Source organism: Aquarana catesbeiana, linkage group LG08 (genome assembly GCF_042186555.1).
Source record: "Aquarana catesbeiana isolate 2022-GZ linkage group LG08, ASM4218655v1, whole genome shotgun sequence".
Classification (NCBI taxonomy): Eukaryota; Metazoa; Chordata; class Amphibia; order Anura; family Ranidae; genus Aquarana; species Aquarana catesbeiana.
This window is the reverse complement of record NC_133331.1, coordinates 18907318-19031702: the sequence shown is the minus strand read 5'-3', so window position 1 is coordinate 19031702 and position 124385 is coordinate 18907318. Positions and strand designations below refer to the sequence as shown.

General features: G+C 44.6%; 3 protein-coding genes across 4 annotated transcripts; all 3 read right to left on the bottom strand.

Annotated features, from left to right (window-relative positions):
* Nucleotides 1–5893: 5893 nt before the first annotated feature.
* Nucleotides 5894–114607, bottom strand: LOC141105620 (C-type lectin domain family 2 member B-like). Of its 2 annotated transcripts, none has more exons than XM_073595575.1 (6): nt 114546–114607; nt 21617–21752; nt 19296–19400; nt 18198–18379; nt 16671–16777; nt 5894–8462 (listed from the first exon to the last, which is right to left on the bottom strand). In XM_073595575.1, exons 1-6 carry the CDS (start codon nt 114597–114599, stop codon nt 8342–8344), a joined length of 705 nt encoding a protein of 234 aa, XP_073451676.1. In that variant the 5' UTR covers nt 114600–114607; the 3' UTR covers nt 5894–8341. The 2 variants fall into 2 exon arrangements, with proteins under 2 accessions (XP_073451676.1, XP_073451677.1); XM_073595576.1 differs by lacking the exon at nt 114546–114607 and adding an exon at nt 34570–34635.
* LOC141105621 (C-type lectin domain family 2 member B-like) lies at nt 69827–79351 on the bottom strand. The gene is made up of 6 exons (XM_073595577.1): nt 79323–79351; nt 76754–76897; nt 75177–75281; nt 73534–73709; nt 72197–72303; nt 69827–70584 (listed from the first exon to the last, which is right to left on the bottom strand). Exons 2-6 carry the CDS (start codon nt 76848–76850, stop codon nt 70401–70403), a joined length of 669 nt encoding a protein of 222 aa, XP_073451678.1. The 5' UTR covers nt 76851–76897; nt 79323–79351; the 3' UTR covers nt 69827–70400.
* On the bottom strand, nt 100405–110676 carry LOC141105619 (C-type lectin domain family 2 member D-like). The gene is made up of 5 exons (XM_073595574.1): nt 110414–110676; nt 108985–109089; nt 107240–107415; nt 106180–106286; nt 100405–103775 (listed from the first exon to the last, which is right to left on the bottom strand). The coding sequence occupies exons 1-5, from the start codon at nt 110601–110603 to the stop codon at nt 103655–103657; spliced, it is 699 nt and encodes a 232-aa protein (XP_073451675.1). The 5' UTR covers nt 110604–110676; the 3' UTR covers nt 100405–103654.
* Nucleotides 114608–124385: the final 9778 nt, after the last annotated feature.

Below are 124385 nucleotides of genomic sequence, written 5' to 3'. Positions count from 1 at the left end.
AACCCCTCCCTTTATTGTTTTATAAGACGGTTACAAAGCTGTTGATAACAATAACACATAAAGCCTTAAACAAATTCCATTCTTCTGTGTGGTATTTTGTTTTAGTTACAGGGCGTCTCTCTTTGTTCTCTATGTCTTTGTTACACCACAGAGAGGCGTCTTCTGATTTCCGTTGTGATTTGAAAGCTGTTGTCATAACAGTTACAACCCAATTGAGGTGTATATGGGGGTCATCTAATGGACAACGAAAATCTCTGAGCATTGTACTCACTGGGGGGGATTTACTAAAACCGGAGGGTGTAAAATCTGGTGCAGCTCTACATAGAAACCAATCAGCTTCCAGGTTTTATTGTCAAAGCTTCATTGAACAAGATGAAGTCAGAAGCTGATTGGCTCCAGATTTTACACTCTCCAGTTTTAGTAAATCCCCCCCAGTGAGTACAATGCATCCAGATATACACTGCACAGACTTCAATGTACATACAATGGGGAGGATTTATCAAAATTGGAGCAGACAGAATCCGGAGCAGCTGTACATGGCAACCAATCAGCTTCTATCTTCCACTCAGTCAGTTAAAGCAGAACTCAGCCCATACTGTAGATTTAAAGCGGAGTTCCACCCAGTAGTGGAAGCTCCGCTTATCTGGGGCTCCCCACCACCACCTCGGTGCCACATTTGGTACCTTTCGGGGGGGAGGAGCGGGTACCTGTTTTCCCATCCCCCACTTCCGGGAGACCTTGCCGCAGCGAACCTCAGCCCCCCTCTTCCTTCCTCCGCCACCGGTCCAGTTAGAAAGTGCTGAACGCTTTGCGCTTGCGCAGGAGGGAGCCGAAAAGCTTCTCTGCTGGTTTCCCTCACCATGAATGGCGGCAGCTGCACTCGAGAGCCGATCCGAATATTACCCGGGGGGGGCCGACTTCTCGGGATCACTAGACAGGTAAGTGTCCTAATATTAAAAGTCAGCAGCTACGCTATTTGTGGCCGCTGACTTGAAATTTTTTGGTTGGGGGGACTTCACTTTAACCACTTCAGTACCGGGCACTTTACCCCCCTTCCTGCCCAGGCCAATTTTCAGCTTTCAGCGCTGTCACACTTTGAATGACAATTGCGCGGTCATACTACACTGTACTCAAACTAAATTTTTATCATTTTGTTCCCACAAATAGAGCTTTCTTTTGGTGGTATTTGATCACCTCTGCAGTTTTTATTTTTTGCGCAACAAATAAAAAATGACCGAAAATTTTGTAAAAAAAAAAGTTTTTCTTTGTTTCTGTTATAAAATTTTGTAAAAAAGTAAGTTTTCTCCTTCACTGAGGGGCACTGATAAGGCGGCACTGATGGGCACTGATGAGGTGGCACTAATGAGGTGACACTGATGATGGGCACTGATAGGTGGCACTGGTATGCAGCACTGATGGGCACTCATAGGTGGCACTGATGGACACTGAAAGGCTGCATTGATGGGTACTTATGGGTGGTATGGATGGGCACTGATGGGCACTGATAGGTGGGCACTGGTAGGTGGCACTGATGGACATCACTGATGAGGAGACATCTGGCAGACATTCATAGTGGGCACTGACTGGCACCATTTGTGGGCACTGTGTGGCATCCCTGGTGGCCATGGGGGGCATACCTGCTCATCAATGTGTGGTGGGCGCCCTGGTGGTCCTGGGTGGGCATCCACAGGGGGCTGCGCTGATAAACAATCAGCACAGATCGTCTCTCCTCTACTCACGTCTGTCAGACAAGAGTGAAGAAAAGCCGATCAAGGGCTCTTCCTGTTTACACTGTGATCAGCCGTGATTGGACAGGGCTGATCACGTGGTAAAGAGTCTCCTTCAGAGGTACTCTACCACGATCGGAGTTGCGGTGGGTCAGACTGATACGCCACACCCCACATCGCCGCGCTGCGCACCCCCACAGGCACACGCCGGCAGTTATCCTGCTGGACGTCATATGACACCCAGTCAGGATAACTGAACCACCGCCCGGCCGTCATTTTGCGATAGGCCGGGTGGGAAGAGGTTAACCACTTCAGCTAAGGAAGGTTTTACCCCCCTTTCTGACCAGGCCATTTTTTTGCGATACGGCACTGCGTTACTTTAACTGACAATTGCGCAGTTGTGCGACTTTGTACCCAAACAAAATTTTTGCTCTTTTTTTCCCCACAAATAGAGCTTTCTTCTGGTGGTATTTGATGACCTCTGCGGTTTTTAGGATACTTTCACACTGGGGCGTTGGGGGCGTCGGCGGTAAAGTGCCGCTATTTCTTAGCGGCGCTTTAGCGTCCTTTTTTGCGGCGCTTTTCGGACACTAGCGGGCGCTTTTAACCCCCGCTATTGGCCGAAAATGGGTTAAAAGTGCCTGCAAAGCGCTGCTGCAGCAGCGCTTTGCCGCCTCTTCGGCGGCGCTGCCCATTGATTTCAATAGGAGCGCTTCAAAGATGCGGCTTGCAGGACTTTTTTTTAGCGTCCTGCCAGTGCACCTATCCAGTGTGAAAGTCCGGGGGGAATGATTTCCCAGCAGTTCACAGGAAGTGATAAGGACACAGCATTTCTGGCAGGATCAACAGGTAAACTGTGCATTGCATTGGAATTAATGGGAAGGCAATAATAAATGGTTCTTGAGGGTCACTGAAGTATCTCGGACCTGTTCTTAAAAATCAAGGGGAACTCTGTGGACTCTGATGTAAAGGGGAACTCTGTGGACTCTGATGTAAAGGGGGAACTCTGTGGACTTTGATGTAAAGGGGGATCTCTGTGGACTCTGATGTAAAGGGGGAACTCTGTGGACTCTGATATAAAGGGGGATCTCTGTGGACTCTGATGTAAAGGGGGAACTCTGTGGACTCTGATATAAAGGGGGATCTCTGTGGACTCTGATGTAAAGAGGGAACTCTGTGGACTTTGATGTAAAGGGGGAACTCTGTGGACTCTGATGTAAAGGGGGATCTCTGTGGACTCTGATGTAAAGAGGGAACTCTGTGGACTTTGATGTAAAGGGGGAACTCTGTGGACTCTGATGTAAAGAGGGAACTCTGTGGACTTTGATGTAAAGGGGGAACTCTGTGGACTCTGATGTAAAGGGGGATCTCTGTGGACTCTGATGTAAAGAGGGAACTCTGTGGACTTTGATGTAAAGGGGGAACTCTGTGGACTCTGATGTAAAGGGGATCTCTGTGGACTCTGATGTAAAGGGGGAACTCTGTGGACTCTGATGTAAAGGGGATCTCTGTGGACTTTGATGTAAAGGGGGAACTCTGTGGACTCTGATGTAAAGGGGGAACTCTGTGGACTCTGATGTAAAGGGGATCTCTGTGGACTCTGATGTAAAGGGGGAACTCTGTGGACTCTGATGTAAAGGGGGAACTCTGTGGACTCTGATATAAAGGGGATCTCCGTGGACTCTGATGTAAAGGGGAATCTCTGTGGACTCTGATGTAAAGGGGGAACTCTGTGGACTCTGATATAAAGGGGAATCTCTGTGGACTCTGATGTAAAGGGGGAACTCTGTGGACTCTGATGTAAGGGGGGAACTCTGTGGACTCTGATGTAAAGGGGGATCTCTGTGGACTCTGATGTAAAGGGGAATCTCTGTGGACTCTGATGTAAAGGGGGAACTCTGTGGACTCTGATATAAAGGGGGATCTCTGTGGACTCTGATGTAAAGGGGAATCTCTGTGGACTCTGATGTAAAGGGGGAACTCTGTGGACTCTGATGTAAAGGGGAATCTCTGTGGACTCTGATGTAAAGGGGGATCTCTGTGGACTTTGATGTAAAGGGGGAACTCTGTGGACTTTGATGTAAAGGGGGAACTCTGTGGACTCTGATATAAAGGGGGATCTCTGTGGACTCTGATGTAAAGAGGGAACTCTGGACTTTGATGTAAAGGGGGAACTCTGTGGACTCTGATGTAAAGAGGGAACTCTGTGGACTCTGATGTAAAGAGGGAACTCTGTGGACTCTGATGTAAAGGGGGATCTCTGTGGACTCTGATGTAAAGAGGGAACTCTGTGGACTCTGATATAAAGGGGGATCTCTGTGGACTCTGATGTAAAGGGGAATCTCTGTGGACTCTGATGTAAAGAGGGAACTCTGTGGACTCTGATGTAAAGGGGGAACTCTGTGGACTCTGATGTAAAGAGGGAACTCTGTGGACTTTGATGTAAAGAGGGAACTCTGTGGACTCTGATGTAAAGGGGGATCTCTGTGGACTCTGATGTAAAGGGGGAACTCTGTGGACTCTGATGTAAAGAGGGAACTCTGTGGACTTTGATGTAAAGGGGGAACTCTGTGGACTCTGATGTAAAGGGGGATCTCTGTGGACTCTGATGTAAAGGGGGAACTCTGTGGACTCTGATGTAAAGGGGGAACTCTGTGGACTTTGATGTAAAGGGGGAACTCTGTGGACTCTGATGTAAAGGGGAATCTCTGTGGACTCTGATGTAAAGAGGGAACTCTGTGGACTTTGATGTAAAGGGGGAACTCTGTGGACTCTGATGTAAAGGGGAATCTCTGTGGACTCTGATGTAAAGAGGGAACTCTGTGGACTCTGATGTAAAGGGGGAACTCTGTGGACTCTGATGTAAAGGGGAATCTCTGTGGACTCTGATGTAAAGAGGGAACTCTGTGGACTTTGATGTAAAGGGGGAACTCTGTGGACTCTGATGTAAAGGGGAATCTCTGTGGACTCTGATGTAAAGGGGAATCTCTGTGGACTCTGATATAAAGGGGGAACTCTGTGGACTCTGATGTAAAGGGGAATCTCTGTGGACTCTGATGTAAAGGGGGAACTCTGTGGACTCTGATATAAAGGGGGAACTCTGTGGACTCTGATATAAAGGGGAATCTCTGTGGACTCTGATATAAAGGGGGATCTCTGTGGACTCGGATGTAAAGGGGAATCTCTGTGGACTGTGATGTAAAGGGGGAACTCTGTGGACTCTGATATAAAGGGGGATCTCTGTGGACTCGGATGTAAAGAGGGACTCTTGTGATTAACTTCATAGGATTAGAAATGTTATTTAAATGCAAAATATATCTACAGTTTATACTATAAAAAGAAATTTGCCGTGCGCCGCTAAAGTGTTGGGCTTTGACGTGAAGAAAAGGTGACAACCCCAGGGGGAGCTGAGATGATGACTCTCTGCTGAGTGGGGGAGCAGAGGGTGCTGAAAATCCTTGTCACTGTTGGGAAGAGAGAACAAGGGGCCCTGAGAAGGGGGGGGGGGGTGTTTATTTATTTTCTAGGGTGACAACGCTGCTCCTCCATAGATACAGTACAGGGGGTGAGAATGTCACCCTAGTACAGGGAGTGAGTTACTGGCAGGATCACCAGGTGAAGACAGAAAAAAAAAACCTGAATAAAGAAAACGTAGGGACCATTTACATGACAGGTGCTACTGCCCCTTTTAGAATCGATCAGTGGTGGATTGATTTTTCAGAGGAGGTTTACAGGCAATCAGGTACTCAGTACAATTGCAGCCTCCTGAATGTCAGTTAATTTTTTTCCATCCCATTGAACCGCTTCGCCACAACCGCCAAATCTGCCTTTGCCACGTGGTTGAATAAAAATTGCCGCACCACGAACTAAAGCATTATATCTGTGGCAATGTAAGGAGACACGAGCAGCTGCTATGTCCACTTGTAGGTAGGGAGTTGGGGGAGTGCATAAAAATAGGGATCTACAGCCTATGTTTAAGAACCCCCCTTCCCGGCTGCGCATGTAAATTTAACCATAGCCTAGCTTCACACAACTGGGTGCCGGAAAACTCACGCAAAATCACACACTTTCCCGTGAATTTGGATTTGCCTTTTCGTAAATCAAACCCCTATGTACCATTTTGGTTTAGATACATTTTGAACATTGAAACAATACACAGGTAGAACTTTAATAATTTTAAAAGCAGTTTATTGACAAACTTGAAATGAATAATTTAACAATGAATAATAAATTAATAACATTAAGTGAGCAAAAAAAACATAAATAAAAATAAATACAAACCACAAAAAAAGCAACAGGATTTCACTAGAAAATTTTGAGGGAGTCATTTGCAAAGGGGAACATACATTGAAACTATGGGGTTGATTTACTAAAGGAAAATCCACTCTGTACTGCAGGAGCACTCGGAAGTGCAGTCGCTTTAGATCTGAGGGAAAGATCTGAAATGAGGGGAAGCTCTGCTGATTTTATCGTCCAATCATGTACAAGCAAAAATGCTGTCTTTTAATTCCTCTTGCATGTCCCCCTTGCAGTGGACTTGTAGTGCAAAGTGGATTTGCCTTTAGTAAATCAACCCCCCCCCTGTGTATAAAGGTGTCTAGATGGGTATCCACACCAAGCTGACCGATGAAAATGCACCCAACAAAACACAATAAGGGGACAATCCAGGACAGCACAGATGTGAACAATGACTTCAACCCAAATACAGACTGATGATGCAAACTGCCACCATTTACAACAATTTCTTGTAAATGTTTTGCTGAACCCCTATATTTATTAAGATATTCAGGTCCCTTTTTTGTTTTTTGCATGTAACCAAAAAAACCTGAAAAACACACAAATATTTCAACCTTACTGGGTCTCTTCAGTGCAGCATATTTTGCAGGGATAGACCAACTGTGATAAGCGGTGGAGATTTCCCTTCCCTCCTGCAAGCAGCTGCATATATCTGGTGTTCTTGGCTGGTTGACCTTGGTAAATGATCCACATTCACCGGCTTATGATGAATATACTCCATAAAGTAAAAACACCAAGATTTTCTTTTCAACTTTTTTTAGTAATTTTTTGATCCCCCTATTGTAAAAAAAAAAAAAAATATATATATATATATATATACCCTGTTTCCCCGAAAATAAGACCTAGCGTGATTGTCGGTGATGGCTGCAATATAATCCCTCCCCCCCCAAATAAGCCCTAGTTAAAGTCCTTGTAGGTCTTATTTTTAGGGTAGGGCTTATTTTCGGGGGAACAAGGTAGGGCTTATTTGGGGGGTAGGGCTTATATTGCAGCCATCACTGACAATCATGCTAGGTCTTATTTTCAGGGAAACAGGGTATATATATATGTTATATGTGTGTATATATATATATATATATATATATATATATATATATATATATATATAGTAATCCCCAGTTGCCAGCTCTGTGCTCTATCAACGTCCCCAACCTCCTCCTTGGTCTTCATCAGGCAGAATGACACATGTCTTGCCCAGCTTGTCCTTTACACTGTCCCATAGGGGGCGCAACAACATGCAGGCCATACCTAAAGTACCCCAGTAGGTAATATTGAGAGTGCCACTTAGTCCTGGAGGAAGAAGTAGTACTGGTGACATCATCAGACCAGCTAGATAACTGCAGGAGAAAGGTACATTTATTTAAAAAAACATCTGTGGAGGTGAGGGGGAGGCAGGTTGAGGAGGAATGGGAGCCAAATAAGAGCTGGAGTTCCACTTTAACTATTTTTATTGTCTATAAGAGTCATATCTGTTACTGTCATTTGATAAAAGTTCAGATACAAACAATAAGCTGTTAAAGTAGGAAAAAATAGTAATCTTTATAAAAATGGGATGTAAATAAATATCTATCTACCCTGTTTCCCCGAAAATAAGACCTAGCGTGACTGTCGGTGATGGCTGCAATATAAGCCCTACCCCCCAAATAAGCCCTAGTTAAAGTCCTTGTAGGTCTTATTTTCAGGGTAGGGCTTATTTTCGGGGGAACAAGGTAGGGCTTATTTGGGGGGTAGGGCTTATATTGCAGCCATCACTGACAATCACGCTAGGTCTTATTTTCAGGGAAACAGGGTATCTATAACAAGATGTAAAAAACAATAAAAATGTAAAACACAGGAAAAAAAATGAAACCACATAATGATTCATAAAAGAAATAATTTAACATTTACAGTTGAACAAATAAAATCTGACCTATCCCAGAATTGTCTGCAGTCGGGCGCACAGTCCGTTATCCTCAATGCATAACGCAAGCAAAATATTTGCAATAGTTGGAAGACTGTACAATAGTCCGGTATGGATGTCACCAATCAAGTAAGAATAGTAGGCAATACCAAAATCGGCAAATAGTAATCCTTCAGGATGCTGAAGATCCAAATCTGGTTGGCAATTGAATGGATAATCGGTCAACACCAGAATTTGTTGTAGTCGTGTCCATTATGAGAGTGGGTCATTCCAGTTTCTTACAATATTCAATAAATTTGCTTAATTTTTTGCACGTGTGGTCCTGAAGAAAGTCTTCTCACTCGATGACCAGACATTAGTAAGTCAGTTGCTCTTTAGCCAGTCGTTCTTTGAGTCGCACAAAGCCTAAAGCCAATCGTCATCTTTCATTTTGCCGGTCCGGCTTATTACAGATCCAATATCGATCGGAGTAACAGGCTGCGCTGGAGACCCGCTCCCGGTTGAGGAACACGCATGGGGACACCCCATCAATGTGTAACCTGGAGGAGATCCAAGACAGCTGGTGAGGACAATACTATACAACAATGATTGTTTAACTAACAACTCAATTATTCAAGGATTTAAATTCATTAATACGTCAACTTGCTATGCATTCCAAAAAAATTGAACAGTTTTAAAAAGAAATATTATGAGTTGAAGAGTATAAATAGCAAAACAAAAACCAAATACCAACATAAAAAAGAAGTGTTAGAGGGGAACTTCACTCTACCCCCATATTAAGAGTCTAATAAGCCCCAAAAGATGGGAAAGTGGTGTCATCAGAGGTGCCCAAATGTGAAGGAGAAGCTGAGAAATAAATTCTTCATTCATTCAATGTTTATTGCTCACAGAATAGCATAGAACACCGTCAACGCGTTTCATGGCACCACACTGGCCACTTCTTCAGGAAGCAGAAAACACTTGCACTCAGCTTTAAAGTGAACCAGTACTTCAATGTATCCTTCACGTATAGCCCCCACATTGGCTATAGATGCCCTTTAGTTTCTATGACTCTTGCCATGTCACATGACAATGTACATAGGTGGAGTACTGGCAACCCACAGCCAAAAATCTTCATGCTGTGTACAGCCAAATGTATCTAGATCAAGAGGTTTTAGTTACTTTTGCAGCTAACCCTAAGTGACCCAGTACTGTGGTACTTTCGGGGCCAAATAACAGGATAATCATCACTTAATTACCATTCATGCCACTCCCTCCCCATTTACCTGCTGGGGTCAAGCAAAACTCCAGTCTTCTTAATTTAATCATTATGATCAGGACTAATACATTTTTTTTAGTGAGGTAAAAATGAATCCAGCATTTTAATATTTCCTATGTAATTGTTTCCAGCCCTAGGCCCTTTTTCATATTTACCAGACTAACCTTAACTGCTTTGCTAAAAAAAGGCTCTGGGGGCGTGGCTTAGCACATGAGGAAGTAGGACGTTTGTTCCTGGAGCTCCCGCACACGCCGGACATACCGAGGTTCTCAGCGCTTCCCAGCACAAGCATCCAGGTCTGTTATGGGGAGGAGAGGTGGGGGAGACAGCCATCGTTCCTCAGATCCACACCCTGCAGGTGATATCGACCGTTTTTTCACCCATTTGGGCCATAACCGCTCCGACCCCCCCCGTCCAAGATGGCGCCGGCCCGGACCCCAGGCACACATGTGGCCTCACAGGGAGCTATGTCTTAGCGCTCCACACCCCATATGAAGACCAGGCAGCGTACTCTGTCCCCCCCTGACTCAGAGACAGGCTCGGTCCGCTCTGCAGGTCACTCCCCTGAATCCCACAGATCCTATGGATGGGACATGGAGGCATACATTAAAGCACTCCCCACCAGACATGATTTTGAGGCCTGTGTGCAACGTTTGGAACGTTCATACAAACAAGAAATGTCTGAATTGCGCAGAGATTTCACCAATAGAATTGAGGAAGTGGAACACACCATAGAAGAGACTGCATCCACCCTGCATGCGCATGACACTATCCTGCACGAACATACCCTCCAGATCCAGCAACTGATGTACCATCAAGACGACCAGGAAAACAGGGCCAGACGTAACAACATACGCATACGTGGCCTACCTGAATCAGTTGAAACCAAGGACTTAGCCCCTACAGTAATCGCCATGTTTAACGAGCTACTCCAGAAAGACAAAGATGCCCCTCTGGAACTTGACCGAATCCATAGAGCCCTTGGCCCTAAGAATCCAAATCTAGAACACCCCAGAGATGTGATCTGCAGAGTACACTTCTATGCAGTCAAAGACGCCATCATGCAAGCTGCACGTTCTCAAGCTGCAGTACACTTTAATGGTACCGCTGTGTCCCTGATTCCTGACATCTCCAAAATGACTTTGGGCATGCGGCGTGCCCTAAAACCTCTAACTGGAGCCCTTCATGCAAAGCAAATCAAGTATCGCTGGGGTTTCCCCTTTAATCTGTTTGCATCTCATGAAGGGAAATCGGCGACGTTTCGCACGCTGGGTGATCTCCCCAGGTTCCTCGGAACTTTTGAATTACCACAGATCTCCATTCCAGACTGGCCACTTCATGCAGCCACCCCTGGCTTCAAAACTGCAGCAGGATGGCAGAAACGAACGAAGATGAACAAAAGATCCAAGCTGGACTCCTCCACTGCGACAGATGACTGAACCCAACCTTAGGATGTCTGACTTGTTTCTATAGTTCTCTCACAGGTTCCAGACCAGTGCAGACGTCCCTGATTGCAGTTTTTGTTGGGACATTTTATTACTAATCCATTTTCTTTTTCCTTAAACACAGGTTTTATATTAATGTTCCATCCCTTTGTTTCTTGTGAAGTGTGATTGTCTGTGATACAGGCAACACACATATCCATTCCTGAATTATCCCCAACCTTACCTCATCCCATCCAATCCCTCCCCCCCCCCCTCCCCTCTCCCTCCCCCTATACATCCCCTATTGAACATGTTAATGTCTTGTTGCTGGATAAGAAAGCCCTCTGGGCTGCTCACATTCCAGAGATATCTTATGAGATAGGCCCTCTTTAGCTAAGATGTGTACCTATTCAGTATTTACACAGCAGTGCAGAGTTCTGAGATGTTATGTTTATAGTTCTCATATTTTACACCTTTGATAATTGTCGCCCGGCGTGTGCGGGCTCCTCTGTGCATAACCCGCTGTCCCCCCACTTAGGCCCTTCAGCGCCCATAGCTGAAATGTTGTTAACAACACTACTAGTGAGGCTTTTTTGGCCTCGTTCTCCTCTTTTTACTTTTGTATGTCTTTTCTTACTTCTTCACTTTTCTTCTCTTGTTTCGCCACTAGAGGTCTCTCCTCTTCCTCTTTCTCCCCCTTCTCCCACACTTTTGAGACAGCGAGCCTCCATGGTCCTTATTATTGTACACACAATAAACTTGTTTTTACATGGCAGTACAACCCTCCCTAAAGATCTCCTCGCTGAATTGCAGGGGTCTTAACGTCCCAGAGAAGAGACGGCAAATATTATATCATTTTCATAAAATAAAGACCCAAATCCTTCTCCTACAGGAAACTCACTTTAGAACAGACAAATGCCCACAATTTTTCCATAAACCATATCCTGTTTGGTTTCATAGCACCAACCCCTCTGCAAAATCTAAGGGGGTCTCTATAGCATTTCACGCTTCCTTCACTCCAGATGTCCTTGATACTTATATTGACCCCCTGGGAAGATATATCTGTCTTAAATTGTCTTATCTGAATACTATTTACACTGTCATTAACATATACTCTCCTAACCAGAATCAACAACAATTCCTCTCCTCCGTGATCTCCCGTCTGAAAAGATCCTGCACAACCAACATGATCCTGGGAGGGGACCTCAATGCCGCCTTGATACCTCGTCTTGATTCATCCACCGGTAAGTCCTCGATCTCCCCGACCTCTCTGACCAAAATGAGAACACTCCTATCTGATTTATCCCTGGTAGACACATGGAGGATGCTACATCCTAACACTAAGGACTACACGTTTTATTCTCCCGCACATAATTCTTACAGCAGACTGGACTACCTCCTCGTATCCCAATCATTGTTAGATTACTCACCTTCCGCCTTTATTGGTCTCACCCTCACATGAGCTTAGGACATATCCCAACACGCAAACGGAGCTCCTCCTGGAGACTAAACGATAATTTATTATTTGATTCTGTATGCTCGCAGGACATTATACAGACCATTAGACACTTTGTCTCGGATCATGCCCAGGACACCACTAACCCACTTACTAAATGGGAGGCACTTAAATGTGTACTCAGGGGCAAACTAATTCAACACGGAGCCTGTTTGAAACATACCCGCACTGCGGATATAACACGACTTCTCTCCACTATTGCCAAACTAGAAGAATCACACAAAAAAGATCCAGCTAACTCGTCTCTCCTAGAACTCTCCAATGCGAGAAGAGACCTCCTGCTTATTTTTGGAGAAAGGTCTCTAATAGCCCGAGATAAGGGATGGTTCAATCATTACTCACAAGCCAACAAATGTGGCAGACACCTTGCGAACACCCTCCAACCACGCCAAGCCAAACGGCCTATCACGTTAATAAACTCCCCCGTTAAGGGTAAACTCATGCAGAATTCAGCAATAGCTGAGGAATTCCGCAGATACTATTCCACCCTTTATAATCTCACCCCCCAGACCCCACTTACTACGCCCACCCCACAAGACCTGTCCTCATATATTCAGGAGACAGCACTTCCACCTCTTCAGCTCTTGGATACGGAGGACCTGGAGACCTCTCTGTCCGAAGCGGAATTTCTAACCGCTATCAAAAATCTCAAGAATGGCAAGAGTCCGGGTCCAGATGGATTTTCCACCCGCTTTTATAAAACGTTCGCACCACAATTATCCCCATTACTAGCAAAAGCGTTTAATGCCATAGATGAAAACATTGCTCTTTCCTCATCTATACTCCAAGCCCAGATTGTTGTCATCCCTAAACCTGGAAAGGACCCCTCCATTTGCCCCAATTATAGACCGATATCCCTTCTAAATATTGACCTAAAGTTGTATGCTAAGATCCTTGCAAACCGCCTTTCCCCTTTGTTACCACAAACTATACATAGAGCCCAGGTGGGCTTTGTTCCTGGCCGCGAAGCCAGGGACAATACCACCAAGACCATACACCTAATCACATATGCTCACCGTCACCATATACCAGCCTGCCTTCTCTCCTGTGACTCAGAGAAGGCCTTTGATAGGGTCAGCTGGTCTTTTCTCCAAGCCACCCTCTCCCAACTGGGTCTTGGCCCGAAAATGTTGACGCGTATCATGTCTCTCTATTCTGCACCCTCGGCCACAGTACTGGTAAATGGCATTCAGTCAGAAAAATGTATGATTACTAACGGCACCAGACAGGGCTGTCCTCTTTCCCCTCTCCTGTTCGCCCTAGTAATTGAGCACCTAGCACAAGCCATAAGATCTAATCCCAACATACAGGGGATACAAACCCCCTCGTCCCACTGTAAACTTTCCTTATATGCCGATGATCTTCTTCTCTACGTAACACATCCTCATATTAGCATACCCTCCATATTGGCAGAGATAGACAGATTTGGTAGTCTTAGTAATTATAAGCTAAATATCTCTAAAACGGAAGCCCTAAACCTTTCGTTATCACACGTTACTCTCGCCTCCCTTAAATCCAACTTTTAATTTCAATGGAGACCTAATTCTATCTCTTATCTAGGTACAGCTATACCTAAACAAACCTCTGACATATACTCCCTGAATTTTAGCCCCTTACTCCAAAAACTTAGAAAGTTGACAGAAGAACGGATGGACCTACCTTTGTCCTGGGTAGGACGTATCAACACATTAAAAATGGATATACTCCCCAAGTTGTTATACCTATTCCAAGCCCTGCCCATCGCTCTCCCTTCTGCATATCTCCGCACCCTCCGCTCTATGGCTATCAAATTTGTCTGGAAGGGCAACCACCCAAGATTGAAACACAAACTCTTATGCTCTCCTATCACGAAGGGGGGCTTGGGCCTACCTGACTTTGAAACATATCATACGTCAGCATTCCTATCTCGTATCCTTGAGTGGTTCCCTCGCCCTATGACCAAAGCTGCCACAACTGTGGAACAGGACCTATCTACATACGACCTACGAGCGCTCCTTTGGGGCTACGACAGATCATACAAATCCTTATCAACATTGTCCCCCCTCACTAGGGATGCCCTGACAATCTGGTATCGCAAAAGAGATACCCACTCACTATCCTCGGAACCTAGCCCCCTCACCCCCTTGTTTGATAATCCAAACCTTCCAGAAGGACACTCAACCCACTCATTAGACATTTACAGCAGAGATTCATGGCCCACTGCACGCCAATTTGTTGATCACACTTTAGGCACATTTATATCCACCCCAACATACATCACCTCCAAGATGACATGGCTCACTCGTAGACACCTAAATTCCTATTGCAAGACACTGCGTGAATCCAAACTCATAGACCCTTGACCGGGTTCGAACAACTGTGCACCCTTTCTGAGACTCCACGACACACCTTATCACTGATATATAAATCAATTATAGACCATACCCACGAAACTCTACCTAGCTATACTACTAAATGGTCAGTGGAGGTCGGGAAAGACATAACTGAGGCAGAGTGGGGGAAAGCCTTCCTCTTTACGAACAAAACCTCCATATCAAGTTATACACAAGAGAAAAACTATAAATTGTTGTCGAGGTGGTATCGGGTCCCAGATACTCTCAGGATCATGTTCCCATCCAACTCAGACAGATGCTGGAGATGCAACAAAATGAAAGGTACCTATATACACATTTGGTGGGAGTGTGATGTTCTTCTTCAATTCTGGACTCAAATTTTTCAGATTTACTCAGACATTTATGATAAGCCACTGCTGCCATCACCCTCTATTGCCCTCCTATCCATCCTTCCAGGGACAATCAAATCAAAAAACGGCCTTCTGAAATTTTTTGTTAGTGCAGGTAGACATCTCATACCCAGATATTGGAAAACCACTACGCCCCCCTCTCTAATTGAGTGGGTAAGGGAGGTAAACAATTTCATGCTAATGGAAGAAATGCAGGCCAAAGCCCTAGACAAGTATGCTAAGTTCTCTTTTGTCTGGAGTATCTGGAGGAATTACTCTACCTCAGACAAACTCAAACAAAGACTCTCGGCTAAGAACTCCACTTAGGAGCTAAAAAAGCCACATTCACTATATCATTCACTTAAAGGGAAGACCTCGTCTATGGACTGAAGCTCGCTGTCTCCCCACCCCCCCCCCTCCTCCCCTCCTACCCTCCTATTACTTTTCTATCCTACACTTATTTCGCCTTCATCCATTCTGTTTTCCCTCTCTTCCTCTTTCATGCCTCCAATATGTCTCTCTAGATGCAATATAACCTATAGGATCTCCTTTTATGTAAATAGAGATCTGAAAATTTGTTACTAACTATACTTTTGATAACTTATGTATACGTTGGTTATCCCAGACTCCCTGGGTCCAGGGGTGCAGCAGGCTCCCAAAGGGGCACCCCTACACAGGGTAGTTAATGCTTATCTGTCAACAGACACCCATTATACGGGTTTAACGTAACAATTTATCTATAATGACCTTCGCACTTGTATACCATTGCACTATTTCAACATTTAAAAGAAATATTTGTTTACTAGGAGGCCATATGTCAGGTAACTGGCACTGTTTACACTCCTTCATTTTGTTTTCTTTTTGTTTTTATATGTTTATATATTTGTGAAAAAACATCAATAAAAACTTATTGAACCATAAAAAAAGGCTCTGATTTACATACACTAACTCAAGCTCAAATGACACACAAGCAGTTGTATAAGTCAGAGGAGTGGCCTATCACCTTACCACTATGCTGCTCTGAATGGTTCAATTACAGGTTGTCTGAAAGCAAATGGTTTCTGGTGAGCCATTTCTTTAGAAAACCAAGAATGCTCTTTGACATGTGTCACAGGTTAACCCAGCAATTCAGGGGTCCTGTCACCTTGCTTGTACAGTCTTAGAAATTGGCCTCTAGGTCTGAAAACTGCATAATGAGGAGGGAAGGACTAGGTATTTTATGGCCAGGACTGCTGATAAGGCAGTACAACTGGTCCTGTAGTACTGGGCCCAGGCCTCATCGGCTAAACAGGGGGGGGGGGGGGGTCCGGGGCAGCTTTATCGTTCATTTCTGCCTAAGGGGATTTTACTAGACCACATCCCCTTCCTACTTGCTTACCATTGATACAATTACATTTCACTGCCACCATCGGGTTAACAGTGGGGCCCAGAAGGTGGGAGCAAAGGAAGGACTTTTCATTTTCCGGGAGTGTCGCTGTGCTTACTACACCTTTTGGGGGGTGGGGAGAATGGGGGGGTCCCAGTCAGGAAGCCTGTACGGGCCCCAAGATTTCTAACAATGGCCCTGTCTATGGCAGCTGGAAGAAGTGGTAAGGGAGTAACTATAACTGGGTCAGGGACTTTAAAGAAGACCACATAATTTTCCTGGAATAGGCAAGGTGATAGGGTCTCTATAAATGTTCAAAAAAAAAAAATATATATATATAAATTTTTTTTTTTTTTTGAGGATATATAATATTAATTTAGGAATTTTAAATGATTAAAATAATTTAAAATAATATTGACCCAACGTCAATAAAGTTTTCTTTTCATAGAAACCAGACTTACGTGTCATTAAATACTGATCCATTTGTCCACATCCAGGGCCCCCCATTATCTTCTCTCTTCAGACCAATCCAGTGATCTGATGAGCCTTTGAATCGTTGAAGAAACTCCTGGTGGGAAAAAATTAAAGTAAATGTTAGGACTAATAACACAAGCTGGCTGGGTGTGATAGGTTTGTGTCCTTGGGCAATCATTAAGGAACAATTTTATTGGATTCTTTACTACGCCCAGTAAAATGTCCAAGCTATGGGGTGATTGGCCATAGTCCAGTTTCTCCAACCTGCTCCCAATAACTTTTACTGTCCATGTGTCACCAAGCAATGCCGCAATTAGACATGATCAGTTTGGCCACGTGACAACCTTTTTTTCAGGAATACAAAATTAATTCACATATAATAGAAATCTATGTGTTGACAAGCGATAACATGGATGAACTTTGTGGGACACCCTCTACCCTATGTCTTTCAGCTGGGTCATCTAAGGCCTACTAGAAGGTTCTATTCTCAAGAAATTGTTGTTGGTTTCATGTCACCATGTTGTCTTGAGGTGTACACTTGATAGGTTGATATACAGATTTGCAGGATTCCGTAAATATACAGTAGCAGTTGAGGCTACCCAAATTCATCATGGTTTGCATACATTCTCTAGAATAGGGGGCTCCAAACTTTCTAAACAAAGAGCCAGAAGTAGAAAATGCCCCAATGTCAGTGAGAGTAAACAATGCCTCAGATTTGATGGCAAGTGGGAGTAAAAAAAAAAAGCATGAAACCTGTGGTCAGTAGAAAGAAGAATAATGCCCCATTGGGGGAATAATGCCCCAGTGTTGATGTCATTGGGAGGAATTATGCTCTAGTGTTGGTGTAGTTGAGAGGACTAGTGCACCATTATTGGTATCAGAGGAAGGAATAGTGTCCCATCAATGATATCAGTGGGAGGAATAGAGTCCCATCATTGATATCAGTGGAAGGAATAGTGTCCCATCATTGGTATCAGTGGGAGGAAAAGTGTCCCATCATTGGTGTCAGTGGGAGGAATAGTGTCCCATCATTGGTATCAGTGGGAGGAATAGTGTCCCATCATTGGTATCAGTGGGAGGAATAGTGTCCCATCATTGGTATCAGTGGGAGGAATAGTGTCCCATCATTGGTATCAGTGGAAGGAATAGTGTCCCATCATTGGTATCAGTGGAAGGAATAGTGTCCCATCATTGATATCAGTGGGAGGAATAGTGGAAGGGAGGAATAGTGTCCTATCATTGGTATCAGTGGGAGGAATGTCTCATTGTTGATGTCATGGAGAGGAATAGTGCCCCAAGGGTCGGATAAAAGGCAAGCAAAGGGCCACATCTGCCTCTCGGGTCGTAGTTGGGATCCCACTACTCTAGAAGCTCATTATGCCTCATGTAATAAACTAGTGACTGATCATTAGAGCAGGTTAAATCTTCCTCCAAACCCAGAAGAACCCATCATGGTACGAGGTCGCTCAAACATGAGTTTTCCCACAGACAGACATACACACCAATCAACTCACCAGCTCTTCCTGGGAATCAATAAAGGCGAGTGATGCATTGTGGGAGACACAGAAGTCCTGGCTGTTTTGCCACTCTTGATATTGCTTGGAGAAATAATAGCATTTCTTTCTGTACCAGATCCAGTCATCTTCACATGGGGCTTCAAAGATAACCTCTGGGCAGGCGTCGTGCTTCCCTGAAACTAGAAAATACACAAGATTTACATTGGAGCAGATGGTTTCATCAATGAGGGGGCAAGCATCAGCTTGGTTCGATTTTTCAACTAGCATTGGTGGGGCAAACATATTATGAAGGGGGAAGGTTTTGCTGAGTTGTCTAGAAATTGAATTTTCTTTTCATATCCCAATTTTGGAAAGACAGCTAAAATCTGATTGGTGCACAAACACACTTTTTTCTTTCTGGTTTCCAAATACAATATCATATATATCTATATCTATCTAAGCAGTGTAAGTACCTGCCAAATGTGATATTTCTGCAACGGCATGTGTATGACACCATCTTGCCACTACTGCAGCTTATTGTGGGGGCAGACAGTAGGTGCGACTCAACTGCCTATTTTTAGCAGATGAGCGCTTTTTAATATGTGTGTTATGATTATCAGAATTTTAAAAACAAGTATTTTTTATTTCAGACAGTGAGATCCTTTCTCTTTCTTTCTATCTTTGAACCTTGAATGTGTCCTGAGGAAGCCTAACGGCGAAACGCGTTGACACACAAGGACTCACTGTATACTTTTAACTCTTGAATGCTCTATTCATGCTATGTATTTTTTTCAATAAACATTGTTATTTTTCTATAACTCTCTATTGTTTTCTATGCCTATAAAGTCTGACCCAGGGCTACATAGCAAGTATCCCTTTTCTTTTTGTTCCCCTTAAATTTACAGATGTTGCTATGTGAGTGCTCTCTTTCTTACTTATGCCTATTTTTACCATCCCTCGGCCATCCATGTAAATAAACCCTAAAAGAAGATTTTGATTTAGTTCAATGGGCAATGTGAACGCTTTCATTTTAGAGTGCTTTTCATACATTAGGCCCAGCAACCCATGTCATTGTGTGATGTCCCATATATAACAGTGTCCTTCACATGGGCTCACCTCTGGCAGAACGAACCGTCCATAGTGCAGCAAAAAGTACAATGTTTATCAAAACAAATGCCAATATTAGATATAGAAGATTCTTGACAATGTGTTTCTTGGTACCTGCAAAACAAAAAAATAGAAAAAAAAAAAAAACTTCAGATATACATTATAGTGATACAACAAGACACACATGGAGGGTTCTTTCAGAAAGAATGGACTTGTACAGCGTCTGTCAACTTTTTCACAGCTGTCCTCATTAAGGAGGTTTATACTCCCTTACGTTTTTTTTTTTTTTTGACTGATGTAAAAGTGACAGAAATCTCCCTACTTCCTTCATATTTTATGGGCGTCGGAAAGAACAGAAATGAGGGGAAAACCTCTAAACAGCCTTCAGGCAGCAGTACCAAGACATTTTTAGTTAAAGTGGTTGTAAACCCTCACATATACCCAGTGAAGTGACTGGCCTCAGGTGATACATAGAGATGAAACAGATCCTCCTACATAAGTTGTACTGGTTTATGTGCAGGATTCTATCCTCTCCAGGCGTTCAAAGTGATGAATTTTTAAAGCTTGTCTGAGCTGTCAGAAAAAAAGGGGTCGGGGAGCTGAAGTTACACTCTGCAGAGCTCAGTGAGGAGAGCTCTGAGAGCTGATTGGAGGGAAGAGACACATCCCCCTTCACACAGCACACAGGAACAGAGCTGAGGCTGTCAATCTGCTGCCCCCCCCCCACCGTGAACTTTTTTCTCTTGGTGTCAGGAAACCTTGTCAGACGTGACTCATGTTGATAGCACAGGAAGAGGGCAGCAGAGAGAAATGACACTCTCTGGATTGAGACAAGTACAAACTTTAGAGCAGTGGTCTCCAAACTGTGGCCCGGGGGCTGGATGCGACCCTTTGCTGGCCTTTATCCGGCCCTTGGGGCACTGTTCCTCTCACTGATACGAGACACTATTCCTCCCAATGACACCAATGATGGGTGACTATTGCTCCCACTGACATGAACGTCCAGCCCCACTAAAGTCCGAAGGAAAGTAAACTGGCACTGTATTTTGAAAGTTTGGAGACCCCCTGCTATAGAGGGGTATGCTTTGTTCATATTTCACGTCTGAGGTTTGCAACCGCTTTAGGTTCAGGAAGATATAGAACCTCTGTCAGGAGTTTACTGATTTTATAAAATACAGGCACAAGAAGGCCAAACAGATGTTAAAGTCCAGATGTAATATACATTCAATTCCTACACATTTCCTGGGTTCTGAGGGCCCCACTTCATCAGGGCTTAACAAGACTGGACAAAAGGGAATCAGGACAGTAGGAGTTGAGTATCTTCTCAGAAATTGCACCATCAAGATGATCACCTCCTACTTTTGGGACTCCCGTTTGTCCAGTTAGAGTCTAGGTACGATCTTTCTTGTGTACTTACATTGGCACAATATAAGTAAGTATATCTCACACCTAAGAGATCATCGGGCAAGTTTTAGTAGTCGAACTACTACATTGATAGCCACAATCTTCGAAGCCCAGTGCCTTTTACAAAGTATCCATAGGGGGTTGCTTGCTAGGCACCACTGCCATTCACAAAACGTTCTGTATTTTTTCTATAAATATAAGACTCTCTCTGATTGGATGAGGTGGTGGGGTGGGGCGGTGACATCATAATTTGCACTTCATCCAATCAGGGAACACCTTGCGTTTATTGAAAAACGCAAGGTGTTTTATGAATGGTGGCAGCGTAGAGTGAGGGACGCTCTTTGGCCACTATGCAGAAGGGCAGCCACTCAGCAGTGGATCCAGAAGATTGCGGCAATCACTGTAGTATCCGTGACCACAGTGATTTTCAACTGAGAAGATGAAATGTAATGACCTGAACACAATGCTGAATGTATAAGGCACCACAGACAGTGAGGTCTCAGATAACCTTGGTCAGGTTTCTTTGACTTAATAGCAGTCCTGCTCTTCTACCCCACACTCCCCTTCCCTCTGTGAGAGCGGTGGTCTACCTCCAGCAGATCAAAACCCCCCCTCTACAGTGACAAATACTATGCTCCAATCAGCAATGTTCAGGCTTCAGGCTGATTGGAGCACAATGTGCAGAGGGTGTGTCAGATTGGTAGGGATAGTCCATTGCTCATACAGAAGGGGCAGAGGTCCTCATCTTCAGCAGGCTATCGGGATGGAGGAGTTTGGGGTAGTGCTGGGGCATTATTAAGTCACAAATAAAATAAAGACTATTACAGATGTAATTATTTATTTTTCCTGACTTTGTCTAGGCTGTAAAAGCCTGGGGCTACCACTGAGCTTTACATTTCCTAAACCAACAATTCCCTGGTTCTTACCATATCCCGATAAATCCTGCAGAAATTCTGGTTTGGTTTTGGAAATGACAAATCCGCAGTGTTCTTCTTCCACCGTAATTTCTCTCATTGGGCAGATGAAAATGTCTTTATTACTCCGTTGGGTTTTTGTTACGATCTATAAAAGAGAAAGATCACATAGGAATGAATGGGGTTTCCACATGAAAATGCATGTGTGTTCATGGGAAGATTGTGGACAGCAGTGAAAAGACACTTATGAGTAAAACACATATCTCCAACCATAACCATAAAGTGGGCTCTACCATTCATCATGTAGTCCAGTGCCCTGAGAAAAAAATGAGGGAAAACACCAAGGCCAGTGGGTAGGTGGGGGGGTCTAGGTTGCATTTGAGGTCTGTTTTTGGGTATGATAGATGAAAGGTGAGATAACCTACTCAGGATCTTTAGTATAATAGTACATGTTTACTTTAAAAAGACCTTGTCACTTCAGAAATTCAGGCATTCCAACTGAGCCACTGATACTGACCTCTCCAATGATCTCACACCATTGTCTCCTCCTTCATAGCCAACCCAACATACTCAGTGCTTTGGGGTATGGAGGTGTATGTGTCTCCCCCCCATTAGACAGTATATGAACCTAGCAGCTAATCACAGGGCTATAAGAGATGGATAAACCTCATTTATCCCTGTAGGCTCCAACACCAAGTTTGGGTAGCGGCTGCAACGAAAGAAGGAGCAGTGGGGTAGCACTAGAGAAGCAAGTATTGGTGGGTCAATGGCCTTGAATGGGCAATGGGACAGTGAACTCTATGATTGATAAATAAATCTGCCCTTGAAGTGGGTCCCTCCAGCACTTCAAAAGTTAATTGCTCAGTAAGTCTAGGGGTAAAAGAATATAAAGTGTAATACTTACCTTTTTCCTCACCCTGGCAGGTTCCAGTGCTCTTCTCTTCTCTTCAATAGGGATGAGCCGAACACCCCCCGGTTCGGTTCGCACCAGAACCTGCGAACGGACCGAAAGTTCGCACGAACGTTAGAACCCCATTGACGTCTATGGGACTCGAACGTTCAAAATCAAAAGTGCTCATTTTAAAGGCTAATTTGCATGGTATTGTCCTAAAAAGGGTTTGGGGACCCGGGTCCTACCCCAGGGGACATGTATCAATGCAAAAAAAACTTTTAAAAACGGCCGTTTTTTCGGGAGCAGTGATTTTAATGATGCTTAAAGTAAAAAAAAAAAGTGAAATATTCCTTTAAATATCATACCTGAGGGGTGTCTATAGTATGCCTGTAAAGTGACGCGTGTTTCCCGTGTTTAGAACAGTCCCTGCACCAAATGTCATTTTTAAAGGAAAAAATCTCATTTAAAACTGCTTGCGGGTTTAATGTAATGTCGGGTCCTGGCAATATGGATGAAAATCAGTGAGACAAACGGCATGGGTACCCCCCAGTCCATTACCAGGCCCTTTGGGTCTTGTATGGATATTAAGGGGAACCCCGCACCCAAATTAAAATAAGGAAAGGTGTGGGGCCACCAGGCCCTATATACTCTGAACAGCAGTATACAGGCTGTAGGTTTGTTGTTAAGTAGAATCTCTTTGTAATTTTGAACGGGTACATTTTTAACGTGTTTAGCTCCAGCCAAAAAATCTTTTTTAAGCTTTTTGGAAAACATAGGGAAGGGTTATCACCCCTGTGACATTTGTTTTGCTGTCTTTCCTTCTCTTCAGAAGATTTCACCTCACTTTTTGTCCCAATGGATTGGAAAGCATCAGTGGAAAGGAGAAATGTTTTTCCCATATTAACTCTTACAGGAGAGAATTTCCCTTCCTAGGGGTAGATTTATTCTCACTTCCTGTTGTCTCCTTCCGTTTGCAAGTAGGAGTCGTTTGTAAGTTAGTTGTTTGAAAGTAGGGTCCTGCCCTATATACTCAGCAGAAATTTGGGCCTTAGGTGTTGCTGTGGCCACAACACTGTAAGCCCTCACAGGGCTCTGCTGTGAAATATTAGATCAAGAATTGTAATTACATGCCCCTGTTGAACAGGAGCTGAAAAATTAGGCCTTAGGCATTGGTGCTGGTGCCACAACACTGCAACCCCTCACAGACACTCTAGTTGGAATGCAGGAACGAGTCCTGCTGCAAAGTATTGCATCAAAAATTGTAATTACACGCCCCTGTTAAACAAGGGCTGAAAAATTGGGCCTTAGGCACTGGTGCTGGTGCCACAACACTGCAACCCCTCACAGACACTCTAGTTGGAATGCAGGAACGAGCCCTGCTGCAAAGTATTACATCAAAAATCGTAATTACACGCCCCTGTTAAACAGGGGCTGAAAAATTGTGCTTTAGGCACTGGTGGTGGCACCCAGAACCAAAAATGTTCTTACAAGCTATCAGCGTGATGATTGAGGAGGAAGAGGATAATTACTCAGGGATAGTCACTCAGCATCAGCATAGGCAGTCTTTGAAGGGATCTGAGATTTCAAAAAAAATTATTCGGTTACATCAGCATCAGGTGCTTGGTAGCTGGTGGTGATCCAAGACTCATTCATTTTTATGAAGGTCAGTCGATCGACCGAGTCAGTGGACAGACGCACCCTGTGATCGGTTACCACGCCTCCAGCAGCACTGAATGTGCGTTCCGAAAGAACGCTGGATGCAGGACAGGCCAGTAGCTCAATTGCATACTGTGCAAGCTCTGGCCAGTGATCCATCCTCAAGACCCAGTAACCCAGAGGATTTTCGGTGGGAAAGGTGTCCAAGTCTGATCTTGCCCCTAGGTATTCCTGCACCATGTAAAACAGACGCTGGCGATGGTTGCTGGAACCGATCATACCTTGGGGCTGCGGACCAAAAAATTGTCTGAACGCATCGGTCAGACGGCCACCTTCTCCACCGCTCCTTCTTTGACTGACCGAAGCCTCAGCAACACGTTGTCCAGAAACAGGAGTTTGTAACCTCCCAGTCTCTGGGAACGCGTTGCACAGACCTTTCTGCAAGGCCTCCCGAAGATGTTTCATCCTCTGCTCCCTCTGCGATGGCAAGATAAGGTCCGCAACCTTACCCTTGTAACGTGGATCAAGGAGGGTTGCCAGCCAGTATTGGTTCTTCTCCTTGATACCACGAATACGAGGATCCTTACGCAGGCTTTGCAGGATCAGGGAGGCCATGCAGCGTAGGTTTGCTGAGGCATTCGGTCCGGAGTCCTCTGGGTCACTAAGGACGACATGGTCCGCAGCCACCTCCTCCCAGCCACGTACAAGTCCATGTGTTTCTTGGGACTGATCCCTTAAAGACTGCTGCTGATGCTGAGTGCCAGGCTCCACCTCCATACTGACACAATCTTCCTCCTCCTCCTCCTCCTCTTCCTCCTCGTCCTCTTCCTGTGTGATCGGCGGGCACGCAGGAACACTGTCTGGATAAAGGGGGCCTTGAGAGCTAAGGAAGTCCTCCTCTTCCTGCCTCTGTTCTGCCTCAAGTGCCCTGTCCATTATTCCACGCAGCGTGTGCTTCAACAGGTGGACAAGGGGGACAGTGTCACTGATGCATGCACTGTCACTGCTCACCATCCTCGTGGCCTCCTCAAATGGTGACAGGACAGTGCATGCATCCCTGATCATGGCCCACTGGCGTGGGGAAAAAAAACCAAGCTCCCCTGACCCTGTCCTGGTGCCATAGTCGCACAGGTACTCATTGATGGCCCTCTGCTGCGTGTGCAGCCGCTGCAGCATGGCCAACGTTGAGTTCCACCTGGTGGGCATGTCACAGATTAGGCGGTTCTTGGGCAGGTTAAACTCGTTTTGGAGGTCCGTCAGCCGAGCACTGGCATTATATGACCGGCGGAAATGCACACAGACTTTCCTGGCCTGCCTCAGGACATCCTGTAAGCCCGGGTACCTGCCCAAGAACCGCTGCACCACCAAGTTAAGGACGTGAGCCAAACAGGGCACATGGGTCATTTGTCCCTGTCGGAGGGCAGAGAGGAGGTTGGTGTCATTGTCGCAAACCACCATTCCTGCCTTAAGTTGGCGTGGCGACAACCACCTCTGAACCTGCCCCTGCAGAGCTGACAGAACCTCTGCCCCAGTGTGGCTCCTGTCCCCCAAGCACACCAGCTCAAGCACCGCATGGCATCTTTTGGCCTGCGTACTTGCGTAGCCCCTTGAACGACTACGGAGCACCGCTGGTTCCGAGGAAGAGGCCATGGAGGAAGAAGAAGAGGAGGGGGTGGAGGAGAGAGGTGTGTCACAATCATTAGCATTTTGGAGGCGTGGTGGCGGAACAACCTCCAACACTACTGCACCTTGTCCTGCATCCTTCCCAGCTGCCAGCAGAGTCACCCAATGCGCCGTGAAACTTAGGTAACGTCCCTGTCCATGCCTGCTGGACCATGAGTCAGCGGTAATATGCACCTTACCGCTGACCGCCCTGTCCAGCGAGGCATGGACATTGCCTTCCACATGCTGGTAGAGAGCCGGAATCGCCTTCCGTGAGAAAAAGTGGCGTTTGGGTACCTGCCACTGAGGAACCGCACATTCCACAAACTCACGGAAGGGGGCAGAGTCTACCAACTGAAAAGGCAGCAGTTGAAGTGCTAGCAATTTTGCCAAGCTAGCATTCAACCGTTGGGCATGTGGATGGCTGGGAGCAAACTTCTTTCGGCGGTACAGCAGCTGGGGCAGGGAAATTTGCCTGGTACAATCTGACGTCGGTGTACCAAAATCATATTGCCCACAAGTACGTGGCTGTGACACACCTAATTCTACACCTTCATTCCTCTCAGTGCAGGTCTCAGAGAGGACTGAAGGTCTAGTGGGGTTGGAAATCTCAGCTGATGAGGAGCAAGCAGAGGTCCTCTTTGTTCTTTGGTGTGGGTCTTTTAGATACGCTTGCCAACGAACTGCATGGCAGGTCAACATATGTCTGGTCAAGCATGTGGTACCCAAGCGGGAGATGTTTTGGCCACGCGAGATACGCTTGAGACATATGTTGCAAATAGCAGCGGTGCGATCTGATGCACTCGTCTCAAAAAAGGCCCACACCAAAGAACTTTTTGAATAACGCGCAGAGACTGCAGCGCCCTGCACATGTGGAGCTTTGGGGTGTGATGCAGTCAATGTGCTGCCCTTAGGCTGGCCCCTGGAGGGCATCCTGCCTCGTTGGTGATGTGCCGCCTCCTCCTCCTCCTCCTCTCTCCTATCAGGCACCCACGTTGAGTCAGTGACCTCATCATCCCCTCCCTCCTCATCACTGGAGCAAACCTGGCAGTATGCTGCAGCAGGGGGAGCATGACTGCCAGATTGCTGTCCTTCTTGGGCACCCCCTCTGTCCGTGCTCGTGTTACTGCCTTCATCGAGCTCAGTATCATCATCAGAGCCTTCCAAACGCTGGGCATCCTCCTGGAGCATGTACCCAACACTGTGGTCAAACAGTTCGAGGGACTCCTCAGGAGGACATGGTGGGGCTAGGGAAGGAGTCACTGATGACATTGAGCCGAGGGAAGAGGCCGCTGCTTTGCCAGACAAAGTACCCTGGGCATGGGTGAGAGAGGTTGAGGAGGATGAGGACGGCTTGGTCATCCACTCGACCAAGTCTTCCGCATGTTGCGGCTCAACATGGCCAGCTGCCGAAAAAAAGGCCAAGCGTGTCCCATGGCCACGTGCTGATGAGGATGCACCGTCTCCACAACCAGCACTAGACACAGAGCCTGCTTGCCCTCTCTTATTGGCTTGTGACTGTCTGCCTCTCCTTCTTGGCCTTCCAGACATACTAATGGCCTGTAGCTGCACTAAGCTGGGATATATATATATATATGTACTGATACTGCAGCTAGCAAAATCAACTGCCTGCCTGTAGTATGAGAACACCACCAACCTTCTACAGGTAGCTTTAGCTGAACACTGTGAGGTGGACGCACCCCACTAACTTGTAGGTTTAGCAGAACACTGTGAGCAGGACGCACTGCACTAACTGTAAATAGTCTAGCTGCCTGACTGTGGTACTAATAGGATCAAAAGAACACCAGCAATTTTCTTCAGGTAGCTGTATTTACTGTAACAAGACAAGCCTGCCTGTCAGTAAGAAGATAACAGAAACGGATCTAGCTGAACACTGTGAGCAGGACGCACCCCACTAGCTTGTAGGTTTAGCTGAACACTGTGAGGTGGACGCACCCCACTAACTTGTAGGTTTAGCTGAACACTGTGAGCAGGACGCACCCCACTAACTTGTAGGTTTAGCAGAACACTGTGAACAGGACGCACTGCACTAACTGTAAATAGTCTAGCTGCCTGACTGTGGTACTAATAGGATCAAAAGAACATCAGTAATTTTCTTTAAAATACTGTAACAAGACAAGCCTGCCTGTCAGTAAGAAGATAACAGGAACGGATCTAGCTGAACACTGTGAGCAGGACGCACCCCACTAGCTTGTAGGTTTAGCTAAACACTGTGAGGTGGACGCACCCCACTAACTTGTAGGTTTAGCTGAACACTGTGAGCAGGACGCACCCCACTTACTTGTAGGTTTAGCAGAACACTGTGGGCAGGACGCACTGCACTAACTGTAAATAGTCTAGCTGCTTGACTGTGGTACTAATAGGATCAAAAGAACACCAGTAATTTTCTTCAAAATACTGTAACAAGACAAGCCTGCCTGTCAGTAGGAATATAACAGGAACGGATCTAGCTGAACACTGTGAGCAGGACGCACTGCACTAAATGTAAATAGTCTAGAAGATAACAGGAACGGATCTAGCTAAACTGAATACAGTGTATATATATATATATATATATGCAACACTTGGGATGCATATATATACACAATACACTTTAAGTGCAGCTAACTGACTGACTGTCCTGCCTAATCTAGCTAACTCAAATGAAATGACACTGTCTCTCTCTCTCTCTAAGCACACCGGAACACACTGCACAGGGCCGCCGTGCAGGCGGCCTTATATAGTGTGGGGCGTGTACTAAATCCCCTGAGCCATAATTGGCCAAAGCCTCCTTGGCTTTGGCCAATTATGGCTCTCTGTTAAGGCGGCGCTGTGATTGGCCAAGCATGCGGTTCATAGTGCATGCTTGGCCAATCATCAGCAAGCAATGCACTGCGATGCCGCAGTGAATTATGGGCCGTGACGCGCCACACGAATTTGGCGCGAACGGCCCATATCGTTCGCAATTCGGCGAATGATCGAACAGCCGATGTTCGAGTCGAACATGGGTTCGACTCGAACACGAAGCTCATCCCTACTCTTCAATGCTCCAGATTGTGGTCAGGCCCTCTCCATCCTCACATGCAATGCAAGGTTTTGCATTGTACTTGATGATGTCAGCAGTGGACCACTGGCCAGAGCACCAAGAAGTAAAGGCTCTGGCAGACCGGTTGCACAGTTGGGGAGCAAGTCTGCCAGAGTGAGGACTTACATAGTTACGTACAGTAATTAGTCTGGTTGAAAAAAGACCATCTAGTTCAACCAATAAAAAGAAGAAAAAAAAAGATAAGCAAACAAAAAAAAAAAAAAAGACTAAGATAAGTATTTGACTTTAACCCTCTACCCCTAGACTTAATGAGAATGTAACCCTTTTCATGGGGGGAGGAACAACTTGAAGGGGTATTTTTTTTTCTGCCATAAGGATTGCATGGAGGAAACTGTAGCTCTAATAGATACCGCATCAGCTTTCCATCACTTCCAATACAAATCAAATGATCCATTCATAATCATTGTCCAATATATATTTTTATCATTGTATAGACATCTAAATACGCAAACCAGCAAAAAAAATAAAAAATGACACTACTAAAACACAAAACCAAAAACACACCAGCAATTTTTTACAAAGAAAACCTTATGGAGACCAGAGCAACCACATTCCATCATTATTCTAGATAATAAGTTCTCAGCACAATTACATCCTTTGTACTGTACTGTGAATATAGCCATACATTGTGTGAGGTTTCTTTTTTTAGCCACGCAAGCTAAGTAAAAGAAATAGCTTGAAATAGCTTGATTCCCCCACCACGCTAAACAGCACGGATGGACGAATGTGCAGCGTCAGCTATTGTATTCTGACAGCCATCACCAGTGGGTGTGTGAGGAAAGCACTAGCCATAGTACAGCTGAAACCTCCAGATGTACACAGGTGCACAGGCCCAGATGTGTGGGTGCCTGTCTTTCTGGGCATAACCGCGCACGAACATGCGCATTCGCGGGCGCCAATGGGGCTATTTACCTTGCCACTTTATAAAACTCTGGTTCAGCCACATTTGGAGTATTCCATCCAGTTCTGGTCACCAATCCTCAGAAAGGATGTGCTGGAGCTGGAGAGAGTCCAGGGAAGGGCAGCTAAATTAATATGGGGCTGGAGGACCTACATTTTCAGGAATGACTACAAGCACTACATTTATTTTCCTTGGAGAAGAGACGCTTGAGAGGAGATATGATAGCGATGTACAAATATCTCAACGGTGATCCCAGTGTAAGTATGAAACTTTTCAGTCTAAGGGAGTGTAAGAGGACACGGGGCCACACGATGAGACTGGAAGAGAAGAGGTTTAACCTTAAGCTGTTTTTCACTGTCAGGGCGATAAGGATGTGGCACAATCGGTGGTTTCGGCAGGAAGTATGGATAGTTTTAAAAGACTCTTGGACGTGCATCTTAAGGAAAACAATTTCAGGGGATATGGGAAATTATTTTTTTTACACACACACACACACACCTTCAAAGGTTGAACTGGATGGACTGTTGTCTTTATTCAACCTGACCAACTACGTCAAAAACCACAAACATAAAAAAACTAAAGATATGAGACACCCATTAAGAGTTACCTAACAAATGTATTGAATTGCAAAAGTAAAGGTACATCAGCGTGTGACACCAAACTGGACCCCCTAGGAGCCAACCGCTGCACCTTCCCAACCAGCATACAACCTCCCCTAAATCACCCTCCCCAAACCCAATCCTGGTAAAAGTCAGTCCCCCAAACACACCAAAAGGCAGATGGGCTGGGTGAGGGATGCCAGCCCAAGAGAGCTGGGCTTAACCTTCCCCAAGAAAGAACCCCCTACAGAACTATGGCCCAGTGAAGGCAACTGTGGCAGGATCTGACCCCAATGCTGATGGTGTCACACCTTATAACCTGAATGGGCGAATGGGGCACCTCACCACAGTGCTGACAGAACCCACCACAGAAGCTACCCTCCCTCAAAAACCCGCTAGATGTGGTCAGTCATGGTCAGGGATAGGATGCATGAGTGGGATAGACAATGCAGGTCCCTGGTAGCTGAGCCAGAAAAAGAATTCATCAGCTACAAAGGGTATATGAGATGGTCCATCTTGTAAAAAAAAAAATTGCTCCTAAGCCAGCAAGCGTGATGATCATAAATCCATGTATGGGGATTGCTTAACAACCAGCAGATGGTAATATCAACAGGGCACGTAATACATCCTCATGAGGTACATGTGAGTACTGACAAACCACTAGCCAGTAATAGATACCGCTGCTGGTATACTCAGGGAGGGTCCCAGTTCAAGTGAGTACCTCTCCACCTGTTCATAGTGATGCCAGTGTATCGTTACCGCAGTCAAGCATGACAGATAGTCCTACTCACAACCCTCCGTCGTGCCGTCTTCCAATGGGCTGGTGAAGATATTCTTAGCTGCCTTCCATCTCATAGAAGTAGACCATGCCATGATACACAAATGCCATCCTAGATATCCATGCCTCATGCAGAGGATGTTTGGATGTGGTGACAGCCTAAAGTTCCATACACAGAATATCTGGTAGCAAGCCAGGACGATGTTACATAGTGAGTACAGCGGCCTGGACCGAAGCTGACAGTTTTTCACTCAACCCGTGGGGTTGAAAGGAAAAAAAAGAATAGTGTGTACCAGGCTTAAGGGAAACCCATCTTTGCAAAGACAAAAGGCACTTAGCTGAAAGAATGAATGAATGAAGTCCAGTTGTGTTTAATTGTTTAACCATGCGCAAGCAAAAATCTATTTTATTTTCGACAATTCCTTGCACGTGATTCTGCATTCTTTGGAAACAAATTTCCACTTTGCGTTCCATCTAAAATAGCTCAGATATATCCGTCCTCCTCTCCCATTTGCTTCCGAGGTTGTAATCTCATTGGCAATATGGTTCATGTCTGGTGGGAATGCCCTAGAATCAGAAACTTTTGGAATAAAATCTTCCATATGATCCGTAAAGTAACTGGATATCCTATCCAAAAATCTCCCCAACTTGCTCTTTTAAACTTCCCGGTTATATCCGTTCCCAAAAACACTCAATGTCTTATTTTTTTCATCCTCACGGGAGCAAAATTAACAATTGCCAAGGCCTGGAAACCACCATCAGTTTCCTTCAACATGGCAAAAAGAAAGATATCATGGATAATGACCCAAGAGAAGATGGTCAGTATCCTACTCGACAAAAGAATGAAATTTGAAGCCGTATGGGAACCTTGGGCAAACTACACCCATACCCCCCTGATGACTGCCGGGTAAACATAAGATACCCTTGTATAAATAAAAAGAAAACTGTGGGACTTTAAATGAGGTCCATGACCAAAGAGTCAAGGTAACCTCCATCCCTAATTCTGATAAGAAAATAAATGAAGGGTTGGGACTTTGAATGAAGCATGCACTTTGAAAATAAATAACTATTCGTGACAAGTTTATTCCATATATTAATGAATAATAACAAACACAAGACACACAGCACTGTGAGTCTGAAATTCATTTCATATATATATATATATATATATATATATATATATATATATATATATATATATATGTATGTATATAGTCAATACATATATGTACACACACAACATAAATGCAAGGCACAATAACACATGCCAGTTCAATGTAAGCAGCTTAAAAGATGGATAATAACATAATAAAAGGTAAGTATCTAGTCTGGCATTGGATAGGCACAATATTGCACATATCTGAATGTTACTGTAAGTAAAAGATACATAGGTGTAGCATCCATAGCTAGACACGTTTCATGGTTGGTTACCACTCATCAGGAGCAATTATGGCCAAAAGCGGAACTAGCCATAGGTCTCGAATGTGGCAGGGCCAGCAATGGTGGGCTGGGGTCAACAACTGGCATGGGAGCTGAGGCGGCACATGAGGCATGGCATCAGGGAACAGAAAAAATATTGAGCTGATGTGATGTGATTGGGCCATCACCAAACAATCCAGGGTGATATGGGATTGATTGTCCTATATTATCAAACATCTGTTATCTAAGTGTAAGGAGCTTGCGTGCGTGTATATGCCTCATGTGCCGCCTCAGCTCCCATTCCAGTTGTTGACCCCAGCCCACCATTGGTGGCCCTGCCACACCCGAGACCTATGGCTAGTTCTGCTTTTGGCGATAATTGCTCCTGATGAGTGGTAACCAACCACGAAAAGCGTCGAGATACGGATGCTACACCCATGCATCTTTTACTTACAGTAACATTCAGATATGTGCAATATTGTGCCTATCCAATGCCAGAGTAGATACTTACCTTTTATCATGTTATTATCCGTCTTTTAAGCTTCTTACATTGAACTGTCATGTGTTATTGTGCCTTGCATTTATGTGTGTGTACATATATGTATTGACTCTATATGTATATATATATATATGAAATGAATTTCAGACTCACAGTGCTGTGTGCCTTGTGTTTGTTATTATTCACTAATATATGGAATAAACTTGTCACGAATAGTTATTTATTTTCAAAGTGCATGCTTCATTCAAAGTCCCAACCCTTCATTTATTTTCCTATCAGAATTAGGGATGGAGGTTACCTTGACTCTTTGGTCATGGACCTCATTTAAAGTCCCACAGTTTTCTTTTTATTTATACAAGGGTATCTTATGTTTACCCGGCAGTCATCAGGGGGGTATGGGTGTAGTTTGCCCAAGGTTCCCATACGGCTTCAAATTTCATTCTTTTGTCGAGTAGGATACTGACCATCTTCTCTTGGGTCATTATCCATGATATCTTTCTTTTTGCCCTTCATTTATTTTCTTAACATAAGATACCCTTACCTGTTATTCCTCCTACAGGTTCTCCGGGAATGGTCACTATTCTTCGCTACCCTTTCTTCCCACCCCCCCCTCCCCTCTCCCCCTCTCATCTTATTATAGATATTGATTTAGTTCTTATTTATTTTATTAATCTTGTTCTTTTATATAGCAGTTCATCTTCTTTATTGAATGACAACTATTACTTCAATACTTTGATTAATACATCTCATAACCCAAGAAGTCATCTATTTGGTTGTCTTAAAGAAAAACTGGTCGCATAATACTATTAATAATATATACTTTACTTACTGACTACTCAGCCTAAGTTAATTTCCAGTTATGCTATGTTTATTACATAATGGTTATACTCCTGTCCTGAGACTTGAATACGTTCTTAATCAACTTAAACTCTTTTAATATTTGTTTCTCTTCCACACTAGTATTCGCTACTTATATTCGTGGTCTTGAATACAAATCTCTACCCTATTGGGGGGGGGGGGGGGGATGCTGTTATTTTGTCATTTTTATGTATTTAATGTAGAAACATGTAATTGCTTTACTGTAAAAAAATTCTATAAAAAAATATTGAAAGTAAATTTCCCCTTTGCTTCACCCCGTTCTCAAAGATAAATGAAAATTCACATTGAAAGTGAAGATGTTCTTCTCCTTTAGTAAATCAGCCTTGGAGGGAACATTTCATCCTGTCCGGTGTCACTATACACTGACCAACAGCTAAACATTAAGAGCTTTTCTAAGTCACACTGACTCAACAAGTATGAACTTATTCAAGAAATGATATTATATTCTGCTCTATGTACAAAGATCTGTTAATGGAACGTAAGAACAATATTGTGACGGCAATCTAGGTTAGTAGTACATAGACACGTGTGAATGTATAATATGGATAGGAATACATAGAAGATCTCGTCTTACCTTCCTGCTCTGCAGTCTCCTCGCTCCTCGCTCCTCGCTCTGTGTTCATCAGTCATAGTGATCAGCATTACATATAGAGAAGAGAATGACCAAGAGTCACATGTGGTGTGGGAGGTGTTTAGGAGTTTGTTTTCACAACATTAACCACTTAAGGACTAGCCTTGTTTCGGAATGTATTACATGTTTAAAACAGTTTTTTTTTTGCTAGAAAATTACTTAGAACCCCCAAACATTATATATTGTTTTTTTTTTCTAACACCCTAGAGAAAAAAATGACGGTCATTGCAATACTTTTTTTACACACCGTATTTGCGCAGCGGTCTTACAAGCACACTTTTTTTTGAAAAAAATCACTTTTTTTAATAAAAAAATAAGACAACAGTAAAGTTGGTCCAATTTTTTTTATATTGTGAAAGATAATGTTACGCCGAGTAAATTGATACCCAACATGTCACGCTTCAAAATTGCGCCTGCTCGTGGAATGGCGTCAAACTTTTACCCTCAAAAATCCCCATAGGGCACGTTTAAAAAATTCTACAGGTTGCATGTTTTGCGTTACACAGGAGGTCTAGGGCTAGAATTATTGCTCTCGCTCTACCAATCGCGGCGATACCTCACATATGTGGTTTGTCGACCGTTTTCATGTGTGGGCGCTACTCACATATATGCGTTCGCTTCTGTGCGCGAGCTCGTCAGGACGGGACGCTTTAAAAAAAACATTTTTCTTATTTATTTTACTTGATTTTATTTATTTCTTCACTGTTTTATTTTTTTTTTTCAAATTGGGTCACTTTTATTCTTATTACAAGGAATGTAAACATCCCTTCTAATAGAAATAAAGTATGACAGGTCCTCTTAAATATGAGATTTGGGGTCAAAAGGTCCTCAGATCTCATATTTGGACTAAAATGAAAAAAAAAAAAAAAATTGTCATTTGAAAAAATGACAACAGAAAAATGTGCCTTTAAGACGTATGAGCGGAAGTGACATTTTGACGTTGCTTACGCCCTCCTATGGTATGGAGACGGGTGGGGCCCATCTTCCCCTCACACATCTCCATACCACAGGCGTGAAAGGACCCGATCGCCTCCGCCGCTACCGACGGCTCCAGTAAGCAACGGAGGGCGCGGGAGAGCGGCGGGAGGGGGTAGCACCTTTCCCGCCGCCAATAACGGTGATCTCGCGGTGAATCCGCCGCAGAGACCACCATTAACATAAACAGAACCGCTGGCTCTAAAGATGGATACCTCGGTTGTGGCTGCAGCTGCTGCCGTTAACGAGATATCCACCTTCAAACTGCCGACGTATATGTACAGGAGCCGGTCGGTAATAATCTTTCAACTCTAGAAAAAGCCACATGTCAATCAATGCATCTATCGATACTTATATTGATAATTTGTATCCCTTGACATCATTACAAATCTCGATTGTATTAAATATCACACAGTTGCATAACCGTTTTATCATTTAAAAGGTTTTGTGTATTTTGATTTTTTTTTTTAAGCCCATTAATCATTTCATTTTAGGGATATGTGCAAAAAGGCTTTTCTAAGGTGTTACACTGTTTCTATACATAACAATATTTAGAAAAAAATAATATTCTTATAAAAGACATTCTATAAAATACAGGATATCTATTATTATGAATGTAAAGACAGGGCATTCTATAATAATTGCTAAAAACCAATATAAAGATAACTTTCAAATGTCGGCTAACCCGATCAAACTTCTACATAAAATAAACAAAGAAACCCAAACTGGAGTTAGGAGTGAGCAGAATTCATCAAAGTATCCAATGACAAATATAAATATACAGAATTCAAACTTTTTTTTGTATCAACTTAAAGTGATTCTAAAGGTTTGTGTTTTTTTTTGTTGTTTTTTGTTTTTGTAAATAACAAACATGTTATACTTACCTGCTCTGTGCACTCCTGGCCCCTCCTCTTCGGCGAGTGCCCCCACGGAGAGCCGATTTCCATGGGGGCACCCGTGCGGGCGCGCCAATGCTTCGTCCATTGACACAGACAGCAGGACTCGGCCCCGCCCCCCCCCTGCGCTACCGCGTCACTGGATTTGATTGACAGCAGCCAATGGGGACCCGAGACAGCGTCTGGAGCTGCTTTGCTCTTCGCTGGAAAGATCGGGGTCTGATTGTCTCAAATTTTCTGACAACAAAATCTGTTGTCGTAAATTCCGATCGTGTGTACACAATTCCGACGCACAAAGTTCCTCGCATGCTCGGAACCAAGCAGAAGAGCCGCACTGGCTATTGAACTTCATTTTTCTCGGCTCGTCGTACGTGTTGTACGTCACCGCGTTCTTGACTTTCGGAATTTCCAACAAGATTTGTGTGACCGTGTGTATGCAAGACAAGTTTGAGCCAACATCTGTCGGAAAAAAAAAACATGGATTTTGTTGTCGGAATGTGCGATCGTGTGTACGCGGCATTAGTGCTCTGGACTGAGACAAGTACACACTATAGAGGGACGTGCTTTGTTCCTATTTCATGCCTGAGCTTTACACACAGTTTAACACAACGCATATTAACTACTTGTCCCCTGGAAGATTTACCCCCTTCATGACCAGGCCATTTTCTGCGATACGGCACTCCGTTACTTTAACTGACAATTGTACGATCGTGCGGCGGTGTACCCAAACAAAATTGACGTCCCTTTTTCACCCCACAAATAGAGCTTTTTTTTTGGTGGTATTTTATCACCTATGCGGTTATTATTTTTTGCGCTATAAACAAAAAAAGAGCGACAATTTTGAAAAAAACAATATTTTTTTACTTTCTGCTACAAACCATATCCAATAAAAAAATTGAAAAAATGTAATTTCTTCATTAATTTAGGTCAATATGTATTCTGCTACATATTTTTGGTAAAAAAAAAAAAAATCCCAATAAGTGTATATTGATTGGTTTGCGCAAAAGTTATAACGTCTACAAACTATGGGAGATTTTTTTTTATTTACTAGTAATGGCGGCGATCAGTGACCTATAGCGGGACTGTGATATTGTGGCGGACATTCGAAAAATAACTGACAATTTAGAAGCTATTTGGGGACCAGTGACACTAATACAGTGATCAGTGCTAAAAATATGCACTGTCACTGTGCTAATGACAATGGCAGGGAAGGGGTTAAACTTCTAGGGGCGATCAAAAGGTAAGCTGTGTACCTAGCCAGTGTTTGTGTGGAGTGGGGGAGGCGCATTTATTAGGGGAAGTTATGGATCCATGTCTTTGTTTTTCAGGAACACAGGATCCATGACTTCCCTCCTGACAGAACGGCGATCTGCCTTATTTACATAGACAGACCGCCATTCTGCCTCTGTGCTGGATGATTAGCGGGTGCCGCGGTACCCGCAGATCAGCTCCCGCTGTGTATAATAAAAAATGGAAGCAGGCCGCTGGCGGCACGCATGCGCGCCCTAGACCTGAAGGTGTCAGATCACGTACTAGGTACTTGATCCGGCGCAGAAGTGCCCACTTACCACCATATAAGTAAGCTATACTGGTGGCAAGTGGGTAATGCGGTGCCATAACACACATTAACATATTTGCCTTATGACCCACAGTGGAAGACATACGTGTGAATGGGCTCTCAGGCTGGTCATACATTATACAATGTTCTTATTCAATTTCCTTTAGATTTACCTTCAACTATGTAGTACAAGGGCCGGCCTGACTGCATACAGATTGAAAGTGTTTTGTTTTGACCTCCTATTATATGGTTTTGGTAAATCTAAAGGAGAAATATACAAGAAAATGGTATAATGTATGGCCAGCCTTAGTTGTCGCTGGAAAACGTGTCTCCATTGGAAACTTTCCCCATAATTTTTAGTCCAGTGAAAATGTATCATTTCAGATTTGCTCTCACATTTAGGCAGGCCATAGATGGATGGTATCTCGGCCGGTTGAGCGGGGACCAGACGAGAATCGATCCCTCTATGGGCAGGCTGATTTGATCATTGGATCCACTCCAGCCCAACCAGCCTGTTGCTATGAGCCTTTCACCGCTTGCCTACCCGGCAGGCCGGCACTTTCACCCCCTTCCTGCCCAGGACAATTTTCAGCTTTTAGCTCTCACACTTTGAATGACAATTGTGCGGTCGTGCAACACTGTACACAAACTAAATGTGTATCATTTGTTTTTCACACAAATAGAGCTTTCTTTTGGTGATATTCAATAATCACTGGGGTTTTTATTTTGGGCTAAACAATAGAAAAAAGACCGAACATTTTTCATAGTTTGTTATAAAATTTTGCAAACATCATCGGTCTTTCCATACATAATATGAGATTGATCCACACAATATGTGTTGCTGTACACTGGTTGATAGCATACCATTGGAAATCCCCCACAGTTCCTCTTTCACATTTGAAAACCAGAATTAACAATATTAATTTAATGGAAATGGGACCCATGGTTTAACCATGCTAATCTCTTCTTTAACCCTGAATAATTTTACTAAATACTGAAGTTCACTGAAGAGTATTATATGAATATAGAGTTTAATGTATAATAGGAATTGCTACATTTATATATAAATTTATACTCCATTCATGAACCGCTTAATATATATTGTTATTCCTTTTTGTAGAAATTACTTTGATTGTACATTTTATGGCATATGTCAATAAGCTTTTTGTACTATTTCTTTGTACCAAATAAAAAAAAGTTTGTAAACAAAAAAATAAAATTTTGCAAACAGGTAATTTTTATCTTTCACTGATGTGCGCTGATGGGACGGCACTGATGAGCACTGATAGTCGGCACTGGTGGACACTGATAGGCAGCACTAGTAGGCACTGATAGGCGGCACTGGTGGACACTGATAGGCAGCACTAGTAGGCACTGATAGGCGGCACTGGTGGACACTGATAGGCAGCACTAGTAGGCACTGATGGGCGGTACTGGTTGGCACTGATGAGGTGGCACTACTGGGCACTGATGAGGAGGCACTGATGATGCTGCACTGATTGGCATTGATAGGCGGTACTGCTGGGAACTGATAGGTGGCACTGATGGGCTCTGACGGGCAGCACTGAAGGGCATTGATGAGGTGACACTGATAGGCAGCACTGATAGGAGGAACTGATAGGTGACACTGATTAGGAGGTACTGATGGGCACTGACTGGCAGCACTGATGAGCAGTGATAGGTGACACTGATTAGGAGGTACTGATGGGCACTGATTGGCAGCGCTGATGAGCAGTGATAAGTGACACTGATTAGGAGGTACTGATGGGCACAGATTGGCAGCGCCGATGAGCAGGGATAGGGGACACTGATGGGCACTGATAGGCAGCACTGATAGGTGACACTGATAAGGAGGTACTAATGGGCACTTATTGGCAGCACTGGTGGGCACTGATATGCCACACTGATGGGTACTGATGGGTGGTACTGGTGGGCATTGATAGGTGGCAATGATAGGTGACACTGATGAGGAGGTACTGATGGGCACTGATTGGCAGCACTAGTGGGCACTGATAGGCAGCACTGATAGGTGACACTAATGAGAAGGTACTGATGGGCACTGATTGGCAGCACTGTTGGGACTGCACTGATAATCAGGACACTAATAATTAGTGCCCTGATTGTCAGTGCTGATGTCCCTTTAACGGCTCTCTTTTTCTCTCCTCACATTGTCAGCGTGAGGAAAGAAAAGCAGATAACTGGCTTGTATTTACTTCCGTGAGCAGCTGTCATTGGACACAGCTGATCACGTGATAAAGGAATGCTGTGATTGGCCCTTTACCCTGTTCTGTAATCAGCTGAACCCGAAGGACACAGTGATCACAGAGCGCACCACCCCCCCCATGCTGCAGGGGGTGTGCAGGCAGTGCGATCTTGGGAGGACATCCATGTCCCAGCAAATTTAGCCCGCGCTGTAGCCATCTTTTCGGGTAAGGAGGGGGGGCTCCCTCCAGACTCACCTGCCCTCTATCTATCCATTATTATGCATGTGCCTCAATTATGGAGGCTATCAAAAATGTATAGAGTTTGGACTGCAGATAATAGTGGGGGTGCAGTGACGAAGCTCTACAGCTTACCCGTGTATTCGCAAATGTTTGCAAACTAAACCCTCGTTTTTAAAGCATACTCTTAGACAATAATTCGGTTCTTTGCAGGCTGGTCAGTAAGTTGATCTGGGAATTTTCTTTGTTTTGTCTGATATGTGTCGCCCTTCCTGTGAAGGCCAGTTATAGGTGGGGGACATTGGCCATTTGTTTGTAATGTTGTCATAGACGCCAGCTGTGATCATTGTTTTTGGGAGGCTGGGGTGGCTTCCTGTTGTCGGAACACAATAGCGTTGCGGATGGGGTATTTGAGTCATTTTCTTTCCAACCACCTGCGGTCGCATAATCTACAGCTTGTTTTAGTCCTGGTGACAACCATCACCAAGACAAATAGAGAAAATAAATCTCCCTTGAAGAAATCAAAATCTATCAGAATTAGTTTGGGCTTCTAGTTAATTGCCTATACAGGATTTATTAAAAATGATTTTGTTTTATATTAAGATAACTCTTATATCTAAAATATTTGTGGTCTGTTTCCATTGAATAGGTAATGACCATGTGATCTGGAAACAGCACTAGAAGTTTCACAAGTTTTGGACCTGACAGCAGATCTAAACTTACCTTCTTTATCCAAAAAAAAAAAATAAGGAGATGCACTTAGATACCTCAGATTTGTGTCTTTACTAAATTCTTTACAAAAAGAAAGTAACAATTGGGTAAACTTAGACTGAATGTCTGCACCCCCAATTACATCATCTAGGACACCGCTGGTAAAGGAAGTTTAGGTGGATATTTCCATTGTATCTCTTTTTTTCTGGTTGAGAAAATCCCAGTTCATGCTGAAGAGGAGGAGATAGTAACACCAACAACAACGGAGCAAAGTTCCGGAAAAAGAAATAACAACCTGATGGAAATTCTGAACGTTCCACGCTCTAAAACTAAACATTGGTCTCTCCTTTATAGGTCTTTGCAGGGCTGGTCCAAGACATTGTGCTGCCTGGGTCCAAGAATGAAATGCTGCCCATCCAGCAAAGAGACATTTCCATAAAGCAAAGAGACATCCCCATATAGTAAAGAGACATTTCCATAAAGCAAAGAGACATCCCCATATAGTAAAGAGACAGCCCAATCCAGCAAAGAGACATGCCCCCTCTTGCAAAGAGTACAAAATATATGAAGCGCACTACCCCCGTAGAGGCTGCTAAGTTGTTCGTTTTCCCACTGACCATCCCAGACCCTCGGAGGTACCCTTACCTCTGACACTTCGGGTTCCATTATGTGTAACAGCGCAGACTCAATCCTCTTTGACACAGCTGTAGTGTAATACCAGTATGCACTAGAATTAAAGACAACTTCACAATATATATATCTATATATCATTTACCTTTTGTCTTCATCTTTAGCCTCCGGCATGCACCTGGTATGTAAATTCAAAGAAGGAAACACTACTGTTCTTTGCTTAACGTAAAAGTTACAACTGTTGTCAGACCAACGTAGTGTGACAATTAACTGATTCAACTTACAAAAGTATTACAACAAATGCAAAGTGTTTGAAATAACCTGCTAGCAATTTGTCAAAGAAATTGAGATGAATGACATAACTGATTTCACAATGAGCATTATCCCACCCTTTGCACGCTTTGAAACTGTAAATAAAGCGTATGCTAATTTAATGAAATACAGTTTAATCCCTAGGGAGCTCCCATTACTTTATATTAACGTATCTTTAATTGGGCAATGAAACACAAAGCCTTGGTAGTCTCTGAGCCAGCCTGTCGGCTTGAGGCCTATTTAATACACTTGATAGGGACCGCAGTGTAATATTGTTATGGCCACAGATGGTTAGGAAGTTCCTGCTCAGACCAACACTAGATAGATTTATGGGTTGAATAACAGATGTTTTTTTTCTGATATGATTTATGTTAAGTTATGAAGATATATATATATTTGTTTAAATAAAGTAGGCTGCTACGGCCTTTTTGTTACTCCAACTGTGGTGTGGTCTTAATTATTAAGAGTAAGATTATAAGGTTGGGTTACATAATAGGATGGTAAGCACATCTGTTATCCAACAGTCATGATTGGTTTGCGCAAAAGTTATTGCGTCTACAAAAGGTCTAAAAAGTCTTTTTTGGAACAGACATTCCATTAAGAGACGTCCACGGGCGCCGCCTCCCCTGTCCTTGCCGCCGCCCCTATCCATGCGTCCACCCCCTTTCATGATGCCGGGGCCCATGAATTACAGCAGCGAGGGTGTTTTTTTGAAGCACCGATTAAAGCCAGAGGCTCTCATATGCCTCGTTTCCACCGAGCGGATCGGTTCGGGTCGGATCGGTTTGGAAGGCCTAGAATGGTCCGGCCTATTCAGGCGAGTGTTTCCATTGCAAGTCAGACCGACAGGGGCCATAAGTGGGCTTAGAAAAAATGCCGTCATGGCGTCACATGTCCACCAATCAGTGTAATGTATCGTATCTCCGCCCTAACTGAACCGTTCCATTTTCTATGGCCCCACATCTGAAGCAGAACCCTGAATGGAACGGTTCGGTTGTATGGGCCGCTTTCATAATGGAAACACCCAAAATAGCGTACCGTACCGAACCGAACTGATCTGCTCAGTGGAAACGAGGCAATAGGCTTCAAAATGGGGTGGACTCTGGGCGCAGAGCATTGCGAGCATTAGGAGCCCACCCAAGTGTCTATGAATATTTGCTATTCTCACACTGAATCTCCTCTCCACCAATCAGGAAGCACAGGGTTTGAGACACACGTTTCCCGATTGGCCCAAAAGGAAAAGCGTTCTGATTGGCCGCCGAGGAGGAGACGGAAAGCGCCAAGTAGGGGAAGGAGAAGCTGCTCGTGATGCCCGCGGAGGAAGTTCAGGGAAGCCGCCCATGATTGCCTGCCATGGATGAAGTGAGGGCACTGACTGACCAACCCAAGCCGACCCGACTGTGGGGGGGTGCCGCGTGCACTGTTTGCATAACAGATCTCACTGATCAATATTTGACATATTGTATCTTATCAATATCCGATCTTCTGTGTGAGAGGTGACAATAAATAATGTCTAATACCCATGTCCTTGTACCGGAGGATATATTTTATTGTATCTAATCTTGAGATAGAAATACATGAACAGATAATGGTGATTATGGGACCACAGCCAAACCTTTGTAATGTCAATTTAGATTTTGGACTTTTGTTACCTCAAAATAAGCAAAAAAATGCTGATTTTGATATGTGTTGAAATATTAAAAACTTTCCCAGGATGCGAAGGATCACCTAAGGGTCTGATTAGATCTTTGGATTCTTTTTTGCTTGGTCATGTGAGTATTATTTAATAAACATCCATTTTATTTATGCATAACACAGCACAAGATTGCACTGGATTTCACATTGTTTAATGTAATCAAAATGGGGCACCTTGTCCAAAATATATATTTTTTTAGTTTAAAGGTGAACTAACCGATTAACCACTTCAGCCCCGGAAGATATTACCCCCTTCCTGACCAGAGCACTTTTTGCGATTCGGCACTGCGTCGCTTTAACTGACAATTGCGCGGTTGTGCGGCATTGTACCCAAACAAAATTGATGTCCTTTTTTTCCCCATAAATAGAGCTTTCTTTTGGTGGTATTTGATCTCCTCTGCTGTTTTTATTTTTTGCGCTATAAACAAAAATAGAGCAACAATTTAAAAAAAAAAGCAATATTATTTACTTTTTTGCTATAATAAATATCCTCCAAAAATATATAAAAAAAACAATTTTTTCCCTCAGTTTAGGCCGATAGGTATTCTTCTACATATTTTTACATCAGCATTTTCCCGTTCTTCCTCTCCGTGAGATGATCGTGGGACTCCCGGTGGACATCGAGTCCGCGGGACCCGATCATCGGGCACTCCCGCTGTGCAGCAGGGGCGCGCGCGTGCGCCTGCTATCCGGACCCCGCAAGATCACGTACATTAACGTGATTTCGCGCAAAGGGAGCCAACCTGCCGCAGTAAAACTGCGGCGGCTGGTCCGAAAGCAGTTAAAGCTGATCTTTGTTACTGCTATCAGGAAATATGCGTTTGTTGGTGAAGGATATTCTGTCGTCTCTATGTACAGACGTCTGCTAAAGGAAAGCAGGAACTACACTGTGACTGCAAAGATACGTGTGAATGTGGAACAGTGGCGGAATTATAAGGGTCGCAACAGTCACAGGTGCGACTGGGCCCTGTAGTTCTCCGCCACTTCAGGGGGCCCACCAGCCGCCCACCCACCGCGTGAGGGGCCCACCTGACTGTCCGGGGTGTGTGTCAGTCTCACTGTCGGGTTCATGCCGTGGGGAGGGGGGTTTTCACCCGCTACGCCGAGGGGAGAGACAGTGAGAGAGAAGCGCTGAGTTTGTGGGCTCCGCCCCGCCTATCCAGAAACAGAGAGACTGTAAGGGAGGCGGGGCAGACACTGAAAAAACTCAGCAGACCAATCCAGTGAAGGCGGGGGAAGGAGCTCTCCCCTCTGCGACTGCACAGTGTGTGGAGTACCTACCTGAGGCAAGCAAGGGATTCCCGGAGGAGGCACGCCGTGACGTGAAGGATAATCTCTGAGGAGGGGGAATCGATCGATTGATTGGCGGTAAGTCACCATATTGCACTGCAATCAATCAATCCCAACCTCCACCACCTTTGCGGCTCTGCCTCTTACTGATCCCATCCCCCCACCACCGATCTCATCCCTATCCCCCCACCCCCCATCACCTCTACAACAGAGGTGATGGGGGGTGGGGGGATAGGGATGAGATCAGTGGTGGTGGTGGTGGGGGGGATGGGATCAGTAATGAGGTCCCCCCTCCAGTACCACCACCACCCCCCTCCAGTACCACCCCCCTCCAGTACCACCTCCCTCCAGTACCACCACCACCCCCTCCAGTACCACCTCCCTCCAGTACCACCACCACCCCCCTCCAGTACCACCTCCCTCCAGTACCACCACCACCCCCCTCCAGTACCACACCACCCCCATCCAGTACCACCCCCCTCCAGTACCACCCCCTCCAGTACCACCACCACCCCCCTCCAGTACCACCCCCCTCCAGTACCACCTCCCTCCAGTACCACCACCACCACCCTCCAGTACCACCACCACCCCCATCCAGTACCACCACCACCCCCCCTCCAGTACCACCACCACCCCCCTCCAGTACCACCCCCTCCAGTACCACCTCCCTCCAGTACCACCACCACCCCCCTCCAGTACCACCTCCCTCCAGTACCACCACCACCCCCCTCCAGTACCACCACCACCCCCATCCAGTACCACCCCCCTCCAGTACCACCACCACCCCCATCCAGTACCACCCCCCTCCAGTACCACCTCCCTCCAGTACCACCACCACCCCCCTCCAGTACCACCACTACCCCCCTCCAGTACCACCCCCCTCCAGTACCACCCCCCTCCAGTACCACCTCCCTCCAGTACCACCACCACCCCCCTCCAGTACCACCACCACCCCCATCCAGTACCACCACCACCCCCCTCCAGTACCACCACCACCCCCCCTCCAGTACCACCACCACCCACCTCCAGTACCACCTCCCTCCAGTACCTCCACCACCCCCCTCCAGTACCACCCCCATCCAGTACCACCCCCATCTAGTACCACCACCCCCCCCTCCAGTACCACCCCCCTCCAATACCACCACCACCCCCTCCAGTACCACCTTCCTCCAGTACCACCACCACCCCCCTCCAGTACCACCCCCCTCCAGTACCACCACCACCCCCATCCAGTACCACCACCACCCCCCCTCCAGTACCACCACCACCACCCTCCAGAACCACCCCCTCCAGTACCACCTCCCTCCAGTACCACCACCACCCCCCTCCAGTACCACCCCCATCCAGTACCACCACCACCCCCATCCAGTACCACCTCCACCCCCCCTCCAGTACCACCACCACCCCCTCCAGTACCATCCCCCCTCCAGTACCACCCCCCCTCCAATACCAACACCCCCCCTCCAATACCACCACCACCCCCCTCCAGTACCACCACCACCCCCCTCCAATACCACCACCACCCCCTCCAGTACCACCACCACCCCCCCTCCAGTACCACCACCACCCCATCCAGTACCACCACCATCCCCCTCCAGTACCACCACTACCCCCATCCAGTACCACCACCACCCCCCTCCAGTACCACCCCCCCTCCAGTACCACCACCACCCCCCTCCAGTACCACCACCCCCCTCCAGTACCACCCCCCCTCCAGTATCACCACCACCCCAATCCAGTACCACCACCATCCCCCTCCAGTACCACCACCCCCCTCCAGTACAACCCCTTCTCCAATACCACCACCCCTTCTAAAATACCACCACCACCCCCTCTCCAGTACCACCCCTTCTCCAATACCACCACCCCTTGTAAAATACCACCACCACCCCCTCTCTAGTACCACCACCACCCCCCTCCAATACCACCAGCACTCCCCTCCAGTACCACCCCCCCTTCAATAGCACCACCAACCCCCCTCCAGTACCACCACCACCCCCCCCCCCCTCCAGTACCACCACCACCCCCATCCAGTACCACCACCACCCCCATCCAGTACCATCACCACCCCCCTCCAGTACCACCACCACCCCCCTTCAGTATCACCCCCCCTCCAGTACCACCGCCACCCCCCTCCAGTACCACCTCCCTCCAGTACCATCACCACCCCCCCTCCAGTACCACCACCACCCCCCTCCAGTACCACCACAACCCCCCCTCCAGTACCACCCCGCCTCCAGTACCACCACCACCCCCCTCCAGTACCACCACCACCACCTCCAGTACCACCACCACCCCCCTCCAGTACCACCACCACCCCCCTCCAGTACCACCCCCCTCCAATACCATCACCACCCCCCCTCCAGTACCACCACCACCCCCCTCCAGTACCACCACAACCCCCCCTCCAGTACCACCCCGCCTCCAGTACCACCACCACCCCCTCCAGTACCACCACCACCCCCCTCCAGTACCACCGCCACTCCCCCCTCCAGTACCACCCCCCGCCAGTACCACCCCCTTCAGTACCAGTGGAAAAATATATTATCAAAATCATGCTTTTCGGGGGGGGGGCCTTCATGATTTCTTGCACCGGGGCCCTGGGGTTTCTAGTTATGCCACTGATGTGGAATATGGAAAAGAGAGAATAGAGCAGTGTTTCTCCACTACAGTCCTCAAGGCGCCCAAACAGTTCATGTTTTCAGGCTCTCCATTATTTTGCACAGGTGATTTGATCAGTTTTACTGCCTTAGTAATTACGACAGCTGTTTCATCTGAGGGAAATCCTGAAAACATGACCTGTTCGGGCGCCTTGAGGACTGGAGTTGAGAAACACTGGAATAGAGGACCTTACCTGCTGACTCTGTTGTATCCTCCCGCTATGTGATCACGAGCTGCAGTGTTCAGACTTATATAGTGAAATGAGAGTTACATAATCATGACACATGTGGGTTGATTTACTAAAGGCAAAAAGACTGTGCACTTTTGAAAGTGCAGTTGCACTCTGTAAGTGCAGTTGCTCCAGAGCTTAGTAAATGAGGTAAAGGTTCACTTTACAAAGAACAACCAATCACATGCAAGGAAAATAAAAAAACAGCATTTTTTGCTTGTGCATGATTGGATGATGGAAGCCAGCAGAGCTCTCCCTCATTTACTAAGCTCTGGAGCAACTACACTTGCATAGTGCAACTGCACTTTCAAAAGTGCACAGTAAAATTGACTTTAGTAAATCAACCCCATAATGTATGAGTAATTCCTGGTCACAAGTGCAAAACCTGTATTTGGCAGCTATCCCTGTTTGTTTATTTTGGGAACTGGGAGTGTCAGTGTAGTGCAGGGTGTGGCCACCTGTACCTCCTTGTACTTTCAGTGGAAATGGTTCTGGAAGGAAGGTTGAACTTGGGATCTGAGTGGCAGGCAGCTCATGTATGGAGTTCTGGCCAATCATTAATTTGTTTGGCAGGAGGCGGGACTCCCATATAAGCTGGGGTCACATGCTGCTGGAGAGTTCCAGAGAGGGAGAGATCAGAGAGAGAGCCCCCTTCGGGGAGCAAAGCGGAGAAGACTGGACGATCGACCGTTTGTGAGTGGCACATGGACTGTTGATCAAGTGAGTGAAAGCCCAGGGGAGCGGTACTACCAGAGGCGGAGGGATGTTGGTACGCAAGTCAGTGAGACAGGTGATGATGGCCTGTGACTTTGGGTTCAACAATGCCCCGGGATTCCAATCAGTCAGGCGGGAGGAATTATTCAGAGTAATCTCTTCTTTAGCTCAACTTGGAAGTACTGTACAGATGGGAAGTAGTGGTTAAAAGGCGGCGGTAGAGCTCCGAGCACAGATAGAGATACAGATTGTTCTAAAAAGGTCTACGGGTGAAGAAGTTATTCAGAGTGACTCTTTACTACAACAGCCTATGTATTCTCTAGTAAATCTACCCAAGTCTATATGCAAAGAGTTATTCAGAGTGGCTCTTTGCTATTCACCTTTATTGTTCTCAAAGACCAGACTACTTCCGTTTTCCCATGAAAAGTTATTCAGAGTGACTTTTCATTATCCGCATTATTCTAAGTCTTTGCATAAGAAGGCAAAGGAAAGATTATGAAGCAGCAAAAGAGCATCTCAGAAAACTCCTTTTCCTATCACAGTTCATGTTATACAAATAAAAGCAAGAGAAAAGTACAATATGGACTGTTTCTATTTCTATTGGTTGTGATGGGCTGTATGGAAAATGTGATTTACAGATAGAACACACAAACTGCAGCTCCTACGGGGGTTGTGCGCTACATGGAGGTCTCACCGAGATATGTTTCACGTTTGACTACTAGCCATCTCCCATAGCAACGGAGTCTGCATTTCAGTAACTGTTGCCAAGATAGCCTGCAGTTTAATAGTGCCTGCCACCAGGTGTCGCTAGGGAGGACTTTGAAAATGTGCAGCTACAGTTCCTTGCGCGCTGAACCAACAAGTGGGGGGTGGAGCCACGCCCCAGAGGAAAAGTTTGTCAGCGCTCAGCTTGCCACGCGCCAGACTGAAAAGGCAGAGGAAAATGGCGGAAGTTGTTCGGAGTACACCCGTCATGCAGCGGTTACCTGAGTTGCAGGACCGGGTCCTGATTGGCACCGGTGTTTGTTTGGAGCTCACCGGAGGACTGGCACTAGAAGTGATTGAAGGAGTAGAGAGACTTTGCATGTTGTGTCCCGGATGTCGGAAGCCTATGGTTGGAGTCATCGCCTGGGCTCGGTGTGGGCATTGCAGTGCACAGCTAACACGCCTGGGACCCGTTCAACAAGAAGTCAGATACTATTCCACCAGTCTTACAACCGGACTTTGTCTGCCACAGATGCAAGTGACTCGGAAGGCCGGAGAGGGTCTTATGTCGCCTGCTGTGGCAGTGGAGGAGCTCCCGTCTGATTCGGCTGAATCTGAGCCACCAGAGGACCAGGTAGGATCTGATGGGTGAGCTTGTGGCCTGGCCAGGGACCCAGGGACTGCCAGGGTCAGTGGACAGTCTCTGGAGGAAACCGCTGAGGAGCTGGCTGGCAGTAAGTCCTTTGTTGTGCCTGTCCGGAAGGAGCCTAGTTTGCAGGAGGGGGATCCCTCGGGTGAGCTGGACAGGGTGAACAAGGGCTGGGCTGTAGATTGGGGGTCACCGCAAGTCCTGGAGAAATATGGATCTATGGACAATTTGTTTGAGTGGTCATCCCCTGAAGAGGCTGAATCTAGCGATGAGGTAGAATGGTCCTTAGAGAGTGTTACCTCAGTGGAAGCTTCTACGGGAGGATCAGAGAAGTCACTCAGCACATCTAAAACCCCAGTACCCCCCTTCAATGTTTCAGCTACTGTTCTTCCTACCAGAGCAGCCACGTATCAACAGTGGGTCAGTAGAGCTTCTGATTCATGTGTTTTGCCTGGCCGAGAAAAGGCTAAAGAATTACCTAGACTTTCGAGATTCCAGCAGGAAGTCCAAAGAAAAGTTGCTCAGGAATGGGGCCTGGACTACCCTTACGTTCCTGAATGGATCATGGAGATTGTTGAGAATTCCTTGGAAACGTGGGAAGATGACCTTGTTTGGGACTATCTCCATGTTACTGAACCCAAGCGGACACCTGATAGTGAGGTCTGGGTCCGATTTAAAGATATTCATCGCGAATGGAGACTTGGGAGGGCAATTTACAAAGAAAAAGTGTTGGTGGTAAAAGCAGGGCAAAACACCCGCAGTTACACCATCTCAGTGAGAGGACAAGGGGACAGTCGCAAAAGGTTACCTGACCCAAGGTATTACTTGTAAGCAGGACTGCTGGAGAGGTAGTCACAAGTGTGCTTTATATTGACTGCGGGAAGGCAGATGGGTTAGGGTGGGTTTTCCCAAAATTGACTGTTAAGCAGGAGATTCTCATTCAGGGTGCCTAACAAGGACAAAGTTATGGACACTAGAATGTGTTGTCTCTGCTAAATCCCTTTGTTGCAAGTACTTTTAAAGGGACTCCTGTTTAGGAGCCAAACGGAAAGTCTATCTGCCAACGGGCAGATGTGTTCATTTGTTGGCATGTCTGTTCGGGGTGCGCTCTGCAGGAGGTCTGCTAGACTCCTTTTGAGGGGGCGACGATCCTGACAGAAACATACATGCCATAAAAAGAAAATCTGTATATTTGATTGATTACCCAATAGAGGATGATAACCCCCTCTGTTTGGTAATGTGTAGTTAGTAGTAGTTAGATATATTTTTGTGTCTTTTTTTAGGTGAATTGAAGATGTGACGGCTGTCTATCTTACAGATGAAGGCCTGCGGTAAGCAGAGTATTCCTCCCTCGAGAGCAATGTTCTGATTCTGCTTGTAATGTTAGCTGTTGGGACCTGCAGTTAGGCAATGTAAATTGCACAGAAAACGTGTTGTGTGTCATTTTGTACATTGATACTGATGTTATCCATTTTTTAAGTTTATTTCCTTTTTCCCCATTCCAACTTGATGTAATGAGACGCTCTTTCCTCCTTAAACCTAAGGAGGTACTCTAAATTCCTTCCCCACAATTGGGTACAGTTGTGATTTAAGTGAGGGGTGTATGTAGCGGTCACCTACTTTCAAGTAGGTGAGCTTTTTGTGTTTAACTGATAGGGTACAGTTTCAGGTAAATTTAGGCAGGCCTGTATTCCTATTTCAGGCCTGTTTGTTTTTTTTGGGAACTGGGAGTGTCAGTGTAGTGCAGGGTGTGGCCACCTGTGCTTGGACCCAGAGATACCTCCTTGTACTTTCAGTGGAAATGGTTCTGGAAGGAAGGTTGGACTTGAGATCTGAGTGGCAGGCAGCTCATGTGTGGAGTTCTGGCCAATCATTAATTTGTTTGGCAGGAGGCGGGACTCCCATATAAGCTGGGGTCACATGCTGTTGGAGAGTTCCAGAGAGGGAGAGATCAGAGAGAGAGCCCCCTTTGGGGAGCAAAGCGGAGCCCCCCTATGGGGAAGGGGAGGACCAGGCCACGGGGAGGAGAGGAGTTAGTGACACCGCACAGCATGTAGTCGCTGATGACGCTGGACGCCCCCTGCGGGGAGGGGAGCGTGCCAGACCGGAGAGGAGGGATAGAGGAGCCATTCAGAAGAAGTAGTAACTAAGCGGAAGAAGAGTGGGTGATTGACCATTTGTGAGTGGCACATGGCTTGTTGATCAAGTGAGTGAAAGCCCAGGGGAGCGGTACTACCAGAGGCGGAGGGATGTTGGTGCGCAAGTCAGTGAGACAGGTCAGGATGGCCTGTGACTTTGGGTTCAACAATGCCCCAGGATTCCAATCAGTCAGGCGGGAGGAATTATTCAGAGTAATCTCTTCTTTAACTCAACTTGGAAGTGCTGTACAGATGGGAAGTAGTGGTCAAAAGGTGGCGGTAGAGCTCCAAGCACAGATAGAGATACAGATTGTTCTAAAAAGGTCTATGGGTAAGGAAGTTATTCAGAGTGACTCTTTACTACAACAGCCTATGTATTCTCTGGTAAATCTACCCAAGTCTATATGCAAAGAGTTATTCAGAGTGGCTCTTTGCTATTCACCTTCATTGTTCTCAAAGACCAGACTACCGTTTTCCCATGAAAAGTTATTCAGAGTGACTTTTCATTATCCGCATTATTCTAGTGCCCCGTACACACGGTCAGATTTTCCGATGGAAAATGTCCGATCGGAGCGTGTTGTCGGAAATTCCGACCGTGTGTGGGCTCCATCGGACATTTTCCATCGGATTTTCCGACACACAAAGTTGGAGAGCAGGAGATAAAATTTTCCGACAACAAAATCCGTTGTCGGAAATTCCGATCGTGTGTACACAAATCCAACGGACAAAGTGCCACGCATGCTCAGAATAAATAAAGAGATGAAAGCTATTGGCCACTGCCCCGTTTATAGTCCCGATGTACGTGTTTTACGTCACCGCGTTTAGAACGATCGGATTTTCCGACAACTTTGTGCGACCGTGTGTATGCAAGACAAGTTTGAGCCAACATCCGTCCGAAAAAATCCTAGGATTTTGTTGTCGGAATGTCCGAACAAAGTCCGACCGTGTGTACGCCCTATAAGTCTTTGCATAACAAGGCAAAATAAAGATTATGAAGCAGCAAAAGAGCATCTCAGAAAACCCCTTTTCCTATCACAGTTCATGTTATACAAATAAAAGCAAGAGAAAAGTACAATATGGACTGTTTCTATTTCTATGGGTTGTGATGGGCTATGTGGAAAATGTGATTTACTGATAGAACACACAAACTGCAGCTGCTACGGGGTTGTGCGCTATATATACAGTGGGGACGGAAAGTATTCAGACCCCCTTAAATTTTTCACTCTTTCTTATATTGCAGCCATTTGCTAAAATCATTTAAGTTCATTTTTTTCCTCATTAATGTACACACAGCACCTCATATTGTACACACAGCACCCCATATTATACACACAGAACCCCATATTGTACACACAGAACCCCATATTGACAGAAAAACACAGAATTGTTGACATTTTTGCAGATTTATTTAAAAAGAAAAACTGAAATATCACATGGTCCTAAGTATTCAGACCCTTTGCTCAGTATTTAGTAGAAGCCCCTTTTGATCTAATACAGCCATGAGTCTTTTTGGGAAAGATGCAACAAGTTTTTCACACCTGGATTTGGGGATCCTCTGCCATTCCTCCTTGCAGATCCTCTCCAGTTCTGTCAGGTTGGATGGTAAACGTTGGTGGACGGCCATTTTTAGGTCTCTCCAGAGATGCTCAATTGGGTTTAAGTCGGGGCTCTGGCTGGGCCATTCAAGAACAGTCACGGAGTTGTTGTGAAGCCACTCCTTCGTTATTTTAGCTGTGTGCTTAGGGTCATTGTCTTGTTGGAAGGTAAACCTTCGGCCCAGTCTGAGGTCCTGAGCATTCTGGAGAAGGTTTTCGTCCAGGATATCCCTGTACTTGACTGCATTAATTTTTCCCTCGATTGCAACCAGTCGTCCTGTCCCTGCAGCTGAAAAACACCCCCACAGCATGATGCTGCCACCACCATGCTTCACTGTTGGGACTGTATTGGACAGGTGATGAGCAGTGCCTGGTTTTCTCTACACATACCGCTTAGAATTAAGGCCAAAAAGTTCTATCTTGGTCTCATCAGACCAAACATTCTTATTTCTCACCATCTTCCTTCAGTCCTTCAGGTGTTTTTTTTAGCAAACTCCATGCGGGCTTTCATGTGTCTTGCACTGAGAGGCTTCCGTCGAGCCACTCTGCCATAAAGCCCCGACTGGTGGAGAGCTGCAGTGATGGTTGACTTTCTACAACTTTCTCCCATCTCCCGACTGCATCTCTGGAGATCAGCCACAGTGATCTTTGGGTTCTTCTTTACCTCTCTCACGAAGGCTCTTCTCCCCGATAGCTCAGTTTGGCCGGACGGCCAGCTCTAGGAAGGGTTGTTGTCCCAAACATCTTCAATTTAAGGATTATGGAGGCCACTGTGCTCTTAGGAACCTTAAGTGGAGCAGAAATTTTTTTTGTAACCTTTGCCAGATCTGTGCCTTGCCACAATTCTGTCTCTGAGCTCTTCAGGCAGTTCCTTTGACGTCATGATTCTCATTTGCTCTGACATGCACTGTGAGCTGTAAGGTCTTATATAGACAGGTGTGTGGCTTTCCTAATCAAGTCCAATCAGTATAATCAAACACAGCTGGACTCAGATGAAGGTGTAGAACCATCATAAGGATGATCAGAAGAAATGGACAGCACCTGAGTTAAATATATGAGTGTCACAGCAAAGGGTCTGAATACTTAGGACCATGTGATATTTCAGTTTTTCTTTTTTAATAAATCTGCAAAAATGTCAACAATTCTGTGTTTTTCTTGCAGTATGGGGTGCTGTGTGTACATTAATGAGGAAAAAAATGAACTTAAATGATTTTAGCAAATGGCTGCAATATAACAAAGAGTGAAAAATTTAAGGGGGTCTGAATACTTTCCGTCCCCACTGTATATATATAATCTCGTTCTCTGATTGCCATTTGTAAACTTTCTTATTGGTGTAATCCAAAACATCCCTTTTGTACTTCTTTTGTTTCTTAGCCTGTACCTCCAGGTCATATTTCTTAATAATTTCTTGCAACTCCCTCTCCCTAATCTTGTAATCACCTTGGTGACTATATGGTTGCAGTAGGGCTTTTATTTCATTTATATTGGACTCTATACCTCTACGTTTAAGTTGTCTCCTTTTAACTATATTGCCTAAGAGTTCTTTCTCACATTTGGAGAAGAAAGCGAACCACTCCTCCATCAGGCCTGCATCACTAAGGCCATCATTGGAGTTTAAATCCCACCGCAATCTTCTGGGTGTCATATCCTCTCTGATATATGTCTCCAGGGTGGCAACATCCCACCATACTCTAAGCTGTTTCTCAAGGCTATGTCTCAGTTGCCTGAACAAACTATTCATATCTTTTGTATTATTGACTTGTTCCTGACTAAAAATCCCAGTGAGGTCAATATTGCGGTTTGTCATATAACCAAAAATGTCCATAGCTGCAGAATTGGTAAACACGCACAGGCGCCAAAGGAATATAAACTAAAATATTCTGCGCTTAGGACAGTATGTGAAAAAGAACTGCAGCCCCCCCAAAAAATGGAAAAACACCGAGGTGAAATCCAAAAAAATATATTAAAAAACTCTAGTGGGGAATGTGGCGCTGTTCAAAAGTGTGTATTAATAGGGAGTGTGTAGTGATAATATTGTGAGAAAGACTATGAACAAATGTTAAACAAAACATGTCATGTGTATACCATAAATATCAAACATCACATAGTGTAAAAAACAGAAATGCAAATGCTTTGTAAATAATCATATGAGAGATACATGCACTCAAAAAAGTAAATTATCCTAATGTGTAAATGTGCGTAATGGTGACGTGAGTAAGCAAAAATGCAAGAAAAAACACACAAAAATGTCTAAAAAATGCACAAATAGCAGCAATGGTGTAATACATGATAAGTATGACAGTGCACCAAAATGGTCATAAATCAAGTCCAAATTGTGTAAGTGTCCAAAAATAAAATTCTACATAAAAAAGAAGAAAAACGGTGAAAAAGTGTTTTGGCAATCCAAAAAGATCTCATGAAAATTTTATTATGATCGTGGTTTAAAACTCTTCTTCTGGAACCCCCTCTTGTGTCCCCACTCATCGGAAGACCCAACCCCTGCAGGGGTAATGGGCAAGTGAAAATAAATCCACTGATGGAATTCGATCGGTGTCCCCTTCTATGGATCCGCGATCCCCTTCCTGTTTTGGGTTGTCACTGCTCCTTTAAAATAGTCCACCAGAGCGTATCCGTATGTATGGAGAAAAAAGGAGCCTCATAGTGTAAATCCAAAAAATATGTTTTTATTTATTATAGCCAATCAGCTCACATAAAAATGGAATGATTAAAAATAGGTAGAACAATAAAATGTAACTAAAGATGGCACTGTTCTAAAGGAAAGCCGATGGTGGAGACAGTGGCGAGGCAGCGGCGTGCGTTCCACAGCCGATCAGCCAAAAACCGGAAGCGAACCAACAATAGACTATGCAGCGACGTATGCGTACCAACGTGACCACGCCTTACGCGTTTCGTCATCAAGACGTCATCTGAGGCGCGGCCATCTTGGTACACCATACGTCTAATTATACAACAAGGAGGCGCCGCGCGTCCAATCAGAGTGGGGGATTGATACAGGAGCAACACTCCACCCAGCGGGGAATGCTAATTGCGCTCTGTATGAAAGGCTAAGGCGTGACCCACTGCTTCAACACCCCCTAGTGGGAAAGATAATAACTGCAAGAATAGTTTGGAAGGTGTATAACAACTGTCTCTGAAGGGCGCCTCCGTGCCAATGAAGCAGAAAAAATGGATGACAAGCACACGAATAAGAATACCGTTCACCTGCATATGATCACTGTAACCCAAAAAACACAACAAGAAACACAAAACAAATGTCCCATGCCACTACTCAGGAACAGGAGATTTTTTAGGATGGTGGCATAGATATGTGAAATGGAAACATATATAGTTGTAGGCATATATAGTTCAATGCCAGACCAAAAAGTACTAAGCATAATTTGTGCAAACCAATCAATATACGCTTATTGTGATTTTTATTACCAAAAATATATAGAAGAATACGTATCGGCCTAAACTGAGGAAAAAAATTGCTTTTTTAACCACTTGTCGTCAGCGCTATAGCCAAATGACGGCTGCAGCGCAGGCCTGAATTTCCGGGAGGCCGTCATATGACGTCCTCCCCTTTGCACGCTCCCCACGCGCCCCCTGCTGTGGATGTGCGGTGTGCGCTGTGATCACCAAGTCACTGAGACTCGGGTAATCACAGATTCAAGTAAGGGGCTGATCCAGCTTTTACCAGCTTTTTTAATGCCCCAAGTTTTTAATGGTCTGCTAACATTTTCTTAACTGGATCTCTCTTTTTACCTATCTTTTTAGACCTTTCTGAATCCTACTCTTTTCTCCCTTTCCTGGAGTCAGCGGGGTCTTCAAAATGTTCTGCCTTTCATTCCACCATGACACTAAACTGGTTATCTTTTTGTTCAGGGCACAAATTCTCCCCAAAAGAGGGTAAAAGTTTTTAAATATCTTCAAAAACAAAAGATGGACATTGCGTGTTTACAGGAGACGCATTTTTCTTCCTCCTCTTGTCCCAGGTACTTTAATGCTCAGTATTCTCAGGTGTTTCTTGCAAATGGCCCAACTAAACAAAGAGGGGTCCTTGTGACCTTTCGCAATTCTGTTCCATTTAGTTGTACTAAAGAGATAGGTGATCCAAATGGCAGATATCTTCTGCTTCAGGGTTCCATTCAGGATACTGAGGTCACCATTATGACCTATTACGCTCCTAATTCCAACCTGGGGCTTTTTCTGGCTCATGGCTGCACCTTGTTGACAAATCACCAAAAAGGTACTTTCCACTTGGCAGGAGACTCCAATGTGGCCTTGAATCCTATCCTGGATAGATATCCTTCGGAAAGAGTAGCCGCATCGCCTGACGCAAAACATTTTTCTCTTTCCTTGCAGTCTCATGATCTGGTGGGCCTCTGGAGGGAATTTCACCCATTGGGTAAAGATTACACTTATTATTCCCACCCCCATCACTCTCACTCGAGAATCAACCACATGTTTATGTTACGTAAACATCTTCCCCTGGTATGCTCCACATCCATTCTTGCTGCCCCTTGGTCGGACCATGACCTCGTCTTAGTTGTTTGTCGTTCTCTCTTATGTATGCCACAATTTTCCTCTTGGGTTATGAACGATTCACTTCTATCTCTTAAATACATTCAGGCAGACCTCTTGAAAGCTTCTGAGGAATATTTTAGTCTTAATGCTGCATTGGTTTCCTCTCCAGTGACTCTGTGGGAGGCATATAAGGCAGTGCTCCGGGGCCACATCATTCAATTACGGTAGCTACGAAACTCAAACGAGAGCGTCAAAAGCTCCAATGTGACTTAGAATCCCACTTAGAGTCAATCTCTGCTACTTTTAAACAAACTCTGACTCCCGCTAACCTCAGACTTCTGGATCAGGGCCGCATGGAATTGGATCTATGTCTTACTGATAATGCTGAATGCACTCTACGTGGGTTCCGCCAGAAGTGGTATGCCAAAGAGAATAAACCGAATGCAATGCTGGCTAATAGGTTATGCGCCTTTACCCCTAGGTTTACTCCCATCACTTTACGTCCCCGCCATAATATCCTCACCAGTAATCCAACTACGATTCTAGACGAATTCCGCCATAGACATACTAAGTTATATTCAGCCCATAACCAAGCAAACAGTCAGGATTCAGAAACTTTTTTACTAAGTTACACAATGCCCACATATCTACAGCACATACGGCCATTATGGATCATGATATTCAACTATCAGAGGTCCAACAATGCATTAAAGAATTCAAAGTTGGTAAAAAGCCAGGCCTAGATGGCTTTAGGGCACTTTATTATAGAAAATTGGCAGACGTTTTAGGTCCACATTTGACAGCTATTTATTACTCGGTCAAAACTGGGCGGCACTTTTCACCTGACCTCTTGACGGATAATATAGTCATGCTACCAAAACCTGATCGTGACCACTCCTCATGGGCCAACTTTAGACCCATCTCGCTCACCAATATAGATATGAAAATCCTTACTAAGATCCTGTCTAATCGTCTAAATGTGTTCCTTCCTTGCTTAATTAAAAAAGACCAGATTGGGTTCATTCCTCAAAGCCAAGCTGGTAATGCCATCAGACGCCATCAGATGCATTATACAGCTGCAACACATTGCTCACCATTGTTCCTTGGAAACAATGCTTTTATCACTTGATGTGAATAAAGCTTTCGATACCTTATCCTGGCCTTACTTAATGGCTGTGCTCCGCCATTACAGCTTTGGCATCTAATTTCTGCATTGGTTAATGGCGTTGTATGACTCCCCCCAAGCTAAAATTAAATATTATGTGTTTGAATCCTCCATTTTTCTATTAGGAGGTGCACCCGCCAAGGATGCCCACTCTCCCCGCTCTTATTTATTTTGGCCCTGGAACCTTTAGCGGAGGCAATCCGCTCCAATCTGGATATAAGAGGCGTGGACGTCGCGGGACAATATTTTGTTGTCCTTAACATCCCCCAGAGTCTCTTTGCCTAACCTTATATCCTAGATGCCTTTGTGGCTCTTTCAGGTTTACAAGTCAATTCTACCAAGTCCAAAGCCATGTCGGTTAACCTCTCACCCTTTGAATTAGCAACCTTGAAAGATGCTTTCCCGTTCCAATGGCTTCCCTCTTTGACTTATCTGGACATTCCAGATAAGTCAAAGAGGGAAGCCATTGGAACGGTTATGATGGATTATATCAGGCTAATTTTCCGCCTCTTTTTAAAAAACTCACAGATATGCTTTCTTCTTGGTCGCATCTCCCGTTGTCCTGGTTTGGTAGGATCGCAGCAGTCCACATGTTCTATCTCCCGAAATTACTATATATTTTTTGGGTACTGCCGGTCACAGTCCCCTCGCATATCATACATATTCATCAATGCAAACTTTTGAAATTTATTCAGGGTTCTACCCATCCCTGAATTAACAAGCAAGTCTTATATGCCCACAGGATCAATGGTGGCTTCTCTGGTTCCTAATTTACAAGCTTACTACACGGCAGCCAATAAGCCCCATTGTCCTATCTTCATGAACCGTACCAATTGCGAATTTGGGCTACCATTGATCTTTTGGACTCTTATCCTATCCCAATTTCCTTCCTTCCTTGGCTACCTCCTATCCACCGCCCGAATAAGCGAGGGCCTCAACGGGTTTAATCTCCTCTCACCTACCTTTACTTTGCCTTACTCACTGTTCACTATTTCCTCCCAGCTGCGACAACCCTAGACAATTCTCTTGATTCACTGATAATGGCTTTGTCGATGTCCATTCTTTGTTCACTCCCATGAGAATTATGACCTTTGAGACCCTTAGATCTTCCCATGATATCCCTCTTCGAGAATACTACAGTTATCTACAAATTAGACACATTCTTCAGCAACTAATAAAATTTCACCCGACTCCATATACGTTAACCCCTTTTGAAAGCCCCACTCCTCAGGCTTAATATCATTGGTTCATTCATCAATCATCTCATCTAAGAGACCCCCCGGTGCGACCCTACCACTTGCAATGAGATGCAGACTTAGGAAAACAGTTAGATCCGGAGGACTGGCAGATCGTGACAATTGTCTCTCTCCAAAAGTGCCAAGAATGTTATCATATTGGAGAATGCTCACAAAGTGCTGTATAGATGGTACTATACGCCAGCTAGGTTGGCGCGATTGATTCCATCCTATTTCCCCCTTTGTTTCTGGGGATGCTCCCAAGAGGGCACTATGGTACACTTTTGGTGCTCTTGCCCCAGGGTATGCAGACTGTGGGTCAGAGTATATGCCCTTCTTCATAAAGTTTTTCATACTAACATCAGAAGGGATCCCTATGAAGCCCTTCTTCACAAGCCGATAGTGGAACTGCTTCGTCCAGAACGCCAGTTGGCCCTGCATCACTTTACTGCAACTAAACCAAAGCCCCGTACACACGATCGGACTTTCCGACAACAAAACCGTGGAATTTTGTTCGAAGGGTGTTGGCTCCAACTTGTCTTGCATACACACGGCTACACAAATGTTGGCCAACAATTACAAACGTAGTGACATACAAGACATACGGCGAGCAGATAAAAAGGAAGTTCCATAGTCATAGAGAGAGTGTATCACCACTCCAGGTGGGTCAGATCAAGGTAAAAGGCATTTCCTTCAGTCTAGAAGTCCAGGTGCTGGCAATGCTATGGCAGTTAGACATCAAAGAAATTCTTGACAGCTGCACTCCAAAAACATTTGCCTTTATTTAATAAGGTGTCATCCAAAATACAGGTCACAGCAAAGTAGAGCAAAGCTTACGCATTTCGCACTACAAGGAGTGCTTAGTCATAGCTGACTAAGCACTCTTTGTAGTGCGAAACGCGTAAGTTTGTTCCACTTTGCTGTGACCTGTATTTTGGATGACACCTTATTGAATAAAGAATTTAGAATAAATTGAATTATTGAATAAAGAATAAAGAATGTCAAGAATTTCTTTGATGACTAAGTTCCATAGTCATGTTATATCTCCATTACGAACGCTAGTTTTACAAGACCGAGCGCTTCCGGCTCGTCCTTGATTCCGAGCATGCGTGTTTGTACTTTGGACTTTTGTCCGACGGACTTGTGTACACGTGACCGGAAAGTCCGACAATACACATTTGTTGGTGGAAATTTTGAGAACATGCTAGCCAACATTTGTTGGTGGAAAGTCCGACAACAATTGTCCGATGGAGCGTACACACGGTCGGACTTTCCGCCAACAAGCTCACATCCAACATTTCCCGTCGGAAAATCCGATTGTGTGTACGCGGCATAACTGTTGCGAGGGCTTGAAGGACCCCTGTGCTTAGCTTTGAAGCGATTAAGAATCGCATGAACGATATAATGGTCAATGAAAAACTAACCGCATTAACCTTGGATACACATTATAATATTCTCAAGGTCTGGCAACCTTGGATCGCAACCATGGCATATACTAAACCCTCCAGATTTAATAATCAGCTCCTTTCGATTTGATGACTCTCTGGTGCTCACCCCGTCGGACTCCTCCTCTTTTTTCCCCTCCTTCCTTCCCATCTCCTCTTCCCCTTTCTTTCCTCTCTTCTACTCCACTTCTTGGTTTCCATTCCCCTCACTATGTACTTTTTATTTTTAACGCCCATCAGGCTATAGGGCTGGTTTTGGGTGTGGATGGTTACAATAAAGGTATCTTCCCAATATTGGAGGGTGCATTCCTATAGAGAAGTTCCTAATAAGCTTCTATGTTTTGGGACTTTCCTTATGAGGCCCGAGTTGTTCTGCTTTATCTCAATGTATGATACAGCTAAAAACATCAGTTCTCTTTACCAGAAACTGTTTGACTTTTATAATAATGCTACATGAAACTCGGAAGTCTGATAACATTCTTGTTTTACCCCATTGCGGAAACTATTTTTCTGCTTTTGCTATACATGATGTAACCATCTCATTGTTTACTTAATTACCTGTTCACTTTACTATGCAAATAAAACCTTTTGTAAAAAAAAAACTGAGCATGTGCAGAGCTGCCAACACTACCCTACAGAATCCCTAGCTGAATTGGGGACATGAACAGAAGGGGGAGATAGAGAGCAGCAGGATCAACCAGGTTTTTTTCAGGAAACAGAAAAGGAATCCCATAGTGACTGATTGAGTAAGAACAGCATGTAATACACCATTTATTGATAGTTTTTTTTTTTATGATGTGGGTTTAGTGACACTTTAACCGTTTGCAGACTGTATACAGTACATATACGGCGGCAAGGCGGCTCACCTGTGCAAAATCAAGTACAGGTACGTGATTTTGCATTTCCAGGTCTGGGCCGCACATGCGCGCCGCTGGCGACCCGCCCCCACTATGATTGGGCACAGCAGGAGCCAATCAGCGAGTCCGGGAGACTCGATGTCTGCTGGGACCCGGCGATCTTTCCCGAGAGAGACAGACTGCCGTGCTGCCTATGTAAACAAGGCAGATCGCCATTCTGTCTGTAGGGAAGGTAGTGATCCTGTGTTTCTGCTAAGCAGCAACACGGATCTCCGCCTTCCCACAGTAAAAGCACCTCCCCACACACAGTTAGCAAGCACCCCCTAGAAACACATTTAACCCTTTGATGGCCCCTGATGTTAACCCCTACCCTGCCAGTGTCATTAGTACAGTGACAGTGCATATTTTTAGCACTGATCGCTGTATTAGTGTCACTGGTCCCCAAAAAAGTGTCAGTTAGTGTCCGATTGTAATATGCGAGCCACCGGCGCAAAAAAATAAAAAAATGATGCAAGTGTAACCTAACTAATGTGAAATTATTGTTTGCTGCAGTCAAAAATGCTTTCCACCTTTGGGTGAAGTGAAAAAATCAAAAACAGAAAAGTGTCAACTGCGCTAATCCCTGTGTTATACTAAATAAATTAAATAACCCCACTCCTATTAAGACTGTGGATATATATGTGGGGTAATGAAACCCTAAAAATATATATATATATATATATATATATATATATATATATATATATATATATATATATATATATATGTATATATATATGTTGTGTGCACAAAATATACCACTATACACTTTATAACCAATACCTGTGTCACATCAAAATATGTCAATATTAATCTTTAATCATCAATATAGATAATTTTAAATCAAATAATAAGCAGTAAAATAAATGTCCAGTGTTTCTGCTGGATTAAAAATCCCAGCTAATTATTACTAGTGGGTAAGAAAATATGAAGTCCCAGTGCAACTCTTCAGTGGATAAGAAAATATAAATACCGGTAATATATATAGTGTCCGATTGTCTGACGCAATGTCACAGTCCCGCTATAAGTCACTGATTGCCGCCATTACTAGTAAAAAATAAAATGAAAAAATACATTAAAAATATCCCATAGTTTGTAGACGCTCTAACTATTGCACAAACCAATCAATATACGCTTAATTGGATTTTTTTAATCAAAAACATGTAGCAGAATACATATTGGCTTAAACTGATCAAGAAATTCGATTTTTTTACATGTTTATTTTACATGTTTATTGGATATGTTTTATAGCACAAAGTAAAAAAATATTGTTTTTTTTTTCAAAATTGTCAGTCTATTTTTGTTTATATTGCAAAAAATAAAAAACCGCAGAGGTGATCAAATACCACCAAAAGAAAGCTCTAATTGTGGGGGGAAAAAAAGGACGTCAATTTTTATTGGGTGCAACGTCACAAAACCGCGTAATTTTCGGTTAAAATAACGCAGTGCAGTTTTTGCAAAAAATTGAAGGGAGGGTAAATCTTCTGGAGGTCAAGTGGTTAAAATACATTTCTGCTGGGTCACTGCTGGCAGGGCGCAGTGGAGTTAAACTGCTGAGTCACTGCTGACAGGGGGTGGGAGCAAGGGAGCTGCACTGCTGAGTCACTGCTGGCAGGGGGTGGGAGCAGGGGAGCTGAACTGCTGAGTCACTGCTGGCAGGGGGTGGGAGCAGGGGAGCTGAACTGCTGAGTCACTGCTGGCAGGGGGTGGGAGCAGGGGAGCTGAACTGCTGAGTCACTGCTGACAGGGGGTGGGAGCAAGGGAGCTGCACTGCTGAGTCACTGCTGGCAGGGGGTGGGAGCAGGGGAGCTGAACTGCTGAGTCACTGCTGGCAGGGGGTGGGAGCAGGGGAGCTGAACTGCTGAGTCACTGCTGACAGGGGGCGCTAGCAGGGGAGCTGAACTGCTGAGTCACTGCTGGCAGGGGGTGGGAGCAGGGGAGCTGAACTGCTGAGTCACTGCTGGCAGGGGGTGGGAGCAGGGGAGCTGAACTGCTGAGTCACTGCTGACAGGGGGCGCTAGCAGGGGAGCTGAACTGCTGAGTCACTGCTGGCAGGGGGCGCTAGCAGGGGAGCTGAACTGCTTGTTCTGTTGAAAAACAACAGATTTGCACATCTAATGCCGCGTACACATGGTCGGACTTTCTGGCATACTTGGTCCGGCGGACCAGAGTCCGCCGCACAATCCGACCGCGTGTAGGCTCCGGCGGACTTTTTTTCCCCAAAAGTCCACCGTACCTAGATTTAAAGCATGCTTTAAATCTTAGTCCGCCGGACTCAGTTTCTGACGGAAAGCCCGTTCGTCTGCATGCGTCTGTATGCTGGTCCGACGGACCAGATACGACGCGAGGGCAGAGTACTGCATCTCGCGTTCGCTGCAATAGGAAAAACAAATTTTCCTATTGCGGCGAGTGCGGGGCATCCCAGGCCCTTAGGTCTGGTATGGATCTTAAGAGGAACCCCCTACGCCGAAAAATCGGCATGGGGTCCCCCCCAAAATCCATACCAGACCCCGATCCGAGCACGCACACGCAGCCCGGCCAGTCAGGAAAGGGGATGGGGACGAGCAAGCGCCCCCCCCTCCTGAACCGTACCAGGCCGCATGCCCTCAACAAGAAGCCCAGAAGCTCAGAGGCCAGAAGTCCGGACCTCCGCTGGCAAGAGAGCGGCATGAAGACAGCGGAGGAGCCGGCCGAAGAACTGAAACACCGGGAGAAGAGGACAGAGAGAGCGGAGAAGAACTAACCGGACGCCGGGAGAAGAGGAACCAGAGGGACCCCCGAAGTCGGAAGAAGACCCGGAGCTGTCTAATAAATTACTTCAAAAACCTGTGTAGTGTGTTTTATTATTGACACTTTTTCCCTAGGTGAATGGGTAGGGGTACCATGTACCCCATACTCACTCACATAGGGTGGGGGGCCGGGATCTGGGGGCCCTCTTATTATAGGGGGCTCCCGGATTCCGATAAGCCCCCCGCCCGCAGACCCCGACAACCAACGGCCAGGGTTGTCGGGAAGAGGCCCTTGTCCTCATCAACATGGGGACAAGGTGCTTTGGGGGAGGGGGGCCCTAAGCACCCACCCCCCCATGTTGAGGGCATGTGGTCTGGTACGGATCAGGAGGGGGGGGGGGCGCTCGCTCATCCCCATCCCCTTTCCTGAGCGGCCGGGCTGCGTGCTCGGATCGGGGTCTGGTATGGATTTTGGGGGGGACCCCACGCGGATTTTTCGTCGTAGGGGGTTCCCCTTAAAAACCATGCCAAACCTAAGGGCCTGGGATGCCCCACGACGGGGCTTGCAAGGTGTCAATCTCGCCGATATAAGCAGCGAGATTGACTTCCTTTTCTAGTCCCGTCGTACCCGAGTCACGTTCAAAATGAACGGACTTGTCCGTGTGTGGGCAAGTCCGTTCATTCTGAAAGTCCGCCGTAACTCCGGCGAAAGTCCGTCGGAAAGACGGGTGCACCTAGGCTGCCGGAAAGTCCGGTCGTGTGTAGGCAAGTCCGTCCGTTAAAAAGTCCGGCGGTAGTCCGGCGGAAAGTCCGGCGGAAATACCGTCAGGCCAAGTCTGCTGAAAAGTCCGTTCGTGTGTATGCGGCATAAGAATTGGTAAGTTTGTTATATAATAAATGTTTGATTTTGGGTTTAATAGCGCTTTCATCAGATTGTAACATGTATGGCCACATACATGTGATAGAATGTTGTACCTTGTTACATAAGATTGCATTATATCACATAGTCAACAGGAAATTAGTAAACTTTTAGAGGTATTTGAAATACAGGTATCTCTCAAGGTATGCCGAGTCATGGAATCTAAGCTTGTTAGAAGGTGACACCATTGTTACATAGGATTGCACTGCAAAGTCACCATGAAATGGCCTTTTAGGATCGGTTCACACCGGCTGCTGCAATCCAACTCACCGGCTGGTGGGGGATGTGGTCTGGCAGGATCAATGTCAACACATCGATCTCAGGGCATCGCCCGATCACTTTTATTCTTAACCACTTCAGTACCGGCTGAAATGGTACTTTTATTCCCAGACCCTATATCATTTATAAATATATTAACCACTTCAGCGCCGGAAGATTTGGTCGCTGAATGACCGGACCATTTTTTTGCGATTCGGCACTGCGTCGCTTTAACTGACAATTGCGCGGAGTGCGACGTTGTACACAAACTAAATTAACGTCTTTTTTTTCCCACAAATAGAGCTTTCTTTTGGTGGTATTTGATCACCTCTGCGGTTTTTATTTTTTGCGCTATAAATAAAAAAAGAGCGACAATTTTATTAAAAAAAACACAATATTTTTCACTTTTTGCTATAATAAATATCCCCCAAAAATGTATAAAAAAATATTTTTTTTTCTCAGTTTAGGCCGATATGTATTCTACATATTTTTGGTAGAATAATCGCAATAATTGTATGAACTGAAGCATTATGGCTGTGAAAATATAAAGAGCATTAAGCAGCTGCCATGTCTGCTTGTTGGTAGGCAAGGAGGGGGGAGTAAAAATGGGGATCCACAGCCTGTTTTTACCACCCCAGCTGCCCATGTGAATTTAGCCTTAGGCACGCTGTCTGTAGGGAACACGTGCAAAATTGTGCGCGTTCCCGACACAACCAAAAACGTGTTGTCTTTTAGCAGATGGGCGGTGCCATTAACTACTTGCCTACTGCCTGTTACTTGCCCACTTTCACCCCCTTCCTGCCCAGGACAATTTTCAGCTTTTTAGCGCTGTCACACTTTGAATGACAATTGCGCGGTCATGTAACACTGTACTCATATGAAATTTGTATCATTTTTTAACACAAATAGAGCTTTCTTTTGGTGGTATTTAATCACCTCTGGGGATTTTATTTTTTAATAAAACGAAAAAAGACAGAAAATTTGGAAAATAAAAAACTTTTTTTTTTATAGTTTGTTCTAAAATTTTGCAAACAGGTAATTTTTCTCCTTCGCTGATGTGCGCTGATGAGATGGCACTGATAGGTGGCACTGATGAGGCTACACTGATAGGTGGCACTGATGGGTGGCATTGATGGGCACTGATAGGTGGCACTGATGGGTGGCACTGATAGGCACTGGTAGGCAGCACTGGTAGGTGACATTGATGATAAGGCTCTGATAGGTGGCACTGGTGGACACTGATTAGCAGTACTGGTGGGCACTGATGGGCACTGATGGGTGGCACTGGTGGGCACTGATTAGCAGTACTGGTGGGCACTGATGGGTGGCACTGGTGGGCACTGATTAGCAGTACTGGTGGGCACTGATAGGTGGCACTGGTGGGCAATGTTGAGACTGATGTCCCTTTAACAGTTATCAGTTTTCTTGTCTTCTCCTCATGCTGTCAGTGTGAGGGAAAAAAAAACAGATGACCGGCCTCTGTTTACATCCTGTGATTAGCTGTCATTGGCTGACAGCTGATCACGTGGTAAAGGGCCGCTGTCATTGACCCTTGACCCCAATCTGTGGTCAGCCAAGTCCGCCACATGCCTTCCTGGCATTGTAAGTCCATTCTGTACCCGTCTTTTGGCTATAGCACAGGTGGGAAGCGGTTAACTGTTAATGGGGCCCCACATATCTGCTGTAGCACCGTGCGGTTGGGTACAGTGATCTTACAAAAGAGTCGGGGACTTATTTTCTGCGTTTCCCGGGAGTAGGGCAGCACATTAAAATGAACGGGCTGTCCTACATGAGACGCACAGGAACGCGCCCACACGTTTGGTCACATCTGTATGGTGTGAAGTGAACCTAATGGAGCCATAACATCTAAGGACCGGTAAGCTGCACTATGTATCGTTTTGTTTTTTTGGTTTAGATACACTTTAAATATTGAAACATTGAAACAATACTCAGGACAGCTCAAATAGTTTTAAAAAGATTTTATTAGTGTTCTTTAAATAAATAATTTAATAATAAATTAATACATAGTGCAAAAAAGCAACAGGATTTCACTAGCAATCTTTTGGAGGAAGTCATTTGGAAAGGGGAACATACATTGTACCTAAGTGTATATGGGTGGCTGGATGAGTAGCCGCACCAAGCTGACCAATGAGATTTCACCCACTGGAGGTCTTTAGAAGGCGGTGAGGGGGGACAATCCAGGACCCAACTAATGTGAATGACAACTTTAACCCAAATGCAGACTGATGACACAATCGGCCGCCATTTTCATTATTTTCTTTTAAATGTTTTGCTGAACCCCTATACCACTTTAGACATTCAGGTCCTTTTTTCTTTTTTTGCATAAAAAAAATGGAAACTCCAAAGAAAATACATAATACTGAAAAAAAAAGTAGAAACACACAAATATTTCAACCTTATTGGGTCTCTTCAGTGCAGCGTAGCTCACAGGGATAGAGTAACTGTGTGGCAATCCTGTGAGCAGCTGCATATATCTGGTGTTCTCGGCTGGTTGACCTTGGCAAAGGATCCACATTACATAGCTTAAGAAGAATCTACATGTTTACTGTAAAGTAGAATTTGTTTTTCTAATGTGTGAGCGACAGTGCTAAACGAATATACCCCTCCCACCAGCACCCCCCCTCCCCCCACCACCACCACCACCACCACCCCCCCACACACACCACCAGAGGAAGAATTAATACTGATAATATCAGACCAGCTAGAAGACTGCAAGACAAAGATATGCAGGTTTTTTTTCTAAATTTAAAACACCTGGGGGGAGGGGAGGCAGGTTTAAGGGACTGGGGAGATGTAGAAGATGGAGTTCTGCTTTAACTAGTTTTATTATCTATAAGTGATATATCTGTTACTGCCAATACAAAATAATTGTCTGTTTAAAGTAGCATGAAAATTGTCATCTCAAAAAAAAAATTCTACGGTAATAAATATTTATCAAAGGATCCAGCTTTGAAAGCATAAAAAACAATATACAAAATAAAGATAACTTTTAAGCAAAAGTAGAAGTTGATCAAATAAAAGTTGATCTTCACTGAGTTGACTGAGCAGTCCAGGTGCGATAAGCACTGAGTAACACAAGCAAAGTTTTTGCAAGAGGTGGAAAGTTCCAACACGTACAATAATCCAGTATGGATGTCAATGGTCAAGTAAGAATATTAGGCAATACAAACATCGGTGAATAAAAATTCTTCAGCCTGCTTAAGATCCACATCTAGTTGGCAATTGAAAGGATCATCGGCGAAAACCAGAAACTGCAATTGTGTCCATCATTATGAGAGTGGGCCATCCAAATTTCTTTTAATGATCAATAAATGTGCTCAATTTTTAGGCGTGTGGTCCTGGAGGAAGTCTTCTTACTCGATCACCAGATATCCAGAAGCTCAAGAAGAGAATTGCCCCTTGGCCAGTTGTTCTTTGAATTGCACCAAGCCTCCAGCCAATCGCCACCTTTCGATTTTCCGGTCTGGCTTGTTACAAATATAATATCGATCGGAGTAACAGGCAGCGCTGGAGACCCGCTCCCGATTTAGGAACACGCATGGGGACACCCCATCTATGTGGAACCTGGAGGAGATCCAAGACATCTGGTGAGAATTTTGCCATACAAATGTTTACTGAATAGCTCAATTATTTTACTTTTTAAAAGATTTAATTCATAAATATGTCAACTTAGTATGCATTCCAAAAAATTGGCAAAAAAAAAAAAATCTACGTTTTAAACAGAAATATTATGGGTCAAAGAGTATAAATAGCAAAACAAGAACCAAACATGAAAGAGGTGGTAAAGGGGAACTTCACACTGCCCCCACATTGGCTATAAATACACTTTCTATGACTCTTACTATGTCATGTGATAATGTACATGGGTGGAGTATCAGCAAACCCACGGCCAAAACCACATCATGCTGTGTATAGCCAAATCTATCCAAGTCAAGAGCCACTTCTTCATCCAACCCAAAGTGACCCGGTACTGTGGTCTTTCAGGGCCAAATAACCGGGGCACTTTAGAGAGGATAATCATCACATAATTACCATTGATGTCCCACCCTCCCCATTTACCTGCTGGGGTCAAGCAAAACCCCAATCTTCTTTATATAATTATTGTGTAAAATTATTATTTTTAGTAAGGTAAAAATTAAATACTGCATTTTAATATTTCTCATACAATTGTTTCCAGCCTGTAGGTGGAGCACTGGGAGCTTTTTCATATTTACCAGACTAACCTTTACTGCTTTGCTGAAAAAAGGCTCTGATTTACATGACTCAAGATCAAATTACATACAAGCAGTTGTAAAAGTCAGAAAGGGTGACTTACCCCTATGCTGAACTGAATGATTCAATTACAAACTGTCTGAAAGCAAGCAGTTTCTGGTAAGCTGTTTGGAAAACTAAGAATGCTCTTTGACAGAATGCTCTGGTGTCATAAGTTAACCCGGCGTTACAGGGGACCTGTGACCTCGCTTGTCACTTTGTTTAGTGCCAGCAATTGGCTACTAGGTCTGAACACTGCATAGTGAGGAGAGGTCACATCCTCCCATACCTGGAAGGACTAGGTATAATTGGGTCAAAGACTTTAAAGAAGACCATGTCATTATCCTGGAATAGGAAAGGTGATAGGGTCTCTATAAATGTTCAGTTGTAAAAAAAAAAAAAAAACACATATAGTGTATATATATATATATATATATATATATATATATATATATATATATATATACAGCTACAATTCTTCTGGGAAGGCTGTCCACAAGATTTAGCAGTGTGTCTATGGGAATGTTTGACCATCTTCCAGAAGCGCATTTGTGAAGTCAGGCACTCATGTTGGACGACAAGCCCTGGCTCACAGATGGTCAAACATTCCCATAGACACACTGCTAATTCATCCCAAGGTGTTCTATTGGGTTGAGGTCTGGACTCTGTGCAGGCCAGTCAGGTTCCTCCACCCCAAACTCCCAAGTGGTCAAACACACCCATAGACACAATCCCCAGAAGAGTTGAAGCTGTTATAGATGCAAAGGCATCCCAATACTTTTGAATATAGTATATAGTTATGTACAGTATAAAGGATACTGTATATAATATTAGTTGAAGAATTTAAAAATTATTGAAATAATTTTAAATAATATTGACCCAACTCCAGCAAAGTTTCCTTTTCATAGAAACGAAAGAGACTTACGTGTCATTAAATACTGATCCATTTGTCCACATCCAGAGCCCCCCATTATCTTCTCTCTTCAGACCAATCCAGTGATCTGATGAGCCTTTGAATCGTTGAAGAAACTCCTGGTGGGGAAAAATTTAAGTAAATGTTAGGACTAATAACACAAGCTGGCTGGGTGTGATGCATTTGTGTCCTGGGACAATCGTTGAGGACCAATTTGATTGGATTCTTTACTACACCCAGTTAAATGCCCAAACTACAGGGTGATTGGCCACAGTCCAGTTTCTCCAACTTGCTCCCAATAACTTTTAATATTCAAGTGACACCAAGCAATGCAGCAATTGGACATGATCAGTGTGGAACCAGCTGACTGTATGTATAACTACCATGGCAGAAGTCCATTGATAGGAAGCAGGTTTAAGTGTTTTATCCTGGAAATCCAAAAATGATGGTCCCTGTGATGTACACATGTACTAATGACAAAGATGGCCGACCAATTTATTTCAACAACCGGGACCTGAAGGCCTTTTGAAAGAAGAACTATACTATGCTAAAAACAAAATGCATTCATTTGTTTATGCTTCGTGTAATACTGTAAATAAGGATCTGAACACCACATCATCAGAGGAGGCCAAATCCTCCCCCATACAGAGAAGAAACCATCATGGAAAGAAGTCACGTCTTTCCCCATACCTTTAAGAACCCATCATGAGAGGCAGTTGCATTTTCCCCCATACCCAGCAGAACTCATAATGGGAAGAGGTCACATTCTCCCCCATAACTTTAAGAACCCATCATGAGAGGAGGTCGCATTTTCCCCTATACCCAGCAGAACTCATAATGGGAAGAGGACACATGCTTCCCCATGCTCAGAAGAACACATTATGGGAAAAAGCCACATCCTCCCCCATAACCAGAAGAACCTATCATGGGAAGAAGCCACATCGGCCCCATAACCAGAAGAACCCATTACTGGAAGAGGTAACATTTTCCCCCAATACTCAGAAGAACCCTTCATGGGAAGAGGTTACATTCTCTCTCATACCCAGCATGGGAGGAGGTCACAACCTCCCCCATCCCCACGAAGAACCTATCATGGGAGGAGGTCACATCTTCTCCTGTACCCAGAGGAATCCAGCATGAGAGGAGGTCACATCCTCCCCCACACCCAGAAGAACCCATCATGGGAGGAGGTTACATCTTCTTCTATACCCAGAGGAACCCATCATAGGGGAGGTCACATTTTCTCCCCCCAGAAGAACAATTTTGCAGTGGGGGACAAGGAAGAAGGAGCGCTGGAGAGGTGGAATTCACCTCCATTTTCACACAGACATGAACACTGATCAACTCACCAGCTCTTCCTGGGAATCAATAAGGGCGAGTGATGCATTGTGGGAGACACAGAAGTCCTGGCTGTTTTGCCACTCATCATATTTCTTGGAGAAATAATAACATTTCTTTCTGTACCAGATCCAGTCATCTTCACATGGGGCTTCAAGGATGACCTCTGGGCAGACATTGCACTTCCCTAAAATCGGAAAACACACAATATTGGTGCTGGTGGTTTCATCAATGAGCTACGTCTTAGAGGGCAAACATAAGCTTAGTTCAATTTACAGCTAGCATTAGTGGGGTAAACATATGAAGGTGGAAAGTTTTGCTGTGTTGTCTGTAGAAATTTTCTTTTCTTTTCATATCAATTTGGAAAGACAACTATAATCTGATTGGTGCACAAAAACACTTTTTTCTTTCTGGTTTCCAAATACATCATCAAATATATATACACCATATTGTCAAAAGTTTTGCGACACTTGCCTTTACATGCACACAAACTTTAATGGCATCCCAGTCTTAGTTCGTAGAGTTCAATATTGAGTTGGCCCACCCTTTGCAGCTATACCAGCTTCAACTCTTTTGGGTAGGCTGTCCACAAGGTTTAGGAGTGTGTCTATGGGAATGTTTGACCATTCTTCCAGAAGCTCATTTGTGAGGTCAGGCACTGATGTGAACGAGAAGGCCTGGCTCACAATCTCTGCTCTAATTCATCCCAAAGGTGTTCTATCTGGTTGAGGTCAGGACAGTCAAGTTCCTCCACCCCAAACTCGCTCATCCATGTTTTTATGAACCTTGCTTTGTGCACTGGTCCAAATCATTTGGTGGAGGGGTGATTATGGTGTGGGGGGTTGTTTTGCAGGGGTTGGGTTTGGCCCCTTAGTACCAGTAAAGGGGACTCTTAAGGCATCAGCATACCAAGACATTTTGGACAATTTCATGTTCCCAACTTTGTGGGAACAGTTTGGGGATGGCCCCTTCCTATTCCAACATGACTGCACACCAGTGCACAAAGCAAGGTCCATAAAGACATGGATGATGAGCGAGTTTGGGCTGGAGGAACTTGACTGGCCTGACTTCAACCGGATAGGACACCTTTGGGTTGAATTAGAGCGGAGACTGCAATCCAGACTTTCTCGTTCAACATCAGTGCCTGATCTCAGAAATGTGCTTCTGGAAGAATGGTCAAACATGCCCATGGACACACTCCTAAACCTTGTGGACGGCCTTCCCAGAAGTGTTGAAGTGGTATAGCTGCAAAGGGTGGGCCAACTCAATATTGAACCCTACGGACTAAGACTGGGATGCCATTAAAGTTCATGTCCGTGTAAAGGCAGGCGTCCCAATACTTTTGGTAATATAGTATATATATTTAAATCTTGGCAGTGCAAGTACCTACCAAATGCAATATAGGGTATTTCTGCAGCTGCATGTGTATTGCAGCTTATGGGGGACAGTCAATGGGTGGCACAACTGTGAGTAAACTGCCTATTTTTACCATCCCCTGGCCACCCATGTGAATAAACCCTAAAAGAAGATTTTTTTATGGTTTCATGGGCAATGTGAACACTTTCATTTTAGAGCGCTTTTCACACATTAGTCCCAGCAACCCATGTTATTGTGTGATGTCCCATATATAACAGTGTCCTTCACATGGACTCACCTCTGACAGAATAAACTGTCCATAGTGCAGCAATAATGACAATGTTGATCAAAGCAAACGTCAATATTATATATAGAAGACTCTCGCCGATATGTTTCTTGGTACCTGCAAAGCAGAAAACAAACTTCAGATATACATTATAGTGATACAACAAGACACACATGGAGGGTTCTTTCAGAAAGAATGGACTTGTAGAGCGTCTGTCAACTTTTTCACAGCTGTCCTCATTAAGGAGGTTTATACTCGCTTCTAGTTTTTTGGACTGATGTGAAAGTGACAGAAATCTTCCTACTTCCTTCATATTTTATGGGTGTCGGAAAGAACAGAAATGTGGGGAAATCCTCTAAACAGCCCTCAGGCAGCAGTAACAAGACATTTTTAGTTACATTTAGGAAGATATATATCCTCTGTCGGGATTTTATTGATTTTATAAAATACAGACACAAGAAGGCCAGACAGATGTTGAAGTCCAGATGTAATATACATTCAATTCCTACACATTTCCCGGGTTCTGAGGACCCCACTTCATCAGGGCTTAACAAGATCGGACAAAAGGGAATCAGGACAGTAGGAGGTGAGTATCTTCTCAGAAAATGCACCATCAAGATGATCACCTCCTACTGTTGGGACTCCCGTTTGTCCAGTTAGATCTTTATTGTATACTTACATTGGCACAATATAAGTTTATCTAGTACCTGAGTGGTCATTGGGCAAGTTTTAGTAGTCAAACTACTACCCTGATCGCCACAATCTTCTAGGTCCAGTGCCTTTTACGGAGTGTCCATAGGGGGTTGCTTGTAGGCACCACTGCCATTCACAAAACGACTTGTATTTTTTCAATGAAGACAAGGCTATCTCTGATTGGATGATGTGGAGCGGTGGGGCGGTGACATCATGACCTACACCTCATCCAAATCAGGGAACACCTTGTGTTAATTGAAAAATGCATGGTGTTCTGTGAATGGTGGCAATATAGAGTGAGGGACCTTCTGTGGTTATGATGAAGAAGGGCAACCACTCAGCAGTGGATCCAGAAGATTGCGGCAATCACTGTAGTATCCGTGACCACAGTGATATTTAACTGAGAAGATGAAATGTAATGACCTGAACACAATGCTGAATTTATAAGGCACCACAGACAGTGAGGTCTCAGATAACCTTGGTCAGGTTTATTTGACTTAATAGCACTCCTGATCTTCTACCCCACACTCCCCCTCCCTCTGTGAGAGCAGTGGTATGCCTCCAGCAGGTCAAAACACCCCCCTCTACAGTGACAAATACTATCCTCCAATCAGCAATGTTCAGGCTTCAGGCTGATTGGAGCACAATGTGCAGAGGGTGTGTCAGATTGGTAGGGATAGTCCATTGCTCATACAGAAGGGGCAGAGGTCCTCATCTTCAGCAGGATACCAGGGTGGGGGAGTTTGGGGTAGTGCAGGGACATTATTAGGTTGTAAATAAAATAAAGACTATTACAGATGTAATTATTTATTTTTCCTGACTTTGTCTAGGCTGTAAAAGCCCGGGGCTACCACTGAGCTTTACATTTCCTCAACCAACAATTCCCCGGTTCTTACCATATCTTGATAAATCCTGAAGAACTTCTGGTTTGGGTTTGGCCGTGTCCTGAGTAATGGCAAGTCCGAGTTCTGCTTCCTTTGTAATTTCTCTCATTGGACAGATGAAAATGTCTTTTATTACTCTGTTGGGTTTTTTATGTTCTGTAAAGAGACAAACACATAGGAATGAATGGGATTTCTACATGAAAATGCCTGTGTGTTCACAGTAGAAATGTGGACATCTGTGAACACTTATGAGTAAAACACATATCTCCAACCATAAAAATAAACTTGGCTCTCCCATTCATCATGTAGTCCAGTGCCCTGAGCAAAGGCGCTGGGGGAACAATGGGGGCAATCACCTAGGGCAGTGGGTAAGTGGGGGGTATACACTGCATTTGAGGTCTGTTTTTGGGTATGATAGATGAAAGGTGAGATAACCTACACAGGATCTTTAGTATAATAGTACATGTTTACTTTAAAAAGACCCCATCACTTCAGCAATTCAGGCATTCCAACTGACCCACAGATACTGACCTCTCCAGTGATCTCCCACAAAGCCCTCCTCCATCATAGCCAACCCAACATACTCAATGCTTGGGCATATGAAGGAGTATGTGTCCCTTCCCATGAAGCAGTATTCTGCCTAGCAGCCAATCACAGGGCCTGAATACTAGCCTACACTATATTGTCAAAAGTATTGGGACGCCTGCCTTTACACACACATATTTAATGGCATCCCAGTCTTAGTCTGTAGGGTTCAATATTGAGTTGGCCCACCCTTTGCAGCTATAACAACTCTTCTGGGAAGGCTGTCCACAAGGTTTAGGAGTGTGTCTATGGGAATGTTTGACTACTCTTCCAGCAATGCATTTGTGAGGTCAGGCACTGATGTTGGATGAGAAGGCCCGGCTCACAGTCTTTGCTTTAATTTATCCCAAAGGTGTTCTATCGGGTTGAGGTCAGGACTCTGTGCAGGCCAGTCAAGTTCCTCCACCCCAAACTCGCTCATCCATGTCTTTATGAGGGGGGGGGAGTGCAAGTAGCAGGTCTTGCTATAGTTTAGCACCGGCCGTGCTGACAGCATCTCTGTCATTTCAGAATTCAAAAATTGTTGGAACATTAACCCCCCTGGCGGTATTCCCAAGTGTTTGGCTCGGGATGGATTCTTAGTACCAAAAGCGGTAACCCCGAGCCAGACTCGGGATCGCATCGCAGGATCCATTGTAGATGATCCTGCGATGTCTCCCCGCTGTGATCTGCGAGCCGCCATGTCTCGCTCGATTCACAGTGCCGAGCTCCGTTCCCTGCGAGCGTTGCGACGCACGGGGACGGAGTTTGGTGCCAAATTCAAAAAGTAAAAAACACAGTATAGATACAGTATACTGTAATCTTACAGATTACAGTACTGTATCAAATAATTACACATCCCCTTTGTCCCTAGTGGTCTGTCCAGTGTCCTGCATGCAGTTTTATATTATAAATACTGTTCTTTCTGCCAGGAAACTGGAGATTGTCCATAGCAACCAAAAAATGTCCGTTTGCATCAAAAGTGGTTTTAGACCAGCTAGAAAACAGCGATAATAAATTAGAATCACTCGCAGAATTGAGCGATAGTGATTTGTGGGGAGATCCGTCATCAAACACTGAAAAGTAACGACAGTGACAATTCTGCAACTGAGAACATTTCAGTGTTTTTGATTTAATTACATTATTGAATACTTTTTATTATTATTATATTATTATTTGGTATAAATATTTATAGTTATTTATTATATTATAATTTATGACTTTATTTTTCAAACTTTATCATACCCGGGATGTCTACTAGACTCTGGTTTGGACAGATTTAAGTGAATTATTCCTAAGAATTACAGGCCTACAATATAAAACGCCAAATTTCCATGCAAAACAATTGTACCTCTTTCAGCACCTAAAATCTGAAATAATCATACCGCCAGGGAGGCCAACACAGCCCACAAAAGAGACAGACAAGGACCGGATTTACTAAAGGAGTAGAGCACTTTCCAAGTGAATGCTCATTTATCTTAGTGAATGAGGTGAAACAATCTATGCAAAGAAAACCTAAATAAAAAAAAAAATTTAAAAAAAGGCTTTTTTTTCTTACAGATGATTGGATGATGGAAGTCAGTACAACTTCACCTCATTTAGTAAGCAAAGCAACAATGACCATCATACAGAGAAAAGTGACTTAGATGAATGAATGAGGTCCAGTTGTGTTCAATGGTCCAATCATAGGCAGGCAAAAATCCATTTTATTTATGAAAACTCCGAGCACGCGATTCTGTAATTCTTTGAAAACAATTTTCCACTTTGCTTCACCCCGTTCTCAAAGATAGAAATTCACAAGTTGAACTTGTTCTACGACTTTAGTAAGTCGGCCTCGGGGGAAACATTTCAATAAGTCACAATGACTTACAAAAAATATATATTATATTCTGCTCTATGTACAAAGATCTGCTAATAGAAAGTAAGGACTATACTGTGGTTACAATCTAGGTTAGTAGTACATAGAGACGTGTGAATGTATAATATGGAAAGGAGTAAATAGAAGATCTGGTCTTACCTTCCTGCTCTGCAGTCTCCTCGCTCTGTATTCATGAGTCACAGAGATCAGCATTATATATATAGAAGGAATGACGCAAGAGAGTCACGTGAATGTAAGAGGTGCGGCCGAGTTTGTTTTGGTTACAACTTACAGCAACAGACATTAGAATTTTCCGACAGTAAAGAAAGAAGCCCTTACATCATTACACTGTATCAATATTTGGCATTGATCTATTGTATCTATTGACAACATCACAAATCTCAATGTATTAAATAACACAATTATGTAATCTTTTTTTAGTGATTTTACACACAGCGGCTCATAGCAGGGGGTCCGGGGCGTCTCCATTCACAGTTTCAGGTCCGATTTGGACCTGTAATGGACCAAAAGCATAGCTCCCAACTGTCCCTGATTTCGAGGGACTGTCCCTGATTTGGAGCAATGTCCCTCTTCATTTGTCCCTCATTTTGCTCTGATCTATATAGTTGTACATAAAATGCACTTTTTATTTTTCAAAAAGTGTTTCCCAGCGCTAAACCTTTCACCTGATTTCTAAATTGCTGCATTTGTACATTTTAAAAACCAATATGAAGGAACAGTAGTGGTAAAAAAAAAAAGCCTTTGTGGATTTCATTAAATTTTTTGGGGGGGTTAATTCTCCTTTTAAGGGGGTGTGGCAGGGGGCGTGTCCTATGCCTACATACGTTTGATAGTTGGTGTCCCTCATTCCCATTTCAAAATATTGGGAGGTATGCTAAAAGACGCACAGGACTCCTGTGTAATTCTCTCCAGAGCCACAGCGGAGATAGGTGAAGCGGCTCCATAGAGAGTCGGACACAATCTCCTGCTATGCGAATTGGATGCGGTGCAACCCACATCCAATTCGCAATGGTGTGAATCCAGGTTACTGCCCTGTACACACGATCGGACATTGATCGGACATTCCGACAACAAAATCCATGGATTTTTTCCGACGGATGTTGGCTCAAACTTGTCTCGCATACACACAGTCACACAAAGTTATTGGAAAATCCGATCGTTCTGAACGCGGTGACGTAAAACGCGTACGTCGGGACTATAAACGGGGCAGTGGCCAATAGCTTTCATCTCTTTATTTATTCTGAGCATGCATGGCACTTTGTGCGTCGGATTTGTGTACACACGATCGGAATTTCCGACAACGGATTTTGTTGTCGGACAATTTTATAGCCTGCTCTCAAACTTTGTGTGTCGGAAAATCCGATGGAAAATGTGTGATGGAGCCTACACACGGTCGGAATTTCCGACAACAAGGTCCTATCACACATTTTCCGTCGGAAAATCCGACCGTGTGTACGGGGCATAAGAGGAATTGCCTTAGAGCGATGTACATATAAGCTGAAATTCTATACAGAAAGTGCAGCACATTCTGTGTGCAAACTATAGCGAAATAAAATCACAATTACCGTATATATAGATATAGGAAGGCCTGTTTACTGGCCTGAAATGATGGGAGGAGCCCGGAGGGTATTTAACCAGACCACCCAGGATGTTCTGTGTCAGTTCCAGTGCGCGGTACCACACCGGGCCGACTCTTCCCAGCTCACCTCATGTTCTGCAGTCTGTACATTCAATCGCAGGTGCACTTCGGCTTTTTCATTCGTGGTCTTCATCAGCGGTTCCCGCTCACGGTCGCAGGTAGTATCCAAACTTTTGTGTCGTGCAAAATCTTGCGGTTTATTATGCTTCCTATCCCGCACCCCTTTCATGAAAAAACTGTTGGTCGTTCTCAATATCACTCGCAATCAGGGGCGGAAGTATAGGGGTCGCAAAAGTCGCCATTATGAGTGGGCCTCATGCTGCAGGGGGCCCGTGTACCCCCCTCTCCCCGAGCGGTGGCTGCATATGGGACCGAGCTCCCCGATCCTCAGCCGGTGCGTAAATCATTCGGCAGTGCAGGAGCTCGATCACAAAGTGAAAGTAAGTGAGACGTGTCTAGCACACTGTGTGCTGTGCTCTCTGCCTCCCCCTACAGTGCAGTACCCGGCATGGAGAGTTTAAAGTGGGGTTCCACCCAAAAAAAAAAAAACTACATAAAAAATAAAAAAAAAAAAATACAAAAAAACATTTGGATATTTTTTTTTTTTTTTTACTTACCTCTAAATGCCTGTTGCTAGGGGGTCCCTCGTAGTCTGCCTCTTCCAGTACCTGGGCTGGTGACATCACTTCCCCCTCGGCACACGAAGGGCTCAGCTCTGCTCCCTCCCTCCTGTCAATCATCTGGGACCCATTACAGGTCCCAGGTGACTGAGTGGCCAATCACGGCACACGGCGCTGCTCGCGCATGCGCAGTGGGTGCCAGGCTGTGAAGCCACAGCCCGGCGCCCACAGTTGCAATGCCGGCACCGCTAAACGGAGGGGGGGGACGAGCGGGGCTTCGTTCCCCTCGCATCGCTGGACCCAGGGACAGGTAAGTGTCCAATTAAAAGTCAGCAGCTGCAGTATTTGTAGCTGCTGACTGTTAATTTTTTTTTTTTTTTTTGACTGGCCCTCGGGTGGAACTCCTCTTTAAGGCACAGAGCTGCAGCTGCAGATTTTTAAAAAGGCGATCTATATATGTTTGTATGCATGTGTGTGTGCTTATATGTGTGTGTCTGCATGTTTGGGTGTGTGCATGTGTGTGTGTGTTTTATATGTGTGTATGCGTTTATTTGTGTGCATGTGTATGTTTACATGTGTGTGCATGTGTATAGAGTTATATGTGTGTGTACATGTTTATGTGTGTGCGTTTATGTGTGTGCATGTATTTATATGTATATGTGTGTATTTGCGTACGTGTGTGTTTACATGCGTGTATGTATACACATTACTTGTAATTCTGACCCCCTTTTTTCTTTACGATCAGAACAGATTTTTTTAGGGTGCGTTCATAATACCAACAAGAAAATACCATTCCTCTGAAAAGCGATGCAGATCGCTTTTCAGAGGCATTTGACAGGCAGTGAAGAGGCAATATGTTGCGGCTTGACTAAAATGTTGAAGAAATGTTGAGAAACACTGATACAGAGAAACTGATCTCTCCGTTCTCCTCCTGCAGCTGCTGAAAGGAGATGAGAAGTGGGGGGGATGGGAAGATCAGTTCCTCTATATGCAGCCGCACCCACCACGCCTCCTATGCAGCTTCTTTCTGCTGCCCCCCCGTGTGCTCTCCAGCCTCCCCTGTACTTTTTCCTGCCCCCCCCCCCCGCTCTCTCCTGGCCCCTCCCCTTGTCCCCACAGCTCAGCAGAGTTCCCCCCTCCCCTCTCCTGCCAGCTGCTGTAGGGGATCTGCATGGAGAGTCAGTGATCCATACCGATCACGGACTCAATCCATTCATGTGTTTACTATGTTTCAGTTTGCGAATAAAGGGGCAGCTCTATACAGAGCTATTCCTGTCCATTCATTCTGTGCAGCTGAGGCTGTGCTCCCAATCTCCTTTCTCATTCTCAAAGGTGAAACATCAGAGGTCTGCTTAGACCCCCGATATCTCACCAAAGCCCCCCAACTCTTAAAAAAAAAAATTAAAATATTTTTTATAAAATAATATTGTAAAACAATAAATAAATGGTAGAAAAATACAATAAAAAAAAAAAAAAACAGACGCCAGTGGCAGAACTACCAGGGTCACAAACACCACACTTGGCATTTACGCCATCGGTTCGGAGGGAAGGGCTCAATGATTCAGGATCCTTGGCATTTCAACTCACCAACCAATCCGAGTCCAGTCGTAGCACTGGCTCAATGATTCAGATCCTTGCCAAATACAACTTTCACCGACCGATCCGAGTCCAGTCGCAAAACGGGTCAATGATTCGGATCCTCGGCATTCCAACCCCAGCAACCAATCCGAGTCCAGTCGTATCAGCGGCTCAATGATTCGGATCCTCTGCAATACAAAGCATCACCAACCGATTCGAGTCCAGTCATAGCAGCGGCTGAACGATTCGGATCCAGCATACAAGCCCCCTCATCACCTTACATCCACAACCGATCCGAATCTAGTCGCAGCATCAGCGCAACGATTCGGATCCTCGGCAATACGAACTCCACCAACCGATCCGAATCCAGTGGTAGCACCGGCTCAACGATTCGGATCCTTGGCAATGCAACCTCACCGACTGATCCGAATCTAGTCGCAGCATCAGCACAACGATTCGGATCCTCGGCAATAGGAACTCCACCAACCGATCCGAGTCCAGTCGCAGCACCGGCTCAACGATTCGGATCTTTGGCAGTACAACTTCACCAACCAATCGGAGTCCAAATCGCAGCACCAGCTCAACGATTCGGATCCTTGGCATGACAAAACTTCTTCGACCGATCTTTCACAAATAAACCCCACCGGTGCTCACACCTCAGCCCGGTTCAAACTAGTTGCATCGGCGCTTACAAATACAGTGGAACTTAGGATTCAGATCTCCAGCCTTACGTGTATCAGAGCATTAACATTCACATCCCACTCCATCTATTGTACAATGTTGCGCACGGTCATTCCTACATACTCATAATTCTGCTAAACTCTGTTTTTTCACCTTTCAAATAAGACAATCGCTGCAAGCATTTCAGCAAGTGCTGCAACACGGCTACTCATCATTTTCTCTATCCCTTTCCCCTTTAGGTCAGTTAGACTACCAGTTGGTCCACCCTGCACCAGGTTTGGACAATATCTCCCAAAAACATTGTCAAGGGCCTGCATCTTCACCAGGGGGCCAGCTGCCCCAAACAGCTCTTTGCAATCCCCCTTGTCAAACCAAAATTCCCATGTCACCTTACTACAGGTTCCCGGTCTACTCAGTCCTCAACCTTAACCAAAAATTTCACTACTAGGGCATCAAGTCAGGTGCGTAGTTCAAAGTTATCCCCCTTGCTTTTCTCTTAACCTCTTCAGCCCCAGGAGATTTTACCCCCTTCCTGACCAGAGCACTTTTTGCGATTTGGCACTGCGTCGCTTTAACTGACAATTGCGCGGTCCTGCTACGTGGCTCCCAAACAAAATTGACGTCCTTTTTTTCCCACAAATAGAGCTTTCTTTTGGTGGTATTTGATCACCTCTGCGATTTTTATTTTTTGCGCTATAAACAAAATAAGAGCGTCAATTTTGAAAAAAATGCATTATTTTTTACATTTTGCTATAATAAATATCCCCCAAAAATATATAAAAAAACATTTTTTTTCCTCAGTTTAGGCCGATCGTATTCTTCTACATATTTTTGGTAAAAAAAAAAAAAAACGCAATAAGCATTTAATAATTGGTTTGCGCAAACGTTATAGCGTTTACTAAATAGGGGATAGTTTTATGGCATTTTTATTAATAATTTTTTTTTTTACTAGTAATGGCAGGGATCAGCGATTTTTTTTTTTTTTTATTGTGACTGCGATGTTATGGCGGACATGTCGGACATTTTTGACACATTTTTGGGACCATTGTCATTTATACAGCGATCAGTGAGATTAAAAATGCACTGATTACTGTGTAAATGGCACTGGCAGTGAAGGGGTTAACCACTAGGGGGAGGGGTTAAGTGTGTCCTAGGGAGTGATTACTAACTGTAGGGGGATGGGCTGTATGTGTGACGTCACTGATCTCTGCTCCGAGGACAGGGAGCAGAGATCGAGTGACACTTGAACGGGGAGATGCTGTTTACAACAGCATCTCCCCGTTCGTCCTCTCCGTGAGGCGATCGCGGGTATCCCCGCGGCGATCGAGTCCGCGGGACCCGTGACCCAACTCACAGAGCTCCCGGCCGGCGGCGCGCACGCAATGGCACGGCGGGGAATTCAAATTGACGTACAGGTACGCCCATTTGCCCAGCCGTGCCATTCTGCCGACGTACATCGGCGTGCGCCGGTCGGGAACCGGTTAAACACTCTTTCACAACATATTTTACTTCACATACACGATTCGACTTGCTCCCGAGGCGTTAGTAACTGTCACATACTTCTGTGCACTTCACTCTGTTTTCGAAGAGCGATCCGAGATCCTTCACCACTCAGACAAGGTCGCCTAACGTCCAGCTTGCTGGCAGTGCAAGCGTTAGCATACTGAACATACGACAATTAACTACAGATCGCAACATTCCTACTTAGAATACCAGACTTCAGCTACCTGCCCCAGTCCGCCCTGGGGGGGGGCTCTGGTTCATTAGTCTGTGCCGAGCACAGACGGACATCCGAGCCATCAGTTACCTAGCCAGTCACCTCCTGGCTCACCTCGGTTGTCACGCATTCTTTTGAGTTTTCTAAAGTCTCACCTAACAGCGCTCGCACGCAAACTAGCTGTCACTACGGCTGTCATTCCTTGTCCTGTTCTTCTCGTTTTTCCTTCTGCCTTTCCATCTTATCTACCCAAACGCATCGATCCCCTCCTACCTTTGCAACTTGCCTTAACCGGTTCCCGACCGGCTCCTGTACTTTTACGTCGGCAGAATGGCACGGCTGCGCAAAGTAACGTACCCGTACATTACTTTGAATTTGCCACCGCGTGCGCGCGCGCCCCTGCCGCGATCTCCGTGAGTCGGGTCGCGGGTCCCGCGGACTCGATTGCCGTGGGCACACCCTCGATCGCCTCACGGAGAGGATGAACGGGGAGATGCCGTTGTAAACAGCATCTCCCCGTTCTGCCTAGTGACAAGTGTCACTGATCATAGATCCCTGTGAGCGGGAGCGGTGATCAGTGACGTCACACACACAGCCCATCCCCCCTGACAGTTAGTAATCACTCCCCTAGGACACACTTAACCCCTCCCCGCCCCCTAGTGGTTAACCCCTTCACTGCCAGTGTCATTTATACAGGAATCAATGCATTTTTATAGCACTGATCGCTGTATAAATGACAATGGTCCCAAAAATGTGTATAACGTCGCAGTCACAATAAAAATCGCGATCACTAGTAAAAAAAAAAAAATGATTAATAAAAATGCCATAAAACTATCCCCTATTTTGTAAACGCTTTAACTTTTGCGCAAACAAATCAATAAACAGCCATCTTTGGTTTGCAGGGCCATGGCCGTCAGAAATCCTCTTGATTCCCGGGTTCAGTTAGTCCTTCTCTTTGTTCGAACTCTACCCCATTATTGCAGCAGCTCAAGTCTAGCGCAGTAACTGGGCAGGACAAACCTTGTCGTTTGCCACAGACATCCAAGCCACAGCTAGTATTATAAATAAAAGCAGGTTCAACTCGCTGGCCATCATGGCCTTCCTGAGCAGGCTGGTGCAACTATCCCCACAGCACCAAATAATGTTCGCTGCATCTACATCCCAGGCAAATGCAATACTCTGGCTGACGCACTACCCGTTTTAACTTTGCGTCATTCTTTTCGCAGGGATCTGGAACCGACCCGACCATGTTTCTTATCCCACATTGGTCGTTGCTAACCTCGGATTAAAACAACACCTTCACAATGCTACCTGCCTTATTAATCTAACATTTTCTCACAACACCCTGAAGGCCTACCGTACTGCCTGGAAAATCTATGACAGGTTCCTAGCCTCAAACCCTGGGGCAGTTTTAGGAGATCTCCATCACATCCTGGCCTTCATATCATCTTGCCACACACAGTTGGCATTTTCACACATTACCATTAGACTCTACTTAGCTGGCATCCAGCATTTCATCTCCTTACAAAATCCTACCAAACCATCTTTGGTTGTCGCCCATGCAGTCAAGACCATCCTGCGCGGTAGTCACAGGCAACTCCAAATCAATAGTAAATGCTTACCTGCGACCAGCGCCATATTCCGAGACATGTCTACCATCCTGTCACATTCCCCTTTGGGTTAATTTCAGCCCGGTCATTCACGCAGCCATCTACCTGGCTTTCTGCGGCTTCTTAGGCCCCAGTGAATTCAGTCACCGGCCACAGTAACATGTTACGTAGACGCCACCTGACACGCCACCAAAGTTACTTCATCCGGCACCTCATGGTGTCCGAAACACAACAGTCTGGTCCCAGTGTATCATACTTTCCAGACTCGCAACGCCTGGTGCCCCGTGGCCATTCTAGACCAGTTATTAGCTCATCTGCCCAACCTCTCGGAGGGCAGCCATTACTACCGTTCCCTACTAGCCCTCTAAGTAGCAACCAGTTCACTAGACACGTTAGAAATCTTTTGCCCAACTTAGGCCTCGACCCCAGGCCAATTTTCTGGAAATACTTTCGCATTGGAGTAGCATCAGCAGCCTCACGAAACGGGGTCCTGGACCACGTCCTCAAGAAGATGGGCAGGTGGAAATTCACTTGCTTCGCTCGATAAATTCCCAATCCACAAGCAGAAATGTCATGAGCCTTTGGCAAGCTTGCCCTGTAGTATGTCAGTAAACTTAAATAAATCATTACCTCCCTAACCAAGTCTTTTGCGCCCTTCTCTGGCATACCACCCAGCAGATCTGGTTTTACCATACAGCAGGCCAGGGCACACTTCAGGTCTATTTTCTGTTGTTAGTCTTGTGACGTGTTTATGTGCTTCATATCTCTCAGGACGGAGGGCTCCGACCATAAATATATATATATATATATATATATATATATTTATGGTTGAAGCCCTATGGCCGATACGGACATGGATAACATTTATGGTTAAGATAAGACTTACCATATGAAATAGACCTGGAAGTGTGGACTTACCACATGAAATGGACCTGAAAGTGTGCCTTGGTCTGATGGACGGTATACCAAAATAAGGGGGCAAAAACATTCAGGTAGGGGTATAGTATTTTATTGGTTTTTCAGTTATTCATTGAGCCAATTTTGAAAATGCCTGTGCCATCTCCACTTGAGGATTAGGGATATACCGGGTGAAGCCGGCTGACTTCCACCTGTCTAGTCTTTTAATGAGGTGGTCTGGGACCCCGTGGCGGGATGCTGCTGAGGCCGCTCCAATACGAAAGGAGTGGCCGGAGTACTGACTGGGGTTAAGGTGAAGGTTGTGGAGAAGTATCCTTATGTGTTTCACAAACTGACAGGCACTTAAGGGTTTGACTGGAAACGGTAGAAGGGTACTGGAGTCTGGTTGTTCAGGCCGGAGTGACAGAAGATGATTGAGTATGGTGATTGGACACCAGCCATTATTGGTTTTGTAAAGGTGAATGTCCACTCCAGAGCCTGCCTGATGGGTTTTAGAAACCTCGAGGTAGAGGACGAAGTGGTCTTGGTAGCGAAGTGTCGTCTGCGTAGTACTTGGCCTGCGGGGTTACATAGTTACATAGCAGGTGAGGTTGAAAAAAGACACAAGTCCATCAAGTCCAACCTATGTGTGTGATTATGTGTCAGTATTACATTGTATATCCCTGTATGTTGCGGTCATTCAGGTTGTTACAGGTGAACTCGCCAGGTCGCAAGAACCCGTAGTAGGCCAAGTATATGGCTGCTTGTAGGACCGTACTGGGGAGAAGACCAAATGGAGAAGTAGTCAGGATGGTCGACATATCCCTAAAGATGGGCCCTGTAATAGGTAAACATTTGGTACTGACCACCGGTTGGTGTTTCTGAGTGCCACGTAGGATGGCTCGGATAGCGTGGGACGAAAACAGTGAAGACTTTGCGGGGTCTTGAAGAGTCAAGAAATGTTGTATGCCGGCTAGGTATAGCCGAATAGTATTATGAGATAAGGCCAGCTGAGTGTGGCAATATGAAATGAAGGCCAGTACTTGCTTGACATCTGTTGTTCCCTCGGAGCAGGGCGTCAGGAATTTATTGAACGCCCTCCAAGCTGTCTGGTAGGCTTTGAATGTGTTATGGGACAATGAGTGATTGATGAGCTGGGTTGCTCGTTGAACTAGTCCAGGGTCAGCTGAGACCAAATGGGGATAGGGGCCGACACTGGATTGGCTCCGGGAACCTGTTTGAAAAAGGAAGTGTAATTAAAACGTGACAGCGCGTCTGCAGCTAGGTTGTATTTGCCTGGAATAAATGAACAGTGGATGTTAAATTGATGTTGCAAAGACAGTTGTACCAATCTGCGCAGGAAGGACATGACCTGCCGTTGTTGATAATGTCTGCCGTGGCCTGATTGTCAGTGGTGAGGACCACAGTTTGCCCTGTCCAATGATGACCCCAGAGCTGTGCGGCTGCCACTATGGGATAGAGCTCGAAGAGGGAGGATGTTCGGGTGAAGCCAGGTATCAACAACAGTATTTGTTGAGGCCAGGGTCCTGAAAATCATTGGTGGCCAAAAATTGCCGCAAAGCCTGTAGAAGCTGCAGCATCTGTCACCACCTGGAGTGAAAGGGACGAAACCGTAGGTATAAATAGGGATATGCCATTCGAGGCGAAAAGGAATTCCTCCCACATAGATAGGTCCGCTATTGCTGCGGTATCTAGATTTAGGATTTGATCAGGGTCTTGTGTTTGTGACAGAAATATCAGCAGACATGACACGAAGGTGCGAACCTGTGGAATGATTCGCATGGCGAAATTAAGCATTCCCAGGAGAGATTGCAGCTGCTTTTTGGTACACCCCCTAGTGTGGGTGAATTCTTGGAGGACCGCCCTAATGCGGGTTAGTTTGTCGAGGGGGAGACAAGCCTGCATGGTGCAGGTATCTAAGTTGACCCCGAGAAAGGTGATGATGTGTGCTGGACCGTCGACTTTATGCTCAGCGATGGGAACATTGAGATTTCCGAATACGACTCTGAGTTTGTCGAGGTCTCCTGTAGGCATGCTGGGTGGTTCTATTAGTAAGAAGTCCTCCAGGTAATGAGCTTTGTGCAAGAGTATCCAGGCGAGGGACTGAGCGAATGTGTCGAAGAGCCAAGGGCTACTCTTCGAACCGAAAGTCAATTTCGTGGCAAAATAGTATGCCTCCTTTCACTTAATGCCATGCCAGCACCAAAAAGACGGGTGGATAGGCAGGAACTTGAAGGCGTCCGAGATATCGGCTTTGGAGAGCCAGGCGCCTGTACCTGCTTTGATGATCGCTTGGATTGCCATATCCACGGAGGAATATTTTTAGGGAGAATTCTTCGGAGGGGATTAGGGAATTGAGACTGGGAATGTGGAAAGAATGAGGCGCAGACAGGTCGTACACCAAACGTAGTTTATTTGAGAACTTGCCCTTGACAAGCCCACTAGGGCTGACTCTCCAAGTACTGAAAGGGGGCTGAGTGAAGGGGCCTATAATAAATTCTCGGTCTATTTCTGCCTGTAAGAGCTTGTCTATGGCCTGTTCGTCAGTGGCCGCTGAGCGAAGATTCCTACATTCGTAGGTAGTATGGGGCAGTGAAATGAGGCCGGTGTGAAACCCTACTGTGAATCCCTGGATAAGGTAGATGGCAAGGGAGGGGGTGGGGTGTGAGGTGAGGTAGAGCCCTAGCCACAGGATGTTTACTCGGCTTAGTCATGCCCTCTTCTGTTGCTTGACTTCGCACAAGTTTCTTGGATGCGCCCTTTGGCATAAGGTGCAGATGTGGAGCAGGCGGCACTGACTGAAGTTACAGGACCCGTAGTTATAATTGTTGCAGATGGCTGCCCCTCCCACAGTTCGGACTGGGCGTCCGAATTTGTCCTCCTGAGGCATTTGTGCAGGGGCCGACTGACCCTGAAGTGCACCGGAGGTAGAGAGAAATTCGAAGGGGCGTCTGACTGTCGCATTGGCGCACCAGGTGGCGGTGTGTGTGGAGGACTGGCAAATTGCACACAGTGGTGAGCGCAAGCCGGCAAAGTGGCGACAGAACAGCTCTGTGTCCATGAGGCTCCAATTTGTGGTCGTTTGAAACTGTGTGAGTCTGGCTGCTGCCTTTGCGGAAAAAGAACAGTGATAATCATAAAAGGAAAATCCTCCATACTTGTAGCCCAGGTCTACTACAGTATGGAGGTATAAGTCCAGCTCTTCCCTCCTCCTGGGAGCGGCTGAACATAGGACATCCCTCAGCATGCCAAAGGCCAATGTAAATTCTGGGACAGATAATTTCCGATTGAGTCTGGGGGTCTTTGGCCTTAAGGACCACCGACACATCACCCCATGTATAGGCCTTATTTTCCGCCAGATCATGGACAGAAATGAGGAGAGAGGCAAGGTTGACGTCCCTGCCGTCCAGAATGTCCTTCCTGATGGCTGGAACCAAATAGGAGGGGTAGACAATGGGGCTCCACCCTGTGGTACCTGCAGGAAGGGGTGTCAAAACTTGGGTTGCGGTCGGTTTCAGGAATAGCCGCGGCCGGCCGAGCCTCCAGGAGTACCACTCTGGTTTGTACGTCCGTGACCGAGGAAGCCAGGGACGATACCATAGTGTGGAGTTGTGAGATGGCAGAGGATATTGACTGGAGAGATGCCTGCTGAGTGCTGGGTCCTGCTGCGGCTGGAGGGGGGAAGAGGAGCTTGAAGAGCTCGCCTTTCCTAGCTGTAGCGGAGAAGGGCACACCTCTGCGTCTTAGCTCTGCCATCAACTTGGGGATAGTCCATCCCCTGAGGGACAGCACACTGCTGCTCTCTGAGACCGGAGAAGGTGACAGAGTGGCCGTGAGGTCTTCGCTGCCGGCCTGGGACATGGTTGATCTAGATAAGATATCCTGTCCTTGAGATCGTGTTTTGGTTGACTGGAACCTGTTGGGGGTGACATGAATTTTAAGTTTGCTTCCTTTCCCTAAAAGCCATACTTACCCAGCTTGTGCTCCCTTTTTTTTTTTTTTTTTTACCTGGGGGGATATCGTCCAACCCGGTGCAGGGTGGACCTTCTGAACTTAGACTGACCTGGAGGAAAATGAAAGGTGACAACTCGTGAAGGGTTTGCTAACTAACTTAAAGTAGTAACTTGTATGGTGATTTAAACGACAGGTGTACGGAACGAAATAAATAAGTGAAATGTAAATGCTTTGATAGTGGCACAAATCGGTATGCTGCGACTGTGACAAGCTACGAGTCGAACTGTGGGGCCTGGCATGAAATGAGACCAGGACTGTTGTGGCCTACCGGGTTGAATCGATACCTCACAAATGCTTAAGATTCAAATTTTAAGTGCGGTGTATCGACAGCGAAATGAATTCAATGTTTGCCTTGATCATGAAATGAATGAAACATCTTTGCAATGACAGAGGCCTGGCTCGGTCATGCCGCGACTGCGACTGACAACGAACCGGACTCTGGAGCATGTACTGAAATTACGCAACAGAAAACATTGGTGCACACCGGAATGAATCGGTGCATCTTTAGATGCAACTAGATTCGAATCGGAGCGCAGTACGTAACAATGAAATGACTGAAATGTTTTACCCTGACCGAGGCACGAATCGATTGTGCCGCCACTGCGACTGACAATGAACCAAGCTCTGGTACAGGTATAGGATAAAGCCGAAACAACTGGGGCACACCGTAACGAATCGGTGCATCTTGGATGTGACTGGATTCGAAACGGGGGCGCGATATGTGGGGGAGAAATAAAAGGTATTTAATTCCCATGACAGAGATGCGGATTGGTCGCCCGGCATCTGCGACTAACCACGATCCGAACTCCGGAGCATGTACTGAAATGAGGCCGAGCCCTGGGGCACACCGTAACAAATCGGTGCATTATAGATGCGACTGGATTCGAACCGAAGCGCTGTAAGTGACAGTGGAAATGATTTTATTTGCCATGACAAAGGCACGAATCATAGTTACATAGTAGGTGAGATTGAAAAAAGACACAAGTCAATCAAGTCCAACCTATGTGTGTGATTATATGTCAGTATTACATTGTATATCCCTGTATGTTGCGGTCATTCAGGTGCTTATCTAATAGTTTCTTGAAGCTATCAATGCCCCCCGCTGAGACCACCGCCTGTGGAAGGGAATTCCACATCCTTGCCGCTCTTACAGTAAAGAACCCTCTACGTAGTTTAAGGTTAAACCTCTTTTCTTCTAATTGTAATGAGTGGCCACGAGTCTTATTAAACTCTCTTCTGCGAAAAAGTTTTATCCCTATTGTGGGGTCACCAGTACGGTATTTGTAAATTGAAATCATATCCCCTCTCAAGCGTCTCTTCTCCAGAGAGAATAAGTTTAGCGCTCGCAACCTTTCCTCATAACTAAGATCCTCCAGACCCTTTGTTAGCTTTGTTGCCCTTCTTTGTACTCGCTCCATTTCCAGTACATCCTTCCTGAGGACTGGTGCCCAGAACTGGACAGCATACTCCAGGTGCGGCCGGACCAGAGTCTTGTAGAGCGGGAGAATTATCGTTTTATCTCTGGAGTTGATCCCCTTTTAATGCATGCCAATATTCTGTTTGCTTTATTAGCAGCAGCTTGGCATTGCATGCCATTGCTGAGCCTATCATCCACTAGGACCCCCAGGTCCTTTTCCATCCTAGATTCCCCCAGAGGTTCTCCCCCCAGTGTATAGATTGCATTCATATTTTTGCCACCCAGATGCATTATTTTACATTTTTCTACATTGAACCTCATTTGCCATGTAGTCGCCCACCCCATTAATTTGTTCAGGTCTTTTTGCAAGATTTCCACATCCTGCAGAGAAGTTATTGCCCTGCTTAGCTTAGTATCGTCTGCAAATACAGAGATTGAACTGTTTATCCCATCCTCCAGGTCGTTTATGAACAAATTAAATAGGATTGGTCCCAGCACAGAACCCTGGGGAACCCCACTACCCACCCCTGACCATTCTGAGTACTCCCCATTTATCACCACCCTCTGAACACGCCCTTGTAGCCAGTTTTCAATCCATGTACACACCCTATGGTCCATGCCAACGCACCTTATTGTGTACAGTAAACGTTTATGGGGAACTGTGTCAAATGCTTTTGCAAAATCCAGATACACCACGTCTACGGGTCTTCCTTTATCTAGATGGCAACTCACCTCCTCATAGAAGGTTAAACGATCATGCCGTTATTGCGACTGACTACGAATCGGACTCTGGAGCATGTACCGAAATGTGGCAAATACCTGGGGCACGCCGAGACGAATCGGTGCATTTTTCAATGCGACTGGATTTGTATCGGAGCGTGATACGTGATAGTGAAATGCTGGCCAGTCAGAGTTACGAATCGGTGCTAGACATGCCTGAATGAAGCGACGTCTACGTCGTGGTGGGGTACAAATAACGAAAATGGCTAACATAACGACGGTGCGAGTATTATGCACTGCGGTTACGTTGTGAAATTGTGAGTGATTCATAAGTTTGATATCACGGTTTAGAGACATGATATCTAACAATGCATGAAAACCAAAACGTCAGCCGGAACCCTACCTGCTACAGCCGAGCCAGACGCGTTGTACGAAAATACGAATCGGTAACGAGGACCTCGAAACTCTCGAGCATGGAAATTTTGCGAATGCGGGAACTCACGAAGACAAGAACTCACGGACGCTGAGTTTTGAATAGTCGGCCTAGTGACGTAGTATCGCGCACAGGAAACCGAAGAATACCACAGGCGAGCGGGCTGGTTAAATAACCCCCGGGCTCCTCCCATAAATTCAGGCCACTATACATTATATATATATATATATATATATATATATATATATATATATATATATATGTATATATATAAAATATTGATAGATAGGTATACAAATACACACTACATACAGTGTATCTATGCATATTTATGTGAAGATAAGTCCATTTATAATTGGCGGCTTCTTTAGGTGCATCAACAGTTCAAAATAAAGTGTTCACAAGCAATTTCCTGTGTCATGCGTGAATATTTTTAATTTTCCCGTCACCAACCACACCACCTTCTCACCTTCCCGCCCAGCCTATAGCAGAATGACAGTCGGGCGGTGGCTTTACCGTTATTGACATCCTCTCAGAAAGCATCGCTCGCGTTATTGTGCCGTGGCGCAATCTGTCACCGGTGGGCACAGCCGATGACTGATCGGTGTACCAGCTCTCTGCTGGTACCATATGACCACTGTAACCAATCACAGCACGGCTCATGACAGTTGTAAACAATGGATGGCTTCCTTTCATGCCATCCATTGTGTACAATTGTACTGCTAGCTGTGATTGGTCAAAGGGGTTCACATGGTACAGACAGGGCCAATCACAGCCCATCTGTACCATGTGATTAGCTTTGACCTATCACAGTTAACCACTTCAATACTGGGCACTTATACACCTTCCTGCCCAGACCAATTTTCAGCTTTTAGCGCTGTCACTCTTTGAATGACAATTATGCGGTCATACAACACTGTACTCAAACTAAATTTTTATAATTTTGTACCCATCAGTGCTGCATATCACTGCCACCCATCAGTGCCCATCAGTGCCACCTATCAGTGCCCTGATCGCTTCAACAGAGTAGTACAATGTTATTACGGTAACATTATATTGCTCTGGTCAGTGTTTTAAAAAAAATCTTTGAAATAAAAAAATGTAATATAAAATAAAATTGAAAAAAAAAAAATTTTAAATGAATAAAATTAAAAAAAATATTATTATTATTTTTTTGTACTTTCACCAGTCAGTGTCCCTGGTCCCTTGCCACAGCAGACACCACCACCATATGATGATGCTGTACTGCACTGTTGACAGTAAGTAACACAAAAAAAAAAAAAAATGACAAAAAGTTACAACTACAAAAAAAAACATCATGTCTCTTAGACCCCTTTCACACTGGGGCCGCGGCCGCATTAGCGGTAAAGCATCGCTCATTTTAGCTGCTGTTTTAGTGGCGTTTTACCGCTGTTTAAATGGCACTTTTCAGCTGCTAGCGGGGTGCTTTTAACCCCAAAGAAGGGTTGCGGTGCTACTGAAACACCTTTTAGGAGCTTTGGGAACGCTGCCCATTCATTTCACAGGGCAGGGGCATTTTGGGAGCTCTGTATACAGCATTCCCAAACCGCCCCAAAGATGCTGCTTGCAGGGCTTTTCCTAACATGATTCCCCCCCCAGACAAAGACACAAGGGGGCGTGATGAAACGTGTTGGGGGTGGAGCTACAGTGACGTCATCACGTTTGACCAGAAGTAAGGTTCTGCTGTATGTGGAAATGTTGCTGATATTAACCCTTAAGGGGGCAATGTTTTGTTAACATATCACAGATCATATTAATTATTACAATACAATCTCTGTAAATTTCCCCCCATGAGTAAGCTGTAAGGGGCATGGCAAAGCATGTTGGGGTGGAGGTACAGTGACGTCATCACGTTTGACTGGAAGTAAGGTTCTGCTGTATTTGTAGATGATGCTGATATTATCCCTTAAGGGGGCAACGTACTGTTAACATATCACGGATCATATTAATTATTAGGATACAATTACTGTAAATTTCCCCTCATAAGTAAGCCACAATGGGGGTGGCGAAACATGTCGGGATTGGAGCTGCGATGACGTCATCAGATTTGACCAGAGGTAAGGTTCTGCTGTATGTGGAGATGATGTTGATGTTACCGTAAGGGGGCAATGTACTGTTAATATATCACAGATCATATTAATTATTACAATACAATTTCTGTAAATGGAGACATGCTCGGAACAAAGAAACTGCAACCATAAAGATCAAATTCACTGCGGTACACATTAATGGAAAATACATGTATGTAGACTGTAAGATGTCAATACCCTGTGTATACCAACACTCATTTTTTGATTTTTTTTTTTTAATATAAAATGAAAGAAAAGAATGAAGACATTACAGGGAGTAGTGGTGGGGGGTAAGTGGGAGTTTGTGTAAGCAGAAGTAGGCAAGTTAAGAAGGACCAGTGGAGGAAGGAGAATGAAGGCAAGGGGAGAGAAATAGGTTACAGGTATAGTGAGCAAGGCAGTGTAATGCCCCGTACACACGATAGGATTTTCCGACAACAAAACCGTGGTCTTTTTTCCGAAGGATGTTGGCTCAAGCTTGTCTTGCATACACACGGTCACGCAAATGTTGTTGAAAATTCCAATCGCCAAGAATGCGGTGACGTACAACACGTATGACGAGCCGAGAAAAAGGAAGTTCAATAGCCAGTGCGGCTCTTCTGCTTGATTCCGAGCATGCATGGACTTTTATGCGTCGGAATTGTGTACACACGATCGGAAATTCCGACAACAAGTTTTGTTGTCAGAAAATTTCAGAACCAGCTCTCAAAAAGTGTGTGGGGGGGGGTGGAATAGGGGGTAGGAAAAGGTGGGGATGTCTTGGGGTTCCAGGGTGTTCAAAAGGACAGGACATCTCTATGTTATCGGGCATAGCTAGGTGGTTAGATTTGGTAGGACAGGTATTCTGATGTAGGCTTACAGTCCTGATACAGGAGTAACAAGGTGAGGTCATTGATCTGTGTGAACCACTACTAAGTGATGTAAGAGGGGGTCAGGTTGGAAGAGGTGCCTTTTTACCCTGCAGAGACCCTGGAGAATAAAATGGTGGCAGTGCCAATTTTTTACGTCACAGTGTATGGTTTATCAATCGTAAAATTTCAGTAAAATATACGCTACAGTTCATTTTAGGGAACGCAAACTCAGTATATTAACCAATTGTTGGTAAACTGTAACAGATAAGGTTGTGTTGAGTAAATAGATACCCAACATGTCAAGGGTTAAAGATTGCAAAGTCTCAGTTTTTTTTCTATAAAAATAATAAACATGTTATACTTACCTGCTCTGTTGCAGTGGATTTGCACAGAGCAGCCCGGATCCTCCTCTTCTCGGGTCCCTCTTCTGTGCTCCTGGCCCCTCCCTCCTGCTCAGTGCCCCCACAACAATCAGCTTGCTATGGGTGGCACCTGAGCCGAGTTTATTTTTTATCACATAGGCAACATACAATCCCTATACTATTTTGTTGTGAATGGTTCTCTTCTAGAGCCGCCCAATCACTAGACATGTGCGGTTCGTTTCATTCCAAATCGAAATTTGGACAAATTTTCCGTTATTTGGGAATTCAGATTTATCCGAATTTTGGAATTACAATAGTAACAAATTTAAACAAATCCGAAATAACGAAGCAAAAATTTCGAACGGGATTTGGATAGTTTTCGAAATTTAATTCAAATAGTTTTCGAATATAATTTGAATTAAAATTTCAGAAGATAGATGTATCTATGTATCTGATATAATAGAATAGAAAATAATATATTGGAATAGAAAATAATAGAATAGAAAATAGAAGAATAGAATATAATAGAGTAAAACAGAACAGAATACAAAAGAAGAGAAGGGAAAAAAATAGAATAGAGACTAAAAGGATAGAATAGAAAATAAAAGAATAGAATTGAAAAGAATAGAATTGAAAATGAAATAATTGGAAAAGAATAAAATAGAAAAATCAATAAAACAGAATAAAATAGAAAGAATATAACCTTTTTCCAAAATTAAAATTTTTGAATAGAATAGAAAAGAATGGAAGAGAATAGAATAGAAAAGAATAGATTTGACGAGAATAGAATAGAAAATAATATAATAGAAAATAATAGAATAGAAAATGAAATAATATAAAAGAATAGAATAGAGAAAACAAATTGAATTCATTAGAAATTTTCCAAATTTGGTCTAATTGAGCTTAAACAAATTCCAAAAACGAATTAAATAAATTAAACAATTTTAACTAAATACATTTATTTGAATAACAAATTGAAAAGAAACAAAACTAATTTTTCAATTCTGCACATGTCTACCAATCACATTTATGGGCCCCCTACTGGTGCTACCCGCAGTGGTTTCTAGGGAGCCTGTTCCTATGGGGAGCCCGGGACCCTGGGAAACAACTTCCTCAGTGAAAGCAGGAGGAACTTCCTCCTGCGACGAATGAGCTCGGAAGCGATATGTATTATGTCACAGCTGTCCTTCCTCTAGCTAGTCTAGCCAAGGATGTGTTTGAATAGCTGCATTGAATGGCATGGGAGAGATTGGGGGTCTAACAGATCCCCAATGTATCATAAAGAGGACCTGTCACTTGCCCATGCTATGACATTGGGGGTTTGTTAGCCACCTGTGATAGGAATAAAGTTAAATAAAATGTAAAAGGTTAAAGAAAAAGAACTACCATATTTATCGGCATATAACACGCACCCTAACGTCACGTGACATCACCTGTCACCGGGTGGCCCTGCCCTCAGCTATAAAATAGCTGTCACCAAGAAGAAGCATCACTCGGCGGGAGCCTCCAATGGAGGCAGATTTGTTGTGGCTTTTTTTTTTTTTTTTCAGATCTGTCAGGCGGCGAGATAGAAGATGAATGGACATCGCGGGATATTTTTTTATTTTTAATTTTTTAATAAAGGACTTGTCCCAAAGTGTCTCCTGGCTTTTTTACTGTTTTTGACACTTTTTTGTGAAAATGGTAGGCAATTCACATGGGGTTGCCGGGATCTGGAAGTCCCCATGTTATAGGGGGCTTCCAGACTCCAATAAGCCCCCCGCCCGCAGACCCCCACAACCACCGGGCAAGTGTTGTGGGGATGAGGCCCTTGAACCCATCAACATGGGGACAAGGTGCTTTGGGGGTAACTCCAAAGCACCCCCCCATGTTGAGGGCATGTGGCCTGGTACGGTTCAGGAGGGGGGGCGCTCTCTCATCCCCCCCCCTCTTTTTCTGCAGCCTGCCAGGTTGCATGCTCGGATAAGGGTCTGGTATGGATTTTGGGGGGGACCCCTACGCCATTTTTATTAAATTTTGCAGGTTTCCCCTTAATATCCATACCAGACCTAAAAGGGCCTGGTATGGATTTTGGGGGGACCCCCACGCAATTTAAAAAAAAATAATTGGTTCGGGGTTCCCCTTTATATTCATACCAGACCCAAAGGGCCTGGTAATGGACGGGGGGGGGACCCGTGCCGTTTTTTTTTTTAATGAGTTTTATCCATATTGCCGGGACCCGACAATTCATTATAGCCTCATGGTATGGATATGAGAAAAGGAGGGGGGTGTTATATATTTCTGTTCTACATCTGCTGTAGCACCGTGCGGTTGGGTACAGTGATCTTAGAAAAAAGTCAGGGACTTATTTTCTGCATGTCCCGGGAGTAGGGCAGCACATTGAAATGAATGGGCTGTCCTACATGAGACACACAGGAACGCGCCCACACGCTTGGTCACATCTGTATGGTGTGAACTGAACCTAATGGAGCCATAACATCTAAGGGCCGGTAAGCTGCACTATGTATCATTTTGTTTTCTTGGTTTAGATACACTTTAAATATTGAAACAATAAAACAAGACAGCTCCAATAGTTTTAAAAAGATTTTATTAGTGTTCTTTAAATAAATAATTTAATAATAATTTAATACATAGTGCAAAAAGCAACAGGATGTCACTAGCAATCTTTTGGGGGAAGTCATTTGGAAAGGGGAACATACATTGCATCTAAGTGTATATGGGTGGCTGGATGAGTATCCGCACCAAGCTGACCAATGAGATTTCACCCACTGGAGGTCTTTAGAAGACGGTGAGGGGGGGGGGGCAATCCAGGGGACACCACTGATGTGAATGACAACCCAAATGCCGCAATTTTCATCACTTTCTTGTAAATGTTTTGCTGAACCTCTATACCTCGTAAGACATTCAGGTCCTTTTTTTTCTTTTCCTTTTTTGCATATAAAATTGTAACTCCAAAGTAAATACATAATACTGAAAAAAAAAAGTAGAAACACACAAACATTTCAACCTTATTGGGTCTCTTCAGTGCAGCGTAGATCACAGGGATAGACCAACTGTGATAAGCGTTGGAGATCCTGTGAGCAGTTGCATATATCTTGTGTTCTTGGCTGGTTGTCCTTGGCAAAGGATCCACATTACCTAGCTTATGAAGAATCTACTCCATGTTTACTTTAAAGTAGAATCTTTTTTTCTAACGTGTGAGTGACAGTGCTGAACGAGTATACCCCTCCCACCAGCACACATCCAGCACACCCCCACCCCCACACACACCACCAGAGGAAGAATTAGTACTGATAATATCAGACCAGCTAGAAGACTGCAAGACAGATATGCAGGTTTTTTAACCTGACCTCAACCACCGAGGGTCTTTGCAGGTTTTTTTTCCAAATTAAAACACCTAGAGGGGAGGGGAGGGGAGGCAGGATTAGGGGACTGGGAAGATGTAAAAGATGGAGTTCTGCTTAAACTTGTTTTATTATCTATAAGTGATATAACTGTTACTGTCATAATAAAAGAATAAAAAAGAATGATCTGTTTAAAGTAGCATAATAATTGTCATCTCAAAAAAAAAATTCCATGGTAATAAATATTTATCAAAGGATCCAGCTTTGGAAGTATAAAAAAAAAAACAATATACAAAATAAAGAGAACTTTTAAAGCAAAAGTAGAAGTTGACCAAATAAAAGTTGATCTTCACAGTTGGCTGAGCAGTCCAGGTGTTATGAGCACTGGGTGACACAAGCAAAGTTTTTGCAAGAGGTGGAAAGTTCCAACACGTACAATAATCCAGTATGGATGTCAAGTAAGAATAGTAGGCAATACAAAAATCAGTAAATAAAAATTCTTCAGCCTGCTGAACATCCAAATCTAGTTGGCAATTGAAAGGATCATCAGTAAAAACCAGAATCTGCAATTGTGTCCATCATTATGAGAGTGGGCAATTCCAATTTCTTTTTAAATCCAACAAAACTTTATTCAGTAATATGGGAACAGCACAGAGATCTATATCATCACATAACACAATGAGACACCTTACCATCTACGTACAGCATCATCAGTACATAAACATAGTAGATTCACATAAATTTCACAAGTATTGCATACACTCGGACAAATATTAAACCAATAAGATCAAAGACCCTCGGTGGTTGAGGTCAGCCCCCCCCCCTCTGTCTTCTTTTAATTAAACTAGTAAACAACCCATAATCAGGTGAGTATCCGCACCAAGCTGACCAATGAGATGTCCCCCACTGGAGGTCTTTAGAAGACGGTGAGGAGCTACAGGAGCTAACCCCGGAATAGCCAACCATGGATCCATATTTTTTCAAACTTTTTTTGTGCTACCTCTGTGTTGATAGATGTATTTTTCCAATCTGATAGTGTTACCCATTTGCGCCAACCATTCTTTTACAGTAGGTGGGTCTCTCGATTTCCAGTGTCAAAATTAACAATCTAGCCTGGAAAAGAGCCCTAGCTATGGCTAGTCTAGTAGATTCCTCAGCCGGGATTTCATCTATAATTCCCAACACACACAGCTTGGGGTGTTCTATTAAGTGGCACTGAAAGACACGGTTAAGAGTCTTTACCACCTCCCTCTAATAAATGTGCAATTTGGGGCATCTCCACAACACGTGGATCAGGTCACCGTGATCTCTCATGCATCTTGAACAGTGTGGATCCTCCCTCACTCCATGGCCCTCTTCAGGGGATCACCCAGCCCCCTGACGTTCCAGGACACCACAGGTATTGTAGTCATCATCCCACATATAAAGTAAGAACAACAGGATATACATTGTGCCTTAGTATGCAACGTGACAGATCCCCTTCTCTCCCTCCCCTGTCCCACCAGCAGTATACCAGTCTGGTTCCGAGCATGTGAGCAGAGGCCCAAAGCGTCTCGCATTTGTATAGTTGTATTCTCCGTACCGCTCCAATAAAGTAATTCCAAGCAAGCTTGAACAGTGAGGGCAACGGCACTCCAAACTTAGTGCGTTTATACCAGTGGGTCAGTGTATGTATCAGAGTCTCAGGCCTACCTTGCCAGGCCTAGATGGTTACATAGACACATGCTTCAAACTGGTTACAACTGTTTTTTAAACTAGGAACAGTTAACTTGTAAATAGGACAACCTGTCCCCCCATCCACTGGCCTCAAAACTGCCAGCAGAAGGGCCAAGTTCATCTGAACTTGTTGTATTTAGAGCTGTATAGAAAAAAAAAACTCCCCCAGGGCGAAAACCAACTTTGCTTCTCACATGCTCTCCGTGGGGAGAGAACTACTTTCAAATCAGCTTGTGTTCCCAGCTTGGCATTGAGCAGAGGTATCTACAATGCAGAAAACAATGGGATGCAAACAGGTATCCGATCCCTATCCAAATGGGTCAAGTCAGTCTTCTTCAGCCGCCTGTCTCCCGGCCTGACGCAGAGCATTTTCATTAGCATCCAGCCATCCGCAGCATCAGCCGCATTCTCAAAGAAATGTGTCTGGCCTCTCGCAGTAATCCGAAGTCTGGCAGGATAAAGCATTGCATAGGGAGTCTGCAATTTCTGAAGCCTCTTCTTTACATCCGTGAGGCAGGCTCTACGTTTCTGAACAGCAGAGGAAAAATCAGGGTAGAAAGAGATACGTGCTCCATTGAACCTTATGTTCTGCTTCTGGGCAATTCCAATTTCTTTTATTGATCAATAAATGTGCTCCATTTTTAGGCGTGTGGTCCTGAAGGAAGTCTTTTTACACGATCACCAGATATCCAGAAGCTCGAGAAGAGAGTTGCCCCTTAGCCAGTTGTTCTTTGAGTTGCACCAAGCCTCCAGCCAATCGTCACCTTTCATTTTTCCAGTCTGGCTTGTTACAAATCCAATATCGATCGGAGTAACAGGCTGCGCTGGAGACCCGCTCCCGATTGAGGAAAACGCATGGGGACACCCCATCAATGTGGAACCTGGAAGAGATCCAAGATAGTTGGTGAGAACCTTGCCATACAAATGTTTACCTAATAGCTCAAATATTTTACTTTTTAAAGGATTTAATTCATAAATACGTCAACTTGCTATGCATTCCAAAAAAATTGGCAAAAAAAATGTACGTTTTAAACAGAAATATTATGAGTCGAAGACTATAAATAGCACAACCAGAACCAAATACCAAACATGAAAGAGGTGGTAAAGGGGAACTTCACACTGCCCCCACATTGGCTATAAATACACTTTCTATGACTCTAATTCCCACAGTACACACGGTTGGATTTTCCAATGGAAAATGTCCGATCGGAGCGTGTTGTCGGAAATTCCGACCGTGTGTGGGCTCCATCGGACATTTTCCAACGGATTTTCCGACACACAAAGTTGGAGAGCAGGAGATAAAATTTTCCGACAACAAAATCCGTTGTCGGAAATTCCGATCGTGTGTACACAAATCCGACGGACAAAGTGCCACGCATGCTCAGAATAAATAAAGAGATGAAAGCTATTGGCCACTGCCCCGTTTATAGTCCTGACGTACGTGTTTTACGTCACCGCGTTTAGAACGATCGGATTTTCCGACAACTTTGTGCGACCGTGTGTAGACAAAACAAGTTTGAGCCAACATCCGTCGGAAAAAATCCTAGGATTTTGTTGTCGGAATGTCCGAACAAAATTCGACCGTGTGTACGCCCTATTACTATGTCATGTGATAATGTACATGGGTGGAGTATCGGCAAACCCACGGCCAAAACCACATCATGCTGTGTATAGCCAAATCTATCCAAGTCAAGAAGCACTTCTTCATCCAACTCAAAGTGACCCGATACTGTGGTCTTTCAGGGCCAAATAACCGGGGCACTTTAGAGAGGATACCAATCACATAATTACCATCGATGTCCCTCCCTCCCCATTTACCTGCTCGGGTCAAGCAAAACCCCAGTCTTCTTTATATAATTATTATGCTCAGGGAATAATAAATACCTTGTGTAAAATTATTATTTTTAGTGAGGTAAAAATTAAATATTGCATTTTAATATTTCTCATACAATTGTTTCCAGCCTGTAGATGGAGCCCTGGGCCCTATTCATATTTACCAGACTAACCTTCACTGCTTTGCCGAAAAAGGGCTCTGATTTACATAACTCAAGATCAAATTACATACAAGCTGTTGTAAAAGTCAGAGGGGTGGCTTACCACCTTACCACTATGCTGAACTGAATGATTCAATTACAGACTGTCTGAAAGCAAGCAGTTTCTGGTAAGCTGTTTGGAAAACTAAGAATGTTCTTTAACACTGGTGTCATAGGTTAACCCGACGTTACAGGGGACCTGTGACCTCGCTTGTCATCTTGTTTAGTGCCAGTGTTTCATCAGATTTGGCGATCCGTCATAATGTGTAACGAAAGTGACGTTCCGTCGCCGCCATCTTGCTACACCCCTCACTCCTCCATAGTAAGGATACAGGGGAGAAGGGGGAAAGCGGACATCTTGTTACACCCACCGGAATTTAGCATTTAACACGTATTTATAACAGTAAACTGCTTATATATTGAAATACAGTACTTAGAACTCCGTGTGACAGGTTAGATGTTGAATTTTAAAAGCAGCGGCAAGCCTGCTGATCTCATAGGTTTGCTAATCTGACAAAAGTTTGCTGCTTTTAAAATTCAACATGTAACCAGTCAGACAGAATTCTAAGTACTGTATTTCACTATATAAACTCACTTTACTGTTAAAAATAAGTGTAAAATGCAAACTCCGCTTTCCCCCTTCTCAGTGTATCCTTAGTATGGAGGAGTGCGGGGTGTAGCAAGATGGCGGCGACGGAACGTCACTTCTGTTACACATTTTGAGGGGTCACCTAATCTGACGAAACACCAGCAATTGGCTACTAGGTCTGAACACTGCATAGTGAGGAGAGGTCACATCCTCCCATACCTAGAAGGACGAGGTATAACTTGGTCACAGACTATAAAGAAGACCATGCCATTACCCTGGAATAGGGAAGGTGATAGTGTCTCTATAAATGTTCGGTTGTAAAACATAATTTTAAAAATAATATATACATGTACTGTGTGTGTGTGTGTATATATATATATATATATATATATATATTTCACACACATATACATACGCACACTATATTACCAAAAGTATTGGGATGCCTGCCCAAACCCTACGGACTAAGACTGGGATGACATTAAAGTGCATGTGCGTGTAAAGGCAGACGTCCCAATACCTTTGAATATAGTATATATTTATATATAGTATTAGGGATACTGTATATAATATTAGTTTAAGAATTTAAAAATTATTGAAATATTTTTAAATAATATTGACCCAACACCAATAAAGTTTCCTTTTCTTAGAAACCGGACTTACGTGTCATTAAATACTGATCCATTTGTCCACATCCAGAGCCCCCCATTATCTTCTCTCTTCAGACCAATCCAGTGATCTGATGAGCCTTTGAATCTTTGAAGGAACTCCTGGTGGGGAAAAATTAAAGTAAATGTTAGGACTAATAAGCACAAGCTGGCTGGGTGTGATGCATTTGTGTCCTGGGACAATCGTTGAGGACCAATTAAATGCCCAAACTATGGGGGTGATTGGCCACAGTCCAGTTTCTCCAACCTGCTCCCAATAACTTTTAATATTCACGTGTCACCAAGCAATGCTGCAACTGGACATGATCAGTGTGGAACCAGCTGACTGTATACATAACTACTATGGCAAAAGGCAAAAGTCCATTGATGGGAAGCAGGTTGAAGTGTTTTATCCTGGCAATCTAAAAATTATTTCAACAACCAGGACCTGAAGGCCTTTTGAAAGAAGAACTATACTATGCTAAAAACAAAACGCATTCATTTGTTTATGCCTCACGTAATACTGTACATAAGAATCTGAACACCATATCATCAGAGGAGGCCAAATCCTCCACATACCCAGAAGAACCCATCATGGAAAGAAGTCACATCTTTCCCCATACCTTTAAGAACACATCATGAGAGGAGGTCGCATTTCCCCCATACCCAGCAGAACTCATACTCGGAAGAGGACACATTCTCCCCCATACTCAGAAGAACCCATTATGGGAAGAAGCCACATCCTCCCCCAGGAACAAAAGAACCCATCACCGGAAGAGGTCACATGGGGAGAGGTTACATTTTCTCTCATACCCAGCATTGGAGAGAGGTCACAACCTCGAAGAACCTATCATGGGAGGGGGTTACATCTTCTCCTATACCCAGAGGAGTCCATCATGAGAGGAGGTCACATCCTCCACCATACCCAGAGGAACCCACCATGGGGGAGGTCACATTTTCTCTCCCCAGAAGAACTATTTTGCAATGGGGGCCAAGGAAGAAGGACCAGCAAAGGAGCGCTGGAGTGGTGGAATTCACATATATTTTCACACAGACATGAACACCAATCAACTCACCAGCTCTTCCTGGGAATCAATAAGGGCGAGTGATGCATTGTGGGAGACACAGAAGTCCTGGCTGTTTTGCCACTCATTATATTGCTTGGAGAAATAATAACATTTCTTTCTGTACCAGATCCAGTCATCTTCACATGGGGCTTCAAGGATGACCTCTGGGCAGACATTGTACTTCCCTAAAATTGGAAAATATACAATATTGGTGCTGGTGGTTTCATCAATGAGCTACGTCTTAGAGGGCAAACATAAGCTTAGTTCAATTTACAGCTAGCATTAGTGGGGTAAACACATGAAGGGGGAATGTTTTGCTGTGTTGTCTGTAGAAATGGAAATTTCTTTTCGTATCCCAATTTTGGAAAGACAACTATAATCTGATTGGTGCACAAAAACACTTTTTTCTTTCTGGTTTCCAAATACATCATCAAATTATATATATATATATATATATATATATATATATATATATATATATATATATATACACACACACACCATATTGTCAAAAGTATTGGGACTCCTGCCTTTACACACACATGAACTTTAATGGCATCCCTGTCTTAGTCCGTAGGGTTCAATATTGAGTTGACCCACCCTTTGCAGCTATAACAGCTTCAACTCTTCTGGGAAGGCCGTCCACAAGGTTTAGGAGTGTGTCTATGGGAATGTTTGACCATTCTTCCAGAAGAGCATTTGTGAGGTCAGGCACTGATGTGGACGAGAAGGCCTGGCTTACAGTCTCTGCTCTAATTCATCCCAAAGGTGCTCTATTGAGTTGAGGTCAGGACTTTGTGCAGGCCAGTCAAGTTCCTCCACCCCAAACTTGCTCATCCATGTCTTTATGTCTTTATGGACCTTGCTTTGTGCACTGGTCCAAATCATTTGGTGGAGGAGGGATTATGGTGGGGGGTTGTTTTTCAGGGGTTGGGCTTGGCCCCTTAGTTCCAGTGAAGGGAACTCTTAAGGCATCAGCACACTAAGACATTTTGGACAATTTCATGCTCCCAACTTTGTGGGAACAGTTTGGGGATGGCCCCTTCCTGTTCCAACATGACTGCACACCAGTGCACAAAGCAAGGTCCATAAAGACATGGATGAGCGAGTTTGGGGTGGAACTTGACTGGCCTGCACAGAGCCCTGACTTCAACCCAATAGAACACATTTGAGTTAAATTAAGAGTGGAGACTGTGAGCCAGGCCTTCTCGTTCAACATCAGTGCCTGACCTCACAAATGCGCTTCTGGAAGAATGGTCAAATATTCCCATAGACACACTCCTAAACCTTGTAGACAGTCTTCCCAGAAGAGTTGAAGTGGTTATAGCTGCAAAGGGTGGACCAACTCAATATTGAACCCTACGGACTAAGACTGAGATGCCATTAAAGTTCATGTGCGTGTAAAAGCAGGCGTTCCAATACTTTTGGTAATATAGTGTATATATATATATATATATATATATTGAAATCTTGGCAGTGCAAGTACCTGCCAAATGCAATATAGGGTATTTCTGCGGTTGCATGTGTATTGCAGTTTATGGGGGATAGTCAATGGGTAGCACAACTGTGACTCAACTGCCCATTTTTACCATCCCCTGGCCACCCTTGTGAATAAAACCTAAAAGAAGATTTTGTTTTTGTTTCATGGGCAATGTGACCACTTTCATTTTAGAGCCCTTTTCACACATTAGTCCCAGCAACCCATGTCATTGTGTGATGTCCCATATATAACAGTGTCCTTCACATGGACTCACCTCTGACAGAATAAACCGTCCATAGTGCAGCAATAATGACAATGTTGATCAAAGCAAACGTCAATATTATATATAGAAGACTCTCGCTGAATTGTTTCTTGGTACCTGCAAAGCAGAAAACAAACTTCAGATATACATTATAGTGATACAACAAGACACACATGGAGGGTTCTTTTAGAAAGAATGGACTTGTAGAGCGTCTGTCAACTTTTTCACAGCTGTCCTCATTAAGGAGGTTTATACTCGCTTCTAGTTTTTTTGGACTGATGTGAAAGTGACAGAAATCTTCCTACTTCCTTCATATTTTATGGGTGTCGGAAAGAACAGAAATGTGGGGAAATCCTCTAAACAGCCCTCAGGCAGCAATAACAAGATATCTTTAGTTACATTCAGGTAGATATAGATCGTCTGTCAGGATTTTACTGATTTTATAAAATACAGGCACAAAAAGGCCAGACAGATGTTGAAGTCCAGATGTAATATACATTCAATTCCTACACATTTCCTGGGTAGGGAATCAGGACAGTAGGAGGTGAGTATCTTCTCAGAAATTGCACCATCAAGATGATCTCCTCCTACTGTTGGGACTCCCGTTTGTCCAGTTAGATCTTTATTGTATACTTACATTGGCACAATATAAGTTTATCTAGTACCTGAGTGGTCATTGGGCAAGTTTTAGTAGTCAAACTACTACCCTGATCGCCACAATCTTCTAGATCCAGTGCCTTTTTACGGAGTGTCCATAGGGGGTTGCTTGCTAGGCACCACTGCCATTCACAAAACGTCTTGTATTTTTTCAATGAAGACAATGGTGAATGGTGGCAATATAGAGTGAGGGACCTTCTGTGGTTATGATGAAGAAGGGCAGCCACTCAGCAGTGGATCCAGAAGATTGCGGCAGTCACTGTAGTATCCGTGACCACAATGATTTTCAACTGAGAAGATGAAATGTAATGACCTGAACACAATGCTGAAGTTATAAGGCACCACAGACAGTGAGGTCTCAGATAACCTTGGTCAGGTTTCTTTCACTTAATAGCACTCCTGTTCTTCTACCCCACACTCCCCTTCCCTCTGTGGGAGCGGTGGTCTACCTCCAGCAGGTCAACACCCCCCTCTACGGTGACAAATACTATGCTCCAATCAGGAATGTTCAGACTTCAGGCTGATTGGAGCACAATGTGCAGAGGGTGTGTCAGATTGGTAGGGATAGTCCATTGCTCATACAGAAGGGGCAGAGGTCCTCATCTTCAGCAGGATACCAGGATGGGGGAGTTTGGGGTAGGGCAGGGACATTATTAAGTTGTAAATAAAAGAAAGACTATTGTAGATGTAATTATTTATTTTTCCTGACTTTGTCTAGGCTGTAAAAGCCCGGGGCTACAACTGAGCTTTACATTTCCTCAACCAACAATTCCCCGGTTCTTACCATATCTTGATAAACCCTGCAGAATTTCTGGTTTGTGTTTGGCCGTGTCCCGAGTAATGACAAGTCCAAGATGTTCTGCTTCCATCGTAATTTCTCTCATTGGACAAATGAAAATGTCTTTTATTACTCTGTTGTTTTTTTTTTGTTCTGTAAAGAGACAAACATATAGGAATGAATGGGATTTGTACATGAAAACGCCTGTGTGCCGCGTAAAGACGATCGGATTTTCCGACAACAAATGTTCGATGGGAGCTTGTTGTCGGAAATTCCGACTGTGTGTAGGCTCCATCGGACATTTTCCGTCGGTATTTCCGACAAACAAAATTTGAGATCTGGATCTCAAATTTTCCGACAACAAAATCCATTGCCGGAAATTCCAATTGTGTGCACACAATTCCGATGCACACAATTCCACGCATGCTCGGAATCAAGCAGAAGAGCCGTAAGTCACCGTGTTCTTGACGTTTGGAATTTCCAACAAGATTTGTGTGACCGTGTGCATGCAAGACAAGTTTGAGCCAACATCCATCGGAAAAAAAAAAGATGGATTTTGTTGTCGGAATGTGCGATCGTGTGTACGCGGCATTAGAATGTGGACATCTGTGAACAGACACTTTTGAGTAAAACACATATCTCCAACCATAAAAATAAACTTAGCTCTCCTATTCATCATGTAATCCATTGTCCCGAGCAAAGGTGCTGGGGGAAAAATGGGGGCAAGCATCAAGGGCAGTGGGTAAGTGGGGGTATACACTGCATTTGAGGTCTGTTCTTGGGTCGGTTTTTGGGTATGATAGATGAAAGGTGAGATAACCTACACAGGATCTTTAGTATAATAGTAATAGTAGTTTACTTTAAAAAGACACCATCACTTCAGCAATTCAGACAACTGACCCACAGATACTGACCTCTCCAGTGATCTCCCACCAAGCCCTCCTCCATCATAGCCAACCTAACATACTCAATGCTTGGGCATATGAAGGAGTATGTGTCATTTCCCATGAAGCAGTTTTTCGGCCTAGCAGCCAATCACAGGGCCTGAACACTGCCCTGCACTATACTGTCAAAAATATTGGGACACCTGCCTTTACACGCACATGAAGTGTAATGGCATCCCAGTCTTAGTCCGTAGGGTTCTATATTGAGTTGGCCCACCCTTTGCAGCTATAACAGCTTCAACTCTTCTGGGAAGGCTGTCCACAAGGTTTAGGAGTGTGTCTATGGGAATGTTTGACCATTCTTCCAGAAGCGCATTTGTGAGATCAGGCACTAGTGTGGGATGAGAAGGCCTGGCTCACAGTCTTTGCTTTAATACATCCCAAAGGTGTTCTATTGGGTTAAGGTCTAGACCCTGTGCAGGCCAGTCAAGTTCCTTCACCCCAAACTCACTCATCCATGTCTTTATGGACCTTGCTTCGGGAGACATTCTGCCCATGTGTATGTCGATCTGGCCGGCTTCTGTCGGGCGTGCATGCTGGAAAACCAGCGGCAGACCAACTCCTGTTCAGTGCTCTCAGCCAATGGCAGAGGGCGCTGATCTGAGTTTTCTGGCGGGGAGCCATCCCCCCTGTCAGAACACAACAGCTCAGTGGTGGAGATCGCTGGACTAACCTTGCATGATTGCTACAGCGGCTCCCGAATGGAGCGGTCAGTTTTTTTTCATGCAACCGATGCAAGCAATGCAAGGGTAATTTTAGGAAATCAGTAGATCAGTAGTTGTCAATATAAGAGGTATAGGAAGCCTCATATGTGGCCTTTGACATCACCAAAGGGCTGAACACACTATTCCATATATATATACACATACTGTAAACATAATAGAAGAAATAATGGTCAGTCTGTGGATAAGATGAGGTTTGGTTGGAGACATGCTGTAGAAGACTTTGAGAGGCTGGGGACGTATTATATGAGGCTAGCAGATATTTTTAGTGTTACCACTTTAAAAATCAAAGCACTCATTCTCACTGCAGGCTTCTGGGGTCTGAAGGGCGCACAGCAAGTACCAAAGGACTGCATGTGACCCTCAGGTCACAGGTTGGGCACCAAGGTCCTAGATGAACTTTTCTGTAAATTGGTCACAAGCACTATAAACATCCAGATAAAAAATACAACTCTATAGAGCTGAAGATCAGTTAGACAAGGGACAGCCATACAGGAATAAGGGACGGGGTATTGGGTCTACAATAGGGGCAGATTGGAGCTAAGCCACCTGACAGCCAGGGCTGGCGCTACCACTAGGCAAAGTAGGCAGCCGCCTAGGCCGCAGCCATGGCCGATGGTTTCCCTACTCCATAAATGTGACGACAAAAAGGGGAAAAACAGAAGTGCCTCTAAGACCCCTTTCAAAAAGCAAAGCGCCCTGAAAGAGCCGCTCCTCACACTGGCAAGACAATAAAAAAAGTCCTGCTAGCAGCATCTTTGGAGCAGTGAAGGAGCGGTGTGTATATCTCTCCTTCACCGCTCCTGCTCATTGAAATGAATGGGGCAGCGCGGCTATACTGCCAGCAAAGCGCCGCTGCAGCAGCGCTTTGCGGTGGTTTTAACTATTTCTTGGCTGCTAGCTGGGAGGGTAAAACCGCCCCCGCTATCGGCCGAATACCGCCGCTAAAACGATGGTAAAGCAGCGCTAAAAATAGCGGTGTTTTACCGCCGGCGCCCGCACTGCCCCAGTGTGAAAGGGCTCTAAGTGTAGACGCATCACATCTCCTCCCCAGTGGCGTCACCATGCTGACGGTAGGGCCCATCTGATGACAGATGGTCTTGGACAGCTCCATGTCTCTGTCAGTGCTGAACCTCTCCAGCATCCCCTGTGCAGGGGCGACCATTCCATGGGGTTTTATCATTGATGAGCCTGTTTTTTACATTATGTGAGTTGCTACAATTATGAGCTTATTAAACTATATTCCAGTCTACACTTGGGGAGGAGGGGGGGGTGGGATGCAAGTAGCTGGTCTTGCCTAGGGCACAGGCCCTGATGACAGCATCTCTGTCATTTCAGAATTCAAACATTGTTGGAACATTAAAGCAGTTCTGCCCCCCCCCCCAGCAAAAAATTAAAATTCAGCAGCTACACATACTGTAGGTACTGTATTAGGACACTTACCTGTCCTGGAATCCAGCGACGTCGGCTCCCCAGCCAATGTTTCCATTGGCTCTCAGGTGCTGCCGCCACCATTGCCTGTAATGGGACCCGCGGTGAAGCCTTGAGGCCTCACAGCCGGTTCCCTACTGTGCATGCAGAGGAAGGAGGAGGGGTGCCGAACTTCCGATTGATCTCACCACGGCGATATCTCTCGGAAGTGGGGACAGGGTACCTGTCAAAAACAGGTACACGCCCCCCCCAGCCCCCCCCTAGAAAGGTGCCAAATGTGGCCCTGGAGGGGGAGAGGAGTCAGATAAGCGGAGCTTCCACTTTTAGGAGTCAGATAAGGTGGAACTCCGCTTTAACACAGCCCACAGAAGAGACAGACAATGACCTGATTTACTAAAGGAGTAGAGCATGCTCACTTTCCATTTTCATTTATCTTAGTGAATGAGGCGAAACAAGCTATGCAAGGAAAACCTAATCGCGTACAAACATTTAAAAACAAATTGTCTTTTTTTTCTCACACATGATTGGATGATAGAACTCAGCACAACTTCACCTTATTTAGTAAGCAAAGCAAAAATGAAGTTTGCAAAGAGAAAAGTGACAGCTGAATGAATAAATGAATCAATGAATGAGGTCCAGTTGTGTTCAGTTCTCCAACCGTGCACAAGCAAAAATCCATTTTATCTTCAAAACTCCGAGCACGTGATTCTGTAATTCTTTGGAAACAAATTTCCACTTTGCTTCACCCTGTTCTCAAAGATAAATGAAAATTCACATTGAAAGTGAACATGTTCTACGACTTTAGTAAGTCATCTTTGGAGGAAACATTTCATCCTGTCCGGTGAGTGTCACTATACACTGACCAACAGCTAAACAATACAGTATGAAATCATTAAATAAATGATATTATATTCTGCTCTATGTACAAAGATCTGCTAATGGAAAGTAAGAACAATATTGTGACGGCAATCTAGGTTAGTAGTACATAGAGACGTGTGAATGTATAATATGGAAAGGAGTAAATAAAAGATCTGGTCTTACCTTCCTGCTCTGCAGTCTCCTCGCTCTGTGTTCATCAGTCATAGAGATCAGCATTATATATATAGAAGGAATGACACAAGTCACATGGAATGTGGGAGGAGCTGCAGAGTTTATCTTGACTAAGCATTACGTCAATATCGATACTTTGTATTGATATATTGTATAAATTCCCAACATCACAAATCTCAATTGTATTGAACATCACATAATTACATAACCGTTTTATGATTAAAAGGTTTTGTGTATTTTTTAAAAATCAATGAATTCTGTTCTTGTTTACTGAACACCTAAACCCCCTTCCTGCCCAGACCAATTTTCAGCTCTGTCTCACTGAGAATGACAATTGCGCAGTCATGCTACACTGTACCCAAATGATACTTTTATCATTTTTTTTTCACACAAATGGAGCTTTCTTTTGGTGGTATTTAATCGCCCCTTGGGTTTTTATATTTTGTTAAACAAACAAAAAAGGACAGAAATTTTTGAGAAAAAAAAAAAAAAAAGTTTCATAGTTTGTTATAAAATTTTGCAAACGGGTAATTTTTCTCCTTCATTGATATTCGCTGATGAGGCTGCACGGATGGGCACTGATGGGCACAGATAAGGCGACACTGATAGGCACAGATAAGGCAACACTGATGGCCACTGATAAGACGGCATTGATGGGTGGCACTGGTAGGTGGCACTGATGGGCACTGGTAGTTGGCACTGATGGCCACTGATAAGACGGCATTGATGGGTGGCACTGGTAGGTGGCACTGATGGGCACTGGTAGTTGGCACTGATGGCCACTGATAAGACGGCATTGATGGGTGGCACTGGTAGGCGGCACTGATGGGCACTGGTAGTTGGCACTGATGGCCACTGATAAGACAGCATTGATGGGTGGCACTGGTAGGTGGCACTGATGGGCACTGGTAGGTGGTATTGATAGGCAGCACTGGTGATGAGGCACTTTGGTGACTTTTATAGGTGGTACTTTGGGCACTGATGGGTGGTACTGTGGGCACAGATGGGTGGTACTGTGGGCACAGATGGGTGGTACTGTGGGCACAGATGGGTGGCACAGAAGCCTCTGCAGAGGCTCTCCACAATCGGCACTGATGTTCCTCTCACAGCCGCTGGTGATCAGCTTTTTTTTTTCTCCTCCCGCTACCAGCGGGAGGAGAAAAAATAGCCGATTACCGGCACTGTTTAGATCACATGATCAGCTGTCATTGGCTGACAGCTGATCACATGGTAAGAGGTAAGCCATTTTGCACTCCTGTGACCCGATTTCAGCAGAGAGTGCTCTGAAGTCCACTCTCCGCTGACATCACTATCATCAGTCCTACCGACTTCCCAATTCTGGATCCACCAGCTGCCTTGACCGATGACAGTCTCAGCTCCCCGCCCCTCCACAGCTCAGCGCTCCAATGAGGGTGGAGGATCAGAGCAGGAGAGATGCTGACTGACAGGCAGCATCTCCCTGCTATGGGAGGGTTCTCAGTTCAGAGACGGCGGGGGGCAGCTGCAGCATCGGTCTGATGCTCCATCCACCGAGGTGTGAATAAAAAAAAAAAAAAACGGAAAGCCCATACTTCTGTTTTAACTATTTGTTGACCACCCGCTGTACGGCGGACTAAGGTGCCGATGCGCGTGCCCGGCAGCCGCGATGTCTGCCGGGCACCTGCGATCGCTCCTGACAGAGCCAGGACGGATCTGTGGTTGTAAGCACACAAATCCACGTTCTGTCAGGGGAGAGGAGACTGATCTGTTTTTTCTAGTATATAGGAACAACGATCGGTCTCCTCCCCCAGTCCCATCCCTCCATAGTTAGAAACACATTTAACCCCTTGATCGCACCCTAGTGTTAACCCCTTCCCTGCCAGTGACATTTAAACAGTAATCAGTGCATTTTTATAGCTCTGATCGCTGTATAAGTGTCAATGGTCCCAAAAGTGTGCCAAAAGGGTCCGATCTGTCTGCCGCAATGTTGCAGTCCCGATAAAAATCTCAGATCACCGCTGTTACTAGTAAAAAAAAAAAAATGTAATAAAAATGGCATAAATCTATCCCCTATTTTGTAGATGTGATAACTTTTGCGCAAACCAATAAATATACGCTTATTGTGTTTTTTTTTTTACCAAAAATATGTAGAAGAATATATATCGGCCTAAACTGATGCAGAAATTTATTTTTTGGGGGGGGGATATTTATTATAGCAAAAAGCAAAAATTAAAAAATTGTTTATAGCGCAAAAAATAAAAACAGCAGAGGTGATCAAATACCACCAAAATAAAGCTCTATTTGTGGGGAAAAAAAAGGACATCAATTTTGTTTGGGTACAGCACCGCACGACCTGTCTCTGTCTTCTTAGAGCACAAGCACCTCCCCAACACAGTTAGAAAGCAACCCCTAGGGACACATTTAACCCCTTGAGCACCCCTGACGTTAACCCCTTCCCTGCCAGTGTCATTAGTGCAGTGACAGTGCATATTATTTAGCACTGACTACTGTATTAGTGTCACTGGTCCCCAAAAAAGTGTCAAAGGTGTCACTTAGTGTCTGATCTGTCCGCCGCAATGTCGCAGTCCTGCTATACGTAGAAAAGGGGGTAAACCTTCCAGGGGCTGAAGTTGTTATGGTGTCAAACCATTTCTACACATAACAATATTTACGAAAATAATATATTATTGAGTCCGCACCAATGATCACCTGCTCAGCCTTTATGGGGTAACCCATCTCTCCTGTATTTTCGTACTGTCCCAGACCCTTTTAGATTCGGGCACGCTTTGGAATCAAAACTCAAGACACTGAACAGAACCCTGTTCTATCTCTCTCCACGCCGTTATCACACTACAAATGGCCGCTATGGGGGGAATATTTTTATAGTGTGGAGCGGGACTAAGAGCAATGAGCAATGATTGGACAGAGTCATCATTTCTTTCTCCAATCATGGCTCTGACAGTGCTCTGTGCCCTGATTGGGCAAAGTTTTCATTGCTTCAGCCAATCAAGGCTTCCAATGCACTGTGCGGCGGCGCAGTGCATTGTGGTCGATTAGGCGGGCTGATCAAACAGTCAAACTCCCCGATAATTCGTGTGTTCATCGAACAGGTGAACAGCCTGTTCGATGAACACCCAAAACTCACGCTCAGGCCAAACCGTTCGCCCAACTCTACTCCTAACCCTAACCCTAAATTGACTACTGCAACTCTCTCCTCATTGGCTCACCTTTAAACAGACTATCCCCACTTCAGTCCATCATGAATGCTGCTGCCAGACTCATCCACCTTACAAACCGCTCAGTGTCTGCTACCCCTCTCTGCCAATCCCTCCATTGGCTGCCACTTCCCCAACGAATTAAATTCAAAATACTAACAATAAGTTACAAAGCCATCAACAACTCTGCCCCCAGCTACATCACTAACCTAGTCTCAAAATACCAACCTAATCGCCTTCTCCGTTCCTCCCAAGACCTCCTGCTCTCTAGCTCCCTCATCACCTCCTCCCATATCCGCCTCCAGGACTTCTCCCGAGCCTCGCCCATCCTCTGGAATTCCCTACCCCAATCTGTAAAACTATCTCCTAATTTATTCACTTTTAGGCAATCCCTGAAAACTTTCCTCTTCAGAGAAGCCTATCCTGCCTCCATCTAACAACTGCATTATTTTCTCCACTAGCTCATCCCCCACAGCTATTACCCTTTTGTATAACTTGACCCTCCCTCCTAGATTGTAAGCTCTAATGAGCAGGGCCCTCTGATTCCCTCCTGTATTGAATTGTATTTGTACTGTCTGCCCTAATGTTGTAAAGGGCTGCGTAAACTGTCGGCGCTATATAAATCCTGTATAATAATAATAATAATCCTAACCCTTAAACCTAAAAAAATAATAATAATAATAATATTAATAATAATAAAATAAATAAATAGGTTAACCCCTAACCTTAACCCTTAATGCCTTACAAAAAAATAAAAAAATGTAATAAATAATTAATAATAATAAATAGTAAAATACATAAATGAATAAATTAATCCCTAACCTCCATAATAAGTAAAAAAAAAATGAATAAATAATTAATAAGGAATAAAAGCCGATGAAAAGCTGAAAAACATAGCAACAAATGATGAAGCAGATGATATTTTTTCTATTGGCTAATAAAAAAAAATGGGAAAGCACAAAAACCCTTTAAAAACAACGTGCATTCAAACACCCAAACAAGCGACCACATGGCTTTACTGTGGAGTTACTGCCAAATGTCTCAAAACATTGCAGAACAATCCAGCTGATTCTGAATGTGACTCATCACAACTACTAGATAATTCCAGAGTATGTAGTGCTGAGTCATGGTATCATGTGACCATATCTAAGCAAAACATAATATTATTACATGTGATTGCACTACTCTGCATGATCATTATGACTTTTACAAAAATGGGTTATAAAATACTTGTTTTTCTCTTTTAGTGGGTCACTTCACCCAAAAATGCATTTTAAGTTATAGGTGGAGTCTGATGTGCTGACAGAGCTGCTGGCTTCTTATGTCTTATGGACACCGTCTGTACTGACTACGTGGCATTTAGCATGTTCATCCCCCCTCCTTGCCATGTAAAAGTGTTCTAGCTCCTCCTTCTGTCAGTGGCATAGCGTGGGGGGGTGCAGGGGGTGCCATGGCCCCGGGCATGACATTTAGGGGGGGCGCCAGTATGTGTCACTGGCTGCAGGTCAGTATAAGAATCAGGTTGGTCAGCACTATTGTATTTAAAGGGACTCGGGGAGTGCTAAAAGTCCGCAGGTTAGGGGGCGCAAGTTACTTGCCTTGCCCTGGGTGCTGACAACCCACGCTACGCCACTGCCTTCTGTTACCTTCCCCATAATATAAAATACAAAAGCAGGTGTACAGAGTAAAAAATATTGTTTTTTTTTTTTTTCCAAAATTGTTTTGTCTTTTTTTTTTTTACCTTTTACCAATTTTTACTAATTTTTACACAACCCTGTTGGTTAGATTCCAGCCCAAAAGTTTCTTTGGAGCCCCCTTGGCGTCCCTCCATGTGCACTACCCTTTGACGGTTTTTCGTGACCTGACCTTGAGACGCAGATGAAAGATCCTCATTTGGGTGAGTGATTATTGATGGGTATGGTAGCTGACAGCCTATTCTTTTGTACTACTACTTTTTTAATTTGAATTTTCTGTATTGTATTTCAAGTCCATGCAGGGGCGGACTGACCATTCGGGCACTCGGGCACTGCCCGAGGGCCCCATGCCACTGAGGGGCCTCAACAGGGTTGCCAGCCTCAATAAAACCAGGGACAGTATGTAAAAATCTGTGTTTTATGTAATCCCAAGATTATAGCTGCCCCGCCTCTCCAGTACCTTTTCAGTGTGTGTATGTGTATTCTGTGTGTGTATACTGTGTGTGTGTATTGTGTGTCTTTGTGTGTATACTGTATGTGTGTGTGTGTATACTGTGTGGCCCCATAATCTATTTCCTGGGGGCCCCATAATCTCCTATTGCCTGGGGGCCCCATAATCTCCTATTGCCTGGGGGCCCCATAATCTCCTATTGCCTGGGGGCCCCATAATCTCCTATTGCCTGGGGGCCCCATAATCTCCTATTGCCCGGGGGCCCCATAATCTTCTCCTATTGCCCGGGGGCCCCATGAGTTGTCAGTCCATGCAATGGTTTTAATTTTAATTTTAATTTTGTTTTTGGTTGTATGCAGTGCTACATCTAATTGCTTTTCAAATATCCCCTGATGAGCCCACAGTGGCGAAACATGTCGGGACAATTGTTCCAATATCATCTGTTTTGAATTTTAGATGTATTCTTGTACATGTGCACATAACTTTTATCAACCTTTTATTATGTCTTGTATGTAACAATAAAAATCTTGTATTTTTCGTACCTATCATGGATTGAATTTATGTCTATTTTATGTCTATTTTTCTCTTGCTGGCACCCAAAAAGTCCCGCCAAATAAATCCCCATTTCCTACAATTACGTACAGGGATGTTGGTGCCTTTTTCTCCTTCTTGTCAATGTCACCTACCCATATTGCTACTTACCATTTGTCGTTTTTTTGTTTATAGCGCAAATTTTTTTTGGGGGGGTACAGCATCGCACGACCGCGCAGTTGTCAGTTAAAGCGGCATAGTGCCATTTTGCAAAAAATGGCCTGGTCATTAAAGGGGTGTTCCAGCGGTTTTTGTTTTTTTTTAAATACTTTTAATAAGGACACTTACCTGCCAAGCGAGCCCGTGATGTGGCCCCCCCCCCAAGGCTGATCCGTCCATCGGATCGGCTGCTGGCGCCGCCATCCTAACAAAGGGAAACAGGCAGTGGAGCCTTGCGGCTTTACTGCCCGTTTCCTACTGCGCATGCGCGAGCCGCGTGGCGCTTTGTGAATGGCCCCGTTGTTTCCTGGGACACACACACACATGTCCCAGAAGACAACGGGGCCGCCTGCAGAGGAGGAGGAAACAGAAGAAACAGCACCGCGGAATAGGAAGAGGCAGATTAGGAAGACTGCCTAGCAACAGGGTTTTCTGGTGAGTAAAAATTTTTAATTTTTTTCTATATATTTTATAAGAATACACACGGTCGGACATTGATTGGACATTCCGACAACAAAATCCATGGATTTTTTCCGACGGATGTTGGCTCAAACTTTTCTCGCATACACACGGTCACACAAAGTTGTCGGAAAATCCGATCGTTCTGAACGCGGTGACAGAAAACACGTACGTCCGGACTATAAACGGGGCAATAGCCAATAGCTTCATCTCTTAATTTATTCTGAGCATGCGTGGCACTTTGTCCGTCGGATTTGTCTACACACGATCGGAATTTAAAGGATCGGATTTTGTTGTCGGAAAATCTTATAGCCTGCTCTCAAACTTTGTGTGTCGGAAATTCCGATGGAAAAAATCTGATGGAGCCCACACACGGTCGGAATTTCCGACACATATTCCGTCGGAAAGTCCGACTGCGTGTACAGGGCATAATAGTATATACAGTATATCTCTTCTGTTATTCTCAGAGTGGATTAGAGATTTTGCTCTCTAACCATATAGTTGGTTATTTATATTTATCACTGCATAGAGATATTTAAGAATAAATTTCCTTTTTTTTTTTTAAACTTTACATGTTAACTAAATTATACACCACACTTTTTTTAAGGTTATTATACGATTACGATAATCAAGTTGATGGGGACAAGGGCCTCATCCCCACAACCCTTGCCCGGTGGTTGTGGGGGTCTGTGGGCGGGGGGCTTATCGGAATCTGGAAGCCCCCTTTAACAAGGGGACCTCCAGATCCCGGCCCTCCCCCCTGTGTGAAATGGTAAGGGAATACAAAAGTACCCCTATCATTTCACAAAAAAACTGTCAAAAATGTTAAAAATGACAAGAGACAGTTTTTGACAATTCCTTTATTTAAACGCTTTCTTCTATCTTCTATCTTCCTTCAGTTTTTTCCTCCATCTTCTTCTTCTTCTGGTTCTTCTGGTTCTTCCTCCGGTGTTCTCGTCCAGCATCTTCCTCCGCAGCGTCTTCTTCCCTTCTTCTCCTCGGCCCGCTCCGCATCCATGATGGCATGGAGGGAGGCTCCCGCTGTGTGACGCTTCTCCTCTTCTGACGGTTCTTAAATAACGGGGGGGTGGGGCCACCCGGTGACCCTGCCCCCCTCTGATGCATGGGGACTTGACGGGGACTTCCTTGTGGCATTCCCAGTGACGTCAGAAGGGGGCGGGGTTACTTAACGGGTGACCTCAACCCCCTCTGACGTCACAGGGAATGCCACAGGGAAGTCCCTGTGCGTCAGAGGGGGACGGGGTCAGCGGGTGGCCCCGCCCCCCGTTATTTAAGAACCGTCAGAAGAGGAGAAGCATCACACAGCGGGAGCTTCCCTCCATGCCATCATGGATGCGGAGCAGCCCGAGGGGAAGAAGACGCCGCGGAGGAAGATGCCGGATGAGAACACCGGAGGAAGAACCAGAAGAACCAGAAGAAGATGGAGGAAGAAATTGAAGGGAGATAGAAGATAGAAGAAAGAAGAAGCATTTAAATAAAGGAATTATCAAAAACTGTCTCTTGTCATTTTTAACATTTTTGACAGTTTTTTTGTGACATGGTAGGGGTACTTTTGTACCCCCTTACCATTTCACACAGGGGGGAGGGCCAGGATCTGGGGGTCCCCTTGTTAAAGGGGGCTTCCAGATTCCGATAAGCCCCCCGCCCGCAGACCCCCACAACCACCGGGCAAGGGTTGTGGGGATGAGGCCCTTGTCCCCATCAATATGGGGACAAGGTGTTTTGGGGGGCTACCCCAAAGCACCCTCCCAATGTTGAGGGCATGTGGCCTGGTATGGTTCAGGAGGGGGGGGGCGCTCTCTCGGGGTTCCCCTGTGGGGAATTTCCATGCCGTTTTTATCAATGAACTTTTATGTGTATTGTCGGACCGGCAATTCATTAATAGCCGCAAGTAGTTTTAAATGACTTTTTTTCCTTTGAAATGTCATTTTGCTGTCAGACTGTTCTAAACACGGGAAACATGCGCCCCTTTACAGGCATACTATAGACACCCCCCAGGTACAAAATATAAAGGGATATTACACTTTTATTGTTTCACTTTAAGCATTATTAAAATCACTGCTCCCGAAAAAACGGACGTTTTTAAAACTTTTTTTGCATTGATCCATGTCCCCTGGGGCAGGACCCAGGTCCCCAAACACCTTTTATGACAATAAATTGCATATAAGCCTTTAAAATTAGCACTTTTGATTATTCATGTTCGTGTCCCATAGACTTTAACGGTGTTCGCGTGTTCGAACAAATTTTTTGCCTGTTCGCAAGTTCTGGTGCAAACCGAACCAGGGGGTGTTCGGCTCATCCCTACCCGGGACTATGACAACAATTCACACCTTCAGCAATGTAAAGGATTACTACCTATGAGGCACCAAGGATGGGATTATCTAACAAGTACAGTACAAGCACAGTGGAGCTCCACAACTTACACACCTCTCATCTTGTTTTTAAAGAATCATCATCTATCTTTATTTGGTGATTAGATGAGGACATTTGGGGTTCCTGGAAAGGATATGAATGTTGGGATATGTTGCTAACACTCATTGGAACCAGAGATTTATATTGGATGAGCTACAAAATGTCTTCAACTTTCCAGAAGAAGTCCAGATGAATGTGACCACTACTACTAGATACACAAATATAGGAAACTGAAGTCATATATTATAGAGTCATGACACAAAAATAAGAACTGCCGGGTACCCAGGAAAGATGATTCATAAATGTTTCTGTCCAAAGTTCTCCATATGTCTATATTTATATCAGGTTGGTAAACTTGTTGGACTCTGGAGTTTTGCTGATGACGTGTTTGCAGAAACATTTCTTAGACATATATGAATCTATCTATCTATATATAGATTTATATAGATCTATAGATATATCTATATATAGATTTAACTATATATCTATAGACAGATCTATAGATATATATATATAAGTAACACTGTGAAGCCCTGCTGCTGTGTAAATGGAGAAGAATATGACACAGGATCCACATTAAGGGTTAATAGGAAGTTCCAGACTATCGTTCCTGGGCGAAGAAAGCTGTGTTTTTGTTTTTTTCTGGATTCTTTAGTACTGGATGGGACGGAACCTTCAATCATGTGTCTGGATTTTACTGGGGGTCTTCAGCCTGTGTGAGTACACAAGTACACATGGTCTTTATATACCCCAGCCAGGAGTCAGAGGCAGTGGCGGCTGGGGAAGTTTTAGAATGACCCCGCCCTTCCTTTTGACTCCCCCACTTCTCATAAGCCCCACCCCTTATATA

Excerpts from the sequence above, each read along its gene's own strand:
- LOC141105621 (XM_073595577.1), bottom strand. The coding sequence starts at position 76,850 with ATGAGAGAAATTACAAAGGAAGCAGAACTCGGACTTGCCATTACTCAG. Across the intron at positions 73,710-75,176 it reads GACAGTTTATTCTGTCAGAG|GGAAGTGCAATGTCTGCCCA; the intron begins GTGAGTCCATGT and ends TTCCGATTTTAG. Across the intron at positions 72,304-73,533 it reads TTGATTCCCAGGAAGAGCTG|GAGTTTCTTCAACGATTCAA; the intron begins GTGAGTTGATCA and ends TTTCCCCACCAG.
- LOC141105619 (XM_073595574.1), bottom strand. The coding sequence starts at position 110,603 with ATGTACAAATCCCATTCATTCCTATATGTTTGTCTCTTTACAGAACAA. Across the intron at positions 109,090-110,413 it reads GCAGGGTTTATCAAGATATG|GTACCAAGAAACAATTCAGC; the intron begins GTAAGAACCGGG and ends TCTGCTTTGCAG. Across the intron at positions 106,287-107,239 it reads TTGATTCCCAGGAAGAGCTG|GAGTTCCTTCAAAGATTCAA; the intron begins GTGAGTTGATTG and ends TTTCCCCACCAG.
- LOC141105620 (XM_073595575.1), bottom strand. The coding sequence starts at position 114,599 with ATGCTGATCTCTATGACTGATGAACACAGAGCGAGGAGACTGCAGAGC. Across the intron at positions 21,753-114,545 it reads GGAGACTGCAGAGCAGGAAG|ATCGTAACAAAAACCCAACG; the intron begins GTAAGACCAGAT and ends TCTCTTTTATAG. Across the intron at positions 18,380-19,295 it reads GACGGTTCGTTCTGCCAGAG|TTTCAGGGAAGCACGACGCC; the intron begins GTGAGCCCATGT and ends TGTATTTTCTAG.